Source organism: Mus caroli, unplaced genomic scaffold (genome assembly GCF_978045245.1).
Source record: "Mus caroli unplaced genomic scaffold, Mus_caroli_1 scaffold_12, whole genome shotgun sequence".
Classification (NCBI taxonomy): domain Eukaryota; kingdom Metazoa; phylum Chordata; class Mammalia; order Rodentia; family Muridae; genus Mus; species Mus caroli.
Genome location: NW_028227267.1, coordinates 100171326 through 100315504, shown reverse-complemented (window position 1 = coordinate 100315504; position 144179 = coordinate 100171326). Strand labels below are relative to the sequence as shown.

General features: G+C 41.1%; 1 protein-coding gene across 1 annotated transcript; it reads right to left on the bottom strand.

Moving 5' to 3' along the window:
- Positions 1–23158: 23158 nt before the first annotated feature.
- Positions 23159–117847, bottom strand: Scel (sciellin). The gene is made up of 31 exons (XM_085828993.1): positions 117805–117847; positions 116981–117095; positions 113746–113805; positions 109916–109984; positions 102924–102962; positions 101514–101591; positions 99377–99442; positions 82235–82315; positions 80007–80072; positions 77946–78005; positions 72448–72492; positions 70979–71038; positions 70628–70687; positions 68279–68335; positions 60320–60379; positions 59881–59940; positions 58680–58739; positions 54702–54761; positions 53436–53495; positions 51396–51446; positions 50045–50107; positions 44552–44611; positions 44356–44415; positions 44166–44222; positions 37191–37247; positions 34338–34430; positions 33266–33337; positions 30922–30996; positions 28223–28331; positions 25629–25731; positions 23159–24097 (listed from the first exon to the last, which is right to left on the bottom strand). The coding sequence occupies exons 1-31, from the start codon at positions 117845–117847 to the stop codon at positions 24081–24083; spliced, it is 2016 nt and encodes a 671-aa protein (XP_085685119.1). The 3' UTR covers positions 23159–24080.
- Between the last annotated feature and the right edge of the window lie 26332 nt (positions 117848–144179).

The following is a 144179-nucleotide window of genomic DNA, read 5'->3' as shown; positions in this document are numbered from 1 at the left end:
CTGTGTTGAAAACAAATAAGACAGAACAACAACAAAAATAAACCCAACAAATCAGAACCAAGGAAAGACAGACAGACAGACAGGCCACAGCTTTATTTCAGCCTCCATCACTTCGCTGGAGCAGCCGAAGAGAACACACTGTGGATGTTGGTGTTGGTTTGGTTAAAGTTGTGGACTCCACACATGGCAGAGTAAGGCACATGGAAAGTGTGCTTGCATCATTGAGAGCTGACCCGACTAGCACAGGAGACAGATAGCCACTGAGATGCATGGCTTTAACTTGGGTTCCACAATAAAGTGAATTCCAATATCAGGACAAACTTGTTCCTCCTTTTTATCAAAGAAAGCATATCTTTAGCACTATCACTGAAACAGCCTAGGGATGTAAACCAATTAGGTAGTAGTGGGTAACTCTATAGGCTTGTTGAGGTCTTTTAAATACCATTGACACCAAAAAAGGTCTAAGAAATACACTAGATAACCCTGGAAATTCGTACCAAAAAATAGTTGGGTTGTGTAAAAAACCACTAGGGAGATAATTCTATGAGCTCAAACCACTCAAAGATAAAAAAAATTTTTTTCAGTATAAACCAAAATATTAACAACCCTCAGCTAAAGTACATCAAATCTGTTTACACCTCTTAGGTAAGATGATCCTCTGACATGAGGTTCTCTAGGGGGAGGCATATTAGATTTGGCTTATGATTCAGAAAACTAATAAGGTATAACATATTCCCTCTATACTTTCTATTCAAAATTATAGTGGCCATATTGATGATGATATAAAGGTCTTTTCATTGGAATCTACTGGTTAATCAACGAAAGGAGGGGAACACTACCTTTTGAAATTTCTAATGAGTTCTTAACTTTATAAAATGTGAGGAATGATATTATGTGTCTCTGATGGAAGAACTTAATGTCACTAAGAAGATTGTGGGTTTGGGAAGATAGCTGACAGTAAATGCTTAGAAAACATGGGGTCCTGACTTCAATCCCTAGAACCCACAAGGGGAAGGGGGAGAGGGGGAGGGGGAGAGGGAGAGGGAGAGACATGGTGAAATTCCCTTGTAATCCCAGGGATGGGAAACAGACAGGTGGATCCCTAGAGATGTCTGTCCTGCCAGCTTAGGCTACTTGCTGAGTTCTCATACCAAACATTGTTCTCTGACCACACATATGCACTTGTACAGATGTGTGCATGGGGAAAAAGAAAGACAGACAGGGACACAAAGAGAGACAGACACAGAGACAGAGATGTGTCTTTCACACATTTCACCACCACTGATGCCACCACCACTATCGCAGAGGTGGAAAATGTGTATAAATCAAAAGTACAGAAGCCAGCAAGACAGCTTGGTGTGTAAAAGGGCTTGTCACCAATTCTGACAACCTGAATCAGATTCCATGCTCCCACACACTGGAGAGAGAAAAAGGCTCTTGTAGATTGTTCTGTGCAAGCTTCTCCAAAGAAAAACTGTGAAATGTTGGGTGGGAGAGATCCAGATGTTGGTCTTCTCTAACAACAAAATTGCTAAGAGAGATAGAGGAGAACTGAAGGAAGAACCTGTGCGCGTCAGCTTCCCATCATTACAACGCTTACCTGAGACAACCAGCCTAGAAGACAATAGGCTGATTTGGCTTTAGTTTACAGTTTAGAAGGTCCAGTCTGTGCACAATATGTCCCTCTGTCTTTGTCTCTGTGTTTCCCCTCGAGGTGGGAACACATGGCAGAGGAAAACCCCACATATCATTACTAGGAAGAGAAAAAGAGGTCAAGGAAGGGGCTACAATCCCACTGTTCCCTTCATGGGCACACCTTGCAGTGACAAGAAGACTCCCATTAACCCCACCTCTCAAAGTTTCACTAAGTCCCAAAAGCCCAAACTGGGACACCAAACTATGTACACATGTGCCTTTGGACACATTCTAGATCCAAACCTTACTGCTGTGTATCAAAAGAGTCAAGACCATACTAATAAAAGGCAGTATCTAGAGATTATACTCATAATTCAAACAAGTAATTCAAAGAGGTTTATGGGATATTTTGGGAACTGTGAACACTATGTGGATATTTAAGAAGACTGGGAAATTATAGCTAATGGTATATTTAGATGCCTTATATTAAAAAATCTAAACATAGTAATTGTAATATTGTAAAGGTATCATTAACTATCACTCCACTAGTCTTCTGATATTGAAATAAAATAGAAAAGCCTAAGGCTGAAGCAAGGGGGATAGAATAAAAAGGAAGTGGTTTCTTTGATCCCTTTTTCCTGAAGAATAAGCTCTAAAGCGTTTCCAGAGTTGGTTGTGATTTCCCCAGGAGTGTGTCTGAACAAGTTAATGACTTGAAGAGCAGCCAGAAGACATGAATGAAGAGGAATCCTTGTCTCTATGTCATTTCCCTTTACTAAATATTGACATTTCACCATGGACTCCCCCTCCACACACCTGAGTGTTGACCGAAGTCATTGACAGTGTGGCTTTGTTTAATTTTTGAGATAGAGTCTGTTTAAGCAGACTGGAATTTATGATTCTCCTGTCTCTCCTTTATGAGTGCCATCATTATAGCCTGCACTTCCATGGACACCCTCATCTCTTGGGAGAGTTAAATATAAACACACGTGTCTACGCTTTTCTTTGTCCAAGTGCGGTAGAAGCTTCAGGCATTTTCCTTCTGTCCTGTGGGTGAATCATTCGGTGCTGAGTTTTCAATCACAGGACAGGAAGAAGAAGCAGTGGTGGAGCAGGAGGAAGAGCAGGAGGGGGAGTGGGAGGAGAAGGGAGGCTGGAAGAAGAGTTAGAAGAGGGGGAGAAGGAGGAGGAGGAGGAGGAGGAGGGGAGGAGGGGAGGAGGGGAAGGGGGAGGGGGAGGGGGAGTTGGGGAGGGAAACAGGAAGAAGACATCTTTGACGTTGGATGTTTTCATGTTTATTTGTCCTCATCTTGCCATGTCAAAGTATGGAATTAAGCCCATTAGTCATCTGGGCCTATGGTGATTTTTGAAAAATATTTCCTCCACTCAATGATGGCAAACTTCCCAGATAAATGGTGTCTCTGAAAGGGTAAGATACTAGATCCTAAACCACATTTGAATAGAGACCTCTCTTGTCCAGTGAGTGAAGTTATTATTGTGCCAAAATATGAATACAGAAGTAGCTTTTGATTTTTCTCTGTTATTTCTGTTAGAGAAAATATGCACCCTCAATTTCCACCTCTCACCTCCTAATGGACAAGGGCAATGCTCTGCTAAAGTCCATCTTAAATGTGTGCACTGAGTACTATGGTTAGAAGGAGAAGAGAAGGGAATAACATTAGGAAAGCTCAGGCTTTAAGTTGTGTGGGAGAGAAGTTTGTGCTGGGGACAAAAAGAGGAGAGGAAAGAGAAAGCAAATAGAAGTGAACTGCAGAATATATTTGAGTCCCCTTGACAAACCGCTGAGAGGCACTAGACAAAGATGGAATCCGGTTTAATTATGTGTCAAAAGCTGAGTCCCCGTCTTAGTGTAATACAGCTATGGGACTGAGAGCACACCTGGATTTACAAAGCTTCCTTGTGGGCATCAAGGCTGTGTACAAAAAGATTAACCTCGCCCAGAGAGAGGCTTGAGGGTTTTTACATAGGCTCCAGGGTGGTAACTTTGAATTATCCACCTTCTGAATATGTCTAGGTTTCCCTGGAATCTCAAGTCACACTAGATACGATACAATAGCCAAGTGATTTAGGGGGGAATTTTTGATAACTCCAAATCTCTCTACATTCAGATGGGTTGGAAACTAAAGTCAGGCATGCCAGAGGTCAGCCTGCTGCCATGACTACGTGAAAATCCTAGATACCAAAGTTATGAGGAGCTCTTCTGAATGCCATTACTCAGTACGCATGCTCACGAATCACTGCTGGGGAAAATCGGTACAGAATGCAGCAGCCCTGAGGAGAATGACTGAAATCAACATGGACATCTCTCAGCACCATCCTGAGCTCCTATTCCCTTGGCTTCTGCCCATTGCACCCTCTCACCATAATTATGAATATCATAGTTTCCACGGGTTTTCTGAATTTCTTTAATAAGTAATCATAATTAACAGGGGTTAAGTGTCATTGTTACCTGGATGTCCTCCTACAAGACAGCTGTGCCCTGGATCGGTAAAGAGCACAGAGATGAACTACTCTGGAGATGGTTTTAAGAAACAGTGTCTGCTCTATTGTACTTGAGCAACCACTTATCTGGAGGCAGCCCATTGACTGTGATTGGTTAGCACATTACCTCAGATTGAGCAGTGAGCATTCAGGACACCAAGGTCTCTATGAGGAAGAAGCAAGCTGAAGGAGGCACAGAGAGTGCAGACTCTTCCACAGGCCAGCAGCAGGCTACTTCGTGCTACGGCAGAATGCAGTGTGCTGACTTCTGAAGCATGCTGTGCTGTGTTCCTTAGTTAGAAGGGCAGTGTGTCAGATAGGCTACATTTTCTCCTACAGTTTGGGGGATCTCTCCGAGTTGCAGTTCCGTCAGAAGTAAATGGTGGATTTTAGCGCTCCCAAACAGTGTGGATGTATTAAAAGTGAAGATGGTGTTAAAGACCCACAGACTTCGCAGAAATGCACTGTGGGCTGTCCTTTACAGGCAATTTAAGGGTGAAAGTTACAAGCGAAAAGAAGATCTATACTTTGAACAGTTGAATGGAATGGCTAAGGTCTATAAGACAGCTGAGGCCTGAGGCAAAGCCAGCCTGGGCTCCACATAATTGCAGACCAATAAAGAATACTTCCACAGGAAATATTAGGATAAAAGTAACAAACTGCAGTCATTTTCACAGAGCACATCTAACAATGTAGGTCTAACAGTAATCATAAACAGTGTTTTGGGGACCTGGAATGTATATTATCCATATTAACTTCAGTTCCAGGGCTTGGCACTATAAAGCATTTCTCGGGAAGTACATTTGAAATGGTTTTAAATTTAACTAACTCAACACTGGGAAAAAAAAAAACCTCAGAAAGAAGAAATCTACACAAAGGCAAGATACACTAGAACTCATTTTTTCAAATATATAACAAAAAATATCATCTGGATGAATGATCACCACATGTCAAGTGGGAGTCAACAGTGCATCTCTATATATCTAAAAGTTAATAAAATACCACAGTATCCAAATTTTTAAAATGGCATGAAAGGCTTAATCTGTTACATGGCTCTGTTCTGGTGAGGTAATTTTTAGGTTAGTATAATCATTTAAAAGCAGCATATTTAGCAAAGGAGATGTTAACAAGTTGAGTGCCAGTCTTAGCTTTACCAATGATAAATGGGCCCTTTCATGGTTTTTGTCATGGTTGGAGATTCCTCATCTCTCTTCATCTTTACCTCTGGCAAAAAATGGATGGCGTCAGGTCAACATCATGAACATGTCAAACATTCTTTACGACTAAAAAAAGAAAAAAAATGTTCTAAGGGATTTGGGGACTCTAGCCACAAAGTTTTGTCTATAAGGACTGTGTCCAGTTAGACTATGAGCTAGCAGCCACTGGTAAGTTATCACAGAATAATCCTATGACCCTGTTTTATGGGGAATCTATGGCTGACACAATCACATCCCCACTTTCTTTTAGTACTGACTCAACACATTTGTGGTGTTTTGAATGAATATGCCCCCTTAGACTAAATCTACTTGAATGTCTCTGTGTGGAAGGTGTTTAGGAAGGTGTGGCCTTGTTTGAGGAAGTGTGTCACCTGGGGTAGATTTGATGTTTCAAAGGCACATACCAGTAACCCCGCCATCTATCTCCCTATGCCTCTCCCCCCTCTTTCTTTCTCTTTCTTTCTGTCTTCCTCTGTGTGGTGTCTCTCACTCTGTGCCTTCCCTTGTCTCCTCCCTCTCTTTCTCTTTTTGTTTCCCACTCTGTTCATGTCTGTCTGTCTGTCTGTCTGTCTGTCTGTCTGTCTCTCTCTCTCTCTCTCTCTCTCTCTCTCTCTCTCTCTCTCTCTGTTCTGCCCCTCCCGGTGTGTGTTTGTGTCTGCTTACAACTTACAGACCGGATGTGAGCTCTTGGATACTGCTCCAGTGCCAGGCCTACCTGCTTGCTGCTGTGTTCCCCGCCATGATATTCATAGACCAATCCTCTGAAACAGTTAGCAAACCCCCAGTTAAATGTTTTCTTTTGAATGCTGCCTTGGTCCTGGTGTTTCCTCTCAGCAGTAGGACAGTGGCAGGAGAATGCACCAGAAACATGTTCCACAGCCTCCCTTGTAGTTAGGCATGGTCAACACTGAGTGGCAGCTTGCTGTAAACAAAGCGATAACGTTTTCTTTCTTTCTCAGTCATGGACCAGTGTGAAGTTGCTGAGCCAATTTTGATCACAGAGCATGAGAACCTGATGGAGCAACAATACGCTCTGAACAGTTTTGTGTACAAAATCGACTTTTGTTTTACCATGAGAATCAATGAGGAAAAAGACCTCCCTGTTTGAGGTAGTGAACTTAGGTGTTCTTTGTTATAGACACTTAGTAAAGCCATAATTTATATAAAAACTGATGCCCGAAGTCAGATCATTTCAAACAAAATCATGAAAGTCTTGGCTAGCTGGTTATACAGTAGAGAGTGAGGAAATGTAAGTTATAGACTAGAAATCTAAACAATCAGTAAACAAACATTTAAAGAGGTAAGAACTGTTTTTGTCTCTTGGGATGTGGTAACCTGTTACATGAGCCTGAAGCATCTTAAAGTGCCATAAAATAGAGGCATACTCAAATGCATGGGGTGTGTGCACAGATGATACCACACACAGAGTATATAACGTCAATCTATGCCATCTTAAGTACCTATGTGGCATAAGAAGACAAAGTCCTTCAAGTTGTCTTCCAACCTCCACATCTGTACCATGGCATATGCACATGTGCACATGTGTGCGAACATGCACTCTTATGCAGGAATAGAAATGTGACAACGTATAAAAATAAAAAAATATAAAATAAAAAAAATGAGTTTTGTAGGGAAAGAGAGAAATAAGAAGTACTTGACAAGAGAGGGAACCTAACAAAAGCTTCCTTAGCCAGAGAATTAAAGTTAGTACAACATCACTCACTTAGCTCCCGGTATGATATTCTCATAATGGGACTATGTAGTCTCCCCTCAGAACCCACAACCACATGATAAAAGCATGTGGGGGGGGGAGATCTCTGAGTAACATGGCCATGAAAACCAACAGATCCTAAGCAATCATCCCAAGCAAGAACTGAAGGAGACGCAATGAGGAAAGGTGATGGCGTCCGAGGCTGGCCTGCTGTGTCAGAAAGAAGATTTGAGGAGAGCCAAGACCACACAGACTTCACCACAGGTTCCTTAGTTACAGCAAGTGCACCGACTGGCCAGTGACAGCTTGCATGGTTTAGCCTTGTGTGCTAGCAGGTGTGGTTTCTCTCTGTCTCTCTGTTCTCTGTCTCTGTCTCTGTCTCTGTCTCTCTCTCTCCCTCCGTGTCTCTCTCTCTCTCTCTCTCTCTCTCTCTCTCTCTCTCTCTCTCTCTCTCTCTCTCTCTCTCTCTCTCTCTCTCTCTCTCCTTGACTTGCACTTCCCTAAAGACAACTTGCCAAGCCCCTGCCCTCGGCCATTTATCTATCTTCTGTGAAATGTCCGCATGGCTCCTTTGTCCATTTCTAATGGAGATGGTTTTCGTTTTATTGTTGTGTTTTAAGAATTATTTGAGCACGGGAACACATTCCTTAACAGCAAGTGTTTTGAAAATATTTTCTCACTGTTGATGGCTTATCTTTTCATTCTCTTAACAGTTTCTTAACACTTAGCAGAAGTTTTTTTTTGATTTTTAATATTTTTATTACATATTTTCCTCAATTACATTTCCAATGCTATCCCAAAAGTCCCCCATAGCGCCCCCCACTTCCCTACCCACCCATTCCCATTCTTTTGGCCCTGGCATTCACCTATATTGGGGCATATAAAGTTTGCAAGTCCAATGGGCCTCTCTTTCCATTGATGGCCGACTAGGCCATCTTTCCATACATATGCAGCTAGAGACAAGAGCTCCGGGGTTCTGGTTAGTACATCATGTTGTTCCAACAATACGGTTGCAGATCCCTTTAGCTCCTTGGGTACGTTCTCTAGCTTCTCCATTGGGAGCCCTGTGATACATCCAATAGCTGACTGTGAACATCCACTCCTGTGTTTGCTAGGCCCCGGCATCTTCTCACAAGAGACAGCTATATTTGGGTCCTTTCAGCAAAATCTTGCTAGTGTATGCAATGGTGTCAGCGTTTAGAAGCTGATTATGGGATGGATCCCTGGATACGGCAGTCTCTAAATGGTCCATCCTTTCATCACAGCTACAAACTTTGTCTCTGTAACTCCTTCCCTGGGTGTTTTGTTCCCAATTCTAAGAAGGTGCACAGTGTCCACACTTTGGTCTTCATTCTTCTTGAGTTTCATGCGTTTAGCAAATTGTATCTTATATCTTGGGTATCCTAAGTTTTGGGCTAATATCCACTTATCAGTGAATACATATTGTGTGAGGTTTTTTTGTGATTGTGTTACTTCACTCAAGATGATGCCCTCCAGGTCCATCCATTTGGCTAGGAATTTCATAAATTCATTCTTTTTAATAGCTGAGTAGTACTACATTGTGTAAATGTACCATAATTTCTGTATCCATTCCTCTGTTGAGGGACATCTGGGTTCTTTCCAGCTTCTGGCTATTATAAATAGGGCTGCTATGAACATAGTGGAGCATGTGTCCTTTTTACCGGTTGGGACATCTTCTGGATATATGCCCAGGAGAGGTATTGCTGGATCCTCCGGTAGTACTATGTCCAATTTTCTGAGGAACCGCCAGACTGATTTCCAGAGTGGTTGTACAAGCTTGCAACCCCACCAACAATGGAGGAGTGTTCCTCTTTCTCCACATCCTCGCCAGCATCTGCTGTCACCTGAATTTTTGATCTTAGCCATTCTGACTGGTGTGAGGTGGAATCTCAGGGTTGTTTTGATTTGCATTTCCCTGATGATTAAGGATGTTGAACATTTTTTCAGGTGTTTCTCTGCCATTCGGTATTCCTCAGGTGAGAATTCTTTGTTCAGTTCTGAGCCCCATTTTTTAATGGGGTTATTTGACTTTCTGGAGTCCACCTTCTTGAGTTCTTTATATATATTGGATATTAGTCCCTTATCTGATTTAGGATAGGTGAAGATCCTTTCCCAATCTGTTGGTGGTTTTTTTGTCTTATTGATGGTGTCTTTAGCCTTGCAGAAGCTTTGTAGTTTCATGAGGTCCCACTTGTCAATTCTCGATCTTACAGCACAAGCCATTACTGTTCTATTCAGGAATTTTTCCCCTGTGCCCATATCTTCAAGGCTTTTCCCCACTTTCTCCTCTATAAGTTTCAGTGTCTCTGGTTTTATGTGAAGTTCCTTGATCCACTTAGACTTGACCTTAGTACAAGGAGATAGGAATGGATCGATTCGCATTCTTCTACATGTTAACAACCAATTGTGCCAGCACCATTTGTTGAAAATGCTGTCTTTCTACCACTGGATGGTTTTAGCTCCCTTGTCGAAGATCAAGTGACCGTAGGTGTGTGGGTTCATTTCTGGGTCTTCAATTCTATTCCATTGGTCTATTTGTCTGTCACTATACCAGTACCATGCAGTTTTTAATCACAATTGCTCTGTAGTAGAGCTTTAGGTCCGGCATGGTGATTCCACCAGAGGTTCTTTTATCCTTGAGAAGAGTTTTTGCTATCCTAGGTTTTTTGTTATTCCAGATGAATTTGCAGATTGCTCTTTCTAATTCGTTGAAGAATTGAGTTGGAATTTTGATGGGAATCTGTAGATTGCTTTTGGCAAGATAGCCATTTTTACAATGTTGATCCTGCCAATCCATGAGCATGGGAGATCTTTCCATCTTCTGAGATCTTCTATAATTTCTTTCTTCAGAGACTTGAAGTTTTTATTATACAGATCTTTCACTTCCTTAGTTAGAGTCACGCCAAGATATTTTATATTATTTGTGACTATTGAGAAGGGTGTTGTTTCCCTAATTTCTTTCTCAGCCTGTTTATTCTTTGTGTAGAGAAAGGCCATTGATTTGTTTGAGTTAATTTTATATCCAGCTACTTCACCGAAGCTGTTTATCAGGCTTAGGAGTTCTCTGGTGGAATTTTTAGGGTCACTTATATATACTATCATATCATCTGCAAAAAGTGATATTTTGACTTCATCTTTTCCAATTTGTATCCCTTTGATCTCCTTTTGTTGTTGAATTGCTCTGGCTAGGACTTCAAGTACAATGTTGAATAGGTATGGGGAAAGTGGACAGCCTTGTCTAGTCCCTGATTTTAGAGGGATTGCTTCAAGCTTCTCACCATTTACTTTGATGTTGGCTACTAGTTTGTTGTAGATTGCTTTTATCATGTTTAGGTATGGGCCTTGAATTCCTGATCTTTCCAAGACTTTTATCATGAATGGGTGTTGGATCTTGTCAAATGCTTTTTCCGCATCTAACGAGATGACTATGTGGTTTTTGTCTTTGAGTTTGTTTATATACTGGATTACGTTGATGGATTTCCGTATATTGAACCATCCCTGCATCCCTGGGATGAAACCTACTTGGTCAGGATGGATGATTGTTTTGATGTGTTCTTGGATTCGGTTAGCAAGAACTTCATTGAGGATTTTTGCATCAATATTCATAAGGGATATTGGTCTGAAGTTTTCTATCTTTGTTGGGTCTTTTTGTGGTTTAGGTATCAGAGTAATTGTGGCTTCATAGAATGAGTTGGGTAGAGTACCTTCTGTTTCTATTTTGTGGAATAGTTTGTGAAGAACTGGGATTAGATCTTCTTTGAAGGTCTGATAGAACTCTGCACTAAACCCATCTGGTCCTGGGCTTTTTTCAGTTGGGAGACTATTAATGACTGCTTCTATTTCTTTGGGGGATATAGGGCTGTTTAGATCATTAACCTGATCTTGATTCAACTTTGGTACCTGGTATCTGTCTAGGAACTTCTCCATTTCATCCAGGTTCTCCAGTTTTGTTGAGTATAGCCTTTGGTAGAAGGATCTGATGGTGTTTTGGATGTCTTCAGGATCTGTTGTTATGTCTCCTTTTTCATTTCTGATTTTGTTAATTAGGATGCTTTCCCTGTGCCCTCTAGTGAGTCTGGCTAAGGGTTTATCTATCTTGTTGATTTTCTCAAAGAACCAGCTCCTTGATTGGTTGATTCTTTGAATAGTTTTTCTTGTTTCCACTTGGTTGATTTCACCCCTGAGTTTGATTATTTCCTGCAGTCTACTCCTCTTGGGTGAATTTGCTTCCTTTTGTTCTAGTGCTTTTAGGTGTGTTGTCAAGCTGCTAATGTGTGCTCTCTCTAGTTTCCTTTTGGAGGCACTCAGAGCTATGAGTTTTCCTCTTAGAAATGCTTTCATTGCGTCCCATAAGTTTGGGTATGTTGTGGCTTCATTTTCATTGGACTCTAAAAAGTCCTTAATTTCTTTCTTTATTCCTTCCTTGACCAAGGTATCATTGAGAAGAGTGTTGTTCAGTTTCCACGTGAAGGTTGGCTTTCTATTATTTATTTTGTTATTGAAGATCAGCTTTAGTCCATGGTGATCTGATAGGATGCATGGGACAATTTCAATATTTTTGTATCTGTTGAGGCCTGTTTTGTGACCAATTATGTGGTCAATTTTGGAGAAGGTGCCATGAGGTGCTGAGAAGAAGGTATATCCTTTTGTTTTAGGATAGAATGTTCTGTAGATATCTGCCAGATCCATTTGATTCATAATTTCTCTTAGTTTCTCTGTGTCCCTGTTTAGTTTCTGTTTCCATGATCTGTCCATTGGTGAAAGTGGTGTGTTGAAGTCTCCCACTATTATTGTATGAGGTGCAATGTGTGCTTTGAGATTTACTAAAGTTTCTTTAATGAATGTGGCTGCCTTTGTATTTGGAGCATAGATATTCAGGATTGATAGTTCCTCTTGGAGGATTTTACCTTTGATGAGTATGAAGTGTCCCTCCCTGTCTTTTTTAATGACTTTGGGTTGGAAGTCAATCTTATCAGATATTAGAATGGCTACTCCAGCTTGTTTCTTCATACCATTTGCTTGGAAAATTGTTTTCCAGCCTTTCATTCTGAGGTAGTGTCTATCTTTTTCTCTGAGATGAGTTTCCTGTAAGCAGCAAAATGTTGGGTCTTGTTTGTGTAGCCAGTTTGTTAGTCTATGTCTTTTTATCGGGGAGTTGAGTCCATTGATATTAAGAGATATTAAGGAAAAGTAATTGTTGTTTCCTGTTATTTTTGTTGTTAAAGTTGGCATTCTGTTCTTGTGGCTGTCTTCTTTTAGGTTTGTTGAGGGATTACCTTCTTGTTGTTTCGAGGGCGTGGTTCCTGTCCTTGTATTGTTTTTTTTTTCTGTTATTATCCTTTGAAGGGCTGGATTCGTGGAGAGATAATGTGTGAATTTGGTTTTGTCGTGGAATACTTTGGTTTCTCCATCTATGTTAATTGAGAGTTTGGCTGGGTATAGTAGCCTGGGCTGGAATTTGTGTTCTTTTAGTGTCTGTATAACATCCGTCCAGGATCTTCTGGCTTTCATAGTCTCTGGTGAAAAATCTGGTGTAATTCTGATAGGCTTGCCTTTATATGTTACTTGGCCTTTTTCTCTTACTGCTTTTAGTATTCTATCTTTATTTAGAGCATTTGTTGTTCTGATTATTATGGGTCGGGAGGTATTTCTTTTCTGGTCCAGTCTATTTGGAGTTCTGTAGGCTTCTTGTATGTTCATGGGCATCTCTTTCTTTAGATTTGGGAAGTTTTCTTCTATAATTTTGTTGAAGATGTTTGCTGGTCCTTTGAGTTGAAAATCTTCATTCTCATCCACTCCTATTATCTGTAGGTTTGGTCTTCTCATTGTGTCCTGTATTTCTTGGATGTTTTGAGTTAGGATCTTTTTGCATTTTACATTTTCCTTGATTGTTGTGCCTATGTTCTCTATGGAATCTTCTGTACCTGAGATTCTCTCTTCCATCTCTTGTATTCTGTTGCTGATGCTCGTATCTATGGTTCCAGATTTCTTTCCTAGGGTTTCTATCTCCAGTGTTGCCTCATTTTGGGTTTTCTTTATTGTGTCTACTTCCCTTTTTAGGTCTAGTATGGTTTTGTTCATTTCCATCATCTGTTTGGATGTGTTTTCCTGTTTTTCTTTAAGGACTTCTACCTGTTTGATTGTGTTATCCTATTTTTCTTTAAGGACTTGTAACTCTTTAGCCATGTTCTCCTGTAATTCTTTAAGTGAGTTATTAAAGTCCTTCTTGATGTCCTCTACCATCATCATGATATATGCTTTCAGATCCGTGTCTAGCTTTTCCGGTGTGTTGGGGTGCCCTGGACTGGGCGAAGTGGGGGTGCTGGGTTCTGATGATGGTGAGTGGTCTTGTTTTCTGTTAGTAAGATTATTATGTTTACCTTTCGCCATCTGGTAATCTCTGGGGTTAGTTGTTATCGTTGTCACTGTTTAAAGATTGGAGCAGAAGCTGTGTTCCACTCACCAGCAGTCTCAAAATCCTGCGGCGGGGGTCGTGGGTAGCTGGCGGTACCCAGGTGCTGGTCCAGCCGGAAGAGGCCTGTGATCCTACTCAGGCCGGTTTTCTGCTTCCCTAACTAATGCAGTCTCTGGTCCCGCGTGCAATTGGATTGGAGCAGAATCTGTGTTCCACTCACCAGAAGTCTTAAGATCCTGTGGCGGGTGTTGTGGGTAGCTGGCGAGTGTCAGCCGACCCTGCGCCCTAGCTGCCCTGGTGCTTTTCTGACCGGAAGAGGCTTGTGGCCCTACGAAGAGGCTTGTGGCCCTACGTAGGCCGGATTTCTGCCTCCTCAACCAAAGCAGTCTCAGGTCCCGCATGATTGGACTGGAGCAGAAGCTGTGTTCCACTCACCAGCAGTCTCAAAATCCTGTGGCGGGGGTCGTGGGTAGCTGGCGGGTGTCAGGTGACCCTGCGCTCAAGCTACCCCTGTGCTGATCTGGCTGGATGAGGCCTGTGGCCCTACTCAGGCCGGTTTCTGCTTCCCTAACTAATGCAGTCTCAGGTCCTGCGGGCAATTGGATTGGAGCAGAAGCTGTGTTCCACTCTCCAGAAGTCTTAAGATCCTGTGGCGGGTGTTGTGGGTAGCTGGCGAGTGTCAGCCGACCCTGTGCCCTAGCTGCCCTGGTGCTTTTCTGACCGGAAGAGGGTTGTGGCCCTATGTAGGCCGGATTTCTCTCTCCCCAACCAGAGCAGTCTCAGGTCCCGCGTGATTGGACTGGAGCAGAAGCTGTGTTCCACTCACCAGCAGTCCCAAAATCCTGTGGCGGGGGTCGTGGGTAGCTGGCGGGTGTCAGGCAACCCTGCGCTCTAGCTACCCCAGCGCTGATCTGGCCGGATGAGGCCTGTGGCCCTACTCAGGCCGGTTTCTGCTTCCCTAACTAATGCAGTCTCAGGTCCCGCGCGCAATTGGATTGGAGCAGAAGCTGTGTTCCACTCACCAGAAGTCTTAAGATCCTGTGGCTGGTGTTGTGGGTAGCTGGCAAGTGTCAGCCGACCCTGCGCCCTCGTTTTTTATTTTTTAATTGTTTCCAGAGGTAGTTAATTTTTGTTCTGAAAATAATGGTTCTTAGTATTCTATCTTAAACTTCGCCAAGCTTAAGAAAGTTTGGGTTTTTGCCTACAAATCTTTTTGTTGTTGTTGGCTTGTTTTGTTTTATTTGGTTTGGTTTGGTTTTTCAGACAAGGCTTCTCCGTGTAACAGGGCCCTGGGAGTCATGGACTCTCTGTATAGACCAGGCTGGCCTCAAACTCAGAGTTCTACGTGCCTCTGCCTACCGAGTGCTGGGTTTAAAGGCGGTACCACCACGCCTGGCGCTCCAACAGTTCTAGTTTGCCATTTTCACATTTAGGTCTATAAGTCAGGGTCTGAATGTTTGTAAAATGTGTGAAGACAGTTGGCATACTTGTCTCAACGTGGTAGAAATCTATTCCTAAGTACAATGGCACAGGCTGAAATGGTATAAATGTATTATCAAAACACAATACTTCAACACATTTGTCTTATGATCAGAAGTTAGCTTGGGAACAGACACAGCTCAGAGGGCAAAAACAGGGAACAAAATGAGTCATGCTGTTTCAAAATTACATTTTTTTTTGTGGCTGCTAAAACAGAAAGGACCATCATAGCATGCTGTCTGAAGAGGGCCCCACTTATCTATTATCCCGCCTGGTTTTATTGTAAATCAATTGAACGCTTTAGTTTCGGCTTGGTAGCATGGAAATTCAACAAGTGAAGGTCCATTTGGGTTTGTTGTGTTGACCCAAGCTCAGGCCAAAGGAACGGCCAACTGTAAATTATATTTAATATAACCTGAATTTAGTGCGTATTTCAAGAATTCATTAATAGGGAACCATGATCTACGTCTTACCTACTTTTTCAACACCATCTCTTCTTGCTCACTAACTCCAGGTTCCAGGCCATCTTTCTGTTATGGAATTACACCAAAGGTTACACTGGATGTGTTGGCTCAGATACTTTACAATGGGGAATCTTTAATCTGGCTTGTCAGTGAGGGCAAGAAACACCCTGAAAGTAGAGATTTTTCCCATTTCTCCTTGGGGAAAAAATTAATAAACCGTAATTGTCAAAAGAGGTATACCAAATTCTAGATGTTTCTTTTACAAGATTTGATTTGATTTCACATTGCAACCAGAGAGAAGGACAAGTGTTGTTGATAAAATTCCAAGGCGTCTTTCCTTGATTAGAAATAATGCTGCTTTTCTGTTTAATGTCTCAGCCATCCAGTGCCTCACTTGAGTTGAGGCAGCACCTCCTGTTCTTTGTTTCCATTCCAGGTGGGATCCATACTAGCCAATCACCTGGTGGCCACTCCCACTTGCTGTGGGCTCCTCTGTTCAGATCACAGTTGTCAATCACTTGTCAGTCCCTCCCACTTGCTTTGTGGGTTCCTCTGCCTAGCGATAAACTTCATCCTTAGTTTCGTGTGCTTAGCAGAAAACAGAAAGCTGGTCTGAGTCATATCTGATTTTGTTTTATATAGGGACTAACGGAAACTTCAGACTCTTTGGGCTTTGCTGTCTCTTAGTGTTTGAATCTCATGGTATTGAAAAGAAGCAAAGTTAGACTGACTTAGAACGTGATCTATTTATTGTCAAATCCAAGATAGGGCGTCATCCAAGCTTTTTCTATGTGGGTTAATGCCAGTAAGGTTTTATTTGAAGTTGTCCCTCCACCTCTTGACATATTATGTCCAAAACCAGCCCATTCACACAGGCAGCATGCTCCATTTTCTGTATGGGTTTCTCTCTCTCTCTCTCTCTCTCTCTCTCTCTCTCTGTGTGTGTGTGTGTGTGTGCGTGTGCGTGTGCGTGTGCGTGTGCGTGTGCGTGTGTGTGTGTGTGTGTTTCAAATTGCTCCTCCACTTCCTTTCCCCTGTAGAACGAAAGTTCCCTTCAGTGAGATCAGGGACGGTGGTGGTGGCGGCTGTTTTGTTCAGTATGGAGGCCATTGCGTAGCTATTTCCTCCAAACAGAACTGAGATAGCTGGGGAAGCTCTGAAAGTTAAGAGTCACCAGAGGCCTCTCCAAGATTCTACAAACAATAAACAATGGCGGGGAAGAGACTCTCCAGTCAGCCCAGCGCCCACAAAACCTGCAGGGAAAACCAGGGAATCTTTCACACGAGCTGAGCTTCTCAGTAACACACCCACCATTGCTCATACACCTAAAAGTATCCAAAATTCCTGTTGGTTCACCAAGCTTGAGTGTGTGGGACTAGCTGTCCATGGGAGGAACAAAGGGATTCTAAAGATAGACACCTGTGTCCCTCCATTTGCCTTTCAGACTATTGAAACAATGGCAGTTTTAGCTCCTTTCCTCATTAGGACAGACTGGGGGAGGAGGTTACTAGGTATCTCTGTACATTTCTCTTTGCAGCAGAGCCTCATTGTTTAAGTAACTTCAGGTTGCCATTCCTCTCTCTTCAATTAGCCAGGTGAGAACCTGTCGGGGATCCTAACTTGCTAAGGTTATCACATCCCAAGATTTGACTCTAGGAGTTAGTGCCAGGGAGAATAAATGTGTGTTCATGTCTCCTCAAGAAAAGTCACACGATGCAGACGGTCAAGGAAAGGGTCAGGGTTGCTTAGTAACTGAATGGACGAAGGATGATAGATTATAACCCATGGATTCTTCTTTACACAGTGAAACCCCATTCCATACCTTGTCTACTTTACTACTTCAGAGCCATTTCCAGAAGCCACACTTACCAGATGACAGATCAAAGAGCCAACGAATCTTGCCTACTCTGTTGTTTCCCCTTTAAGAAAGGGTCTCACTTTTCCAGATGAATTTGCAAATGGGGATTGCATTGAATCTGTAGATTGCTTTTGGTAGGATAGCCATTTTTACTATATTAACCCCGCCAATCCATGAGCATGGGGGATCTTTCCATCTTCTGAGATCTTCTTCAATTTCTTTCTTCAGAGACTTGAAGTTCTTATCATACAGATCTTTCACTTCCTTAGTTAGAGTCAAGGCAAGGTATTTTATATTATTTGTGACTATCGTGAAGGGTGTTGTTTCCCTAATTTCTTTCTCAGCCTGTTTATCTTTTGTGTAGAGAAAGGCCATTGATTTATTTTAGCTAATTTTATATCCAGCTACTGCACTGAAGCTGTTTATCAGGTTTAGGAGTTCTCTGGTGGAATTTTTAGGGTCACTTATATATACTATCATATCATCTGCAAATAGTGATATTTTGACTTCTTCCTTTCCAATTTGTCCTTTCCCTTTGATGTCCTTTTGTGGTCGAATTGCTCTGGCTAGGACTTCAAGTACTATATTGAATAGGTAGGGAGAAAGTGGGCAGCCTTGTCTAGTCCCTGATTTTAGTGGGATTGCTTCGAGTTTATCTCCATTTAGTTTGATGTTGGCTACTGGTTTGCTGTAGACTGCTTTTATCATGTTTAGGTATGGGCCTTGAATTCCCGATCTTTCCAAACACTTTTATCATGAAGGGGTGTTGGATTTTGTCAAATGCTTTCTCAGCATCTAACGAGATGATCATGTGGTTTTTGTCTTTGAGTTTGTTTATATAGTGGATTACATTGATGGATTTCTGTATATTAAACCATCCCTGCATCTCTGGGATAAAGCCTACTTGGTCATGATGGATGACCGTTTTTGATGTGTTCTTGGATTCCGTTTGCTAGGATTTTATTGAGTATTTTTGCATCGATATTCATAAGGGAAATTGGTCTGAAGTTCTCTTTCTTTGTTGGATCTTTGTGTGGTTTAGGTATCAGAGTAATTGTGGCTTCATAGAATGAGTTGGGTAGAGTACCTTCTGCTTCTATTTTGTGGAATAGTTTGAGAAGAGTTGGAATTAGATCTTCTTTGAAGGTCTGACAGAACTCTGCACTAAACCCATCTGGTCCTGGGCTTTTTTTGGTTGGGAGGCTATTGATGACTGCTTCTATTTCTTTAGGGGAAATGGGACTGTTTAGATCGTTAATCTGATCCTGATTTAACTTTGGTACCTGGTATCTGTCTAAAAAACCTAGGGTAGCAAAAAACTCTTCTCAACAATAAAAGAACCTCTGGTGGAATCACCATGCCTGACATTAAGCTGTACTACAGAGCAATTGTGATAAAAACTCCATGGTACTGGTACAATGACAGACAGGTAGATCAATGGAATAGAATTGAAGACCCAGAAATGAAGCCACACACCTATGGTCACTTGATCTTTGACAAGGGAGCTAAAACCATCCAGTGGAAAAAAGACAGCATTTTCAACAAATGGTACTGGCACAACTGGTAGTTATCATGTAGAAGAATTCGAACTGATCCATTCTTATCTCCTTGTACAAAGCTCAAGTCTAAGTAGATCAAAGACCTCCACATAAGACCAGAGACACTGAAATTAATAGAGGAAAAAGTGGGAAAAAGCCTCGAAGATATGGGCACAGGGGAAAAATTCCTAAACAGAACAGCAATAGCTTGTGCTGTAAGATCAAGAATTGACAAATGGGGCCTCATAAAATTGCAAAGCTTCTGTAAGGTAAAAGATACTGTCAATAAGACAAAAAAGCCACCAACAGATTGGGAAAGGATCTTTACCAATGCTAAATCTGATAGGGGACTAATATCCAATATATACAAAGAGTTCAAGAAGCTGGACTACAGAAATTCAAATAATCCCATTAAAAATGGGGTTCAGAGCTAAGCAAATAATTCTCAACTGAGGAATACCAAATGGCTGAGAAGCATCTGAAAAAATGTTCAACATCCTTAATCATCAGGGAAATGCAAATCAAAACAACCTTTAGATTCCACCTCACACCAGTCAGAATGGCTAAGATCAAAAATTCAAGTGACAGCAGATGCTGGTGAGGATGTGGAGAAAGAGGAACACTCCTCCACTGCTGATGGGATTGCAAGCTTGTACAACCACTCTGGAAGTCAGTCTGGAGGTTCCTCAGAAAATTGGACATAATACTACTGGATGATCCAGCAATACCTCTCCTGGGCATATACCCAGAAGAATTTCCAACTGGTAATAAGGACACATGCTCCACTATGTTCATAGCAGCCTTATTTATAATAGCCAGAAGCTGGAAAGAACCCAGATGTACCACAACAGAAGAATGGATACAGAAAATGTGGTACATTTACACAATGGAGTACTACTCAGCTATTTAAAACAATGGATTTATGAAATTCTTGAACAAATGGATATATCTGGGGGATATCATCCTTAGTGAGGTAACCCAATCACAAAAGAAGTCACTAGATATGCACTCACTGATAAGTGGATATTAGCCCAAAAACATAGAACACCCAAGACACAATTTGCAAAACACAAAGAAAATCAAGAAGAGGGAAGACCAATGGGTGGATACTTTATTCCTCTTATAATAGGGAACAAAATACCCATAAAAGGAGTTACAGAGACAAAGTTTGGAGCTAAGACAAAAGGATGGACCATCCAGAGAATACCCCACCTGGAGATTCATCCCATAATTAGCCACCAAACCCAGACACTATTGCATATGCCACAAAGATTTTGCTGAAGGGACCCTGTTATAGCTGTCTCGTGAGGCTATGTCAGTGCCTGGCAAATACAGAAGTGGATGCTCACAGTCATCTATAAAATGGAACACAGGGCCCCCAATGGAGAATCTAGAGAAAGCACCCAAGGAGTTGAAGGGGTCTGCAACCCTATAGGTGGAACAACAATATGAACTACCCAGTACCCCCAGAGCTCGCATCTTTAGCTGCATATGTAGCAGAAGATGGCCTAGTCGGCCATCACTGGGAAGAGAGGCCCCTTGGTATTGCAAACTTTATATGCCCTAATACAGGGGAATGTCAAGGCCAAGAAGCAGAAGTGAGTGGGTAGGGGAGCAGGGTGGAGGGAGGGTATAGGGAACTTTCGGGATAGCATTTGAAATGTATATAAAGAAAATATCTAATAAAAAAAATATATATATATAAAGAAAGGGTGTGGGAAGCCACATGTGCCGTTGCAGAGTGGCACAGGCTTCTGCTGGCCACCACGCATACATAGGCAGGAAAGTTTTTTGCCAAGATGAGGTTTTGAGAATTAACCAAAATTGACCAATCAGATGAGAGAGAAATTGACCAATCAGATGAGAGAGAAATTGACCAATCAGAAGAGAGAGAAGTTAACCAATCAGATGAGAGAGAAAGTAACCAATCAGATGTAGGAATGCAAATGAGGTGGTAAGCATCAACCAAGCACAACCAATCCGGGTATGAGACACACCTCTCCTAGGCCTATATAAAGCAGCACCAGAGCTGGGCTCAGGGTCTATTCGCCTCTACAATCAAGCTCTCCCAATAAACGTGTGCAGAAGGATCCTGTTGCAGCATCATTCTTGCTGGTCGAGTCGGAAGCGCGCGCGCAAGAAAAGGGTGTCACTATGTTCCCCCAGGCTGGCTTTGAACTTAACAGCTTCCTGCCAGACCACACAAATGCTGGCATTGACACAACTCTAGCTGCCACACAACTTTTGCACTATAAATAACTCAAATAAAATTCTAAGTACAAATAAAACATTCAGTTGACCATGGGTGTGCCAAAAAAAAAAAAAAAAGGTGATCAGGAGAAGCAAACTGATAATCTTTGCAATGCTTGAGCTCCTAGTCCATTAGAGAGCCAATATTCTCAATCTGCATGTCAGGCAAGAAGGGATCAAGACTGAGAGAAAGTAGCCTACTGAATTTAAGGATATTTATGGGTACCTCTTAGGAAACTGACTGACTCTTATGAAATAGGTTAAAAATCTAGAAATGTACAAATATTTAGATTGTACCAAAATAATGCCATCGACAACTAAAAGTCAGTCTCACGCTTGTCGTGATGTAGACTATTCACTTGTTTTGATGGAGCTCTGAGTCTAGCTGAACTGGACGTTGTTCCAAATGCTCACGGCTTTCCAGCATGGCCAACAACGTTCCAGTAAGCAGATCAGTGAGTCCCCAGCAATGGGAGCTGGGCCACCTTGTACCCCAAATCCAATGAGCAACCTCAGTCAAAGAGCAAAAGGTAGAGCCCTCTTGAATCAATTCCTCTTTCTTAACTTTCCTTTAAAAGTTCAAGATCTGTTAACAAATTCTGCATCTGAAGTAATGGTGCTTTTCTTTTACTGTGCTTCGCTGTTGTGGGTTTGAGGGCGATTTTGAGGGCGTGGCTTTGTCAGTTAGGAGCTTAATGGCAGAATGAGTGATGGTGGTGTTCACCACATAGGAATGAGAATCCACTTCATATGAAATCGAGGCATGATGCTTTATGCCTGTAAGGGCTGGGGGGGGGGTGGAAGCAGAAATGGGAACCACCCCAAAGGCGGCTGGATAGCAAGAAGAATCAGTGAGCTCCCAGTTTAGTGAAAGATCATGATTCAAAGAGGAGGAAAGTCCCCTGAGCAAGACATCCAAAGTCAACCATTTCTAACTCCACACATGTGTAGCTGCATATAGCTGGACACACATCACACATGCACACACAAAGAAAGTTGCCTTCATAGAACTATCATATCTCTTAATTTTAAAATTTTACATCAGAATTCAGGACCTGGTGCTGGTGATTTGGTAATCTTGTTCAGGAGCAGTATGCCAGTCATATCACGATTAATTGAGGTAGAAATAGCGAAATCTTCCAAATTGTTAAGGGGGGGGGGGAAAGTCTGTCATTTAGATAGTGAGGAAGCCCTCAGACATAATGGAGTGGTCTCAGTGAATCAGAAACCTTTGTCTCTCTGACAATGTGTACATTTTGTTTCTCCAACAGCTTTTGGCTTGGTTTAATACATTATTGTGCAAGAAAGTGTCCATAAAACTGCTACGGAAAAGCGAGAAATGTGTTCTCTTCAGATTTTTACATTTCTAAATGATACTCAGATGATTTTTAATTACTACCAAGGCATTGAAATGTTAATGTATTTTATAAGACAGACGAGGGCGATTTAAGCCTTGCTTTCTGCAGTCAATTTCAACTCTAAGAAAATGATTTCTTTTGATCCACTCTGATAGCATGTAATAAAAGAACAATAAAACATATGGCTCAATTACCGCTGCTTCTCATCAAGTGTGAATTAATGAATATCAAATTATTATTAATTGTTTTTTCTGGCTCCCTCCCCACAGGACAATTATACACTGCTGAATTTTGATAAGCACTTTGTGTTTAACACTTTGTGAACCGGTGTCTAAGAGGAACAGAGGCATAAAATTATTACACAGGAGAATAATTATTTAAATTTATCACTTTGCTAATCATGCCGTCATATTGAATTTCCCCAGGAATTCTACACCCCAGCTCAGCCCAGTCACTCTTCCTTTAAGAAATAGTTGCCATGTGCCTATAACATACTTTATATGTTCAATTTTTTGATGTTAGCAATAATAATGATTTCTTGTATGAGTATTTAATTTCCAACTTCTTAACAAAAGAATTCTTTCAAAATGAAATTTATATTTTAAGCAGTTAAAAAATAAATTAACTCTCATAACACAGAATATAACTTGTGCTCAGTAATGTTAATGAATGATATGGGAACATTAGAGAAATTGACAGTTCATTTTATTGTTGTGAGCCTTCTGTAAACATAAACTGTTTATAACATGAACTTACATAACGTGTTTGCAATACATAGCTATTACTTCTCAGGTTATTTGATCACCCAGATTTTGAAATACATGCAAAGAAAGTTTAACAAATTACACGTTATCTGATTTTTACCTATCACCCATAGAGCTACTGATTCCAGTTTTAAGAATAGTCCTCAAAAGCTATGCCTGTGATAAACTGAAGGGTGACACTTAGGTGAAATTATTTATATTTCCCAACATAGCTAACAAATATACCAACATGTTTCTAAACAGGAAACTCAAATCTCTTTTTGATTCAGAGGATAGGAAAAGCAAGGAGGGACTTAGAAATCATTTTGTCTAATATCAGTGGTATCATAGATAATGTCACCGAAAGTCTGGAAAGTTTAAGTGATTTTCTAAGGTCCAAACAACTTGGAACATTGATATCTTGAACCAAAAATTTAGAAGAAAATTTCTATGTGCATTTTCTTTTGTAAAAAAAAGAAGTATATCTTGCTTCCAGCAGCCTATTTGTCAGGGTGTCAATAATGCTCTAATGCAAATTATTAGGGGGATGTAGGTAGGAAGATAAACTCAGTTAAAATGGAAACCAAGATGGACAGTCAAATACGGAGCAGAGATGGCCTGCTCAGGGTTGAGAATGTTCACTGCCGTTGACTTTGGTAACTAGAACTATGTAGATTTTTTTTAATCACTAAACTTTGCCAGACACCAGATGATTCTTTTCACATATGTGACCTTCTTCAACGTAATTAGATTATTTGTGCAACAATAAAACTGTTATTTTGATACAAGAGATGATGTCCAATGCAGATATTTTCTAGATTACATATTCTCAAAATGTAGCTTTAAATTCCTCAATGAAGTTGTTCATCTTCATTTCCACGTGTCGGCGTTATTGAATCCATTTTGCTGAAAATTCAAAAACAAAGTTAGTCACATAAATCAATACAAAAATAAATCCATAATCAAAATTAGAAAAACACAATCATTCTCCCTGGGGGGTAGTAAGGGTAAGCATCTCATCGTGCCTTCTCATCCTGAATTCTTCACTCTGGCTGCGGTCAAACACAAAGTGCCACACATTGGCTGTGCAAGTCAGAGTCACAGCTTATGAATATGATTTTTAAAAGGTATTACTATCCAGTGTACAAAGACAGAGGGAAGGACACACAGACTTGTGAGTCTTTGCGAAGCATGCCCCATACATCCTGTCAGGGATTCTCAGGAGTGAAAGTTTGGAAGTACCCCATGCACACACAGAATGGGGAAGAATATCGGATTGGTTAGAATTGCAAAATCAACATGGAAAGTGGATGTGAGAAACAATCTGGGGAAAGCAGAGAAGAAGGCAGAGTACAAATATAATTAAGCTTATTCTTGTAATTGACTCTGAAGCCTGATGGAATGCGGGTCTCTGGATATTTTTCCAGATGTAGCCTCCCAGTCGCTCATTAAGCTCATGAGTTTGTCATTAACTTCTGTGCTTTTGATCCTATGGAGGAATCCCAAATTATTTCATTCGCTATACCAACATCGTCAGGAATAAAGGCCCTCTAACATGAAGACTCAGGACTGTCCCTTCAATAGTGATTTGTTTTTCTTGTTCTCCTTACTGTCGAAGTTAAAAATAAATTGAATGTACTCTCTTGTAACAATCAATTAAATTTTATAGGATTTTGTTTTCCAGACATATTCTGCATGTGTTTTACATCAGCACTTAAATTTCTCATGCTTAGTTAAAAATGCATACCCATAGCATCTTGCTTTCTCCTTACTGATGCTAATTAAGAGCCTAAGTTATAGTAACATTTGGTCTTGTATTTTTTTTTTTTTTTGGTTTTTCAAGACAGGGTTTCTCTGTGTAGCCCTGGCTGTCCTGGAACTCACTCTGTAGACCAGGCTGGCCTCGAACTCAGAAATTCGCCTGCCTCTGCCTCCCGAGTGCTGGGATTAAAGGTATGCGCTACCACTACCCGGCGTAATGTTTTTTTTAAAAATGCTATATTTAACATAAAAATTAACCATTTCAGGTAAAAGTACCATTAAAAGGCATGGATTGTAATTATGACTCTATTTAATTTTATTTTCAAGTGAAAATACAAAAGGGTATCCACAGAAATGATTCAACTTAAGTAATCACTTAATCAGAAAAGTAGTTCTGTTTCACAAACTGAAAAAATATATTCATATATTTATTTTATATAAAATAAAAGTGGTCCTTTTATTTACACCACTTTCTGACTGATACAAAAAAAGTATAAATATTGATGAATTTATATCATTAAACAGAATACTTCCACAGTTTAACTATCTGCTGCTTACTTTTTCATTAGCTATAATTAATAAAGTATTGAATTCTATAGAAATACTTCATATTTAGCAATACTACATACTTGCCAGTGTTAGTAAGAATGCGTGATGCGCAGAGCACGACACTTACCCATCACTTTAGAGTAGCAGGGCTCACAGTGTATCGTCTGCCTATAGATCCAAATACTGTCTCCTGCCTGTAAATTTTCCAGAGGCCGTTTGCATATTTCACACTAAGGAAAACAACACAAGTTTTATATTAAAGACTTGGTATGTATCCTCAAGGGAGTAGGGACAGAAAACCTTTCAGTTCTGAGACCCCCTCCGTAGAACTTTCCACAGTCCTTCTATCTGCAGGTCTAGTCCAGGGAGTCTTCACTAGAGAAGTTTTCTACACAAAGGAGCCAAAAGAATGGTTCACAAATTAGCTGTGCCAAGGACAAGATAACCATCCAATGTCTCAAGCAATAAAATGGACTTGTATTTATCCTTTGTTTCCACAAGGGAGAGCTGTGTGACTCAGGCACAACTGCCTAACCAAACAAACTGCTGATCACACAGGGATGTGGGAGGGGAGTGAGGAGTTGTACCAGTTACAGAGCAGGGGAAGGTTGGCCTCCATTTTTCTTAGACATGGCTGCTGATTGGCCAGATTTAAAAATACTGGTTGGTTTTCAAGATGAATCACTAAAGCAAATTGTCTTTGATCCTTATATTAAACATTTAAACTAGTTTAAGTGGTTCTCTGTTACACTGGCTGTAGAGCAATTTGTCTTTTTCTCTGAGCATGAGACATATTTTTGAGTATCTCTAATATGTCAAATGGAAATGAATCACATAAAATGCAATGAATGGAAGTTATTCCTATTTACCAAAAGCAATAACCAGAAAAATTTCTATTTTAGAAAATTTTATGCATACCAATTTAAAAATCTAAAGGTATATACTTTTATTTAATGGAGCATATTTTGCAACTAGAAATACTTTCATCTTATGACCAAACAATTCAATTGCTTCATTTTCTTTTTTTTCCATTATTTTATTAGGTATTTTCTTCATTTACATTTCCAATGCTATCCCAAAAGTTCCCCATGCCCTCCCCCGCCACTCCCCTACCCTCCCACTCCCACTTCTTGGCCCTGGCGTTCCCCTGTACTTAGGCATATAAAGTTTGCAAGACCAATGGGCCTCTCTTTCCACTGATGGCCGACTAGACCATCTTCTGCTACATATGCAGCTAGAGACACCAGCTCAGAGGTACTGGTTCATATTGTTGTTCCACCTATAGGGTTGCAGACCCCTTTAGCTCCTTGGGTACTTTCTCTAGCTCCTCCATTGGGGACCCTGTGTTCCATCCAATAGCTGACTGTGAGCATCCACTTCTATGTTTGCTAGGCCCCAGCATAGTCTCACAAGAGACACCTATATCAGGGTCCTTTCAGCAAAATCTTGCTAGTGTATGCAATGGTGTCAGCGTTTGGAGGCTGATTATGGGATGGATCCCCGGATATGGCAGTCTCTAGATGGTCCATCCATCTTATACTTTTATAATCCTATATTGTGCTATGGTTTCATTTGCCTATGTATGTATGTATGTATGTATGTATGTATGTACTGGAATCACATGTGCCATGAGACTCAAGAGACAGTCAGTAAACAACTTTGATCTTTCCTTCCAGAATGTGGTCTCTAATGATGAGGACTTAGATCCTCAGATTGGCTTCAGGTGAGACACATGCTGAGCCATCCTGCCAGCCTGGATATGTGATTTTATATTAAGATAATGCACCATGGTTTTGATTGCTAGGTAACTGGTGGATAAACTACCAATGGACACAGTCGTTTATCTATTTGGCTAAAATAAATAATTTGCATCTAAAGGACTTAGGCTTTTCACATTGGATGCACATGAGATAAATCTAAGGAGCCTCTAAAACAACTAGTATCCGAAAATAATCTCTGAAATCTTAAATTTCCTGTCTGAGTATTCTAAGGTATTTTTCTCTTAATCAGTCTTTATAATTTTATACTTGCAACCAGTGTTGAAAACCAAATCCCAGTCAATGATCTATTTTCTAGCTAAGGAAACCAAGGCTTGCTCATCTGATTGCCCAAATCCACCAGCCACCATACTGAAGGGCAGAAGCTGAACTGAGATCTTCAGACACCCAGTACAGAGCTCACACAGTCACACTGAGTCATGTGTGGACAGACACAACACACAACCCCAGGCGAGAAGGAGCTGAACAAACCGAAACTTGGAAGTGTTTGCCATTGAACATGTCTGCCACTTGCTCAGCCACAGTGGACCATGGGCTCCACAGCAGACTGCTCAGATTGCTGTGAAGTCTTGAGCTCATGACAAGAGCTAGCTTTATGTTCAACAGTCTACTGTCTATGTATGATTCCATTACATACATGATGCAATACACAGTTTATTAAAATGTTACAGAAAATTAAGAATGATAAATGTTTATCTTTTCCACAGACCGAAGTCTCCTAAGAGATGGGTGAGTGACAGATTCTAAGCCTAAAACCAAGGGAGTAATTATAGACCTTTGAGGGTGACGATGCAGAGCACCTAGGGACACGAGTAGCGTGGTATTGATGTGGATCACAGAGCGTTTAAAGCTTTGACTTCACACTAAGCACTTCAGTAGGTGCATTTCCCTTGGCGTTGTGCCACATTCCTCACACTCCAACATGAAGTGAGCAGGCACTTACCTTAAAGCAGGTGGAATGGCAACAGATCTGTAATTCATCTAAAATCATCTTGGTTTCCACCCCCAAGGGCTTGCGGCAGTAAGTGCACATGTCTCTTTCAATGACAGACCTGTAGTGACGATAGAATTAAAAACCATTTAAAATTTGCCGTCACGTAGGGACAGGTGTGTGCCCTCTAAAGTCACACGAGACTGTGTTGATACTGACGGGGCTTTAGGATGTAAGAACATCAAGGAAACAACACACGGGAAAAGCCTCACATGATTCATTTACCAGCCATCAAGAACGAGGGCAGAAAAAGATGCTCAATTTCCCAGTTAAACTAAACCAGAAGCATTCCTTGAAGCTAGAAGAACATTTTAACGAGTTTACATAGATCTCTCTATATACTGCATAGGAAAACTGGACAGCAGATTAATGCAAATTTTCATTTATGAAAAACATTCAATAGGCCCCAAATAGAACCCAATTTGGGGATGTGTTTATAAACTCACAAATGATGTATCAGTACAGTCAGAGTCCTACTACCAGCGTCTGTGGTACCTTGGCAGGAAGTAGGCTATGGGGATGTGAATCTCTAAGGGTATACTGATCACGACAAAATTAATTTATCCTCTAAAGGAAGGAAGGAGACTGCTACAAATTGATGAGGGAAAAAAGTGGTTTTTCTTACTTATTTTAGAAACTTAATCTTCAACAACAAATGAACTATAGATATGATCAACAGTCAAAAATCTGAAATCATGGCAGACTTTAAATAAAGACTCTTTTCCTCTTGAAAGGTCTTAGAATTGTAAACAGCTCCCAGTAGATTTTTCTGGTTTTGTGGCATTATTAGCAAGCAGGGCCAAAATACCCAGAATAGCATACATGGAAGGGTAATGAAATGAAAATACGTAATACTTATGCAGTGCATGCATACATTAATGCTGTTATGATCTGCATCCCTGTATTCTCTTACCATGCTACTGAAAGAACTATTTGAATGACTCTGACTATACATGTAAATAATACACATATTGAACAATACTCCTACAGCATATGATGGGTTCTTGTGTTTTACTATAAAAAACTCAGTTCATCATGAGAGGACAGGATTTTTATTTGCATGCCACTTTATAGAAAAAAAAGCAGGGACATAGAACAGCAAGTGAGTTGCCGCTCCCATGCATCTGGCGAGTAGATCTGAACAGGGTGATGCAGAGGTGCGATCCCTGAGCTGACATGTACTAGGCTTGCCCAGGCACTGCTCTTCTGTTACCCACTGAGAGTGCAAGCAGAGAAAAGGGAGTTGGGAGGAAGAGAAAGTAGAGAAGAAAGGTGTTAAGAGTAGATAAAGCTTGTCTGCTTTGATGCTTTCAGCCATTCTAATTACATCATCCTAACCACTACACACACACATATAAAGATTTACATATATGTGAATTACACATATAAATTACATAGATTCATATATATGTGCAAATTGCATAGTGGTTGCTTATATATATATATACTTATAAATATTTGCAACTTTTAATTTATTCTACAGCTACTTACACATACACGACTGGCAATTATTTCCCTTTACATTTCCCAAATGTTTGCATATGTATGTGCATATGCATATGTGTATGTGTGTATATGTATTATACACACACACACATATATATATATATACATATATATATATATGTAACAAAACCCCTCATTTAAGAGCTAAAGCACAGAGAATAGCAATTCTATATCATTATTTTATTCTGCAAGCACTGATAAAAGGTCAGAAATACGAAGAAGGAAGAAATGGCCTCTTCCTATGAGATGGTCTTTGCACTGGAGAAGCCATGGCCATGGAATGCCATCAGAGAAAGGACGGCTCTAAGTATTTCTCTTAGCAAGCGGGATGTGAGCTCATAATTTCAAGTATCACTCACTGTGTGCCTGTTAGGTCCTAAGCACTGCATTAGGTGCTGAAGCTACACCTAAAGATGAGGTACATCCTGACACCAGACAGTCATCATGTTTCCAGCCCCTGCTAGCAACACCCTAACAGTGGAAGAACATGTCCTTGTGTAAAAGCTGTTTCTAGAAGTTGGGTTGAAATGCTAATGGTGTTGGCTTACTTCCCTGGAGGTCTGCAAGCCCTCCTTCCTGAGGATTACCTGGGGACCCCTTGAATCTGAAACAATGAGAGGAGAGTCACAGGAAGAAAAGGCCTGGGATGGAGCAGTTCTCCACATTAGATGTATCCTCATCCGAATCCTTCTAGAAACTGAGTCCAGAAGGTGTTGGGACAGGAAATCCATGCACTTGCCCTTTGGAAAACCACAAGAGGGAAGCGGTCGGGGCAGACTAGTGAAGCAACAAGGCATGGGTGTTTATAGTGCTGCAGGCTAGGGACTCCAGGGAATCACCAGCAGAAAGAGGGCTGGCCAGGGAAGCAGTTTGGAAGGCACAAAAAGGTCTTCTATAATAACATACATAAAAACCAGATCGCAGCTAGGAAGCAGGTTTCCGAATGCAGAACTGTACGGCGGTCTCTTTGTGCTTATTCCTAACAGTTTCCTGCCTGTCTACCAATCAAAACCATCACCAAAAAAAGGAAAAAGAGAAATATACATATATATTTAATCACATTAAAGTATGTGCATATGTTTGTGTGTATATAATGTGTATATATATCCACTTTATGTCTAAAATGGAACCATAAGTATACTTACCTATCTGAAGTTGAATAAACAGTTTGTATATATTTTCCTGAGATATTTTCTTGATAACCATCCTTTGGCGATTTACTAAAAATGGACATATAGGAACATGTGAGAATCAGAAATTTTTTCTCTAGTATTGGTATAATTGCCTCTACCCAGGTAAGAAACCACACATTCCCTAACACAGTATTATTATATTGTTTTTAATATTGCAAACACGGATGCTATCCTTACACCTTTAATTTTTTAATCTATAGAAGTAATGACACAAAAAGCCCCAGCAAGTCAACATGTCACCAATGGGAACAGAACAGGATGAGACAGAGTAAAAGCAATAAAGACAGTATCATTTTTCATATGATCTGTACTGTGCTCGCTTATCTGCTAAAATATAGTTTGCTAGTCCTGAGGCACAGGCCTGCAGTCCCACCTGCTTTGGAGGATGAGCCAGGAAAATCACAAGTTCAAGGTCTGCCTAGACTACAGAGTGTGCTCAAAGCCAGCCTGGACAAATAGCAAGATCCTGTCTCAATGAAAATTTATAGGAGGATTGGAGAGACAGTTTGGTGGTAAAGATTTTGCTTGGTAGATATAAAGCCCTAAGTTCAATTTTCAGGACTACAGAAATTAACCAATTAAGGAATTTAAGTAAGTAACATAGTATAACATAAATAAAATACCAGTGCACCGGCACGCACGCATGTGCAGACACACTTGAGTGTTTTGCCAAGGCTGTCAGGTTAGTAAATGACAAACAATAACTCAATCCTGAACTTAACTCCAGAGACTTCACACTATAACCTTCCTGCCTGTGTAGATTTCCAGAAAGCTGGAGATATTTGAAGACCATCTCTGTCACGTTAGGTATTGGTCTGACATGATACAATATTATCTTTCATAGTTACAGTTCTCAAACATACATTTGCATCAAAAATATGTTGACTGTGTTAAAATAGAGATAGCCAGGACCCCAATGGCAGAGTTTCTGATTCTTTAGGCCTAGGGTGGGGCCAAGTAAGTTCTACTTGTGACAGGTCTGAAGTGATACTGTTGAGGCCAACCCAGAAACCATATGTGATAATGGCTCCCTGTATATACATACACAAATTTTCTAATAACATATATACAGTAGTTTATAACTAAACCATAGTCAACATGGTCAGATTACTCAAATATGGTTTAGTTTCTGTACTTGCATAGATAAAGTCAGTGATTTTAAATCAACTATTTAATAAGTAGAAAATCTGGAAATAGTGTTTAGTAGACTACGTTTAATTCTAGAAATGTACTGTTTCTTAAAAGTTGGTAGCACAGTCAGTGGCCTGTGTTTAAATAAGACACTTCTTTAGAAAGGAGAATGCATTGAAAATGTGGTTGGTAACCATGGAGTTACCAGCATGTGGAAACAGATTACTATGAAAACCGCAGAAGAAATGCCTGTTCCTTTTATCCTTCTGGCCAACATTTCATTTCTTGTTCTCACTGTCTATCATCCTCATGCTATTTATCTGTGTCAGTTTCTTTCAGATTCAATATCTACTTATTGCTTTATATTTTTCTTAAATGTTTTATCTTTTAGTTTATTTAAAATATGGTTCTGGTTACTATCATGGAGCCATGAGATGATATTGAAATTAGGAGAAAAGTTATTTTAGAAGTTGCATGTGTAAGTTAGACATGATTTGAGCCAAAGAGGCATTGAGTTGCCTGTGGGAACTGCCACGCAAACAGAAGATTTCCCTCAGCTGTTGTCCTGGGCTTCGTTCATGTGGACTCACACACATACATGTCATGTATGCCTATGCCACCTATGTCTACATTTGGGTGCTTTGTTACCCTATAATTAGGCCACTTCTCATTTTTAGACTCCTTGACAACTAAATGTGTTGTGAATCCATGACCTTTGTGGACACACTTGTCAATATCCATCATTCTAAGCAGACCGTTTCATGGGGCACACTCTGTAGTTTAGGCCACAGTATGTCAACTTGAAGATATACTGTCTGCTTCAGATTGGAAGTAAATAGTAGATAAAACTTCTGAAATAAGGTGACTCAAATTAAAAAAAAATTGTTATACCAAAGAGTCATACCCTTTAAGTGTGGACATTTGATTAGCAATCCTATCACTTATTAGTTATCAGAAACACTTTTGAGTCCATACAATAACCATGAGTCATTCATCACCTAATTGTGGGGAACAACATAAAATATTATATGTGTAGAACTTACACTAGTCTTAGGCTATCATCTCTATGAGAGAGTACTCCCTGAAATGGTAGCACCTCGGGTGTGGCACTGACAATTTCACAGCTATAACAGGAAGTGAGCTCTCTTAAGCACTTTCCTATTACCTGTTCTCCACATACGTCCTTGTATAAACAACAGTGTCCTTGGGCCCAGCATTCTTGTTTCCAGAATTGGAGCTGCAATAAAATCATTTAGCTTCATGTTGAAATGTTACTTGTAAGGATGATAAAAACAAAACAATTTTATAATTTGATGCAAAAGATTATATATATTTGCAAAAAAGCAATATATATATATGTGTATATGTATATGTGTGCATATATATATGCACACACACACACACTATATATATATATATATATATATATATATATATATATATATATATATATTCCTTCTAAACCAACTGTCATATGAAAATGTTCAAGTGTCATTAACGAGTTCCTGCAGAATTTTCCACCTTTTCCATTTAATTACAAACATCCACTGTCTTGTCCTACTTTGGGATTATTGTGAAAAATAATGATTCAGTAAATTCATCTTAGAGCATGAAGATCATTTGAATGATCCATGTACTGTACATTAGTCTCTGGTTCCCTAATGCTCCATTCATTTCTAAGCCTTCTATTTCCCCCATAAAACTTAAGTTCAACATGGACTTTGACTATTTAAACATCAGATTTAATGCTACATTCAGACAGATCTAGTTCAAGAATATGAATGCCATCAAGTCTGAGACATAGTAAGAACACTTCTTCTTGCAGGGGACTCAGGTTCAATTCCCAGCACCCACCTTCTGTGGTTCCTATATCACCTGTAATTTCAGTTCCAGGGGATCTGATCATTTGTAGACTCTGAAGGCACCAGTACATATGTGGTACACCTACATAAATTCAGGTACATACATATACACACAAAATAAAATGAAGAAATGTCTAAAAGAAGTTGTCACCATCAGGGTCACAATCATGTTCTGTGTAATTGCAGACTTTAAAGCAACAGCTATGTTCTACATTCTACATATGTCCCAGCAATCACTGAGTTGCTAACTCAACACTCTGATGTAAGATTATTTACATATAGAAAGTCTCAGGCTTCAATGATGTGGTTGACTTGCTTATAAATAACTAAACACAGGGATCTTGTGGTCATTGGTTTTGTAATTGTCTATAGTACCTGAGACTGTTTCTGGCCTCATAAGAATAGACTGAGGTTCTTGTGGACTCCTTGCGTAGACTGTTAGTCAATCCATTGGCTTGGTCATCTATCCTGCAAGAGCAAACATGTGTTTGACATTCAAAATCAATGTCACTTATGAGTGTGTTTGCTCTATTAAAACGTTACTTGGAAGACAATATTTCTTTACCTCTACCTGGTTTCTGCACAGGTACTTACAGAATGCATAGTCTGCTTTACTGGCCCCTCTGGCTCCACAGACATCACTGTCTTACTTTCAAGAATAATCCACAGACAAAAGCCATATTAACCATTGCTATGACAGAATGTATTTTCATCAATGAGGAAACCCATTGAAAACTGGTACCTCGCTCATTTTCACAACAGCAGTGCCATTTAGAAAACGTCCCTTATACCACATATCTCAGGATTCATCACCTTAATGAAGGAGCCAGGGGTTGTTCTGAGACATTTCAGTTCTCATTTTGCTTTAATGGAAGGTAATACTTTAAAGACTGCAGAAGTCTGACCTAGATTTTTGCTGATCTAAAAATGTCACCGTGTTTAACAGAGCATAAACACACTCAATTTCTCCCATGGAATGGAGGAATTTCTCAAAAAAAACATAGTGAAAATTGTATCATTTTTTCCTCTTCTGTGTTGGTAAGTTTCAAGAGCAAAGACATGGAAACCTACAGCAGAGTTGAGATGTTCACAAAGCCTTCTTTACAGACACACTATCTGTGGGTGGGGTTGTGCATTTGTGTGCTTGTTCCCATGGACGCCAGAGATAGCAATTCCTCTGGAGTTAATATACTGGACAGTTGTAAGCTATCCAATGTGGGTGCTGAGCCTTGAACTCTGGTCCTCTGCAGGAATAGTGCATGCTATGAACTACTGAGCTATCTATCTCACCTTGTTCCATATAACTTTTAAAGAGGAAAATATACTAATAGCACATCTCTGATACACACACACAAAATAAAACTAACAAATAAATAAATAAAAATATTAGAGGAAGCTACCTGAAACTATCTTAGATTTTAAAATATTAAAAAATTTAACCTTGGCTAAATATACACTAAAACTTATAGGTATGAAGCTATGAATTGAAGTTAGCATGACTTTTCTCTCTATTTTGTTCAAAACTTTACAAAAGTTTGCGATGTGTTTATTTTAAATGCATCAGGCTGTAACATCATTCATTTAAAGGAATTATATTCATGTGATTCTAAATGTGTGTACACATTTCAATGTCAATAAAAGTTTGTAAGGAATTGTTCTTGTAATGAACATATTATGTATTCATTTGGAATAAATTACTTTGCATTTATTTATCCTTAAGCATCTTGCGTTAAGGGAGATGTTTGGTGAGTAAACTTTCAAGTTATGGCACTGAGTGAAAGGGTGAGATTGAAACTATCACAGGTTTTCTCATATGTTTATTAGGCTATATCATCCCAAGAATAATAAACTTAGCTCAGAACTGTTGAAGAACATTCAAATTTAGTGCTTTCTTAGAATTTATAAGACTCTGGTTTCAAACTCTGGCACCAGTAAGCAAATATTAATTCTACCTAAGTAACATGGTACATACACACTGTAAAGACCAACTTAAAAAATGCATAGCTTCAGAGAGGAAGGCTATGAGTGACATTCAAGTGCATTTGCAATGTCTTTATCTGTGCAAACTTAAAACCTAGCCAGTTTGTAAAATGCACACACAGGAGTAGTCAATAATCTGTAAACACTACTGTTCTCAAATGAGTCATGTTCCCTAAAATTCATACATCGAGGCTCCAATCTCCAACCAATCCTTCCAGCAAAACCTCATTTCATGAACATAAAATGAAACAGCTCTAGAATCAACTTAAACGGAAAGTTCCTGAACAGCATTTAGCCACTCAGATTGTTTTCATAACATCGATCACTTCCAAATATTGTTTGAATGAGGTTGGTCAGGTGTTAGTCCTACGCAGTTCCCAAATGAGGATGTGTTTCTGGGAGCTGCAGATCCTGCTAAACATTTTCCTCTCTCATTCAATCAGAGACTCTGATAGGGTCACAACAAAAAGACACAAATGATCTGGAGAACCAGAGCATAAGCTCTGTCAGATCCAAGGGCATTTTTCAGACAGTTTGGGGATAATGAACCAGCTCTTCTTTCCCTAGCCGGATCATTCTCTCCAAAAATACCAACAGCCATTATTTCTTATACAATCATAGAAGCTTAGAAAAAAAAAAGACAGAAGCACCATGAGAAGGTTAAAAAAGGGAAATGAGTGGTTTTTTGAGTCCTTCATACATGGGTAGAAGCACTGTTACACATGAAGAAATGATCAGTTCCTCCCTCATTTAACTTGTGTGTAATAATGAGGTAAGGTTTATAACCTAATATCCTTCTTAATGCTAAACCCTTATATTCTGTTGTACAAAGAAATTTCAAAATGAGATTTTGCTTTGTGGCAATGAGAAATTTGTGCATGCTTTTGAACAGGTTTTATCCACGGAAGTGAGTCCTGGGTACTTCCTTCAGTACTGAGAACCTGCCAAGCAACAGTGATTAAAAATAGACCCTCACAACCCAAGTAAAGGGCTTTGAATTTCCATGACACCTTTTATACCAAGTAACAGGACTGAGCCACAGCAATGAGAAATTCTCACACAGTTAGAACATTGCTAATTTTTTCTGTGTTAGTTATTAAGCATATGATGTTGTAGCTTTGCTTATTTGGACAGTGTGTATATTTAAATGTCATAGAGCAATTCAAGCCCCCCCCCCAAATCTTCTAAGCAATCACTCAGGTATATATGGAATTCCTAAGAAATAAAGTGAATTACAAACAATCTTACCTCCCATTCTTAGACACATGAGAATTTACTTCAGTTAAGCTTTCTAGGTCCTGGTCTCTGATGAAAATAGAATAAATAAAAACAAGATGAGCTACTTAGTTTATATATTTGTGGATAAATATGAATGTATGGCTGAAAGGGTAGATAGCATGCTTGGCAATCCTGGGTTTGATTCTCGTACCATTTAAATGAGTGCGTACTTTTATAAGTGAGAGAAAAATCACTTTAGAAAGCTTGGGAAATCCGGTCTTAAGAAGTGTTCAGCTGTACATCTGCTACACATGTGCTGGGGTCTTGGTCCAGTCCCTGTGTGGTTGGTGGTTCAGTCTCTGTGTGGGTCCCCCAACAACTGGAGCAGGGGGCTATCCCTAAGGCTGTTGTCAGACTGTGGATATCCGTTCCCCTAACTGGACTGGCTGGTTTGGCCTCAGTGGGAGAGAATACACCTAGCCCTGAAGAGACTTGATGTGTCAGGGTTGGGGGATACCGTGCCCCCTCCCTCAGAGGAGAAGGGGAGAGGGTATAAGTGGATGGACTTATGGGGTGGGGGGCAACCAGGAGGGGGGTCAGTGATTTGGATGTAAAGCGAATATTTTCTTTTTAAAAAGCGTTTAGCTCACACTGAATGAGCACTAGGTGTGCCCTGAAACACAAACTACACTTTATGTGATGTGTCTCATTCTGATCTCAGGAGATCTTGCAGGATTGGCATTTGAAGCTTAGAAAGAATGAGGGAATCTCCCAAAGTTAGTGAACTAGCTTACAGAAGAACCAAGAGCAGAAATGAACTACCTGCCTACATAAAACCAGTGCTTGGATGTCTTAGCAAGAGAGTTAACTCACACACACAATTACATTACAGAAATATAAACATGCAGCGCAACAACGGAGTAATTAGTTCACAAGGTGGAGGGACAGTGTGACGATAAGATGCTTACATCGTAGCTTGTCTCATGATATGACACCTGCTATGGTTTACTGGGCCCTCTGGAGTGTTGTGAGGCATTGGTCATTTGCATATTAGCATGATATCAAATGATCTTGTTTGCTGTTCTCATGAATTTGAAAAAGTCTTTGTCATGACACATAGCAAGGAGCATTGCTTCAGAATCAGAACAAGTGAAGCCCATGACCTCTCTGACTTCCTTCAGAACATAATTCCTTGGATTTCATTTTGTAAAGGAAGCTCCCATTACCCAACACAGGTTTGGGGGAGGAAAACGCCATGTTTAAACCATGAGGAAAGGCAGTATAAATGAGTAACAGTTAATAGAATGTGGTGATGTAAGAGCGAGTTATTGATTCCACAGTCTCGGAGGACTTCATCATCTTTATTTCAGGCCTAAAATTTCTTGTCTTTGAAATAACTCCAGTTCCTAAAATTCTCCCTTCTCTTGCTTCAAAATGTTAGATTCAAATACTATTACTCTTCAAAGAATGAACTTGTGGATTCTTACTTACAAAACTAATGTTATTAGGATGCAAAATACCATAAAGTATCCTTCTGTTTATGTGGAGAGGGATTTAATATTTCCCATATAATATTCAAGCCATTCATAATTGATAAACTATGTAAATTAGACAGCACACTATAGCCACTTAAACTTCATGCTTAAAATACTACTGGTGTCCTCTTAAAAATCTAGAAATGTGTTTAAATATTTTTAATGTAAATTGACATATTCTAAGGGAACTATATAAAATGTACAGTATTTCAGGTATATTAATTGATGCTTTAATCTGAATGGCAACATAATATTCATAACTGAATTCCTCCATATTACCAGACAAAGCTGTGTGAGGCACATTATAAATTGAGGCACATTTATAATGTACACAGAAGTCTTTGAACTTGCCTAAACCCTGATAGTTTTCACTACTTATTACAGAAGCTATCTTTGTAGTATCAGAGGCAACACATTATCTTAACAGCCTTTACTAGCAAGTGATTCTTTCCTGGCTTAAAGCTTGAAATATGGAATATCATGGTAGTAATTAAAACTGGCAGTGGTAAATGGTGTAAGTTCACAGGCTATGGAAAGGTTTGGAAACCAGAATTCTGTACCAGGCAGTGATGCATTGTCCACTGGGATAACATTGAAGTAACCAAGTGTTAACATTGTCGGGAGCTGTGGCTTTTAATTATAGTGTGAGAGGAGGGACCATCCTGGACTTGAGCAAGTATGTGTTGCATAAATACGGGAAGATAAAGTCAAGGAGAAAAGTCTGGAAGAGATTTTCCCTTCTTAGCTTAAGAGGGAACCAACCCTGCCAAGATGACTTCTCACCTCCAGAACTATGAGAGAATATCTTTTATGTGTTTAAACAATATAGTCTACAGGTTTTGTTGGGTATCCCTAGAAGGTCTGTACTGGGTTCCTCAACCTAGGGGTAGATAGACATCTTTACTTCCTCTGGAATATTCCAGTTGTGACTGCTACCGATGCTGACTATGTCTCTGCCGACACACTTCATTCTTGCTCTTTGGGTTATAGTTTTGAAGAGAAGGAGAAGAGATTGCTCCACCAGAGGAAGCCGAGGAAGCCAGATGCTTGCAGATTCAACAACTACAGCAGGTTACTCAAAAGCTGAGCTTATGCACGCCTTCAAAGAAGATACTCTCCAAGAAATCATGTTAGAGGTTTTATTTATTTTTCTCTTATTTTATTAGATATCAGCACATACCAAGTTTGGTTGGGTAAGCTACAGGTTTGTTTTATTTGAATAACCTATACCAATATGTAAAGGGAGCTATATGGTGAACAGCACATGATTTGCATTTTCTTGGGGTATGCACACTGATGGGTAGCATTAACTCGACCAGCGGATACAGTAAAAGTTTAGACTGCCCAAACTAAATGATGCAAAAATAAATGCTCTTTAATTAAGATCACATGTATTGCATGGTGTCTTTTACACTGTGGCAAAAGATGAAAAACTGTGAGTCAAAAGCTTGAGTGGTAGATGTTTTTTATAGAAGTGCAAGCCAAATGTTACAAGGTTGAGCAAATGCTCAACTCGAAGCCTTTCTGTGTCTTTTATTTTCAGTTTGGTGCGAGGAATCAAGCCCGGCCCTTGCACATTCTAGACCTGACTTCTTCTCGGCTACATCATAGGTCTAAGAATGTCTTTAAAGCATAGTTTTCTAACCATTTAGAAATGACAGGACATGCATTATCTAAGGTATAAAGCCACACACGTACTTTTCAGCATAGGAATTTCCATGTTGTAATAGTGCAATGTGCTCTCCACTGTGTGGAGGAGTATGGGCCCCCCTTACAGGGCCAATCTCGGGAAACTGCGGAGCTGCTCACCAGTCAGCTTTTCCTAGGATCCATCCCGATGCAAGAAAGTTACTAGCTTAGTTCTAAGGACTCTTTCTCTCTGGTGTGCATGTAGGAGGGTTTTATTAATAGGGTACAATATGTTCCTCTCTACACTGCTAACTTAATCTGCTTTTGTCAACTATCCAACACATTTACAAAATTAAATAGTTTCCACACCAAAAAAGAAATAACTGTTTTTTTTTTCTTTTCTGTCAGAAATTGATCTTAGGCATCAGATTTTCAGCTCAAAATGAATCTTCTTGAAAAGAATAGAGCATCCAGTGAAATAACTCACATAATTCCTTAACTTATTGACACAGGCAAGTCATTTATGTACATTTATATACCTTTCCAGTGAGTATTTTATATCCTTAAAGAGTTTATCTTCAAAAAATAGTAGATTTGTGTATGATTTAAATATTTTAACTATAACATATAACTAATAATTTTAGGGTTCCTGAGTCACTGTGATTCCTTGAGGTTGTTGTAAGCAGGAAACAGTTATTGGCTCAATTAAACAACCTCATAAGTAAAAATCATAACAAAGTAGATTTCTTCTATTTGGTTTCAGAGATAGGAGCTGAGAATGTTGGAGAAGCAATAGGATAGATTTTACCTAAGTGAACTATCATAAAGCATGTCTATTCTGAGATGTAGCATTTTATTCACATTAAATTTGTGAAACACTTAATATGTATCAGGCATAGGGTCATTAGGTTACTATGCTATACAAGGAAAGAAACAAGGTAATTCCATTCACACCTCTAAAGATCTTGTAGATAGAAAGAGAGTTTAAGTGAGAAATACCAAGATTGGTACTCAAGGATACATAATTACTTCTCTGGTGTGGCAATGAGAGGAGATAAAGAGTCCAAGCTAGAGAGGATGGGTGGAAAGGGTTTTGCTTGTGAGAGAAGAGTAACGAAACTGGGGAGAGAATCATGCAGAAACCAGATCATGGTAGTCTTTGGAGACAAGGTTAAGGAACATGGCTGTGACTCAATGGTAAAAGGAAGACACCGGAAGATTGCACGTAGAAGAATGACATAACCAGATTCCTGTTGTTAGGAAGACCACTGTACATCACAGTGGATAAATGGGATTGTAGAAGTCTTGACTGGCAGCAGTAGTGGTTAGAAGGCTGGGAAGTACCCATCACTACAGCAGTACTGTGGGAAATGAAGGACCATTTCCAGAGGTCATTATGAGAAGCATCCACAGTGATGACTGCTAGATTGATTGGTTACAGGCAGTGAAACAATGGAGTGGCACATACCATGTTTGTCTGGAGCAGAAATATGAGAGAGATGCAGTAGGGAGATAGGGAGAATCTATTCTCATATTACAGCACTAAAATCTTGGAAGGTCAACAAACAGGGAAGATATTGACAAATAGAACTCTGACTACAAATAAAAATTATTTTTTGCTTTGTGTGAATGATGCCCCTTTTTACTAGGAAGTCTTTAATATCAGTAGCAAACGAGGTATTCTTCAATACCTATTTGAAAGCAGAAGTTTAGAACATTAATAATTAATCTAATGTCAGCTTATCAGCTACAGAAAATGGCATCTCTCTTTAGTATTGATTTACATTACTATGAAAAGCCACACTATTTCTCATTGAGTAAATGGAAATTCCGTGCATATCTGCATTTGCTCTGGTTTCTGTGTTCTTCGGATCTCGGCGATGCTTATATAGATAGATATTTCTGATGGATGAGTGAAGTCTATTCAGTCTCTAACTGTGAATTAAATATGCTGCTTCTGGAAATGTCAGTGAAGTCACACACCAAAACTGACTCTCGGTTTTTCTGCTTCTTACCAAGCAGTGTCTGTGTCTTACGCACAGATGTAAAGGGCTTGTAGCGGTTCACCCCACTAGGGTGTGTTTTAAAATTTAAAATTTCCTTTCTTTACCTACGCTAAAATCAAGAGGACAGCACGGTTACATGGCAGATACAGGTGACCGAATCAATCTATAAACTCACTCCATTAAAACTGCTGTCTTTTCTGTTTGTCTGCTGTGTGATAATTCTTGGCTGTTTATCTTCAAATCTAGTAAACTTCTAAAGAGTCAGGCAGGTTATCTTAGCCAACCAGGCTGCCATCACAGATTCTATGATACCTTGAATTTAAAAAAAAAAATCCTTTTAATAGTAATCATATTTGCTTAAGAAAAATGTCCTCTTTCTGTGGGTTTCTGGAAAAGGAGTTGCTAAAATAAAAACTACCTTTTGTGAAATTTCCCTCTTGCAGTAAAACTATAGGCAAGACCCTTATGAGAGTTACCATCATGGATACAACACATTTGATGGAGATAGGGATAAATCAGGGGTTGGAAGGCATGTTCCTCTATCAGTTACTGTGTCACTTGGTTTTTAGACCCATTACTAGTGTGACTGGTGATCTCCCAGGAAGAAAAATCCACCCAAATAATTGGACTTAAGGCCTACTCAATAGGAGGGAAATGATTTCTGGAACTAGAAACCTAGACATCTTCCTGGGGGCTAGCGTGATCACGGACTTTAGAAAATAATCTACTACCTCACTTGGCTAGACTGGCATAATGCCTTCCTACATTCTAAATCTTATCCTTATAACCACAGACAAGTGTAGATCCTGCTCGTCAAACTAGCTTTTCCTTATAGCAAATGGCAACCGTCACAGAAAACCACAACTAGACATAATGCAGAAATCAACACATTATGGGGCTCCCAGTGCTGGTGGATGGATCTCTATCACAACTCCTGCATCTATGGCTTGTGAAAGGTCATGGAAGAGGTTATAGAAGGATTAAAAGAGCCAGGAAGTCTGCTGTGAAACAGTCCCTCCTAGAAATGGCTACACAAAGAAGACTAGAATATTGGCAATATCAACAGATGAGAAATTTCATGGGGTCGTACCATTAGACCAAAACTATAGGAAACCAATGCCTGATGGGAAAGGGATAATTAGCTTCTCCTGGGGATGAGCTACTTTATTGATTATCCAACGTGGTCAGCCTGGAACTATATACAGGCAAACAACGAAAGGAGACTCTTCCAGGTTGTATTTATATGTGTGTACAAACAAGTGTGTATTCGTATGTTAACAATAATGAAGACAAAGAAATTGTCAATTTCAGAGTTGCTGAGCATGAAAGGGGTTGTGCAGGAAGGTATAGAAAAAGGAAAGGAAAGAGGGAATATAATATAATTTTACTTTAATTAAAAAAGTAGCACATTAGGGGATAGCTTCAAAACTCAAGGTGTAAGCTCAAGACTACAATGTGCTGTGATACTGTGTGAGACAGACAAGCTGAGGGTCTGGGATTTCTAAAGAACTCATCTCTCTTCCCATGTTGCCTTAACTTCCTCAAAATATTTTTTCTTCTTAATTTTATTCATTATTTCATTTCAGTCTTGATACTCATTTTCCTCTAGGGGATAAACCTTAGATTGTATGATTTGTCTCAGGACAAATAAGCCCAGAACTCACTTTGAAACCAAGACATTAGTTCAGGAAGAGTACAGTATGTCTCCTTGTTGACAAGAGACACACAAGTTATAAATTTTGAATACTAAAGAAAACTAAAAGTCTTCCAAACAAAACAAAACAACAACAACAAAGATAGAAAATTCATCAAATCAGTCAGGTAGGTTCACCTACCCATTTGTGTTTCTGAGAGCAGAAGGCTTCACTTTGATAAGATTGTCCAGCTCTTCGCTGTTTAAAACAGTAAAAGGGGGTGGGTTAGTAATAGTTATTTGATCACGCTAGATCAATACAGAAATAGTCAATATTTATTTCCTACAAGGAAAACAGCTGAAATATGGATTAGCAGCTTTAATTTTATTACCTTTGCTCGCATCTGGTCCCTGTAGGATTCCCTCTGATGGTGCTGTCTACATCATGGTTTCTGTTGGTTGAATGATAGAAAGGGAAAAAAAGGTTAATAATAAAAATATTTTAGAAGGGATGGAGTTTTAACTTTACTTGAAGCAATTAAACAGAATATAATTCCCGACCAAACTCATTAAAAAATATTTTATTACCTTTGGTTGTTTGTGAGAACATCAGGATTTACTTTGATGAACTTATCGAGATCTTGGTGTCTTTGAGGGGAAAAGACAGAAGCATTAAGAGTTAGAGGCAATTGGGTTTAGGGCCATCATCAATGGCCCTCGGAGGAGAAAATGATCTTAATCTGCGATATACTGTTGTGATCAAGAACAGCAACGGTGTTTCCCACCTAACCCCGGGGCAGGAAGAATTATGCTCAGAACTTGCTCTGCATCTGCGCAGTTCATTTCCAGAGCAATCTACCAAGGCGCGCATCTTCAACACTCCACAGAGAGTTAGCTAAGAATTGACATTTCTCACATTTCAGTGTTTCAACATTATGAAGATGCAAACTGATTCTCAAACCTTTGCCATTTTAGAGATCATATCAATATTAAAAATAGGAGCTCCAAAGCAGAGATGTCTGAAACATAAGCCCGGCAAACAGATGTCCAGTACGCCATCATAATTGTGAGTTTATATTGACCGAAGAACTAAGGAGAGCTCAGTCGTGTGTTGTTAGATGGACACTTTATAAGCCCCCATCCTCCCGAGGACCCATGGGGTGACCGTGTCTCAGCTACAAAATGGCGTTCGCCTCCACTGGACTTACATCATCAAGCTCCTTGTCTTAAGGTCTAGGGAGTAAGCACTTGGAGTATCCCTCTGCCCCTTTTTAATTATGATTATTAGTGCACATTGTCATATAAATCATGACTGTCCTTGTGACTTCTCCATACCTGTTTTTTTTTTAAGATTTATTATTATAAATAAGTACACTGGAGCTGTCTTCCGACACACCAGAAGAGGGTGTCAAATCTCATTACGGGTGGTCGTGAGCCACCATGTGGTTGCTGGGATTTGAACTCAAGACCTTTGGAAGAGCCCTCAGTGTTCTTAACCACTGAGCCATGTAATCAGCCCCCATAGCTGTGTTCTGATCACATCGCCCTTTCTTCTACCTGCTCTTTATCTGCTCTCTCTCTCTCTCTCTTTCTCTCTCTCTCTCTCCCCCATCCCTCTCTTCTTCCTTCTCCTCCTTTCTTTTTCTTCTTCCCACAGCCCCCTTCACTTTCCTAATATTCCCTTCTGCTGACATGCTGACAGTGCGTTTTTGTTTTGTTTTCCAGGTTTTTGTTTCCACATAAGAGACAAAATGCATGACTTGTCCTTCTTCATTTGCAATGTTTTACTTAACATGATACTTTCTAGCCCAGCCATTTTTCTGGAAGTGATATAATTTGATCTTTTTCATGGCTGAATAAACACACACACACACACACACACACACACACACACACACAAACAGAGTCTATTTTCTTTATCCATTCATTTGTTGATGGGTAGCTAGGCTGATTCTGCATCTTAGCTGCTGGGAACAATGCCATAAAAAGCCTGAGTGTGCAGGTTAGGAGCTAAGTGAGGGAGGAACCCTCAGGGACAGGAGGACACGTGTGTCTACATTAATATACCTTCTGTATGGTTTGTATTGGCTTGGCCCAAGGAGTAGCACTATTAGGAGGTGTGGCCTTGTTGGAGTAGGTGTGTCACTGTGGATATGGGCTTTAAGACCCTCATCCTAGATGCCTGGAAGCCAGTATTTTGCTAGCAGCCTTCAGATGAAGATGTAGAACTCTCAGCTCCTCCTGCACCATGCTTGCCTGGATGCTGCCATGCTCCTGCCTTGATGATAATGGATTGAACCTCTGAACGTGTAAGCCAGCCCCAATTAAATGTTGTCCTTATAGGAGTTGCCTTGGTCATGGTATCTGTTCAAAGCAGTAAAACTCTAACTAAGATACCTTCTAAGTATTGGGGTTTTTTGTTTGTTTGTTTGTTTTGTTTTGTTTTTTCCTTGGCTGAAACATTTGGGGAATATGATAAGTGTGCCCAGAAGACTCTCCACTCACCATCTGTCTCTCTTAAGCTCTATGATCTGAGACCAAGTTTCCCCAACAATGCTCAGGCTGTACTGCGCATGCTTGGCAATGGGCCAATCAGAAGCAAGCTCTTTCGTATTACTCTGCAAGCTCTGAGCAGCGTTGGAAACGGCTCCCATGTTTTCTTTACCTGGCACACGATACAAATCTTCCTGCCCTCCTTTTTTTTCTTGCCCCCACCCTACGCTCCCCCCGTTTTTTTACTTTTTCATTCATCATAATACGAACTTCACTGCACTGAATTACTGAATTAAGTGTCTTTTTTGAAAGCTAACATCCCCTCCCCCCCTTATCTGTACAAGCGTGGGATAGCTGGGTCATAGGGTAGCTTTGATTTTGTTTTTTGAAGATAGACAATGATTTCCCTAATGTCTGGACTAACTTCCTTCCCACAAACATTGTGTAATGGTGGCTCTTGCCCCTTATGCTCACAAGAGCCTAGGTTGTTTGTTTGTTTGTTTGTTTTGTGCTTGTTTGTTTGTGATTTTGGTTTAGTGACTCTTTAAATTGGTTTTACTTTTTATAATAGCCATTTTGACTACAGTAGAATCTATTTTACTTATAATTATCTTTGTTGTGTTATTGGTCATTCATATTGCTTTTAAGGAGTGTCTATTCAGATCATTGCCTACTTTAATTGGATTATTTGCTCTTAGCATTTTATAAATATACGCTCAGAGAAACACATGGCATGTCTCATGACAAACGATTCTAAGAGTGACACTATCTTTTTCCAGTACAAACTGGGGCATAAGCTTGCCTGGGTTCCCTTCCCCTCAACACTGATAAGTGTAAATGCATATTTTCCTAATCAAGAAGATTTCCACAGAGCTAAACAGAGAGGAAGTTCCTTAGCAGTGAGTCCCTGGCAAAGCCTAAGCAAAGGAAACACTCCCCTCCCCCACCTCTCCATAGCATCCTGACTTCCACCACTTGAAGCTATCTTCTTGGAGATGTCAGATCTCCCTGCAAGATGGGAAAGTTCAATCTGAATATTTAATGCGTTGAGTTATTCTCAAGAATAATATTTTCAACTTAAAAATCTATAAATATAACAGAAAGAATGGTTGGCAAATGAGCACAACTAAAAACATAATTTCTCAGAATAAATTAATTGAAAACATTTCGTTACGAAATAGTTGCTATGAAGATTAAATGAGAAAATAAAGGCTGGAAGTCTGTTAGAAATCTAAATGATGACAAATATGAAAGTGTTTAAAATCAAGTGAACTTAATATATTAGGAGGAGAAAGGAATAACAAGGAATAAAATCTCGTAGAGGGAACTGCATGTTTAAAAGTCACAGCTTGTTTACATTTAAGATCAGTCAAAATGGATTTCAGTGTGACTGCGTACACTTTCCAAAAGTATAATTTAGAATAAAGACGGGAAAGGCAAAAACAAATGTCAAAATTTCCTTTTTTACATATTCTACTGAGCACAAGATTGTTTGTCTAAAAGCCTAAAACAGAGATGTTCTATTTGAACCAGTATTATTTGAAGCCCAGTATAAACTCATATAAGCACACACACACACACACAGAGAGAGAGAGAGAGAGAGAGAGAGAGAGAGAGAGAGAGAGAGAGAGAGAGAGAGAGAGAGAGATTGCAAGAAACAGTGCCCTTACTTGAATATTTGGTTCATTTTTGTGCTGTTTGCTATTCAATAAATTAGTTATTAACATTTTAATAAATAGAATGCCCAAAGTTTGAGAAACAAAAGCCCACCAGACAAAACGACATGTTATGTGCTACCACCACTTTTAAAAGGGCAACACTGTGTGAAACCACCACCACCGCTAGGATCTAAGCAATGGTACTGGATTCTCTCAATGATTGGCAGAGGCAACTTATCTCAGCTAATCAAAACAGGAACTGGAAACAATGTTTCAAATCCCACAAGCAAAGGAATTCAATGTTTAAGCTTTATCCCGGGAAAATGTAACATCTTTCCTACTCGAGCCCCTGCTTTGCTTTTGTGCTACCAATGGATAGAGTAGAATGTATACCAGGATTTTAGGTATTATTCCTGTGGAGGTTGAGACTCTGGAGTGTTTTGTAGTCATCTGCATACTTGTGATAAGGTCATTTGTATATGATCCTACAAGTGACCTTATCAGACCTACTAAGGGACACTTCTCATTGTCCCATAACAGAAGCCATGATCCTATCCTAGTACCCTCCTGGATCTCCTGAGGCATTTAGTGAACCCTCGTTTATCTGAAGGTTAAAGTCTGTGTACTGAGGGGTGAAGCACAGACTAGAGCTGGCAACTGCAGGACCTTATTTATATAAGGCAGAATGTTCTACGCTCAACCCCCAGTATAGCTATGTGTCAACGACCAACGAGATTGGACTGGACACTGCCTATAGCTCTGTCCTCTCTAACATCGGCCCCAGGAATACAAATGTTACTGCATGTAATGTTATTACAACAGCATTTTCACTTCATTTTCTTTTTAAATGCAACTCACTGACAACATATTCTATATTCAGTCACCAGTATATGGGGGCTCCCAAATGTAATATATTAAACTGACAACCTATTATTGTCTTAGAGTAACATGTCTGTGCCCCTGGTACATAATTAGCTTTAATCTATGCTAATTGCCTGCTCTTAATAAGATGGAGTATGACGACCGAATTCTCTTTTTTGGTGTCCACGGCCTGTAATTATACCTAACATGCAAGCAAATGAGACCTAGTGATAGCTGTGAACCCAGTACGTGCTTGGTAATTATTTACTGCCTCAGAAATCGTGAAAATACTTTCTGTCTCCTTTTAGTTTTCTCTGTGACCCTGGCTAAATCGCTTAACCTTTCTGAGTCCTTAGTCTCTCTTCTACAAAGAGAGTCAGCTGGAACTGTGCTCTTCAAAATTGTTCCCATCAACTGGGCTAAGATTTTCCACATTTCCTCCATTCCATCGCTAAGGTTTTATGATCTTTAGAGGTGTCAACACAACCTAAAAATGGAAGTTTTGAAAATATTCCTAAGATTTTATACAAAAAGTACAAGTAGAGATCATGTGAATTGCATGTAATCAGAGACAAAACGTGAGTTTAACTATCTTAGAGACACTACTTGAAGAATTATTAATTTCACATCTCTTTTGTAAGCATAAGCTCTCTAAAGAGCAATGAGTCACATAAAATCTCTACTGTCCCCAGAAAACACGTCCCCACAAAGAAGTAAATGCACCACTTATGAAGGATCAAATGAGCCATCTGGGCATATGGCCAGTTGTCATTAATAAATCTTGTCATGAGAAAACAATAGCATTAGTGCCCAGAGATCCCACAACTTCCTACTTTTTTGTTCCCATCTATTACTGTACTTAAGACTAAGAGAAGGCCCCATTACACACAATTTTCAGCTCTCCATGTCTTGCTATGTCTAAATACTGAAATTAACATGTTTGTTTCCCGGTACATATAAAAATAATGATGGTATTTAAGAACGTCATTCAATTCTCATAAAATGATTATGGTACTTATATTTATATTATGTTTATTTAAGAAGAAAAACAAAAAAAATTCTTGCTTACCTAGCAGTAGTTTTGATAGTTTGGGGGCTTGTATTAATAAGTTCATCAAGACTGTGCTGACTGCTAAAACAAAGCAAAAGAAAAGGTCAAAGTCAATAAGAAATCAGTGTGTGTGTGTGATATGTGTATGAGTGTGAATGTCTGAGATGTGTGTGAGTGAGATATATGTAAGTGTGAATGTATGTGAGTGTGTCTCTGTATGAGTGTATATGTGTCAATGTGTGAGTGAGATATGTGTGTGAGTATATGTGTATATATGTGTGAGATATGTATGAGTGTGTGTGTGTGTGTGTATATGTGTATGAGTGTGAATGTTTGAGATATGTGTGTATTTGTATCAGTGAGATGTGTATGTGAGTGTGAATGTATGTGAGTGTGTGTATGTGTGAGTGTATATGTCTCAGTGTGTAAGTGAGATGTGTGTGTGTGTGTGTATGAGAGAGAGAGAGAAAGAGAGAGAGAGAGAGATGATATGAAGTTTCTGTCTCAGATCATTAATCACTTTGGTTTTTGTTTCATTTTCAGATAGGGTCTCCCTACTTCCTTTGGTTTTGAACTGGAACCTCAGTTCTGAGAGTACAGGGTAGAAAAGTCCACCTATTATAAGGAGGAGCTTCATAAGGATTGAGACACGCCTGGGGCCATATCCCCAAGAAATGTTGGAGGCAAACCAAATTTGAACACACAACCCCCAACACAAAGCAGCCTGTACGCTCACTCCTTCCCCTGGGCATCCTTCAGGTGGTGCTCAGGACAGCTGTAGGTGAGCTCCGAGCTCTTTCCCTGAATGTCCTTCCTCCTCCGCATGTTCGGTACCAACATGGTTCCCATGGGAACTTTTTGCGTGACAACTCGGAGTTTCTGTGCCATGCATTTATTAACTGTTGCTCCAATATCTTAATTTCCCAAAACCAGAAGAAATTTAATGACATGCAAAAATACTGTAAATTAAGTATAAACCTGTTTTGTTGCCAGTTTTCTCACAAGTCGTTTAATTATTAATCCTTGTGATTCAGGGTCAGCAGTAGACCGATATTCTTCAATATATTCATTTTATACACTTACAATTTATTAACTAAGAATTTTCAGTATTAACCGACATGTGTGATTATGGTGTCACAAGAAATTTCTCAAGTAGTAATTACAGAGAATTAGCATCGGGTTTATCATCTTAATATTATAATGAAATAAATGGAAACAATAATAAGAAAAACCGCTGCTGAGCAGTTTACAGATCGACAAACCATCTTCTAATTTTTTATCCCCTCCTTTGAGACATCTTTAGCCAAATAGTCCTACTCCCTTTACATAAATTGGAAGATATATCAATCAATAACTGCCCAAAACTCACCTTCTGTTTGCTAAGGGGGTCACCTTGATAAGACTGTCCAGGTCTTGGTTCCTGAAAACAATACATTGCAATATCTAATAAGGTCAAGCAAGAACAACCACATTATATTTTCATCCTTAATATCAAATCAAACTGATATTTAGTAATTCAAAACTCCAGCATGACTTGAATCCTCTTCTTAGAAAAAATAAACTTTATTATACAACATTTGCAAATAAAACACACACGCACACACAGCCATGTGTGGTGGCTCATGCCTTTAATCCCAGCACTTGGAAGGCAGAGGCAGGCAGATTTCTGAGTTCAAGGCCAGCCTGGTCTACAAAGTGAGTTCCAGGACAGCCAGGGCTATACAGAGAAACCCTGTCTCAAAAAACCAAAACACACACACACACACACACACACACCCCAAAATGAGCCAGACACAAAGTCAATACACCACACTGAGTTTCTTTCTAGTTAGTATTATAGTAGAATAATTATTCTGGACAGAAGCCGTGAAGCTCTGTAGTGGATTGTACACTTCCACTGTAAAGTATTTATTTGGTCTCTGTATTCCGTGTCTGACAATAAGGTTTTATCCTTAGTTGGGTTGTGAAATACCAGGACAACTTAGCACTAAAGATTCAGATACAGGATGGCAACATCTTCAGTTCAGCCTCACTACGGTGAAATCATTTATAAGAGGCCAGGGCAGCTGACTGTGCTTAAGAAGTTGCTTCACTGGGTTCTGAAACGAATCTGCTCTACCTCCCAAATACAGTCTAGGCTAGGAATCAGCTGGCTAGGCCCCTCCCCCTGGACTAAGCCCCGCCCCCTGGGTTAAATTCCTCCTGCATACTAATTTTCTAATATATAGTTACTGGAACACAGACACTCTCATTTATTCACAAGGTATTTTCTGTTTGCCTTCACAGTAGTGGCAGAATTGTGTGGTTAAACGTATTATTTTGGCTTCTCATACCTGATTTGATTTACTTGAACCTTAGACCTTAGAGAAAAGCTGCTGGCTTCTGGTCTAGTCTATATAAGCTTTGTTGTTAGCTATACACTATTAAACAGCATCCCTCTTCAGAGACACGGGAAATGGCCACAAAGAAGGCAAATATCCATATACCATCCGCATCTAACTCAATTCAAGTTGACATAGAAAGGTATATGTATGGTCTGGTTATATTTTTTTATTTACTTGATGTGGTATGTCACAGGTAAAGTTCTTTCTATATGAAAGATAAATAATATTTTTAACTTTTTTCAATGAACCAAATGAAATTTTTTTAAATGGTCTCCTGGACATAGGTCAGTGGGTTAACACTTGTTGCATACATAATGGTCAAGACTGTAATTTGGATTCCTAGCACTCATGGAAGGCAGATCGGAAGAGGACAGAAGATTCCCCCACAGCAGGCTGACTAGATAGGTAAGCTGAATTCTAGCTAGATTAACCTAACCTAGAAACTTTGGTTTCAAGTGAGAGACTTTGCTTCAATAATTTAAGGTGGGAACAGCCAGGGAAGACACACTGTCAACCTTTGACCGCTACATACAGGGAATACATGTAGGAGTCCCACACATAGACCCATACACATGAGGACAGACACACCATTCACACACACACACACACACACACACACACACACACACACACAACTTCCTAACTTCTGAAATGGTTGTGGTTTATTCAAAGAGAAAATAGGGAATAAGGGGAGACAGAATAAGCTTTTTTCATCTCCAGACTTCTACATCAGCTACCTGGTTTTAGAGCATCCTTTAGGATGCAGCCTTAGCCCATGGGAATTTCCATGAGTATGGAATACAAATGTTACACTGGAGTAAGTTCACCACTGTACTTTGAGGAGTTCCTGTCTCCACCACAGTCCATATGCAGGGAGTCTGTGCAGGGATTTCAGTGCCAGCCTGTGGGCTGGGGACACACCTGTTTCTCACATTGCATCTCTTCTCTAGGACAGTATAAGGCATTTCTCTGAGTTTTAAGAGTGAGTCAGAAAACAGGAGAGAGAAATTTTTGTTAAGCCTTACCCTTGGTTAGCTCTGCTCCTTGCAGGAACTCCTTTGGTGAAATTGTCAAGACTTGGACCCCTTAAGAATATAGAAGAAATACTCATAGCAATTCCATCAGATGGTTGAAATTATTTATTAAAACTGATATACATTCAGATTATAAAATATTTACTAAAACCTTGACAGCAGCCATTTTGCTGAAATGCAGTGATGGAATTGACTCTGGAACTGGTGTCCAACGAACCAGTTCTTCAGTTTCATGAAAAGCCCAAGCAAACTGCCTAGCTAGCCTGAGGAGAGACCTAGACTCATGTCTGTGGGTGCAAGCGTACGGTGCTCGCTTCTCATCTGCACCATCCTTCCACTAAAAGGAACCAACCAATTACAAGGTTTTATGAAGAGATAACTTGAACCTAAATGGTCAAAGGTACACTCCCTGCATGGGAAAACCACAGACTAAGCTCTCCACTCTCTCAGAGAACAACGTTCATAATTACCACTTCTCTCTTAACTGATGACTGTGTTGCACTTACAAACGCTGCTCAGCATGAAGCCAAACAGGAGAGAGTTAATCTTACTCCTGAAGTCTTTTTTTCTGCTATTGTATCCATCCTGATGAAATTACTGAGATCTGTGGAACTTTAAACAGACAGACCAACCAAAAACCCTCGCAGGAAAAATGGAATGAAATCAACTGGCCATTTTGCTTTGAATCCTATGAATCTGCATGTCCCCAAGATAACTTTTGTGATTAAGTTTTGATAGAAATCAATACTGGTCTAAATCTTCAGCTTATAGGAGTTGAACTTTAACCTTTACACAAATCATTGGTATACTGGTTTGCTTCTCAATGTCTTCTCAAAACAAACCCTAACACTGGGGCATGATTGAGATTTTTTTTTCCATTAGCTTATTTTGGAACAAGGCAATAGTTTACCCAAAACTTTATCCTGACTCCGGAAGCATTCATCGCTTTCCTGTAGCTACAACTAAACCGTGTTTTAATAATAATTTCCATTTTCTGCACGTTTGTTTTAAAGAGACCGTGTAACTATTACTCCAGTTGCTCCTTCTTGCTTTCTGCTGTCAGAGCTAGGATCAGCGCATCCTCCTCCTCACACTGTGGCTGGCCAGCTGCAGCTCAGTGTCCATGTGGCCTGCTCAGAATCCCACCTAGGAAGCAATGAGCTTCAGGTTCCCTGGGCCTAAGGATTCCAGCCCTTCCTTTTGTAAGTGCTACATATTGATGCAGAAAAGAAGAGAGGGAAGACATGATTCTCTCACCCTTTGCTGCTTCTGTTTACTTCCGGGGTGACTTTGATAAGATTGTCAAGGCTCTTGCCCCTTTAAAACATTGAAGAAATGAAGTGGTTAATGGACGACTTTCAGTAGTATGGAACTACTAATTAAAGCTCAGAAACAGAATAAACACACATTGAGATCACACCAAAGAGTTAAAGGTGACTTGCAGGGATGGAAAGATTTATAGTTATCAGGACTCACTGAGTGAGACTTATGCAGACGTTGGCTGTTAGAAAATTTCACTAGAGCTCTGCCTATTCTGGTGCATTTAATGGTATCCTGTTAACCACTGCCAAGTATACAAAACAGTTTTTAATTAGTTCACATACTTGCCTCATAGAACATTCCAGAAAACATTCTCTCTTGTGAGCAACCTCCAACATGTGTGAAACAAACTTTCTTAAATCCTTATTTTGTTAACACTTATTGGTAAGTGTTCTATTACAAAACTACATTAAGATAAATGTACCAATTTGTTTACAATGTACTATGTACAACCTGGTATCTATCTATCTTTGGTATTTATACCTCATTAGAATGAGACACATTGTACCTGATTGTTTTAGAAACAAACAATAAGATGGATTGCTGAAACATACCAAAATGTAAGCCATATTGGCTGGAATGTGAACTCTGTAGTTACTGAAAACACTTGCACACTTTGCTGTTGGCCTTGACTACATGCCTGCTTCTGATCTGAATGGAACGCTTCGTCTCTTATTGCATATGCATATGCTTTTAACATAAGTCTCCCTAGCAAACACTCCTCTGATCTACAGAGAATGCCACATGGGGAGAAGAGCCTCCTGGGGTGGAAGCTTTAACCCTCTCTCCTCACTTGATGACCCCACAAAGATGTCTCTGAGGTTTCAGCTATACAACATCAAAGATACAGTATTCAGAAACAACCAGATGTTGACCCATGTTGTCTGCCTGATCCAGATGTCTCAGGATGTGATACTCAGACTAAAGATGCGAAGACAATATGTGCACATTCATTATGGCAATGACGGAACAATTGACCCCACAGGAACTACTCCAGATTAACCCTTGTTTTTCACCTAAATAAAGCCCATGGAATTTGAATCATATTTTTGTCTTAGGGGAAAAAATTCCCAGGTTACAATTGCAAGATTTTAGTGTTTAAATAAGCAACAGATCAACAAGATCAACTTGGAGAGTGTTGGTTGAGGAGTTGGCTTATGAAGACTTCAGCCTCTTTAAACATTGAACAAACCCTATAATGTACAAGGTTATATAAATTATTAATGCATAAGGTCAATAAAGAACAGTGAACTAAATAATGTGGTGATCTAATTATTATAAGGATATATATACTATTTGAAGTGTAACTGATTGAGTCATTGACTCACAGTGTATACATCATCAGAATTTATATATTCTTGCAGTCCGCACATAGCAAAGACCAATGAACGAGGCTCTGGCAAGTGGTGGGATGTGTGTATGCAAGACACACACAGAAGTAGCCTACTGGGCACTTTCATTCCAAACTGGGGAAAGGTAGGACACAGACAAACATCTAAATGAATGTTATAATTTGTCAGTTAACTAGTATATGTTGAGCTTTAAAAAGAGTATTTTGTGTTTGTAGTACTGAGGACAAGTGAGGGTGTGTGACTTAATCACATTCAGTAGCCCGAAAGTGACCCATTTGAAAGGAAGACAATATGGTGACAGTGTTTCAGAATTAAGGCAAGAATGAACCCTAAATGGAACAGGTTTATTTGATAGAATTTTATTGAGGAAATTTTAAAGATTGTCTCTAAGCATTTAAAGTTCTATTCCACCTGAGATGGAAAACAGTGAAAGCTTTTTACTGAAGAAGAAAGCTTACTCAGTGTGTGTGTGTGAGTGTGGTGTGAGCACACGTGCATGTGTGTGTGTACACACCAGAGGTTGATGTCTACAGCATTTTCATGTTGTTTTTTTGAGACAAGGACATTTTACTGAGTGCAGAGCCCACTAATTGGTAAGGCTAACAGCATAGCTACCTGCAGGTAGCTCCTGACTGTACCTTCTTAGGACTGGAATTTCAGGGCTGTGCTGCGATGCCTGACTTTTTCAAGGTGCTGAGACTTGAACTCGTTACTGACTAAGCCCCTAACTTTATATTTAAAATATCTACAAAGTCTCATTATATCAAGCATAAATTAAAAGTACTCTCCTTAAAAGTTCATAGAAAACACACATATACAAATATGAACACATATCACACGTGTTTACACATGTACATATGTTCACATATGTATACACTCATGTATACATACACACATGAACACCCAACTACTATTCATATATATGCAATAATTCACTTGTAAAAAAATACATACATGTACACATTTGTGTACATGTCTACCTACATACTTACACAGGCATATATCTCCATAGGTACACACATACATATGCTTATATAGGGATGCACACATGCAAGCAAGTATTCAAAACATACACACATATGCATATACCCAGTTGGGTACACACATACCCATTTCAATATATAAAGAATAATAGGTCACAATTTGAAGTGCTCTAATAAATATTAAATAGATTGGATGCCAAGATGAACTAAAATATATGTAGACTGCCTAGCCCAGTATGTATAATATTAATCTGAATGTTTTTTCTAACACTGGCTTCTGATTCATGGTTTGTGTCTAGTCCATGCTGAGCACAAGCATACTGTGATTCCTCTTTATTAGATGAGTGTGCTAGCTAGTTTCATATCAACTTGACACAGGCTAGAGTCCTTTTGGAAGAGGAAACCTTAATTGACCAAAATGCTCCCAGCAGATTTGCCTATGATCAAACCTTTGTGGCATTTTCTTGACCGATGATTGATGTGGATACACCTACCCCTGGTGCCACCCCTGGGTGGGTGGTCCTGGGTAACGTAAGAAAGCGGGCAGAGCAAGCCACAAGGAGCACACCAGTAAGCAGCACTCTGTCATAGCCTCTGCACCAGTTCCCACCTCACGGTTCCTGCCCTGCTTGCTCCTGACCAGACTTCCCTTAGAGATGGGCTGTAATATAAAAAAGCAACTTCGTCCCCAAGTTGCTTTTGGTCCTGGTCTTTATCACAGCAATGGAAAAGTAACTAAGATGCTGAGTAAGTGGGGACAATGACATAGTTAGCCAGCGCTGAATTTGAACCAGGGCTTCCAGATTCCCTGTTCACACTAATACCTCAGTCATCTTCCTGAGCCACATACGGAGCCAAACAGGCCAGGGCTTCCCTCTCAGCAAGTGTGGGAGACTTGTTTGTTTTGCCTTCTTCACTGTGTGTTGTGCCTCTGACTGTGCCACATGGTCAAAAGCATGGCAGCCTGGCAGTGCGTGCAACAGCTTTTGGCTAGCTGAGCCTTTGCTCAGCCAGCTTAGCCTTTGGGGCATTGCTGACACATCTCACAACCAATAATTAGTATCATATACAGAGTTAACTGAGTGAAAAAGAGTTCATGCAATTGTTTGGTACACCATCTTCAGCTACGCAGCAACAAGTTCAGTTTTAAAATACAGTTCACATGCACACTATCTGGAATACACACACATACATACATACAATATTCATATATAGCCATGCATACACACATATACATATATGCTCTTATGCATGCCTCTACTAATATACCTCCACATACTTTTATATGTATAATACTCATACATACACATATAGACTAATACGAAGAGAAACAATATAGCTAAAAAGCTTAGTTAAAACTGTCTTGCAATTTCTTTAAATTACCAGGCAGCAAACGTCACCAAAGAACAAAATGGTAAGGACTCTGTATATCATTCATATCAGACTGCTGAATGAAATGTGTTTGAGAGAATAAAGGAGCGGTTTGGGCTTGAACATCAATTCACTGCCCCAAACATAAGCACTGGCTTTCAGATGTGCTTACAAATAAATGCCTGGCCCAGGGGCTTCAGACGTCTTACCTCTTCATATTTTTATTTGTGTCAGGGTTCACTTTAATCAGTCCATCGAGGTCTTGTTTTCTTTGGAAAAGAAAATGAATTCTAATCAATGTCATGAAAACAAAACAACCAATCATATGACTAATAGCTCAGAAATTACAAAGTGATAAATGGAAAAGCTCTTTACACCACTGTGAACATTTAAAGTTCTAAATGTAAATGACAGTTCTTGTATCTCAGGCTGAAACCATTTACGGCCGGTTGTTAATTTGCTAATAGCACGCATGCGTATGCATTGTCTCTTCTGTTCTCAGAATGGAAGCACACGTGAGACTTCTTACTAAACAAAATCAGCCCTGTCTTCAGGTCCATCCAGTTAGATCACTTCTAAGGGGCCACAGTGAAGTCTGGTGAGTTAGATGAAGTTTTCCACTAGGAATGGACTGAATACAAATTGCTACTGAACAAATGGATTCAGTTTCCTTTTTTTGTTTGTTTGTTTTAATAAGAAGAAAATATTGATAACAACATAATAATTTAACTATATTGGAAATACTAAAAAAAAAAAGCATGCCCTCATATAAACCTATTGATCATGCCCATGTCCTATCCTTTTAAATATCTGTTGCCTCAATGTTTACTTTCCTACATGATCACTTGTAGGAAACATAGTGGCTCACTTCTTCCTGGCTCTAACTGCTGTCCCATTAAAAACCCAGAGAAGCTATGCTCAAAGCAAGCAGTGGAGGTTGGGGTGAGTGCAGGGCTAGCAGAAATAGAGACTGGGTATGATGCCTGCAGCAGTGGGTCCTTATTCCCATCCAGGCACTGGCCCAACCTCTCCCTGGACTGCTGGTTGAAACCACCATCCTCAGAGGAGGTGACTTAGGGAGCCTTAGTCACAGCTGCCTTGGCTGTCTCTGTCATCCTGGAAATGTACTTCAGAAACCAGACAAAGCTGCATTCTTTAGATAAAGTCTACTCTCATCAATCCTTAAAAAGAAATCAATACCAAATCAAGCAGCAGAGTAACTCAGTATTAAACACTGAGACAATTATCTTAAAATAAATAATTTATGGACGATAGGCATGAATGGCCATAACTCCCACCTTTATTAGCTAACTCCATACTTTAAAATATGGTTGAGAAGTTAAAAATTCAAATCATTTGCCTTCTGATCATTATGCAGAAATCAGAATTAGAGACATTAGTGAGACATACCCAGTGGTACTTTCATGTCCTTTGGGGCTGATCTTCATGACACTATCAAGATCTTTACCTCTTATGAAAAGAATGTTTGGATTAGATTCATGACATTTCCATAGAAGATATCATCAATTCTTACATTTTTAATGACAAACTCATTGAACTATTACTAAGCTATTATTTCATTGGAGAAAATTATTATTCTGATATAAAATTTATTTTAGTATAAAATTGACTATGTGATATAGTTAAGTAAATCTCCAAGATTTTGTTGTGCTGTATATAAATATGTTTAGATACAATCACAATACAGTCTTCAAACCGAATAACAGGACTGCAGAAATAAGACACGTAAGATCGAGGACAGGTTCGAAGTTGTGACTCCCTCCACACCACGGAAGTTGTTAGTCAACAGAAGAAGCCTGAGTCTCAGGGACGTCTAGGCAGTGCTCACCTTCTGCCGCTTCTCTCAGCTGTGGCATGCGTTCTGATAACTGATCTGAGATCTTGGCTTCTTTAGGGGAAAAAAAAAGTCATCAAAACTTACGTCAGCACCGAGGAGATAGTGTCTTTCACACACGGGAACACTCACACACAGATGAACTCATACAGACGGTGGGTGAGTGCTCAGAGCCAAGCCAGGTGGGATCCCAGCACCGAGGAGGAAGCGGACCATTACATCCCAGCTCTAAACAAGAAGCTACCTCTGATCTTGCTTGCAAAGGGAAAATTAGTTTTCTCCAATGGAGTGTCACTGGGTCTATAAATCACTCTTAAGGGTAGGCTCCATGCCCAGCACAAAGTGAACTCAGTGTTTTTGTAGAATTCTTTTGTTTTTGTTTATGTCTTATATTGAACATTTTTATCTTATTTTTTTTGTCTTTTGCTGATATATTATAATTTTTGATTTTTTGTTTTCATAGGATGTATGTGTATGTGTTGTATGTATGTGTATGTTTTCTTGTGCTTTTTCGTCGTTATTTTTTTCTGTTTTTTCACCTGTTTGTTTTGAAATAAAGAGAAAGAAAGAGAGAAAGAGAGAAAAAAGGAGAGAAAGGTGTTGAGGAGGTGGGGGAATCTGTGATGAAATGGGGGAGAAAAAAACAGTAATCAGAACAAATTGTATGAATTTTCGATTTAAAAAACTTACGCCGGACTCCGCCGAACTTAGTCTGTACAGGTTAGAGTGAGGACCACAGAGGCAGACAGCTTCTGGGACAGGCGGGAGCCACAGAGCCGCTGAGGCAGCACCCTTTTGGGGCCGCAGACATCCGGCACCCTCCCAGCCGGAGGACAGTGACCTGCCCTGCAGGGAGCGCCATCTTGGCTCCGGGACTCCGCCGAACTTAGTCTGTACAGGAGGAGGTCCAAACGCCAGATATCTGTACACCTTCCCTTTAAGAGGAAAGCTTGTCAGCAGGGAGTGCTCTAACCACTGAAACTCAGAGGAGAGAGCCTGTCTCCCAGGTCTGCTGACAGAGGATACTCAGAATCACCAGAAGAACAACCTCTGAACAGAGACAACTATAACAACTCCAGAGATTACCAGATGGCGAGAGGTAAAGGTAAGAATCTTACTAACAGAAACCAAGACCACTCACCATCATCAGGACCCAGCACTCCCACTTCGCCCAGTCCAGGGCACCCCAACACACCTGAAAAACTAGACCTGGATTTAAAAGCATATCTCATGATGATGGTAGAGGACATCAAGAAGGACTTTAAAGAACTACAGGAGAACATGGCTAAAGAGTTACAAGTCCTTAAAGAAAAACAGGAAAACACAACCAAACTGGTAGAAGTCCTTAAAGAGAAACAGGAAAACACATCCAATCAGATGATGGAAATGAACAAAACCATACTAGACCTAAAAAGGGAAGTAGACACAATAAAGAAAACCCAAAATGAGGCAACACTGGAGATAGAAACCCTAGGAAAGAAATCTGGAACCATAGATGCAAGCATCAGCAACAGAATACAAGAGATGGAAGAGAGAATCTCAGGTGCAGAAGATTCCATAGAGAACATCAGCACAACAATCAAGGAAAATGGAAAATGCAAAAAGATCCTAACTCAAAACATCCAAGAAATACAGGACACAATGAGAAGACCAAACCTACAGATAATAGGAGTGGATGAAAATGAAGATTTTCAACTCAAAGGACCAGCAAACATCTTCAACAAAATTATAGAAGAAAACTTCCCAAATCTAAAGAAAGAGATGCCCATGAACATACAAGAAGCCTACAGAACTCCAAATAGGCTGGACCAGAAAAGAAATACCTCCCGACACATAATAATCAGAACAACAAATGCACTAAATAAAGATAGAATACTAAAAGCAGTAAGAGAAAAAGGCCAAGTAACATATAAAGGCAAGCCTATCAGAATTACACCAGATTTTTCACCAGAGACTATGAAAGCCAGAAGATCCTGGACAGATGTTATACAGACATTAAAAGAACACAAATTCCAGCCCAGGCTACTATACCCAGCCAAACTCTCAATTAACATAGATGGAGAAACCAAAGTATTCCACGACAAAACCAAATTCACACATTATCTCTCCACGAATCCAGCCCTTCAAAGGATAATAACAGAAAAAAACCAATACAAGGACAGGAACCACGCCCTAGAAACAACAAGAAGGTAATCCCTCAACAAACCTAAAAGAAGACAGCCACAAGAACAGAATGCCAACTTTAACAACAAAAATAACAGGAAACAACAATTACTTTTCCTTAATATCTCTTAATATCAATGGACTCAACTCCCCGATAAAAAGACATAGACTAACAAACTGGCTACACAATCAAGACCCAACATTTTGCTGCTTACAAGAAACTCATCTCAGAGAAAAAGATAGACACTACCTCAGAATGAAAGGCTGGAAAACAATTTTCCAAGCAAATGGTCTGAAGAAACAAGCTGGAGTAGCCATTCTAATATCAGATAAGATTGACTTCCAACCCAAAGTCATCAAAAAAGACAGGGAGGGGCACTTCATACTCATCAAAGGTAAAATCCTGCAAGAGGAACTATCAATCCTGAATATCTATGCTCCAAATACAAAGGCAGCCTCATTCATTAAAGAAACTTTAGTAAATCTCAAAGCACACATTGCACCTCATACAATAATAGTGGGAGACTTCAACACACCACTTTCACCAATGGACAGATCATGGAAACAGAAACTAAACAGGGACACAGTGAAACTAACAGAAGTTATGGATCAAATGGATCTGGCAGATATCTACAGAACATTTTACCCTAAAACAAAAGGATACACCTTCTTCTCAGCACCTCATGGTACCTTCTCCAAAATTGACCACATAATTGTGCACAAAACAGGACTCAACAGATACAAAAACATTGAAATTGTCCCATGCATCCTATCAGATCACCATGGACTAAGGCTGATCATCAATAACAAAATAAATAATAGAAAGCCAACATTCACGTGGAAACTGAACAACACTCTTCTCAATGATACCTTGGTCAAGGAAGGAATAAAGAAAGAAATCAAGGACTTTTTAGAGTTCAATGAAAATGAAGCCACAACATACCCAAACTTATGGGACGCAATGAAAGCATTTCTAAGAGGAAAACTCATAGCTCTGAGTGCCTCCAAAAAGAAACTAGAAAGAGCACACATTAGCAGCTTGACAACACACCTAAAAGCACTAGAACAAAAGGAAGCAAATTCACCCAAGAGGAGTAGACGGCAGGAAATAATCAAACTCAGGGGCGAAATCAATCAAGTGGAAACAAGAAGAACTATTCAAAGAATCAACCAATCAAGGAGCTGGTTCTTTGAGAAAATCAACAAGATAGATAAACCCTTAGCCAGACTAACTAGAGGGCACAGGGAAAGTATTCTAATTAACAAAATCAGAAATGAAAAAGGAGACATAACAACAGATCCTGAAGACATCCAAACCACCATCAGATCCTTCTATCAAAGGCTATACTCAACAAAACTGGAGAACCTGGATGAAATGGAGAATTTCCTAGACAGATACCAGGTACCAAAGTTGAACCAAGATCAGGTTAATGATCTAAACAACCCTATATCCCCCAAAGAAATAGAAGCAGTCATTAATAGTCTCCCAACCAAAAAAAGCCCAGGACCAGATGGGTTTAGTGCAGAGTTCTATCAGACCTTCAAAGAAGATCTAATCCCAGTTCTTCACAAACTATTCCACAAAATAGAAACAGAAGGTACTCTACCCAACTCATTCTATGAAGCCACAATTACTCTGATACCTAAACCACAAAAAGACCCAACAAAGATAGAAAACTTCAGACCAATATCCCTTATGAATATTGATGCAAAAATCCTCAATAAAGTTCTTGCTAACCGAATCCAAGAACACATCAAAACAATCATCCATCCTGACCAAGTAGGTTTCATCCCAGGGATGCAGGGATGGTTCAATATACGGAAATCCATCAACGTAATCCAGTATATAAACAAACTCAAAGACAAAAACCACATGGTCATCTCGTTAGATGCAGAAAAAGCATTTGACAAGATCCAACACCCATTCATGATAAAAGTCTTGGAAAGATCAGGAATTCAAGGCCCATACCTAAACATGATAAAAGCAATCTACAGCAAACCAGTAGCCAACATCAAAGGAAATGGTGAGAAGCTTGAAGCAATCCCTCTAAAATCAGGGACTAGACAAGGCTGTCCACTTTCTCCATACCTATTCAACATTGTACTTGAAGTCCTAGCCAGAGCAATTCGACAACAAAAGGAGATCAAAGGGATACAAATTGGAAAAGATGAAGTCAAAATATCACTCTTTGCAGATGATATGATAGTATATATAAGTGACCCTAAAAATTCCACCAGAGAACTCCTAAGCCTGATAAACAGCTTCGGTGAAGTAGCTGGATATAAAATTAACTCAAACAAATCAATGGCCTTTCTCTACACAAAGAATAAACAGGCTGAGAAAGAAATTAGGGAAACAACACCCTTCTCAATAGTCACAAATAATATAAAATATCTTGGCGTGACTCTAACTAAGGAAGTGAAAGATCTGTATAATAAAAACTTCAAGTCTCTGAAGAAAGAAATTATAGAAGATCTCAGAGGATGGAAAGATCTCCCATGCTCATGGATTGGCAGGATCAACATTGTAAAAATGGATATCTTGCCAAAAGCAATCTACAGATTCAATGCAATCCCCATCAAAATTCCAAATCAATTCTTCAACGAATTAGAAAGTGCAATCTGCAAATTCATCTGGAATAACAAAAAACCTAGGATAGCAAAAACTCTTCTCAAGGATAAAAGAACCTCTGGTGGAATCACCATGCCGGACCTAAAGCTCTACTACAGAGCAATTGTGATAAAAACTGCATGGTACTGGTATAGTGACAGACAAATAGACCAATGGAATAGAATTGAAGACCCAGAAATGAACCCACACACCTACGGTCACTTGATCTTCGACAAGGGAGCTAAAAACATCCAGTGGAAGAAAGACAGCATTTTCAACAAATGGTGCTGGCACAACTGGTTGTTAACATGTAGAAGAATGCGAATCGATCCATTCCTATCTCCTTGTACTAAGGTCAAGTCTAAGTGGATCAAGGAACTTCACATAAAACCAGAGACACTGAAACTTATAGAGGAGAAAGTGGGGAAAAGCCTTGAAGATATGGGCACAGGGGAAAAATTCCTGAATAGAACAGTAATGGCTTGTGCTGTAAGATCGAGAATTGACAAATGGGACCTCATGAAACTACAAAGCTTCTGCAAGGCTAAAGACACCATCAATAAGACAAAAAAACCACCAACAGATTGGGAAAGGATCTTCACCTATCCTAAATCAGACAAGGGACTAATATCCAATATATATAAAGAACTCAAGAAGGTGGACTCCAGAAAGTCAAATAACCCCATTAAAAAATGGGGCTCAGAACTGAACAAAGAATTCTCACCTGAGGAATACCGAATGGCAGAGAAGCACCTGAAAAAATGTTCAACATCCTTAATCATCAGGGAAATGCAAATCAAAACAACCCTGAGATTCCACCTCACACCAGTCAGAATGGCTAAGATCAAAAATTCAGGTGACAGCAGATGCTGGCGAGGATGTGGAGAAAGAGGAACACTTCTCCATTGTTGGTGGGATTGCAAGCTTGTACAACCACTCTGGAAATCAGTCTGGCGGTTCCTCAGAAAATTGGACATAGTACTACCGGAGGATCCAGCAATACCTCTCCTGGGCATATATCCAGAAGATGTCCCAACCGGTAAGAAGGACACATGCTCCACTATGTTCATAGCAGCCCTATTTATAATAGCCAGAAGCTGGAAAGAACCCAGATGTCCCTCAACAGAGGAATGGATACAGAAATTATGGTACATTTACACAATGGAGTACTACTCAGCTATTAAAAAGAATGAATTTATGAAATTCCTAGCCAAATGGATGGACCTGGAGGGCATCATCTTGAGTGAGGTAACACAATCACAAAGGAACTCACACAATATGTATTCACTGATAAGTGGATATTAGCCCAAAACTTAGGATACCCAAGACATAAGATACAATTTGCTAAACGCATGAAACTCAAGAAGAATGAAGACCAAAATGTGGACACTGTGCCCCTTCTTAGAATTGGGAAAAAAACACCCAGGGAAGGAGTTACAGAGACAAAGTTCGGAGCTGTGATGAAAGGATGGACCATTTAGAGACTGCCGTATCCAGGGATCCATCCCATAATCAGCTTCTAAACGCTGACACCATTGCATACACTAGCAAGATTTTGCTGAAAGGTCCCAGATATAGCTGTCTCTTGCGAGACTATGCAGGGGCCTAGCAAACACAGGAGTGGATGCTCACAGTCAGCTATTGGATGGATCACAGGGCTCCCAATGGAGAAGCTAGAGAAAGTACCCAAGGAGCTAAAGGGATCTGCAACCCTATAGTTGGAACAACATGATGAACTAACCAGTACCCCGGAGCTCTTGTCTCTAGCTGCATATGTATCGAAAGATGGCCTAGTCGGCCATCACTGGAAAGAGAGGCCCATTGGACTTGCAAACTTTATATGCCCCAATATAGGGGAATGCCAGGGCCAAAAGAATGGGAATGGGAGGGTAGGGAAGTGGGGGGCGCTATGGGGGACTTTTGGGATAGCATTGGAAATGTAATTGGGGAAAATATGTAATAAAAAAAACAGTGGAAAAAAAAAACTTACGCCAGTTAAATTACATGCAATATCTGTGATATCCTCTGAAAACCACTGTGTTGATTTGTTTTATATCAACTTGACATGAGCTAAGGTCACCTGTGAGGTGGGGAGCCTCAATTGAGAAAATGCCTCGAGATGATTAGACTGCAGGCAAGCCCGTGGGCCATCTTCCTGATTAGTGACTCATGGGAGGCCATTATGAGAGGTGCCATCCTTGGGTTTTATAGGAAAGCAGGCTGAGCAAGCCAGCGAGTAGCACCCCTACATGGCCTCAGCATCAGCTCCTGCCGCGAGATGCTTTCCTTGTTTGAGCTCCTGTCCTGACTTCCTTGGATAATGAACATTGCTGAGGAAGTGTGCGCTGAATAAGCCCTTTCTTTCCTCCCCGAGTTGCTTTAGCTATGAGTAAACCCAGCTGTGGAAGTGAGCAGGCGCCTGAGTGTGGCATTGGATATTTCTAGAATCAACTGACCAGAAAGACCGCCTTTCCTTTATTTACACTAGGACCTTGTTTATGTGATGTGTCTATGCGTTTGCGTCTATGTCACGTGTCCATGTGGGTACTTGTGCACAGTGTATGCATGTGAACCCCAGAGGTCAACATTAAGTTTCTTACTTCACGGCTCTCCGGCTTACCTTTGGGGACAAGGTTTCTCATTGAACCTGGAGGTCACAGATTCAGTCACAATGGCTGGTCAGCAAACTCCAAACATCCCATACACACTTCCCCTCCTGTCTCCCTCTCCTAAGTGCCAGGGCTTCAGATGTTCCACACTGACCAGGTTCTCACAAAGGTGGAGAGGATCTAAGCCTATATCCGTGTGCTTGCACGGCAGGCACACGTGTTAGTGACTGAGCCATCTGTCTCCCCACCCCATCTTCTCGATTTTTAACTTCATTAATTTCCAATGCAGTACTGGATTTGAACAAGTTTACATCCTGTCCCTCATTTTGCAATTCTCCCTTACATTTCTTGATTCTCACATTAATTATTTAATAAAACACACAATGAAAGATTTGGTGGCAGATATGCATGGCCATCCTTCAGAGATGGCACGGATTGTATTCCCTTTGACCCACCATCTCTGATGCAGCTAAAGAGTTCATCTGTGGCAGAAAATAAGAATAAAGCCCTGGGTTCTGGCGAGGCCTGAGAGGCAAGAGAAAGAATCCACCAATGAAGATGTCTACTTACCCTCTGTCGGGGTCAGCCCTTTGGTTGATTTTCTTAAGGCTCCCGAAGGCTTGACTTCTTTACAGCATTGGGATTGAGGGGAAAAAGCATTTGAGAGAAACTCAGTGGTATGATGAGAATCTCTTAGGAGAGCTGCAGATTTCTCACAGCAAGAATGAGATGCAGGGCCTAAAGCATTGGTAATTCTTAGAAATACCTAATTCAAGTGGCAACACCTTGATATCAACCACCCCACTCAGTTACAACTCAATCCGTTTAAAAGCAAACTCTCCCACCAGGCCGTAGCCTTTTCTTTTGGGAGGATAGATTAGACGGAGGACAAGTTTAATATGCCGATGAAGATTTTTGTCCTACTTAAGCATAAAATCTCAGTCATGCTAGGTAGAAATCAATTATTGATCAACACATTAAATGGGAATATTTTGAGGACTTGGAGACGTTGTGTCCCATAAAGGTTTCCTTAAAAGGACTAAGGCCACCTTGAAGAGTGGAAATAACCATAGTCGGACTGCAATGCCTTGTGCAAACTGATCACAGAGAGTGGATCTTTCATGTACCAGAAACTAGAGGTTGGCTACACCCATAATCCAAGCACCTGAGAAGATGAGGCAGGACGACTGTGTGTTTGAGACTTACCGGATGTAAATGACAAGACCCTCTCTTAGAAGAAAGAATTGAAAGCTAATCCCTAACACTACACAGCCAACCGAGTGCTGCACACTGGCGTTTCCATCTCTGATTGGTTTCACTATGATTAAAAATTATTGGCCGGGCGTGGTGGCGCACGCCTTTAATCCCAGCACTTGAGAGGCAGATGCAGAGGCAGGTGGATTTCTGAGTTCGAGGCCAGCCTGGTCTACAAAGTGAGTTCCAGGACAACCAGCAGGGCTATACAGAGAAACCCTGTCTCGAAAAAAAAATTATTGGTATATTAAGCTCGTTCACTATATCAGATGGGAGAATGGAATAAGGACAAGAAATGAGGACACTCTCCCTCCTATACCTCTCAGGTCACTTACTCAGGTGTCATTGTGCGACATTACAAGTCACTGCCCTTCCTCCTTCACAGTCCACACCATGACAGGTAAAGTAAGGCTCACCCCAATTTTTGTCTTTTCTAAATTCGTTTGGAGCTCTCTATGTTCCTTGTCTGGAATCTCACGTTCTCCTCTAAAACACAAGTCGACTCTGTAGAACTGCTTTCCACCCAAGTTCTCCATTTGGAGGAGGCAGTCACCTATAGTGAACCAGCCCGCCTGCGTGCCTCTCACTGGGAGAAGTTCCCATCATACAGACGATGCTGTGTGTTATACATCAGAAAACTGGGAATGTACCTGGCAGGGTTGCCTTGGAAAACCAGGGTACCATCCCATGTACACAGTGGCACAGACAAATGGTTTGTAAAAATAAACGTAACATCAGAAATAATTGTCATCTTATAAAAGAAAGTTTAATAAATCTAGCCACATACAAAGTAGGTGTCCAGTCTGGGGATGAATGATAGAAGTCTCATAAATCCTCTGTCACTCTTTACTGCTCGGAAATTTTATTTAATGAGACTGATGGGATTTTGATTTCTTTCAATATTTAAAAAAAATATCAGTAACAAAGAGCCAATTTTCTGGCTTGTCATCATCAGTCTAAAATTGTAAGTTCGTCTCTCAAAAGCTACTACTTTAGTTATTAATCATCAGTTTACCCACTACAAAAATTTTCAGCAGCTGGGCATTGTGGCACACACCTTTAATCCCAGTACCTGGGAGGCAGAGGCAGGCGAATTTCTGAGTTCGAGGCCAGCCTGGTCTACAGAGTGAGTTCCAGGACAGCCAAGGCTACACAGAAAAACCCTGTCTCGAAAAACCAAAAAAAAAAAAAAGAAAGAAAAGAAAATTCAGTGTCTTGCAACATTAAGATACCTATGCAAAGATCAACATATGAAACGTGACCAGGATTCCATCTAAGAAGTGACTTTTGTCATCTAAAGATGACAGGAATCAGCAGCTCCATTCCCAGAACCAACATGCCTTGTGGCCAATATGCTTGGTCCCTAAGCTTCCTATGGTACCAAGTTGGGTCTCTTTCATTTTCTGTCTATGAAAGTGTGTATAGAGGTCACCTAGGTTGGACACTTCTTATGGGATGAGGAAACGAGTCCCTGGAGGTTAAGCTAATTGACTAGGTCACTGACATCATGATGGTAGCAGAACCAATATTGAGCACCAGTCTTCCTTGAGACTTACCCAAAGCTTGTGCTACCAAACCCCCAACCCTGGCAGAGAAAGGGGCTTCCTGATGACAACAGAAGGCAATCAAATGACTCTAAGTGGTCTGCCTTGACCGGAATCTTACCCTTTGCCATCTCTGTCCATCTGTGTGTTCATATAGATCAGACTTTCAAGACTCTGGGCTCTGGAAACAAAAAAGAATTGCAATAAAAAACTGTGAGATTGTGTGGTATCTTGAAAGGTCAACTATAATAAACATTTTCTATGAATTGCTCATTTTCTCTCATTGAATGGAAGAGCAGATATCATTCCGGGCAATTATGTCTAAACCAAATGTGCAATGCCGAGAGCTCGCCCATCTGCTGGAGTGCTCGCCTGCCAGAGGCTGCGGCTCCCTTCCCAGCACCATCACCATCTGAAGGAGCAAGGCAGGCAGTCTGGAACACAGGCTGTCCAGAGCAACAGGCCCACTTACCTTTTGTCCAATTGCTGTGCCTTCAGGTTTGCTCGGAAGAGGCCATCGAGACCTTGGTTTCTTTAAAGATATGGATTTTTTAAAAATCTCATCAGTAATAATGACAGATGCTTAACTATAAAAAGCATACACCAGTTTTCATGTAAAGTAGAAGCTGCCTGGGAAAGATGAGCTAGAGTTCTGGAAACTCTATTCCACACGGGTGTTTTCCTGAACTTCAACTTAAATTACAGAAAGCCTGAGAGAAAATGAAGCCAAAGAGACAAGCTGGGGCTACCCAGGCCATGTTAAGACTGTCGATACGCTGTTTGGATGCACGACATGTTTCCTTTTTATTTTATTTTATTTTGTATTCTTTTTAAACAGTTTTGGTTTCATATATCTTTATGTGTTGGGGTGTTCTGTCTGCCAGCATGTCTGTGTATCATGTGCACCCCTTGGTAGCTGTAAATGTCAGTAGCCGTGATGTGGGTGCAGGTCCTTTGAAAGAACAGCAAGTGCTCTTAACAGGCCCTGTCTTCTTTCTTTATATTATTGAAACTAACATACAATCACACATCATTTTTCTTTTACTCTCTACAATCCCTCCCGTGTACACTTCTCCCAAAAAAACTGCATACTTCCTTTTAACATGAGTCAGTACTTCTTATAGAGCTATCTATGATGCAAGATTGTGATGTTTTGGGATCTCCTGAAAAGGCCCTGCAACACTGGCTTCATATCCACATGTAGATTTTCAGGTGATGCTGGGATGCTGTTGGGCAGACATTTTCTCTTGTTCCCCCCTGGTTGCTCCACTGCTTACGCCTTCTGAGGTCAGCCACATCCATTCACCCACACCCGCCTCTGTGACTCCTGATTTAAAAACTCCTGTCTGTAAAGATGATAAACCTGAAGAGCAGCAAATCTAGGTGACTTGCTATCTTCAAAACAGCATATGAGAACCATATCTCATAGCCTTAGAGCAAGGAAACCAGTGGTCACATCTTTTTTTGGTCCTTCCCTTTGGTATTTGCCAACCCTTTCTATCTCTGTCATTCATTTGTCTCTCCTAGAATGTTTTGTCTTGCAATTGCAAGTGTTTCAAAACAGGGGGATAATAATAACAAAGATATTAGTGGGTTCTGAAGTAACTAAACTCAAAATACTCTGCAATCAAATAAAAGTGTGTCTGTATATGTATATATGATACCAGAAACTGTGATTTGTGTTAAACATGTAACTACCTTAAATTTCATGGAACATGAAAATCAAAGACACTTAGATATTAGTACTTTCAGACTTTCATATCTGTTCGATTATTTCTGCTAGATTTTATCCAAGATTGGTGAGATATTAATAACTAGTCAGATACTTTGGTCCTCCTACTTGAAAATCAGAACGGTGTTTTTAATTCTGACAAGTTGATACAAGAAGTCACAATGTTCAACTTAATAACAAAGTGAGCAGCAGACCGTTTGAAACCTCACCTGTTCAAGCTTTTGTTCATTCTGATGAGATTATCCAATTCTTCACTTTGGGAAGAGAAAACAGAATCTAATATTAGTTATATACCATTCCCAGAGTCGACGTGCAGATTCACCTTAAAATAACTGCGAGTGCTCAGAAAGAGAACACATGCCTCACGTTAATTATCTGTGAAACTACTAATCCGTCAAGGTGCTCCTGACACCAGGCTGAGAAGCCTGTCCTGGCCCATCAGCCGAAGTCTCCCCTGTGTTTGGATCTCTTGCAGCACGTGGGGTTTTGTGTCTGCTTTGTGGGACTCCACTTTACTGTATATTATAATGATCACAATTGTCTTCCTGCTGCGTGTTAAGGTTCCTTCCCGTACATGCTACTGAAAATTCAGAACTGTACTCTACAATGCATCGCGCCGATCTTTAGCACATTGCCTTTAGGTAGCTGTTTAATATTCACTTTTAGCTGAATCAACAAGCACGGGTCCACTGGCTAATTGTAAATTCTATTCACACACAGTGTAGCTGCACGGAAAGTAACGATTTCTCCAAGTCTACTCAAAGATCATAGTAAGTTAAGTAAACTTGCAAGCCTGCTTCCATATTGGAGAACTGCAAAGCCCCTTTCTTCTCAGGAACGGCCTATTTAAGTTATGCTTATGGTTGGTGAATTCCTCTTAAGACCATGGGCTCAGCTTCCTCCCCAGGCATGAAGCCTGGGGTAGGGTGCTCCCTGAGAGCTTCCTCTATTGCTTCCTCCCATGTGCTCTCCACAGTATGCCTTCCCCCAGATTCTCTTCCTCCTTCCTTTCCTCTCTGTCTTCCTCATTCACTGGTTCCATCCATACATCTTGGCTCTCTCTCCTTGATGCTACAAGTCATATGTGTCTCCAGATTTCGTTAACGTTCTTCTTGAGTCATCTCTTGGGTTGACCAGGAGACCAGTATTTACATCCTCAAGTTTCTAAGGCTACAACATCTACCTTGCCATCTAAAAAACTCCACAGCTCATTGGTGACCTGAGTGAATTTCTGCAGCTCATGTTGATACAATTGCCCCATAGGTAAAATAATAAGAATAATAATGTTCATCTTTTAAAGGACCCAATAAGTTAATATACAGTTCTGAGCATAATGCATAAGAAGTCCTAAATGTTCACCTAATCTTAGCCATTATAATAAATAACACCTTGCCAATATTTTTCATGGAACACATGCTTGCTATATTTACCTTTTCAATTGAATTTATAAACAGCAAGGCACTGTCTCAGCTTCAGAGAGATATAGTGGATGAGCCTGTTTTGTGTGGTGAAGATGCCAGGTGAACCACTATTTCCCGAAGAACTGGCTAGGACAGCCCTCTCAGAAATCCTCCAATACATAGATGACTCATTTAAAGAAACATTATACGTTTAATGATAAAACTGAAAGTTGAGAATGAACACTGAAATGTTTTCATGACAGTTTCTGGCCCCGACTGAAGAGGAAGAAGAATAATGTTCTAACCTAATGGGGAAAAAAACCTTGTCTGGTGCTCAAACATGGTGTGCTATTACTGTGTCTTGCTTACAATGCTACCTGATATGCAGAGGCTGGCTGAAAATTTGTTTCCAGCCCAAGTGAAAGAGCAACTGTAAGAATCCTGTACATTCCAATCCCAGGCCTTTGCGACTTTCATGAGTCACATTGATGAGATTTTTCAGGAGTCAAGTTCCCTATTGTTTATCACAAGAAAATTAGCATAAACCACAAGAAAGATGCTCTGTGCTAAATGAAACACCAGAGAGGCAGTGTTCTGAAGAAAGAGCCTGAGCTTTCAAAATGTCTGTAAATTAATAAAAAGCTTTTGATATTAATTTTCACCATTGTCTTTGCAACAAGTTAAATGCCCTTCATCAGATAGCAATGGCTCTCTATTCCACAAAGAGCAGCTGGGAGAGTGAAGCTCTCTCTCTTGCCTTTGGCGTGCCCAGAAAACATTACTCTGAAAGCAGCAGTTCTCTCTGGTGCAGGCTTGTCTCCATGAGCAGTGTGCCTGTGGCTGGGGGTCAGGGGCAGGAAAGCCAGCCAGCTTCTGCTCTCCCTGTGTGGAGTGACTCACACCACAAGGTCATTGATCCTCAGTGTCACTCACATGGCTTGCCTTCACCATCCCAATCTCTAAAAGAAAACTTCTTCCCCTGTTATTAAAAACAAAGTCTTCACCTGGACATGGCCAAGCAAACCTGTGATCATAGATACTCAGAAAGTTATAGCTAAAAAGCATCACCAATTTACAACCTGCTTATGCTACAGAGTGAGTTCAAGTCATGACTGGGAAACTTAAAGAGACTCTGGTTTGAAACAAAAAATGGAAAAAGAAGCTGAGGAAATCTCCATGACTGACTGCTTTCTCATCGTGTGTACGGCCTAGGCTTAAGCCCCAGTACTGAAGAGTATACTTCAAAGTAAATTCATAATATCAGAAATACAGGATCTTAAGAATTGACAAATGGGACCTCATAAAATTGCGAAGCTTCTGTAAGGCAAAAGACACTGTCAATAAGACAAAAAGGCCACCAATAGATTGGGAAAGAATTTTCACCAATCTGATAGGGGACTAATATCCAATATATACAAAGAGCTCAAGAACCTGAACTCCAGAAATTCAAATAACCCCATTAAAAAATGGGGTTCAGAGCTAAACAAAGAATTCTCAACTGAGGAATACTGACTGGCTGAGAAGCACCTGAAAAAATGTTCAACATCCTTAATCATCAGGGAAATGCAAATCAAAACAACCTTGAGATTCCACCTCACACCAGTCAGAATGGCTAAGATCAAAAATTCAGGTGACAGCAGATGCTGGTGAGGATGTGGAGAAAGAGGAACACTCCTCCATTGCTGGTGGGATTGCAGGCTTGTACAACCACTCTGGAAATCAGTCTGGAGGTTCCTCAGAAGATTGGACATAGTACTACTAGAAGATCCAACAATACCTCTCCTGGGCATATACCCAGAAGATGTTCCAACTGGTAATAAGGACACATGCTCCACTATGTTCATAGCAGCCTTATTCATAATAGCCAAAAGCTGGAAAGAACTCAGATGTTCCTCAACAGAGAAATGGATACAGAAAATGTGGTACATTCACACAATGGAGTACTACTCAGCTATTAAAAACAATGGATTTAAGAAATTCTTTGGCAAATGGATGTATCTGGAGGATATCATCCTTAGTGAGGTAACCCAATCACAAAAGAAGTCACTAGATAAGCACTCACTGATAAGTGGATATTAGCCTAGAAACTTAGAATACCCAAGATACAATTTGCAAAACACAAGAAAATCAAGAAGAGGAAATACCAATGGGTGGATACTTCATCCCTCCTTACAATAGGGAACAAAATACCCATGGAAGAAGTTACAGAGACAAAGTTTGGAGCTAAGAAGAAAGAATGGACTATCCAGAGACTACCCCACCTGGGGATCCATCCCATAATCAGCCACCAAACCCAGACACTATTGCATATGCCAGCAAGAATTTGATGAAGGGACCCTGATATAGCTGTCTCGTGAGGCTATGCCAGTGCCTGGCAAATACAGAAGTGGATGCTCACAGTCATCTATAGGATGGAACACAGGGCCCCCAATGGAGGAGCTAGAGAAAGTACCCAAGGAGCTGAAGGGGTCTGCAACCCTATAGGTGGAACAGCAATATGAACTAACCAGTACCCCCAGAGCTCATATCTCTAGCTGTATATGTAGCAGAAGATGGCCTAGTCGGCCATCACTGGAAAGAGAGGCCCATTGGTCTTGCAAACTTTATGTGCCCCAGTACAAGGGAATGCCAGGGCCAAGAAGTGGGAGTGAGTGGGTAGGGGAGCAGGGTGTGGGGAGGGTATAGGAAACTTTCAGGATAGCATTTGAAATATAATTAAAGAAAATATCTAATAAAATAAAATTTTAAAAGAATAATGAAAAAAAAAGAAATACAGGCTCTCAAATGGAAGAAAAATCAGACTTGACACACGTAGATCCTATCTAGTCTTCTGCTAAGTCAAAGTGCCTATTAACTGCACAGAAAACGGAGTTGTTTTCCTGTCTGGTTAAGTCATGGTATTTGGTGAGAGAGGGTCTCACCCTGTACTCCAAGCTGGCCTTCTTTCTGAGCCTCCTAAATGTTGGCATTGAAGGTATGTGCGGCTTGCAGCTTGCGGCTTGTCCAGCCTTTTTTATTTTTTGTTTGTTTGTTTGTTTTGGTTTTTAGTGAGATGAACGCCAGTAAATTCTTCTCGTTGTTTAATTACGTTAAACAGGGGAAAGCTTCTCGTGTTTGGGATTAAAACAATGAAATATTTGTATCCAGGATCTTGACACATTACTCCTTTGGACAAAGATTTATATTAGTGTGTGAGTATTCTCTGGTGACTAAGACAAAATATCTTCCCTGCTGCTGGTGATGATGAAAGGGATGAGGATGAGGTTAAAGAGATGATGGCATGTTTATACGGATAACAAAAGCAAGTGTGGCTAGGCATTATGCAGTAGAGAGAGCTGGGCTTTTGTCACTGAGGCAGGAAGAGTGGCACTCACTGGATCACACAAGGAAGACTTCACAGGGTAGGGGGTTTGTGATGACCTGGATCTTGAAAAACAATAGGATTTGGATAGATGGATGTAGTGGCACCAAGACTGGTAAAGATCACTGTGTGAAAGGGGCAGAAACAAGCGGGTCAAGAAACTGTAGAAAGAAAGAGGTCCGTGCTGGTGTGGAATATGGGATAAATAAGTGGGTGAAGTCAGAAATGATTCTGGAACCAAATTGTCCTTGGTCTAGGTTAGCAAACAGTCATATGCAACTATAGCATGTATTTACACGTGGGAGCCGTGGCAGGTATTTATAGGAAGCTTTGTGGCATCCATTGGCATAAATGGGCAGAAGAACGAGAGGCTAAAGGAGTGTAAGTGAATGAGAAGAATAGGCATGCTGGTCTCTTATCCCGGACTCAGTGAGGCCGTGAACCGGCATAAGCCTTGTATGTACAAGAGACACTGTAGACTTTTAGGTTATACACACCTATACGACATGGAGGGGGGAAGGGGTGGAAGAACCAAGAATGATTTTAGAAGGTCGAGCCTACAGGTGTGGAAGGTCAGAAGCAGAAAATAGCTCATCTGTGAAGAAAGGTGAACGTGGTCCCAGGATATTTGAAATGGGGATGCAAAGGGCAAAAATCACTGGATAACTAGGCTAAGGATGAGAACGCAGAACTGGAGGTGTGGCTGGGATCTGAGGTCACAAGGATGAGTAGACTCAGAGGAGGATGAAGATGGCCATCCATCCATGTCAGTACCAGCCACTCTGTGTGGGTACTTACAGAGACACTGGGACGCTTTCCTTCTTAGTCATATACAACAAACAGCACTGGGTATTGGCTCACATTTAGAAATAACAGAGGCACTGACTAGCTTTAGATCACAAAGAACAGGGCGGGGGGGATCAGGCCTGGAACTCTCAAACCTCACCCCTTGTCAGTTTTCTGAAGTGCAGCCGCCACCCTGATGATGTCATCGAGATCCTCAGTCCTTCGGTGAACAGAAAGAGAAGCAGGTCAGTGGGTGAAGCTCCATTGCCAGGCTAAGCTTCCTAGAATTTCTGATGAAGGACAGGAGAGTCTATGGCACACACAGGCATGAGCATCCTCCATCACCACTGAGGTCTCCATGCATGGTACACACAGACACTGGAATCCTTCATCACCACTCAGGTCTCCATGCATGGTACACACAGGCGTGAGCATCCTCCATCACCACTGAGGTCTCCATGCATGGTACATACAGACACTAGCATCCTTCATCACCACTCAGGTCTCCATGCATGGTATACACAGGCATGAGCATCCTCCATCACCACTGAGGTCTCCATGCATGGTACACACAGGCATGAGCATCCTTCATCATCATTCAGGTCTCCATGCATGGTACACACAGACACTAGCATCCTTCATCACCACTCAAGTCTCCATGCATGGTACACACAGGCATGAGCATCCTCCATCACCACTGAGGTCTCCATGCATGTACACACAGGCATGAGCATCCTTCATCATCATTCAGGTCTCCATGCATGGTACACACAGATACTAGCATCCTTCATCACCACTCAGGTGTCCATGCATGGTGCACACAGGCATGAGCATCCTCCATCACCACCGAGTACCATCAGTGGCCTAGACCTCTGAACTCTCACAGAAGATGCAGAGACATCACATGCCACATGCAACACAATGTGAGAGGTGACAAGTTTTATAAAACTTATAAGCACAGACCAGTCAGACTCCCCCCAAGTGTAAGGTGTGTGTGTCACCTGAACAGTGCCTCAACCTTCTGACCCTTCCGAGAGTCAAAGGGATGACACAAAAGAAATTTTATTATATTGATGAAATTATGAAATTATAAAATACCTATGTTGTGATTTTTATTTTATTTTATTTTATTTTATTTTATTTTATTTTATTTTTTGCAAAACCATTTCTGGGCTGGAGAGATGGGTCAGCCATTAAAGGCTAGACAAGAGTAACAACAGCAGTAAAGCAATTTCTTACATATTTTTTTTTAGATCATAATCTCTTTTTCAGATTCATGAGCTTCTTTCCCATTAATTGTACATTAATCACAAGCTACTCAATCTTTATAATGTCACTTGCATGTATGCTTTTAAGGTTGACCGTTTGGATAACCAATGAGAATGCTCTTCCCTATGGAAGACTATTTCTCCTATACTCAGCATTCTCTATGTAGCCCCAACTGTCCTTAGAACTCACTGTGTTTACCAGAATAGCCTCACACTTGCAATAATCCTCTTGCTCCTGCCTCCTAAGGGCTGGGGTTACAGGCATGGGCCACCATGCACGGCTTTAAAAAGTATTTCTGAAAGCTATTGTTTTTCCTAAATAATAAAGAAGAAACGCAGCCAAACGTATCCATAGTGAATTTGAGACTAAGCAGGGCGTAGAAACCGGGAGTGAATCAGGACTGTGGTGGGGAGAACAGAGTCTTGGAAAATGCTTCCATCCGCAGGCTGTGTGAAGCTGGCCTGACCCTGCAAGAGAGGCTGAGTATCGCCTACAGCGGGAACCAATGGAAAGCCAAGTTCAACTAAGCAAAAATACTACAGCGATGGTGCCCAACGTCTCAAGGCAATTACAGGGAACACAGAGATCAGCCAGCTTCCTCCCTTCAAGGGTTTCATCTCATGCTGTCCATGTGTTCAGACAATTCTGCATTTGTGATGGTAAAGAAAAAGAACCTACAAAAATGTGTGTTACCTAGGCAGGCTCGGGATCTCATTTTAATACCAGCACCCTGGAGGCAGAGGCAGGTGGATGCTGGCCCTGTTTACATAGCAAGTTCTAGGCCAGCTAAGGCTACATAGTGAAACCTTGTCTCAAAAACAAACAGTTTACTCATTATAGCTAAAGCTGGCAAGAAAACTGATGGCATCTAATTTATTATTTTAAAGCACTCCAACAAAGCATGCTTTAGCATTGGCACAATTAACTACATGCAGACAGAACTTGTTGGTACCTTATATTTCTTTCAGCATGTCTTTCTGTTTCTCCACATGGCCCCGCTGTAGCTGCATGTATCTGCCTAGATTTTAAAAATAATGCCTGTTAGGTAAGGAACTCCTCCATGTTAAATTTATATGTACGAGATGACAGTTATGTTCAGGAATATATGTTATATTATTTGACAACAAATTTCACCTTAGTTCTTTGTATTGGCTAAAATGCATCCATTCCCCTTTTTGAAGGTCTAAAATGTGCAAGGTGCAAATTTTATGATATCAACTTCTTTTCATGTGTTTTAAACCACAAGGTACATTTTAGTCACTTCTGACCTAGACATTGTTCATTTTATCTCCATTCATCAAAGCATGTTGTCCTTACCTCTATCAGGTAAAGATGTAACATTTAAATATCAAGAATATTCTTTTGTTGTTAGGCACCAATATAATATTTTTTTCTTAGAGACTTATTTCATGTGAATACTTCCAAGGAATGCATTTGCTTAGGTAAGAAGAGAAATTAGTCTACATTTCAAATACCTCTACCATACCAAGAAGGGCCATGTTAGAGTGGCAGCTGCGAATGGTACAGTGCTAGGTTGTTAGAATTTATGAGACTTCTCTCTTTCCTCAGACTGAGGTTGACCTACTTATGCATTCTTGCTTATTCTCACGAGCTATATTCAACCATTTTTTTGTTCTCCTGAGGACATGTGTTAATTACATAGAAAACACTTCCCTTTCATATCAGTTCATTAAAATCACCATGCTGTGATTAAAGCAATCAGAGTTTTTAAAACAGGCAAGTTGCCCCAATTTTATTTTATTTTATTTTTTGGATCATTAGTGGAAGAAGGAAGTGAGAATAGTAAACATGGATTTGACCAACTCCTGTGGAATTTAGCTTTTTCTGAACATAAACATGTGCAGCCCTCTAGTGTCGATGCTTTTAGCTTAGAACTTAGGTGGTACAAGGGCAACTTATTTCAGTTTCTTTTTAAAACTCTATTCTAATTATGACTTAATTGCTTAATGCTATAAGACTGAGAGGACGAATCAGGTAAGACAGGAAGCCTGAGAAGTTGCTCTTATGAGATAATTATAATCGCTGCAGAAATGAAAAGTTATGAGCCTAATCCATACCATTAATTAGTTCCGTGAAAAACTATTCCCCTGACTCATTAATGCAATATCCTAAGGACAAAATTTCAGAGAGCCCGGGGAACTTATGGATAGAGGCTCTGGAGTTTTACCCCCTAAGGATGAACACACAGTGCCACACACCCCTGTTGTTTGGTCAGGCTTTCTAGCAGGCCATCCATCCTCCTTTAAAAAACTGTTTTTATACTTGTGACTTATGGCTAATAGTTCTGTATTTTCATAATAATAGTTCTGGGTCTTCCATGATGTCAGAAATCCTCCTCAAGAGGCAACAATACAAAAGAAGCAAAAGTAGGCGTCCAAGCAGATCCGACATCTCAGGCTCCACTGAGACACTGGGATTCAATCTCTCAATAACAATGGGAAAAAATGGGATGTCCATCTTGAAAAATGGCTCAAGGGACACTTGCGCAAGACTGCCAAGCTTCTGATTTGGCCTCTAAGCATTAATTATAAAGCTCCAGAAGTTCAAAGTAGAACAGAAAGTGTGCTTTTCTTGATACATTGATAAGTTATTTGGAATAGTCTTTAAAGTTTTTGATAGTTTTGAAATGAATAAAAAATACTTTAGTTTAAAAAAAATCAAGTAACTAAAGGTATTTCTAGCATAATTGAGGGTTTGAATGGTGATACAGAGTAACTAAGTCTTTTATTAAAATATGTAGCTCTCAATGGGACCCTTAATTACAAGGAAATAGAAAGGTAATATAATCTTATATGCACTTCAATAGACATGATATATATATATATATATATACACACATATACATATATATATGTACAATATATATGCATTTATATCAAGTGCTAATATATAAGAAGCCTTCATATAAACACTTCCAGTTCTGTTTGTCCACAACTATTTCAAAGGTATAGTTCTATAAGACAGGTAATAGCCATCGCTATCTAAAGCAAAAGTAATTACACATGCATATTGATAGAGTTATAAGTTCTGTGAGTCTCTCATTAGTGAACGGACACAGGAAGAATAGCCATGCTTTCGACAAAGCTGGTCACAATTTTTTTTTTTACTCTCATTTCCCTTCAGCATCCTGGCAAGACATTCAGAAGGGCAAGCTCTTACCTATTAGTCTGCCTCAGTGGTTTAGGAGAAGCAATGGGAGAGCAGGGCTTTGGGGGGAGTGGAGGGTGCAGAGCTGGGTCCCTTTGAAACAGAAAACAGCAGCTCATTAAACCGTGAAAACCGTGTACATTGTAATATCTATTAACCAACCGCATCTATCATGGGAATGTCTCTAAACTCATGACTCCCATGTATGGGGAACCGGAAAGTCAGAAGTCACAGAGCACAAACTCTAAAGAAGTCTTATTTTGAATGTGGATGCTTTGAAGGTCCATTCACCTGGGCTTTGGGAAGCCTTACAGTTGGAACTACAACATGGCCTTTAGTCGGCTCAGCACTTTGCTAGTCCGTTAGGCAGTGGTGGCATTTTGCGGCATCACACAAGCACAGTAAGTGGCTCCCTGGTACTACATATGAACGTCTTTAGGGTTGATGCTAACTCACAAGCTGCTGTAGAAACAGCAAGAAGGTTTCTCACATTTCAGATCTCAAAGAAAAGTTGGTTTGGAGACTTTTAACTAACTCTTGACTTAAATATTATCAGCACGTGACACCTCGGTGCTGACAAAATATAAACTATGGCATCAGCCAACTTTCAAGGAGGCACCCAAGTCAGCCCCAAAAGGCCACATGATTGAGGGACAAGGGAACAGGAAATGGACAAGAATGTCTAACTGTAAATAAAGTCAGCGCTTCTTGAAGTCACGAGACTCTCCGGTTCCTCCCACCCCTCCCCCCCCCTGGGCTCCCTCCACTGCCACTTCTGTGTTTCCCTTCTCCGTTGTTGTCCTGATGCAGAGCACGAAAGGCTCTTCCCAATCTGATCCCCTCATCTTCACAGCCTGCTGAGTAGATCTGCACTCAGGATAAAGCTACCTGCATAGGCAGCTCAGCTCCAAGGCAACCTTATCCTACGTCGTCACCTGTAGGAAGATCTCTAACAGGATTGGTGGGGATTTTCAGGACTGAATAAGATCATAGTTTTAGTCAGCAAACATCGCTTGGTAGCTTTCTGTGTGTGATGCATTCTATGAAGTAGATAATGCTTTCTCTCTCTCTCTCTCTCTCTCTCTCTCTCTCTCTCTCTCTCTCTCTCTCTCTCTCACTCTCACTCTCTGTTAAAGATTTATTTATTTATTTTATGATATGAATACACTGTAGCTGTAAGATGATTGTGAACCATCACGTGGTTGCTGGGAATTGAACTTAGGACTTCTGCTTGCTCCAGCCCTGCTAACTCTGGCCCAAAGATTTATTTATCATTATATCTAAGTACACTGTAGCTGTCTTCAGACACACCAGAAGAGGGCATCAGACCTCACCACAGATGGTTGTGAGCCACCATGTGGTTGCTTGAATTTGAACTCAGGACCTTCGGACGAGCATTCAGTGCTCTTAACAGCTGAGCCATCTCTCCAGCCTTAGATAATGCTTCTTGTTTCCAACAGGCTTTAAATATACAAATAAGTGATGTTGTATTTGTATCAACATCAAGAAGGGAAGGAAAGAAAGGGAAGAAAGGAGGAAAGGAAGGAAGGAAGGAAGGAAGGAAGGAAGGAAGAAAGAAAGAAAGAAAGAAAGAAAGAAAGAAAGAAAGAAAGAAAGAAAGAAAGAAAGACAGACAGACAACAGACAGACAGACCAGAGTGAAGACAGCATAAAAGGGCTAGGGACTCCAATTTTTTAGCATGGCCCCCGGGGAAAGCCTCTGTGTAAGGTGACATTAGAGCTGAGACTTGCAGGAAGTGATAAATACCATGAGGACAGCTGGAACACCAGCTTGAAGATGACATTTGACACTTGAAACTTCATGAGGTAAGCAAAGAAACTATTGTAAAGAGAGACAAACTGAGAGGAAGGATTCTGGCCTCACATCCCATGGTATTTCAGGGTCAAGCATATGAGAAGTTAGAGTGAAGGAGCCCACGGGAGGAGGACGGTCAAGGAAAGGAAGGTAAAAGTGAGGAGATGTTGTGTTTCCTGGAAAGGCTGGCCCAGCCTGAAGGACAAACCAAAGAGGACAAGGACTATGAGGTTAGCATGGCTTTGCCATAGTGGTCAGGACATTGGTAACCCTGACAGAAACAGTCCTGACAGAACAGTGTTTGGGTGTGGAGCTGTATACACTATAGGAGGAGATTTAGGAGATAATGGGAAAGAAAGAAAATGAATTGAAATTGATATTTTTGGAAGGTACAAGGGCACATGACTGCATGTTTGTGTGTGTGCCTGTGTGTTTGTGTTTGTGTGTGTGTGTGTGCATGTGTGCATATGTGCATGTGTGTGTCTGCCTCTGTGTGTGTTTGGTCTCTGGTAGAAGCACAGACTCACTTACTGCATCAAAAGGAACAGAGGAGACCAGAACTGCTGAGTCACCTCAGTTGATTTGGGGCAGAGAAAGTTGTATTTTGGTTACTTCTATTATCGAAGGAAAAAAAAAGAGAAAAGAAAATCAAAGCCATTGATTCAAAGTGAGGAAAGCACGTTGGGAGCAAGACAGGCGAGCATATGAAGGCGTTCCCTAAAGGAGCAGGAGCGTGAGCACACCCCGTAACAGCGTGCTAGTTTAAGAGATTTCTATATGTCAAGAAGTCTTCTAAGTGCTTCTTGCTGACGAATTAACTCAGTCAATGCTTACTATAATCCCAGAGCCAGGTGTTATTTTTTTCTCCCCATTGTACAGATGAAAAGACTGACTCAGAAACAGTGAAAATAATATCTCATAGTTATACAAATTATACAACTTATGCAAATGGCCATGTGGGGAGTCTGAGCACTGGGCTTTGCCTCCACACCCCTCCTGGCTGCCTCTCAGGAGATCCTGGTTCACTTGCTATGGTACAGTATGGAGTTAGAAGACAGCTTCCTTTTTTGAACATCATTTTCTCTTGCTGTAGTCAGCTATTTGGAAACAGGCTAAACAGAGGCTTAGGGGTGGAAAAGTTCCCAGTTCACTCAAGAGTGCAGCAGATGTAACGGCGTAGGGTGGGGGATGGGGTGAAAGCGATGGCACAGGATACGGATAAGGGGGAACGCTGAGGATTATAACAGAACACTGTGGAGTCAAGAAAAAAATGGAATCTGAGAACATGGAGCTATAGAAAGATGGCAGAACCCAAGAGCTGGTGTTTAATGTGAGGCTGGGGAATTATTGGACTTTACATTGGATCTAAAGAGATACAACAGAGCAGGGAAAGTAAACCTTAGAAAGTGATATTTCACTGGCCCTGCGGTCATGTACAAGGAAGGGCCCAGCCTGTGGGCAGATAAGCTAGGGTGAAGAGCTTTGGAAAGAAGGCCAGGAATGAGAAAGTTAATGGGGGGCTCAACATAGATATAAAAATCGCCAAATACTATAACAGGGTCTGTAGGTGCTTATGAAAAATAGAATCTGATGTCAAAGTCTTCAAAGACGGAAGTTGAGTGACTCAGAGACCTTCAGAGGAAGCCCGAGAAGAAGAAAGGCCCCTGACAACGTGGCTTCCAAGGAGAGGTGGAGGGTTAAGGAGAGGTGAGGGTTAAGGAGTGAAAATCAAAAGGGAGGAGAAATGGGCCCAAACAAGATGGCAGCCTTCCCTCAGTCCCTGTGATATGTAGGCACAGGGGAATGGCCTCACTTAAACGGGGAGTGGAGGTTTCACTCACAGAGAGGATGAGTCATGACTGGGCAAGGGTGGGAAGTTTGATGATAATGGATGCTTGCCAGAGAGGAAGGATTTGATGCAGGATGGTATCAGCTGGGATAAGATCAGGGATGAGAATCTGTGATGATGGTGCAAGTGGTTAGAAATGACCTGGTTGGACTTCTTATGGGGTCAATGGAAACGTGCCTAGAAGACATGGTGGGTTTCTACTGAGGCTCCTGGGGTACACAGGGCACAAGGGTTTCCTGGCTTTTGGTTCTGTACCAACAGGCAGGAGCCACTAGACCAGTTTGCACGGAAATACTCTCCACATCTTGATTTAGTGTCCGATTCTACATGCTGGGATTATTCCATTTACATTGACACCACCATCTTTTCTCAAAAAAAAAAAAAAAAAAAAAAAAAAAAAGCAGTGGTGGCGTATGACTTTAATCCCAGCACTCGGGAGGCAGAGGCAGGCGGATTTCTGAGTTCGAGGCCAGCCTGGTCTACAGAGTGAGTTTCAGGACACCAGGGCTACACAGAGAAACCCTGACTTTAAAAAAAAAAAAAAAACAACCAAACAAACAAACAAACAACCAACAAAAAAAAAAACATGTGTTGGGCACATACATCAACTGATAACTGATAACTGGTGAGGATTTAGTGATCAAACCCTTTCCTTCCAGAAGTAGAAAGAAGATAAAGATTATTCCTGGGTAAGAGTAGGACTGCATAGGGCACTGGATGCGCAACATACAGGCAGGGCAGCAGTAACCACAAGGATGGACGGTTATAAAACAGAGACGCAGGTCTATGTCAAGCTTTGCTTATACCAGACCGGCACCAACAAGATTTCTTCTATCTTAGAATGGCTGATGCTTCAAAGAGTAAATACTTGCTGAGTTTGGGAGGTAGATGCTGGCATAGAAAAAAAAAAATAGATCTGAGATGGCTGGAGTCACAAAAGCCAAGATCGGAGGGATATGGGTCCTGAAAGCCAAGAGCCCTGGAGCATATGTAGTTCACTGAGTGGTAGTTTTGCACCCTGCTGGGTCAGCTGCAGGGCAATGCCCTGAGGGCTTGACTTCACCTCAGAGGAGCTTCCATTTGCATCTTTGTGTTGACAGCCACAGACGACAGAACCCAAGCCTGGGGTGAGGGAAGGATGAGCAAAGACATTCACAGTGTGCCAGGAACCTTATGTGTTCCAAGCAGGGGGATTAAAAACGAAAGCTAGGCAGGAAGCTGCGGCCTGGAGTGTTGTGAAGGGAAGGAAACAAAGGACATTTATAGAGTGATCTTAATTGAATTCTACTTCAGAGTCCTGATGTTTGAGCTTAGATAGTCCCCTCTCTCTCCTCTGCCCTTCCCAGCACCCCACACAAGCTTTCCCAAGATCTATGCCACCACAGTGGTAACTGTCAGTGGATGTAACTGTAAAGAGTCGCTTCAAGAAATATAAAGGCAGTTTTCAAGAGAAACGTATGAAAACTATATGTTTCAATCTATGATACAAAGACCAGATTGGGGTGAGGGGATCCCCTTGTAGAAAGGGCTGTTTATGTTGCCCATTTTTCAGATCCCTTCTGGCCCTAGGGTTGTTCTGGGGCAATGAGCTTGTCTCCCAGACTTGAATTCCAGTTTGAGTTGGAGGCCATGGGCCCTGGGTTCTGTCAAGGAACCCCCGACACACACATCTGAGAGCTTCGCTCTCACTGTTCATCGTGTGTCTTCCTTGTCTCTCACAAATAGCATTTCCATTCCAGCAATATCAAAGGAGCTTGTAGGAACCAAGAGGTGAGTTCTCAGCTGTTCCTGCCACCACGGCTGCTGACCACTGCTGTGTTACCCTGCACCGAGGGACGGACTCTCACTCCCCTGAAGCCATATGCCTAAATATCCTCCTGCTTCTACAAGTTGCCTAGGTCATGGTTTTTTATCACAGAGATAGGAAGGTCATTAATACAGTCACCTTATCAATTTAGGGATCTTAAGGGTGGGTGGCAAACTGCAATCCCATGTCGAAATCCTCAAATATCAAAATCTCTAATGTCTAAGAAAAATAAAATTACAAATACTTTAGGAATGAGTGTGTATCAGCAGGCTCTCACAAGCATCATTTTATTAGTTCCATAAGCGTACCACGTGGGTGCGTTTTTTTTTTTTTTTCCCACTAAGGGTTAGGAAGCTGTGTACGTTTTTCCCACACTGGTGAGCATCTCAGCCAAGGTCTTTGGTACAGACCTTTTGATGTCAGTCACTTGCTTCTTTTCTCTTCACCACACTACAGCTAATCAAGTGTTTCAAATGCAAATTTATTTTTTCAAAGGCTGCTAAGTCAGTCCTGGTGGTTCATCCTCATAGTCCAACCCTCCCCCCCCCCCCCCAGGCTAACTCAGGAGGCTTTCAAGTTCAAAGCCAGAGAAGCAGACCCAATCAGCTCAACAAGAACTTGTTCCCACAGCCACCCGTGTTTTAGTGTTAGGATAGATACCAGTGTGGGGGGCTAGAAAAAGTATAGCAAAGAGCGTACAAGGCACAAGGCCATGTTCAAATGAAAATGACTGTCATGATGTGACTTTCTAGTGGCTCGGGGTCACTTTCCTAAGTCCTGAACAATGAGTCAGAATTTCAGGGTCTCAGCTCCAGACCAGCTTCTGGCCTACTTTGTATGAGCCTGGAAATCATGCTAGTTCTTCTTGAATCTCTGTTTCTTTACTTAAGAGAATGGCTGGTCTAGATGATCACTCAGGAAGACAGAGTCTGCAGAGAATTCTCCATCCCTGGAGATTCTGGCTTTTATTTTTATTTTATTTATTTATTTATTTATTTATTTATTTATTTATTGTATAGACCAAGTAACTTAACATTTGAGTACTGGGCTTTTTCAAACATATGTGGATGCTGTTGTACCTAATAAAATTTAACTTGAGATTTGATCAAGAACATAAGTCCACAACAGTCGGTTCTTTAGAATAGATGTGGTTTGATTCCCAAAGGCTGCTCTGTCAAAAAGACTAGTTCAGGTTATAGCATTGAGTGGTCTGGACCCTGCTGGTACTGGGATCTAAAGTGAAAAGACCAACAAATCACAATGTCTGGGCCCTTCTTGAGTCCCCACAAGACTGAATTAGGAAGAAAAGAATTAGCCTAATGTCTTAGTTGGCTTAATCATTTATAAGAACATAACTTCAGATTTGTTTTTGCTTTAGAAACAGAAAAAACAGAAACTAATACAGATGGTCAATAGACCCAAAGAGACACAAGTTCTGAAGTATTTGTTCAGTCAGACTAGTTTTTAGTCCTTAGGTAGTTTTTGCAAAGGGGTAATAATAATGATAATAATAATAATAATCCAGGAATTATCAGGTGAAGTGGAAAATACATCAGCACTAAAATGGTGTCTATTCAAATGGATCTACTTGAAGGGATCCACCCAAAGGGATCCACTCAGAACGGATCGTAAACCTATATGTAAATCATGAAACTAAAAGATATTTAGGAGAAACACTTTGTGACCCTGGGTTAGACACGATACCAAAGGCATAATTCATTAAATGAAGACTGAAAAAAAAATCAGATTTCAACATGTTTTAAAAAACTTTTGTTCTAACAAATACATGGTTAAAAGATTGAAACTGTCAGCAGCACACTCAAAAAGTTATAAATTTATATGTCTGATAAAAGACATATATTTTTATAAAACTCTCAGAACTCAGAAATAAGCATATACAACACCAACAAAAGGCAAAATATTGAAACGTGTACTTCGCAAGAAAAGATGTACATATGACAAAGAAAGATACAAAAGGCCACACTGCACAGCTGGTCCCTAAGAAAGCAGGCACCTAGGCAATACTGAGGTAAAGCACGCGTTAGAATAGCTAAAAGAAGGGCTTTTAAACTGAAAATACTAGACACCATTGAGGAAATGTAGCAAGCCGGGCTCTTTACCTTTGCCAGTGTGCATGCAAAAGCAACAGACGTTTTGACCCAAACCATGAGGTCTTTACAAAGTTACGCATGTGCGTGCTTATCATGTGACCTAGCACTTGTTGGCATTTGCTTAAGACAATCGTTTACGGACGTTCACACAAACCACAAGGACTGTTTGAAGCCCTGATGTTTTTTTTTTCCCCCTTCACTGAGTAGATAACTAAACTGTGGTGGTCTCTCTGATAGCACACCACTCGGCAATACAATGGAAAGAGCATGGCAGGATGGCTCATGCACTCTATACATGCAAAAGACTACTCATACGCGAATCTGCTGGGTGATTTTCTTTTTTAAACAGCTGAGAGATGAGAAGACAAGAAAGTGCACGGCCCCATTCCCCAAGTACAAAGACGGTCTTAGGAAAAATGACAGTCTTTACAAGCTCCTGCTCCTCCCAAATGTCCTCAGAAGACACTTGATTGACACCCCCATCACCCACAGGGCATCAACCCGGGGCTCCCCGCCTGGAGCTTTGTTCCTAAGTCCCCTTCCCAAGCTTACTACACAAGGCCAAGCCCCCTTGTCCGACTGTGCTCCACTCCTGCTGAATCAGTAGGGAAGAAATCTGAGTTAAGTAACTTGCTACAATTTGAATGAGCAAAGACAGCCATTTGTACTGTGCCAGAGTGTTTGAATTTTGAGAGAACTATGTAGCAATCTCTGATAGATTGAGGCAATACTGCTAAAGAGCAAAGCAGTTTCTTTCTTGTCCAACCTGCCTGGCTTTTATGGTTGAGCCAGGATGATGTTTTGTTAAGTGACAAGCCCTAGGTATCCTGACTTTTTCCTTAACTCTGCTTTGGACCTGAAACACCTCCGCTTCAGCAATCTCATTGGTCTTTGGCAGACAGAGGAACAACAGGGACCCAAGGGAGGGATAGGGCACAGAGATCCACACTGGGCAAAGTACTGGTCTGCATGAGTTGCTTAAACCTGATGTGGGGAGTCCCTGAGGGGGTCCGAGTTGTCCCTAAACAACTGAAGAGAAAGCAAGTCCTTGTTCAAGGTCAAGGCCTTTACTTGTTCTGCTAAGCTAGCTTTCTCATTCTAGTCAAAAGCCATTTCAATGAAAGGGCAAACCTTGACCAAGGTTAATGTGTTAACTATCTGGGCTGTTTAAAATATGGAGTCTGGAGACACAGGCATGATTTTTTTTTAAGTTATCTATACTCCGGCATGTTACTAAGTGCAGGCAACATTAATATTTATAAGAGATTCTTGTTAATGTATAGATTTTTTTTGTTGTTGAGATGAAAATGAAATCTGTTGCTTTGTGTGCATGTGAAGCACTTTGTAAGGGGTTTGGCACTGACAGGGTTAACAATGCTGCAGCATAATTAGAAAGGTTACATTTTACCATTTATAGTTGCAGACAGAAAAATATAACTACAGTGCAAGGTTGCTATGGTAACTTGCTTCTCAATCAGGGTTTTTTTTTTCTCCCCTAATTCTACCAATCCGCTAACTGGAAGTCAAAACCCATAAAAGAAGAGGTTGTAACAGAAAAAGGGTGAGGTGATAATGGGGGTGCACAGGAAGTAGTTCTTTTCTCCTTTCGACAGGTATGTGTCCACGATCTCATTTCTATCCCACGTTTATTTTCTTCCTTGTGTTTGAAAATGATTCCTGAAGAAGACATACTGGCTTGATTAGTACTGGAAATAGAGACAGTAGCTTCATTGTTCTTCTCTCTGGCTAGCATTTATGAATATTTATACTGACTCTTAAGCAAGCCCTATAATATGGCTTAACAAATTGCTTGCTTTGCTTTCTAACACGGCTTCACTATGTGGCTCAGGCTGGCTTTGAACATGTGGGCCTCCTGCATCCTCCTCCCATGTTTGGATTGTGCAACAGTCCCTGGCTAGCAAGGTTCATGCATGAATCTTAGATGAGATCTAACCACTAGACCTCAAAGTCCTCAAAATACATAGAAGCACTTGAATTCATTAAGATGTATTGGTTGGCTCAGAAGGCAGAAGGTAGCTCTGTGACCCCTCTCCATCAGTGACACATCCATGGTCCCATAGTCTGTGTTTCCTGTAGGGCACCTGTCACCTGTTCTCTCATTGGCTCCAGTCTGGCAAATGCTATCACCCTTGCAAAGGAATTATATGACAGTAAAACGGGGTGGAGAAACTTAAAAGCCAAATAAAAATATAAAGATATCATTAGTGATAGATGGCTTTTGAGTCTCCTGAAGTAGAGATTGGACCTGACACCAGTGTATCTCTGGAGTCTACCCAAGTGCTTTCGTACACATAGACAGGGATCAACAGCTGTGCTTTGGAATGAGACAGACAGAAGGAAAGTAGGGTGGGAGGGAGATATTTAGTCAGTCCTCAAACTCTAAGCACATAGAACAAGGCTCAGTTAACTACAAAGTCACATGGCGGTAACAAGCTGAGGAAATGAATTGTTTTACACACAGTAGGGAGCAGAATCAAGGATGGCCACGTCTATTAATAAATAACTATGGATACATTTGCTCAATGCTGCAAAGGATTACAAGATGACTCCACGTATTTAATGAATAGGCTATAGCAGTTGTTTAAAGGTAAGGCACTGTTAGTTGCACAGTAAGGATTATTAATTTTTCTGAATCCAGAATTCAGATAAAAAAAAAAAAAACCAACAACCCCTTTGGGCAGCATTCCATATCCATCCCCTTCTTATCTGATCGTCTCCACAGTAACTTCATTCTAAATATGTCCCATTTGAAGTCCATCCCTAAGTCAGGATCCCTTAGCCTCTTACCCAGCTCCTCCCTGATCCCAACCCACATCCAAGCATTTCTTTTTGTTTGAGCATCGCCTCCACAAAACTGTCCTTCAAGTATCCCAGAATCCACCTGCTCAATGCTAAACATAGTAGCAGCATCTTTGGTCCTACTGCGCATGCCCTAAGCAATCATTTGACACTGCGTGATTACATCATACTCAAATACAAATACAAAATACTTCTCTTCTTCCAAGATCTGTTCCCCAAATCCACATGACAAGCTTCCCGCGTGTAACAGGTGTCCCACAGGATATGGATGCTCTGTGTGTGACTCCTTGTGTTGCCGGTACACTGGTTATTTATGCCTGAGGTTGGCACATTTAGCTATCATAAAGAACTCTGAGCTGCAGTGGCCCCTTGGAGTTCTGGGACAGGAATTTCCCACCACACTCCCAAATGGCATCTCCTGGACACATAAGCTCCCTTTACGACCCTTGCCTCCCAGGAGGCCCCTTCCCTTTTCCCCTGTGAGTGTGGCTCACATGCAATTAGTGTGGCCTTTGGAGAATCTCACTGCTCTGAACAGGCGAACCCTGCAAAGCACCAAACTAAGATTGGTGTGCTACTGCCACCTAGTGGCGACTTTTCCCTGGCCCACGCTAATCTCAAACACTACCCTAAGGATGGGGTAAGAGAAGGAAGACACAGAGGTCAGTGATAGAACTTGTCAGTGAGGGTGTCAGTAACTGTTGGTATGGCTATGACTCGAAAGAGTAGTTTTGTTGTAAAAGGTAGCACGGAACCCTCCTTTAAGACTGGATGCCCAGAGTGCGGGTCAACGAATGCTCCCGTTGGTTACAAGAATGAGCGCTTCTGGGATTTCCAGGCCTAGGACATGGCAGAACTAAACTGTCTGGCATAAATAGTGCGGGAATTTTCTGAGAGGGCGAAAACTGAGGTGGAGAAACAAGGAGTATGAGGCTGCTGAGCACAAGCAGGCAGGTAAATGTGCCTGTATTCACTTCTCCCTGGCCTTCACCGTAGACAAGGTATAACTAGTTGTTGGAAGTTTCTGCCGTGACTTCTCCGTGATGGTGGACTGTAACCTGGAATTGTAAGATGAAATAAAACTCCTTCTCCCCTCAGTTGATTTCTGTCAAGGTTATGTTATCACAGCAACAGAAAGAAACTAGAAGGTGTACTAGGGTGTCAAATGGCTAGGAATGGTGATGGTGTGAACTAAGGTGAAAGGTGAGGACTCAGTAAATCACAAATATCATGAACGAGCTGTGTTTCTAATTGTTCTGAGACATTTAAGCAAAAGTGTCAAGCAAGCAGGTGACTATCCAGTGAAAACCAGATAGTTCTGGAGGAGCAAGTGACCTTTGGCATCCTGGCCTTGCACCCCTGCTGAAGGCAGGAGCACAGAGCACTGTGAGGAGAGAGGAGATGGCTTTGGGCTTTAGGCACACTGATACATAATGATTGAGTCATGAAGAAGAAAGTCAACTAAAAGAGAATTATTTAAAATAAAATCCTGAGAGGCTCTGCTAGAGCCTGACAAATACAGAGGCAGATGTTCACAGCCAACCATTGGACTAAGCACAGTGGAGGAGTTAGAGAAAGAACTGAAGGAGCTGAAGGGGTTTGCAACCCATAGGAAGAACAATATAACCAACCAGAACCCCCAGAGCTCTGAGGGACTAAACCACTAACCAAAGAGTACACATGGAGGGACTCATGGCTCTAGCCACATATGTAGCAGAGGATGGCCTTATCAGGCATCAATGGGAGGAGAGGCCCTTGATGCTGTGAAGGTTCAATGCCCCAGTGTACGGGAATGCCAGGGTAGGGAGCCTGGAGAGGGTAGATGGGTGGGTAGGGAACACTCTCATAGAAGCAGGGGGAAGGGGTAGGATAGGGGGGTTCCGAAGGGGAAACCAGGAAAGGCAATAACATTTGAAGTGTAAATAAATAAAATATCCAATAAAAGAAAACAAAAGGGAAGGAAGGAAGGAAGGAAGGAAGGAAGAAAGAAAGAAAGAAAGAAAGAAAGAAAGAAAGAAAGAAAGAAAGAAAGAAAGAAAAGAAAAGTCTAGAAACATGTGTCAGGGTGTGGTTAGCACAGTCTTGAAGCAGTAGTTGTAGCTGTTCATTGTGAAAGTGCCAGTCTGCAGGACCTGCTGAGTCAGCAGGGCGTTATCACCAAAGCCATCAGTGACCTTAGGGAGAGCTGTTCCCAAGAGCTGAAGATAATGCAAACCAGTTGAATTCAGATGGGAACCATTGGCAGGATGAAGAGAAAGAGTGCCAACTGAACGGATTTGGACGATCTGCCCAGAAACTGTCAAAGACGATATTTTTAAGATGAAAGATTTGAATAAAGAGAAAACAGTAAGGCTTGATCCCAGGGGCAGAACAGACAGATGAACGCAATAAAGAATAGCTAATAAAGCTACATTTTTTTTTTAAATTCAGTCTTGATAAAAAAAATGAAAAGAAAATATTTGTGCTGATGGCATCAGATAAAATTTCAGAGAATATAAACCTGTTGACATATCTTGATAATTCAAAACATTAGGCCAGTTACTTGTGTTTCAAAACAGCATTTACTATCCAGTGAGCAGAGCGCTGACCTGACCAAGAGCAACCTCAGAAATCAATTAGAAGGGGGAAATGGGTTTGCCTAAGCAAAGCTTACATGCTGTGCCCTATTGTCACGAATTCAATTTGTCTTTTTAATATTTATCGCAAATGAAAAGCCTTCCTGGCCAGCAGTGGTAGTGCACACCTTTAATCCCAGCACTTGGGAGGCAGAGGCAGGCAGACTTCTGAGTTCGAGGCCAGCTTGGTCTATAGGGTGAGTTCCAGGACAGCCAGGGCTATTCAGAGAAACCCTGTCTCAAAAAAACAAAAGAAAGAAAGAAAGAGAGATAGAAATAGAGAGAGAGGGAGGGAGGGAGGGAGGAAGGAAGGAAGGAAGGAAGGAAGGAAGGAAGGAAGGAAGGAAGGAAGGAAGGAAGGAAGGAAGAAAAGCCTTCCAAGCCTTCCTATTATTCAACTTTGCCCTCTAATTTGTTTAATCATTCATGCCTGAACCCTTCCTTTCAAGACTTATGGATATGGAACAGAAAATTATCATTCCCTTAGGAAGTTTTATGCTATTTAGTCTGAAATTTTAGTTAAGAAATTATTGAAACTAAAGCAGTTATGAGCAACTACGACATGACTCAAACAATTAATTTCTCACAATTATATTCAAGTGTGAGAGCATTTGATTTCTTTTCATTGACAAGAGTAAAGCCATACATAGTCAAATCTTTTACCAAATTCTATTCTTGAGCCTTACAAACTACTTAAAGCCTGTCTGAGTGGTGTCTGAAAACATAAAACTGATCTTTGTGCCATTCACATTTTGCTTTATTGTTTATACTTTTGTTCATTGCTGGTTTTCAGGCTTCACGTATAGCTCAGGAAGAGTCCAAACTTAGTTATGGCGAATGTTGAAGTTGTATGACTGTGAAAACCTCAGAACATGTGAAGGGTCTTGGGTTGGTTTATTGTTGTTGTTATTGTTTGTTTATGGTTTTGGCTTTGCTTTGCTTTTATTTGAAATGTGTAAATTTTTTACTTAGCTATATGATGTGTTACGTGGTTTGTTTTGTTTGAGACAGGGCCCTGTCTGGTCCTGGTTAGCCTGGAACTCTCTATATAGACCAGGCTGAACTCAGAGATGCACCTGCCTCTGCCTCCAAAGTGCTGGGATTAAAAGCAGGTACCACTATACCTGGGCTAAATGTGATTTAAAAAAAAAAAAAAAACTACTTTAAATGTCCTTTCAGACTGGTAGGTGATTACTTAAAGTATAGCTGATCTTGCTGGCCCTGTTTACTTAAATATGTAGATAGATGTACCGTTGTAGATATAAAAGCAAGTATGAACATCCAGATAAACTGACAGCCATAGGCAAAAGCATCCACGTGTAAAGAAAGATGTCACACAGATAATAAAGCTATGAAATCCTGACCTTCATTAGGAAAACCCTCTGTTCCAGTTTATGCCAGCCAGCACAAGTTTTCAACCCAAACACAGCTCGCTTTGAATTCCTGGCTAGCACAGCAAGTTAAGGGTATGATCCACAGCGTTAGAGGCTGCAGAAGTCTAGAGAAAACCATTGGGAGAGATGCTGTCTCTTGGGATGCTGGATGTCTGGAGGATGCATAAGTATACAACACAGAGAGAAGGTGGAAGATAAAACAGTTCAGGGGTGACTGCGCTGTGAGAGCGCGCCTGTGCAATGGGCTGAACGCCCTGTGAGGCAGTCGGACGGTGCTTTGAGGGAAGGGGGCAGGGAGGAGAAAGAGTGAGGATCCCAGTGTACCGTGAAAGATCCAGAGAAACCACATCAGCGTTATGCTCATAACCGGTGTTAAAAGCACGGTCCCCCAGTTTTATCTGTCGCTGACCTACTTTCATTCACTTTGGTTCCTATGGGGACAGATATCTGTTTTAGTAGCGCTCACTCCCTTTCGTCATTTATAATTGTTCCTTTTTAATTTTTCTTGGCACTTATTACAAAGTCTACTTATCAACCCTGGCAAGGCACTGGCATTGAAGATATTAAGGAAGAGGACACCGTATTCAACTCCAAAGCACTTGTGCTTTTAGAGTCAAGCCCTTATGCCCGGCGTGGCTGTATCATCTCCCCTCAGTGAGAAGCCTGAGTATGTCTGGGCATTATGTAAATACCCGTGCTCCCAAACACGAGCTGAGAGTTCCACTGATCAATGAAACCCACAGTCCCATTTCCTTAGTTCTAGTGCTATGGATCTGAGCCAGATTTTTTTTTTTAAGAGAGCATTGTTTCATCTTCCTTGTTTAAACACATCCAGCCAACTGCTGAGTTGTTGTGGCTGATAGCCAGGGCTGCCGGCTCCTGAGCAAACCCATACCTACAAGCTCAACAGGCCTTGAATATATGAGATTTTGACTCAGGACCAATCCTTGCACATTTTTACAAAGTTATATAATCACTTGTCCACTGTGATGATCATTTATATTAATACCAGAAGCAGGAAGAACGGGTCACAAAATAGAAGTGATTTTGGAAATATCTAGTAAATACTTCTAGCAAAAATGCCATGTCTTGTCTATCAGAGAAAAAGGAATGGCTCTCATGACACTCGGAGGTGGGGTGTGGGGGAGTACTTTAACCGACAAAGAGAAATGTGAGTAGTTGTAGAGGAATTATCTCGTGATATCCTGAGGAAAGGGGAGGCTTCACACTAGAAATACAGTCATTCTTGGCCGTTCATGTAGCAGGAAGTCACCTGCAGATATATATGCTTAAGAAGAAAACATTTTAAGAGAAAGTGGATGTTATTCCATATTATGGTTATTTGATGTATCTTATGACTTTATTGGCATGTCAAATCTATCTGTAAATATTTACAAAGATGTGAATAAGGAACTTAATTTCTTTGACCAACTAACTGGTTTATATATTTACAGATCCAATGATATTAAAGGACATAGTCAAGGGTGGCATTAAAGGACACGTATTTCTACAAATTTCCATCATTTTGGAGATAAAAGAGACACTGGAAGTGTGTGTGTGTGTGTGTGTGTGTGTGTGTGTGTGGCAGATGGACATTTAGAAAATATGACAATAGTATATTACACACACATACAGTTTGTCAGTTACAAGCAGGATGAAATCCCATCAAAATATGGAATTATTTTGGTAAAGATATTTTGGCTTCTCACATGGAAAAATTTTGGCTATCAGAATACAAACCTAAAATAAAAATCAGTCAGAGGCCACGCCTCCCTCCTGTGTTCGTGGCGACATACACCATAGGAGTTCAACACCTGTAGAAGATACTTTCCTAAAATCCAAGGCAGAGGCTCTGTGTTTTATTCACCAAGAGAACCCAATAATCCAGAGTGACCTTTGACCCAATGATTGATCTATTAGCTGTTTATTGAATGGTTGGTGTGCCCTGCATGGCGACTGTAGAATGAGGTCTACGACTTAAGTTATGTTTCTTCTCAAAAGACCACGTAAAGAGAAAACACTCACTTATCACTTATTTATCACTCTGTGCTTCCAAGGAATTTGTCACACATATCCCCACTAGTCATCTGGACTTGAAGCAGATGGACCCACAATGGCGCCCCAGCCTGAAATTTGACTCAGTTCTCTCCTATTCACTGTTAGGGGCTGAGTTGTGTGCCCTGAGATTTCCATGTGGAAGTTTTGACTCGTTCTCCTTGAGAATGTGGCATTTGGGGGAAGCAGGGTCTTTTCAGATATTCTAAGTTAACATGAGGTCATACTGGAATAAGATGGAGCCCTGATCCAACAGATCAGGTGAAGATGGCAGTTGACACGGAAAGTCAGACTGTGCGGACGAGGGGATGACTATGATTGCCAGGAAGCCAGCAGCTTCTTAGGAGCACAGACCTATCACTCATGGCCCTCGGAGGAACTGGTCCTGCTCACATCTGTCTCAGTGAGGTGGTAAGTTTCCCACTGTTGATTCCCCATACATCTGTAGTACTTTTTCACAGAAATCATTGCACACTAAAATGGGCACCTGCTCACTTCTCACAGCTTGTCAGGTTTCTCACCCAGGGCGTGGGGTAAGCCTGACTCCACCCCCACTGAGCACTGTCTTCTCCAGGGTTCACAAAACTGTCATCAATTTATTCAAAACCATCCACAATTATATGCTGTCAGTGACTAATACACTCTTCCATCCGTGACATAGCAATTACCTCTGACACCTCCCCTTACCTTCTGCTGGCTGCTGTGCTTGGAGAGGCATTGTGACCAGGAGGGGGTGGTGGGAACCAGGACTGTCTGTTAAGAAAGGGCATCAATCATGACCACTGTGTTTGAATGGCTGATCCCACCCCCATGTCTTGGGGTAGGAAGACATTGATAGCTAAAAGGCAGCAAGATAATTTTTACAGAAAGCCTTGGGAATAGAATAAACAATACTTCATAAACGGAGTAGGAAGGAATGACCCTATACTTCAGGCTGTTCTTCCCCAAATGAACTGCTCTTTCACTTCCTTTGACACCAAACATGTGGACATTTCCTTAAAACCTCAAAAATTGAAAGAATGCCAGCTCTTAAGTCTGGACTGCAGGTTCATGTATGTCACCACATTGTCCTTCCTCTTTGTCTATCTTCCTGATCTAGTTCATAATGAAGTAACAACTTTATTCTCTAGTTAAAAAAAATCTGATTCTTAGACCGGATGCTAGAACACTCTGACAGGATGTTAAAGCAGATATGAATGCCACAGCAAAGCTAACCTCAGTTTCAACATCTGCTAGAAAGATGACCTTATAGTATGGGGATATAACTGAATATAGCTCTTGATGTGGCCAAGGGAGCAAGGAGGAGGAGGGGGAGGGGGAGCAGGAGGGGAGAGGGGGAGGGGGAGAGGGGGAGGAGGAGGGGGAGAGGGGGTGGAGGAGAGGGAGAGGGAGAGGGAGAGGGAGAGGGAGAGGGAGAGGGAGAGGGAGAGGGAGAGGGAGAGGGAGAGGGAGAGGGAGAGGGAGAGGGAGAGGGAGAGGGAGAGGGAGAGGGAGAGGGAGAGGGAGAGGGAGAGGGAGAGGGAGAGGGAGAGGGAGAGAGATGTGGGCTGGTGAAGGGATGGGGATCTAGGAAGCCAGGAATATTCTAGCCAACATTCCTGAAGTACACTGGCTTGAATTGCTTAATGCAAGCATCTCCCATTGACATAACTTCAATCTAGCCATAGCTTTATTGTGAAAAGAAAAGAAAAGAAAAGAAAAGAAAAGAAAAGAAAAGAAAAGAAAAGAAAAGGAAAAAAAAGAAAAGAAAAGGAAAGGAAAAAAAGAAGAGAAGAGAAGAGAAGAGAAGAGAAGAGAAGAGAAGAGAAGAGAAGAGAAGAGGAGAGGAGAGGAGAGGAGAGGAGAGGAGAGGAGAGGAGAGGAGAGGAGGGGAGGGGAGGGGAGGGGAGGGGAGGGGAGGGGAGGGGAGGGGAGGGGAGGGGAGGGGAGGGGAGGGGAGGGGAGGGGAGGGGAGGGGAGGGGAGGGGAGAAGAGAAGAGAAGAGAAGAGAAGAGAAGAGAAGAGAAGAGAAGAGAAGAGAAGAGAAGAGAAGAGAAGAGAAGAATCTTGTCATGTTCTGTGCCTCATTTTCTTCACCTCCACTGTTAGCTACCTAGAATGGCTTCCCTAGCTCAGCTCTTGTGAGCATGTGCTGCAGTGAACACTGGTGTATTTGCTTTTAAGAAACTAACGTTAAGTATTTTCACACAGGTATCTACTGTCCATTGGGAATATTTCCCCCTGCCCTTGTTACCCTCTCTCTATTAACCTCCCGCCCTCCCATTTCTCTGGGTCATGCTGACTTAGAATCCCTTGGGTAAGTACTTAGGAGTATATACTGTGTCACATAGATTTATTTCTAGTTTTATGGGTGACATAAAACCATATGAATATAATGAAAATAAAAATGATTTTGTCTAAACTTTAGCCTCTAAAGGAACAAAGGAAACAGAACAAAGTCCCCAGAAAGGGCCTTTACTCTGCTCTAAGGTAAAATTCGCCTAATGTGCAGAGAACAGGGGGAAACTGTAGTGCATGGTAATGTGTGGCTATCCACCAATCATGATTTTAGGTTAAGCCACTCTCTGTAGCACAGCTCTGTGAAAACTCACTTAAAGCAACCTAGCTCTAAACACATAAGCCCACCATCGATGCGACCCAGAGGAGCTGGGAGCAGAGCTCAGTTGTAGAGGGCTTCCTTAGAATACACAAGCTCTGACTGGCTTCAGCAACCACTACTGTGAAAACTAAAGTAGCAGACGCGTGGGGTGGGGGGCGATCTGGCAGTCAGTAAGAAGTCTTTTGCAGGATGTTAGCAAGAGGCAGCACAGGGTCCGCATCTTACCTCTTTTTCTTCACAGGAGTGGTAGCGGGGGTTGAAGCTGTGGCGGTAGTGTTTGCATTGAAGGAGCTGACAGCTGGCCTGTTCAACGAGAAGAGCAAGAGGTCACCACCATAACTGACTGAGAAAGTCATTCACGCATGGTTAATCATGTGGCATCCAGGCTAATCAGCGTGACATGCTACGGATTTGCATTCTCTTAACCTCGTTGTTATGTTGGGTTGACAGAATCATACTATGCATTAGAAATATGAGCTTAAGAAAAAAAATTGAAAGATACACAATGTAACCTCCACTTGGCATTTATGAATACATTCAGATCCTCGAAAGGAAAAAAAAAAAAAAAAACAAAAAAAAACAAGGCCCTACCAACCAAAGAACATTCACTGGCTGGAATGAGGTCCCCCACCCCAGCACATATGTAGCAGACTGGCAGCTCAGTCTTCATGGCTGCTCTGTCTGGCCTAATTAGTGAGAAACTCGATGTGCTAGTGTGGGGGGATACCCAGGGGTGGTTCCACCCTCTCAGAGGAGAAAGGGAGAGGGGAATGGAGTGGAGAGACTTGGTGAGGGAGGGACTGGGATGGGGAACAGCATTTGGGATGTAGGCAAATTAATTAATAGGTAATGAATGAATTTATTAATTAATTAAAATGGCAATGACCCAGGGACTGTTTTACACATTAAGATTGGGATCCAGCATAAAAATTTTATCCATAAATAGTTTTTTTTTTTAAGTAACATTGGAAAAGTTCATCTAATCTGTGTTGCCTATAAATACTAGGAGTATATGCCGAGGGAAATATATTTGATATCTCATATTTGATATCTCACGATTCAGCACTGAGGGAAGAGGATGAGGTGTGGAGTGAGAAAGAGTTGGTTGCCTAAGAAACGGGAGAAAGGCAGAGTCCGTTCTTTTGCTTTGCTTTGTGTGTATTTCTGTGCGCCACTTACACAGATGGTGCCAGCGGAGGCCAGAAGAGGGCATCAGAGACTCTAGAACTGGAAGTACAGAGGGTTGTGAGCTGCCCATGTGGGTGCCAGCAATCAAATCTGGGTCCTCCGAAAGACCAGCCAGGGCTCTTCACCACTAAGCCAGCCCTCCAGCCCTGAGTACATATTTAAATATAAGGTTAAAGGCACTGATCTGGGCCTTCGTGACTGGTTACAGTGATGGCAGATGAGCGCTTAGGGTGCAAGCCCAGCCCGATAGCACTTGATTCTTTGAATTGGTTCTTCTCCTCTGCTTCTAACTCGGCCAACAGCACAGGGCTGTGGTTCTCCTCTGCTTCTGACTCGGCCAACAGCACAGGACTGTGGTTCTCCGATGGCGTGTTGCCTGAAGGTGGCAAGCCCTGGTTGTTTTTAAATGCATACAAGGAAACACACATCAGTTAAGAAAGTACTTACGCCCTGGTTGATTCTGGCGTTCTAACCGCGGACAGTGTTCTAGAAGAAAGAAACAGCGGTGTCGTTTGAGCAAGGGTGAAAAGCAAATCAATGCTTCCTTTATTTCTGCTTGTCCACAAGTTTAAAGATACTAGGAAAAGCTAAAGATTACTTGAGGGGGGAAATAAACCCATAACTATTTGAATAGATTTGGTAAGATGCTTTCATGATGCTTAAAATCTCCTGTACTAGAGCTCAAGGTTTTCTTCTTCAGAAAATTCATTATTATTTAAGTCCAATGTCTTAAGATGCTAAACTCCACAATTTTCTTAACAATACAAATGTAAAATGAATAACCTTAACACTGGAACAGGGACATGCATGCGGTAAGAATAAGGCCCTGTACTGGCTAGTTTCATGTCAACTTGACACAGCTGGAGTTATCACAGAGAAAGGAGCTTCAGTTGAGGAAATGCCTCCATGAGATCCAACTGTAAGGCATTTTCTCAATTAGTGATCAAGGGGGAAAAGGCCCCTTGTGGGTGGGACCATCTCTGGGTGGTAATCTTGGTTCTATAAGAGAGCAGGCTGAGCAAGCCAGGGGAGGCAAGCCAATAAAGAACATCCCTCCATGGCTTCTGCATCAGCTCCTGCTTTCTGACCTGCTTGAATTACAGTCCTGACTTCCTTTGGTGATGAACAGCAGTATGGAAGTGTAAGCCAAATAAACCCTTTCCTCCCCAACTTGCTTCTTGGTCATGATGTTTGTGCAGGAATAGAAACCCTGTCTAAGACAGTCCCCATAGCAATGGAACCTCTGGGCCTGTAAGCCGGACAACATTTCATCCTATCATGAGTAAGTACTTGAGAACTGTTGTTCTAAAACTATAGAAGGTAGTGTGGCCTGCACAAGGCTGCACCAGATCAAGCCAGTCACCATTCCAGAATATAGCAAATGCAAGCTCTCACCCCCAGCTGAAGAGGTATTGGCAGTCAATGGCTTCTAGAGAGACAACGTTTTTCTTTAAGACTGCAGTTTCTTGTAGGCTGGCTGTGCTCCAATAGATGGCGCCACACCCATGACTACGTAGGCAGCACACATTTGACTTAGGCTATACAAGGAGCATTAAAGACATGGGGGCGGGGTCAGCAGTTAAGAGCACTGGTTGCTCTTCCTGAGGATGTAGGTTCGATTCCCAGCACCCACATGGCAGCTCACACCCTCACGCGGCCTCCTCCAACACCAAGGTATGCACACGGTGCACAGAGAAGCCTGCTGGCAAGACATCCATGAGCATAAAATAAATAAATAGAAGTTTAAAAAGGATGTTGAGGACAAGACATGGATCTAGAGCTAGAAGGAGTTGCAGAGAGGGGTGGCAGTGAATATGACCAAAACATATTGTATGCATATGTGAAAGAAATGTTCACAGAATTCATTGTTAAATATAGGGAGGGTCAGAATGTACAAAAACACATTAAGCACGACTGTGAGTTGTTAAGTAAAAATAAATAACACTTAGAAAAGATTATATTTGAGACCTTTCCAAAGTTAGTGTGTGCTAGTACCTATGGCTTAGTTGGTTATCCAAGGTTTGGGCCTTGTCTGTTTTGGTGACAGTGCTTCTGTGTGACACCCCTCATACACAACGGTGAGCAGTGGTTGACTTGTCAAACTTCTTACAGATTCTCTCTCATGCCTGAACAATTTTACATTTAGTCGTTTTCTTATAAAAGAACTATTTTCCATGTGTTAACGTTTTGCAGTCTTTGAAAGTAAAAAAAAAAAAAAAAAAAAAAAAAAAAAAAAAAAGGAGCTGGTGAGGCCACCTGGATATCGCTTTGGATTCTGGATGTATACTTTTGTTAATTGTTCACCTTCCTGACTCACTGGGATTTTTAACTCACCTGTGATTATTCATATTTTTATAGTGCAGTTGTGTGTGTGTGTGTGTGTGTGTGTGTGATGACTCTACTTCCTATGTTGGTAAACGGTATCAGTGAAATGCTTCACTAGTCTTTTTTTTTTTTTAAATCTGTCGCATAATGCTCTGTGTTTGCCAAAATCAATTTCTTTTTCTCCTGAGCAGACAGAGGCCACATTTACCAACTTAGGATGGCCATTAAGTTGGGACCTTTCGATTGGGTTTTAAAACGTGTGAATAGAAATGTCGTTACCACATCCTGATCCACTGTACAGCTACCTGAATACACTCTAGCTCTTTCTCTCTCCTCCACTACAGTTTTGGTGCCATGGATCGAAGGCAGCAGTGTTTATATGTAGAAAGAACTTAGCTGCCTGAATCACTCCCTCCCTGAATACTAGACTCTCACAAGTGAAGCCATTATCTATTGTATTAAACCAATTAGGTTTAGGGAGAAGTGGGGACAGATTAAGAACATCCTGTCTTAACAAATTAGTTTACTTCAACAAATCGACTTAGGTTGGGTCCTAGAAGAGAACCTAGTGTTCTCGTTAGATGGACATGTTATTAAATCTACTCTGTAGAGCCATACATTAACACACCTGAGACACTTCTTTTTCAGGAAATGATGACTAACAGAGGCCCACAACTGGCAAAGGTGCAGAGAATAAGAAACTGCAAAATGCCCCAGCCCTAAAGGGAATATATACAGCCTACTCCCTCCTGTCAGAGCTCGGGGATCTATCTCATGGCAGAAGAAGGGGCAGAAGGAGTGTAAGAGATTAAAAGCAGTGGGTAGCTACAAAAGAATGGTGTGTTCTGGACACAGCAGGGCAGGTGTGCATATAAGTTTACAGAAGCTGTGATAGTATGCATAAATCCTGAGCAAGCCCAAACCAGACCAGATCCCAGCATCTGAGGATGGGAATAAGACAGAAGTCCCACTCCATGGAGCTATTGGTGACCGTTAGCTTCTTGAAAAGAGGCAGTTTTTCTCTGAAACTATCCCCTCATAAGGTGACCACACTCTGGTGGGGATCCCATATCAACACGAATTAGTCTTGATAGGTTAGGAAAAAACACAGAATGTAAAGTTGTGTAAGTGTGGTGGTTTGAATGGGAGCAATCTCCATGGCTCATTTGTTTAAACAAGCGGTCCCCAGTTGGTGGATCTGTTGGGAAGGATTAGGAGGTAAGGCCTTGTTAAAGGAGGTGAGTCACAAGGACTCAGTACAAGCACCACCCCTAGAGTGCTCTCCCTTCTTCTGCCTCGTGGTTGTGACCAAGACGTGAGCTCTCAGCTGCCCCTTCACTACACCATCATGGACTCTAGCCCTCTGAAACCAGAAGCCAATCAAATAAGTCTTTTATAAATTGCCTTGGTCGTACCGTTTTATCAAAGTAGCAAAAAAGTAACTAACACAGTGCCCGTGGAAGGGATGGATCTGGGTGTGGAGTTAGAGAGAATACCATCAAAATAGATTGTATGCAACATTTATTGCAAAGAAATAGTTAATTTCTTTAAAGGTTCAAGGGAAAGCTTTACTCCCACAACAGAACACTAGGGGGCGGCCTAACCTCGTCTTTTAAAATTAATCTCTAGTTTCAGGATCTTTAGTTTTTCATGCCACAGATTATTTTTTTTTTCCATAGTTGTACCTTTTAATTTTAGTAATGATGATTTTCTCCCAAACTTTATTATTCTTTTTTTTGTTTTTTTTTTGTTTTTTTTTAATTTTTAATATTTTTATTACATATTTTCCTCAATTACATTTCCAATGCTATCCCAAAAGTCCCCCATAGCGCCCCCCACTTCCCTACCCACCCATTCCCATTCTTTTGGCCCTGGCATTCCCCTATATTGGGGCATATAAAGTTTGCAAGTCCAATGGGCCTCTCTTTCCATTGATGGCCGACTAGGCCATCTTTCGATACATATGCAGCTAGAGACAAGAGCTCCGGGGTTCTGGTTAGTACATCATGTTGTTCCAACAATAGGGTTGCAGATCCCTTTAGCTCCTTGGGTACTTTCTCTAGCTTCTCCATTGGGAGCCCTGTGATACATCCAATAGCTGACTGTGAACATCCACTCCTGTGTTTTCTAGGCCCCGGCATCGTCTCACAAGAGACAGCTATATTTGGGTCCTTTCAGCAAAATCTTGCTAGTGTATGCAATGGTGTCAGCGTTTAGAAGCTGCTTATGGGATGGATCCCTGGATACGGCAGTCTCTAAATGGTCCATCCTTTCATCACAGCTACGAACTTTGTCTCTGTAACTCCTTCCCTGGGTGTTTTGTTCCCAATTCTAAGAAGGGGCACAGTGTCCACACTTTGGTCTTCATTCTTCTTGAGTTTCATGCATTTAGCAAATTGTATCTTATATCTTGGGTATCCTAAGTTTTGGGCTAATATCCACTTATCAGTGAATACATATTGTGTGAGTTCTTTTGTGATTGTGTTACTTCACTCAAGATGATGCCCTCCAGGTCCATCCATTTGGCTAGGAATTTCATAAATTCATTCTTTTTAATAGCTGAGTAGTACTCCATTGTGTAAATGTACCATAATTTCTGTATCCATTCCTCTGTTGAGGGACATCTGGGTTCTTTCCAGCTTCTGGCTATTATAAATAGGGCTGCTATGGACATAGTGGAGCATGTGTCCTTTTTACCGGTTGGGACATCTTCTGGATATATGCCCAGGAGAGGTATTGCTGGATCCTCCGGTAGTACTATGACAATTTTCTGAGGAACCGCCAGACTGATTTCCAGAGTGGTTGTACAAGCTTGCAATCCCACCAACAATGGAGGAGTGTTCCTCTTTCTCCACATCCTCGCCAGCATCTGCTGTCACCTGAATTTTTGATCTTAGCCATTCTGACTGGTGTGAGGTGGAATCTCAGGGTTGTTTTGATTTGCATTTCCGTGATGATTAAGGATGTTGAACATTTTTTCAGGTGCTTCTCTGCCATTCGGTATTCCTCAGGTGAGAATTCTTTGTTCAGTTCTGAGCCCCATTTTTTAATGGGGTTATTTGACTTTCTGGAGTCCACCTTCTTGAGTTCTTTATATATATTGGATATTAGTCCCTTATCTGATTTAGGATAGGTGAAGATCCTTTCCCAATCTGTTGGTGGTTTTTTTGTCTTATTGATGGTGTCTTTAGCCTTGCAGAAGCTTTGTAGTTTCATGAGGTCCCACTTGTCAATTCTCGATCTTACAGCACAAGCCATTACTGTTCTATTCAGGAATTTTTCCCCTGTGCCCATATCTTCAAGGCTTTTCCCCACTTTCTCCTCTAGGAATGGATCGATTCGCATTCTTCTACATGTTAACAACCAGTTGTGCCAGCACCATTTGTTGAAAACGCTGTCTTTCTTCCACTGGATGTTTTTAGCTCCCTTGTCGAAGATCAAGTGACCATAGGTGTGTGGGTTCATTTCTGGGTCTTCAATTCTATTCCATTGGTCTATTTGTCTGTCACTATACCAGTACCACGCAGTTTTTATCACAATTGCTCTGTAGTAGAGCTTTAGGTCCGGCATGGTGATTCCACCAGAGGTTCTTTTATCCTTGAGAAGAGTTTTTGCTATCCTAGGTTTTTTGTTATTCCAGATGAATTTGCAGATTGCACTTTCTAATTCGTTGAAGAATTGAGTTGGAATTTTGATGGGGATTGCATTGAATGTGTAGATTGCTTTTGGCAAGATAGCCATTTTTACAATGTTGATCCTGCCAATCCATGAGCATGGGAGATCTTTCCATCTTCTGAGATCTTCTAGAATTTCTTTCTTCAGAGACTTGAAGTTTTTATTATACAGATCTTTCACTTCCTTAGTTAGAGTCACGCCAAGATATTTTATATTATTTGTGACTATTGAGAAGGGTGTTGTTTCCCTAATTTCTTTCTCAGCCTGTTTATTCTTTGTGTAGAGAAAGGCCATTGATTTGTTTGAGTTAATTTTATATCCAGCTACTTCACCGAAGCTGTTTATCAGGCTTAGGAGTTCTCTGGTGGAATTTTTAGGGTCACTTATATATACTATCATATCATCTGCAAAAAGTGATATTTTGACTTCATCTTTTCCAATTTGTATCCCTTTGATCTCCTTTTGTTGTCAAATTGCTCTGGCTAGGACTTCAAGTACAATGTTGAATAGGTATGGAGAAATTGGACAGCCTTGTCTAGTCCCTGATTTTAGAGGGATTGCTTCAAGCTTCTCACCATTTACTTTGATGTTGGCTACTGGTTTGCTGTAGATTGCTTTTATCATGTTTAGGTATGGGCCTTGAATTCCTGATCTTTCCAAGACTTTTATCATGAATGGGTGTTGGATCTTGTCAAATGCTTTTTCCGCATCTAACGAGATGACCATGTGGTTTTTGTCTTTGAGTTTGTTTATATACTGGATTACGTTGATGGATTTCCATATATTGAACCATCCCTGCATCCCTGGGATGAAACCTACTTGGTCAGGATGGATGATTGTTTTGATGTGTTCTTGGATTCGGTTAGCAAGAACTTTATTGAGGATTTTTGCATCAATATTCATAAGGGATATTGGTCTGAAGTTTTCTATCTTTGTTGGGTCTTTTTGTGGTTTAGGTATCAGAGTAATTGCATGCCACAGATTATTTATTTAAGATTCGTTAGCACGATTCATGTTTCTAACAACAACGTGTATATTTACAAATAGTTTCTCAGAAGCTGCTTTTTCTCCAGCATCAGGGTGGAAGAACCCCGATTGGAATACGGACTGATATTCTTCCGTTTAAATTGAACTAACAGAATTTCATGCAGGGTCTGTCTAACCAGCCCATACCCCACACTCAAGTCATAATCTTCTAAATTAATCTACTTCTCCCTAAAATCTAGACCTCTGGAAGATAATATCTCTAGCTAAGTTTCTGTGCATTGAGGAAAGAATTCAGTCTTCAGAGGCTTCTTTTTGAGATAAGACAGCGCCAGTGCAAAGAACACTCCAGTAAGGACTCTCCACCCGCCCGCCCCCACACTGCATTGTAAAAATGGGATGCAATGCTAGCACGTGGTGGTTTTAAGCGCTGTCATGGGTCACAAGCACCTCACCTGTCCAGCATGTCCTCAGATCTGTATCGGCTAATTGTGGCTTTTGGCTCATCTCTCTCTATTAATTTCCTGTAGAAAACAATTACCAGGAGACAAAATTACAAAAATATCCTATAAAACCTATCATAAATTTGAAAAAAATGTCGAACAATTTGTCTAGTTAGGGCACATTTTACCAGTGTAAGACAAAGTTGGAGTACACAAGTCTTCCAAATTTTGACTTGGGTAGAATTAATTAGGGCAAACTCAATTCTTACTGCTAATAAATGATATTTTGTTGGTTCTGATGATTTTTCCAAACCTTCATAAAGCTCCAAAGTGCAACATACTCACACTGAAATTAAGGCTATATGAAGCGAATGCTAACGGTGGTCAGTTGCGTATGCCCTTTCAGTATCGGTTCCCGCAGAGTAGGAACTATCTTTGTGTTCTGAGTTTTAATAGATGCTCTGGCAAGGGGCGAACTCCTAAAAACCGCCTTCTTTAACATTCAGCACCATGGACAGGCACAGAGGCCAAACACTTGGAGCAAAAACCATGCAGAGAAGGAACAGAAAATCCAGAAAGAAACGGGAAGAAGAAAGTGAGATATGAAATGATAGACTGACTGTAAAGGGGAGATGGGAGAGGAACAAGAAGGGAAAACAGGAGAAATGCAGGAAGAGAAGAAACCTTTACCCATCTGATCAAGTAGAAGGACCCTACTTAATGCTTTTGGAGTCCTGTGACCCACAAAGAGCAGGCTTTGTGGGAGATTATCGAGTGATTTATTTTATTTGCAATTCTTGGTTTACGTTTGAACTCAAAGTAGTATATTTATTTTCAATGCATATATTTGGAAGTAGGCAATATAGAAACATTTTACTAGCTGAAGATGCATCTTGTTTACCCACTCGGGGTTAGAGGGAGAAATTACAGACGTATATCCAAAGACCAAAAGTGTTAGGTGTTATAAAAGAGGGGGGAAATTTCAAGAAAATTATAAGTTAAAAAAATCAAGTGTTAAATGTAAGAATCAGAGGATTTTCTGGTAAGGTGTAACTTGGCCTGGGCTCTGAGGATAAACAGACATGAACATTTATAAATGGGCCGATGGAATATAACAGAGAAGGCAGAAAAGAAGGAAATGGAATTTCTCCACTACATTTCTCAAGTCTTACAGAAAACTTCCATGTGAAGTCAGAAGCCATGCTGTGGTTCTGACTCGCGTATTGCGTAAACTCAGTGGGGGTGGGGGGCTTCTGATGACCTCCACCAAAAGGCCCCCTGCAAATGGTTCATAGCAAAACAAATGAGTGCCATCTACTCTGTGAAAAGTACTGGATTCTGTTTTCAGCACCTCAAACAAGCAAACACAGGAAGCAAAAGCATAAACAAATTTACAGTGGAAACAAAACCCAGCCCCTTCACACAAGCTTCAGGCTTTGCTTGAATGTGTTCTGCTCTTAGCATGAAGTGATGCCTCCTGAAGTCCTGCGCCCAACGGAGAGCAAACTTCATGGAGACTTACAGCAGTACGTATTATTACTTATTTTCATTCTCTCCTCCCCCTCCTCCACCTTCAACTGAAATGTAGATTCTGTGGAAGCTGGAGCTGTTTTGGATCTAGTTTTCAGCTCAATGTCTGGATCTAAGGATATTCCATAGGTGATATCAACTCGATTTGACATGATTAAATGATCCACCCAAGGAACTACATAGTGAGATTTTCTAGTTTCAGATCATATGACTCTGTTATGGAAGGTGATGGGAATATATTAATCCAGTCTCTGCTCCAACAGCTTTCTGTGCACACTTTCACCTCTGTTGGAAAGCCCTCCCCTGTGCCAACCAACCAGCCTCACTTAAAACTTCCCCCCTCATTCTCCGGGCAGTGGCAGCCATCAAAGGCCACTTCCTTGGTGGGGTCTGAGGTTATTCAGGCCAAAGCAATCTGTACAATAGTTACTTTTTATGGTGAAGATTATGGTAGCTCAAACTCTCCTCCATTTGTGTAAGAGCTTCTAAACATCCAAGGTTGTTTCATGCATCTCTGTGCTCTCAGAACCCAACAGATGCTTCTGAGGCTATGTGACTGCCTCAGGAAACCCTCTGGGGCTGGGTTGAGAAGTGACAAGCAGAGGCATTTGAGGCAGTTCCAGGAGAGGCTGCCATACTTTTTGAGGAGACTTATTTTGCAATATTAGCTATAGGTCATCTCTAGGGTCCACAGAGTCCTGTGGTGACCAAAGCTTAGCTAACTGCTTTAGCCAAAAGGCTGGCCACCAAGAGGAGAAGTTCGGGAAACCAATATGATTTCAAATGTGAACTTAATATGGATGGTATCAAGATGGCGTTATACTAAGGTGTACTGTGGGCACACTGAGAAGACAAGCCTTAGCTCTCACTGCCAGTTTCCACGTTCACACTGAATGTGTGTGCTCTCTAGTGATCCAGGGGAAGGCTACTTAAAATGCACGGAACAATTTTCATTGGTTGTTTGACTCAAATAATCAGGGTCTCTTTACTTGGTGAAATGAGGGACCACTGTAAACCAGGTTCCACTCTCTGAAACAATGAAGAGGAAGGCAGAGGCACCAGTGATAAGCCTCTAGACCCCAGAACAGCAAATTAACATTCCTACAGAAAAAAAAATCACACTCCATTGAAAAATCTGTCATCATACTGATAGGCCAATATCTTATTTTATAAAATAAAATTGTATTCGAAGTACTTTCAAGGACAATAAATCAGGAAGTGGGGGCAAGGGACAAGTTTAAACAAGATATATGGTTCATATGTATAAAGTGTTACAATGAAACTGATTTTTTTTTTTTTTTTTTTTTGGTTTTTCGAGACAGGGTTTCTCTGTGTAGCCCTGGCTGTCCTGGAACTCACTTTGTAGACCAGGCTGGCCTCGAACTCAGATATCCGCCTGCCTCTGCCTCCCGAGTGCTGGGATTAAAGGCGTGCGCCACCACGCCCGGCTGATTTTTTTTTAATACTAACTTTAAACAAGAATTAAAACCAACACTAAATCCATTGAGCTAAAAGCTGGCATTGAAGAGAGAAAATTATATCAGGTACCTTTGGAACAGGTCAAACTTATGAAGAGGTTTTAAATGGTTAGGAAAAATTCACAAGTATAAGATTTAAAAGTAGATACATTTCACGGCATGTGTGTGTGCGTATGTGCGTGTGTGTGCGTGTGTGTGTGTGTGTGTGTGTGTATACACAAATTCTCTTACCATAGATGTCTTGCTGGTACTCAGATGCAAGCCACTGTACCAGATGAAGCTTGACTGTGATAAATATTTAGGTTCTTCTAACGGTGTGGGTGTTTCTCAGCATGTGAATACAAGCATGGGCCAGTGAGAGTACTATCTGTCTGATTAATCTGAGATTACTCACACTATTGTGAGTCCTCATTTTATCTTAATTTTCCTGTTTGTTTGTACTTGCTGATCTACTTACTACCACAGATATCAGTGTTCTATCCCAAACCCACAGGCCTCATAAAAGAAGTGTGTTGTTCCGTATAGCATGAGAGCTCTAGAGCAACTTCTATATTGCAGCCTTCCTTTCTCTAAGCATCAAAGATGTCTTCTCTGATCATGTTCTTACGAGAGTCAGTGGAGTGGGATGAGACGGTGTATGCGCCTCTTTGGAGCCAGAGTTCTGAGAGCTGACATGGGACAGCTTTCTGGACTAAACCCCTAGTGGTATTCCAGATTTCCTCTGCATGTGCATATGTTGAAGAAGACCCAAGCCTACCTACAAACACACATCTGGCTTTCTCTCTAAACCTCCACTTTTGTGTCTTGAGTTATGTAGTTGTTATAGATGCTCACCTGTCCAAGGCATCATGGGAGTTGTGCCGGTTGAGCACCACCCTGCCATAATTTTCGTCTCTGCAGAGAAAGACCAAAATTAAGTTACATCAAACGTTACCATAATGTTTGCTAAGCACCAAATAAGAGAGACAGGAAGAGAGCTACAACTTCAGGCAAGGTTAATTTGCTTTACTCCGTGCCTAAGAGCACAACCATAAATCTAAATTAACCAGCCACAACTTGCAGGATCAGAATGGAGTAAAACTAGTTTGACGGTACAAGTCTATTTGTCCCATGAGATTTCCACAATCAGTCAGTGCTTTGTTTAGAGTGTTTTTTTTTTTTTAAACTCGAGTGTGGAAACATGAGAGCATTGACTTTGTGTGTACCAGTTCTTTCCAACAAGAGGAAAAGACAAACGTTTTCTATGAGCATTCTTCAGCTGTAATTAAGCCTACGTTGTCTGCCCGTTTTGATGGATTTGACCATTTGCCTTGGCAAAACACAGGGAAACAATTGCTAATGTTTCAAATGAGGGAGATTAATCATTCATAGGCGATTAAGCCCATTTTTTAAGGCATTAGAATGCATGTGCCTTCAAAGACCTCTCAACTGCGGCAGGGAAGACACTGTTTCTGCTAGCCAGTAAGTAGATGAGGTCATCAAAGGTTTTGTGGTTTCCTAGAATCAGAAGATGAGCAACTGACAAAGGCTGCTCAGGACCCAGATCTTTGTTTTCCCTGCCCTCTTTACTACTCAACCCTATGATAGAATTGTATTGTATACATAAGTTGCCAAAGCAATGCCATTCTGACTTTGTGGAGTGGGCATGGAAGCCCAGCTGACATTAGGATGTGGCCTGGGAACTCTGCAGAGGGCAAGTACCTGAACCTCTTCCTGCCGACTCCCCAAACCTGAAACACCACCTTCGCTCTCCACGGGCTCCATTAACGTCACTCAACATTCTGGAACTATGTTTAACAAAGCTATAAAAGAAACTGGACTAGATAATTAAAAAGAGAGGCGAGCAGAGAAACTGAAAATGATCTAGCAGAGCAGCATGCTCAGAAGGCCAAGAGAAAAGCTTCCCTCTTCCTTGGACCTTTCCGTAAAACCTAAGAGAGCGCAGCAGGGGCCGGGCACATTCTTGGCCGAAAACAAATGATAGCACCCAGCCCAGAACTGGGCCAGTAGGAGCCAGAAAAGCACCTAAGCCAACTTCCCCTCCGCTCAGCACCTGCCATACCACCCAAGCCGGCTTCCCCAGACCTGCTTAGGGAGGCTTGCTCAGCATCGATCGAACCAACATTCCCACCAATCATGACTTATTGGTGTTTCCTTCACCCGTTGGTATAAGTACTTGAAAGCTAAAATTTGTTATCGACATTTGTGAAAGAGAAGTGCTCTCACGGAAGAGCTAAGTGTGGACTTGTGGGAGGAAGTGGTAGTGCTCAGTCTAACAGTGACTAAGTCTCCCCACATCACTATATGGCCGTGGCTAAATACGATACGATGACAGAAGTTAAAAGATATTTTTATCTGGCATTGCCACTTATAAGTATGCTCCGCAGGTAAGCACATCTGGAGAGTGTGCCGAAGTTTAGAATAAGTACTCTGAAATGCAGTTTCCCAGCATGTGGCTCTTAACATTGCGGGTTTGAAAGTGTTCCACTGTGAGGTCTACTCTGCACATTTCACGATGTTTATTGGTCCTTTGGACTTCCATTCGCTATGTGTTAGGTGTATTTCCCAACTTCATGACCAAAAATATCCTGCAACATTGCCAAATATCCCCTGGGATAAATTGCCTCTGGTTAAAAAGCATGGATATAATGGAAAGACAGTGGATCATGTTAAAATATCAATTCAGCCACATAATAGCTATGTGGCCATTTGGATAAATTACATAGCTTCTCAGAGCTATAGATTTCTCTCCTATAAAATGAGATTATAATACCTACCTTATATGTTTATGAGAATTAATGATGCTTCACCAATCAAATGCCCAACGTCAAGCTTAACACATAAAGAAGTCAGAAAATGAATCCATAGCTATGCATAATTTATAATATATAACTGATAATGAAGATGGAACCAGGCTAGATGAATATCTCTCATAATCTATGTTACTAACAGGCTCGAAGCCTATAGTCATAGTTTCAGTTCTTTAAATACATAGCTAGCCGAAGCAATGCTCAAAGCCAGTGAAATTTTGCCCTTATATAGGGCCACATTCTTCCAACCACCTAGACATAGATGGTCAGATGGGACTAAAATGGATGGGAATTTATAGATTTTATTCATGCATGTAAAACATTTTAATTATTATTGTATTTATAAACTTGAAAAATTACTGGTGTGATCAATACATCATAGAGAGGATTAACTTGTCTTTGGGAAACTGGGATGGCTTGCTTGCTTTTCAGTTTACAAAGGAAACTGTTGTAGATGACAATCAAGCTTTCTTTCTTTTGTATGTGAATATGTTTCTAAAAGTACAGACTTTCTTAAGTGTGTGGTACAACTGAGTTATACCTTCTAAATCTTACAAAACTAAGACTATGTAGTACTGTGAATTTGGTCTAACACTTTTATGTTAATTGGGTTCCCCAAATTATACAAGAACCTGCACCTAAGATGAGAGAGTTCCTTCCCGGAATTGGTTTTGATTGGTAAATAAAGTTACCAGTGGCCAATGGCTGCGCAGGGAGACAGAGGATCTTTAGGATTCGTGGGCAAGGAACTGAAGGAGAAGGAAGGAGAGCGCCTCCTTGCGGGAAAAGGAGTAAAGACCAGGCCTGAGAGGTACTGAAGAGAGGGCATAGAGAGCATGTAAGATTCGGGGATTGGAGCCCAGGAGGGCTGCAGGCTTGAATCCGAGGCAGCCAGCGGAGATGGAATATAGGCTTTAGTGAGAGACGTGTCAGGGATACCAGAGGGGAGTGTGTTAACCGCGTGGAGGTTTAGAAGTGATCCAGCCATTGAGCTGTTAAAGGCATATTAAAATATAAGGCTCTGTGTGTGTGTGTGTGTGTGTGTGTGTCCCTCAGGAACCCAGAACATTGGTGCAAGTAGCGAGTAACAGGCACTGCTACGTTCGCTGCCTGCCCGGTCAATTTGAATAGAGATTAATTGGCATCTGCAGCTAGTGTAGCACTCTAGCAGGAAAGGCCTGCATTTTAGATGGCTGTATCTTCCAAACAGAGATGCCTCCATCCACCTATATCCATCCTCCTCCTGGCTCCGTGCTTACTGTTCTTCCTCTGGGAGCTTCTTTATCCAGCTGTTGTCCTGTAAGAAAGCCCTTCTTTTGTTCACATCGTGAAAACCCTGTTGTCTCAGCTCAGCTCCCCGGGCGCTCTTCAGATCTGTCAAGAAAAACACAAAGGACCCCACAGAATGAGGCAGAGCACGGGGCGTTAACCAGAAGGTCTTCAGAGACACATCTTGTTGGCCTCATCTGCACTGGCAAGTCTAGTAGCATTATAGAAGCAGGGCGCCCCAGCAAGAAAGAACAAATCCCACACCCCATCACCAAAGATAACAACTGAAACTGCTCAGGTGCCAACTGAAACTGCCAGTGCTGCTCAGCGGGCCCCATCTGAGGCCCAGAGAACGAGGGATCATCAGGCTGAGGCAAACCCAGCCAGGGTTTGCGGCCAGCCATTCTGCTCAGCGTGAATATGCCAGTACATTATGGTGACCTGTATTACTCATGACTTAATTCATGAATCTCACAGGTACTAGGGCACAGACTGCCCTTCAACAAAAAGACTTTATATTGATTTAATGTTTTTTTTTTTAATTTGTAAGGACATACATGGAAACTATAGTATTTTTAAAAATTATTTTAGTATTTTAAAGAATTTCACAAATGAATGGTATATCTACATCACACGCCCTTCCTCACCCCACATTCTTACTTTAAAAAAAAAAGATGCCTAACTTAAGCAAAGTTAATATATTGTTTTCAAACAACAGATATCTATTGTAAAAACTTATGATATACCAGATGGTTTGCTTATATTTTAAAAGGCTTTCTTTTTGTAATTTTTGAGGAAACATTATCTACATTACCATTTCCAGTTGGAGACTTTTTTCTAGAGGAAAAATTTGACATGCTGGACTCTAGTGAGGATCTAAAAGAAAAAAAAATGGGTATGAGAGAAAATATAGCCGTGATATTAAGAACAATCCAGGAGCAATTTAATTGCTAACATATATTTTTCAACTATATTGACAGTCTGTAAGTATGTCACAAACATGACATAAAGTGCGTTCAAGAGCCTGAGGATGTATATGTTCCACGGAATGCATTTTACTTATTTTATACATGGAAAAAAAATGAGGCCCAGCCTATTTAACATCCCCAGGGCTACACAATAAGCAACTAATTAAATTCAGTTTTCAATGGATTCATTTACTCGGTCAATAAATGTGCACTACGTCCGTGCACTGTGTCTAGCCGTGAGCTAGGAGAGGCAGCACAGTGAATCAGACAAGTGTTTGGTCATGGTGAATGGACAGAAAGAAGCACTGTGCTGGACATGGAAAGAAGGCCTTAAGATGTGTTTACCAGTCCCTTCTGGGAAACCAAGGTAAACCCAGGCAAGTGATGTCATGAAAGATGAAGCAACAAGACACACAGACACTTCAGATCTGACAAAACACTGGCGATTTTAAACAACAATCCAACAGGAAAGCTCTAAGGTCCTTAGCCATGACCAGCCTCCATGGTTATTGTGTCTCGGAGGGCTTACTATGCCTCTAATCCCAGTTTTTTCAGGACTGATGCAGTTTCCCAGAAGGGTGTGATACTCATGGGTACTCAAAGCCCCTTCTTACATAGACACATGCATTAAAAATTGTATTGTTTGGGACCAACACAATGGCTCAGTAGGTAAAGGCAATTGCCACCAAGCCTGATGACCCAAGTCCAATCTACCTAAGTTCACAATCAAAATGGGTGGAAGGAGAGGACTGACTTCTATAGCCTGTCTTCTGGTCTCCATACATGTGCATGCAAAGACACACATAGGAAATAAATAAAGAAAACACTTTTAATGCCTATGTTAGCAGGAACACAATTAGGACTGCTACAGTATTTTGTTCATCATCTTTACCCTTGTGTTTTTCTCCTGTTGTTTGAGAAGTTAAACTGAGAACACTTCCATGAATCTTAGAAGCACCACAGACCTTAGGACTGTGCTTAGCCGATCCTAAGTGACCCTGAAAGGAGAACTTACAGCTCTAAAAGCAGAAAAATCCCAGGTAAATGTGACCAACCAGTCATTCTAGATGTGTGTGTGTGTGTGTGTGTGTGTGTGTGTGTGTGTGTGTGTGTGTGGGAGTTGTGGTACCTATCCCACCAGATGACATACTGAACTTGAAGGGCCATTCCATCCTAACTAAGATGTAAATTCTAGGTCTAATTCAGCACATTCAAGTTCTACAATCATATCCCTTAACTTACTCCATCAAACAGGGCTAATGAAACTTGTCACCTAAAAAGGTTATTGTGATAATAATGATCTAATGAATAATGTTCACACGGGCACACACACACACACACACACACACACAAAACGTGTTAAACCCTAAATGCTACTTAGCACCATATTATTAGCTGTAGTAAAACCTGGAGATTCTGAAGGTCCTCCTCTATCTTTTGTTGCCAAAAGTACTTCCACTGGTATGGTCATAGCCATAAGGACACACCCATATAACTGGGAAATGACTGTCTCAGAATAAAAATGCCAGTGACATGTCTCAAGGCAGAGGTGACTGTGTGAGGATAATGTGCACTTTGGAGGTTACTATGGTCACACAGAAACTTCTGGATTCTTTGGAAGGTCAGTTATATCAAATGATGTTTTGCTGGGGCACACAGGTGAAAGAATGTTTTGCTAAAGCAGACACAGGTGAAAAGAAGTTTTGCTATAGCAGACACATGAAAAGATGAATGATGCATCTTTTTGCCGAGAGAATATAACAATGACCCCACGGACAGTGGGAGCTGCAACATTGGTTTCCCCTTGCTCCGCCTCGTTAGTCTTCATTGATGACATGCATGTATCGGTTCGCCTTACAATGTGTTGTAGAGCCTTGCTTGTGGTGGCACTATATAGAGAAACTTGCCAAAGAACTTCTCATGAGGTTCTTGTGGCTTTCTTGCTGCTTCCACAGACTTGGGCCAGTTGGCAAGCCGCTCGGCTTCTTCTCTGGACTGAACTGCCCTTGCTGATTCATGTGTAGTGTCTGCCAAATGGACTGGGCTATAGCTGCTGATTCATGTTTGGTGTTTGCTAGTAGGCTGGATTGAAAACAACAAAGATTGGAATCATTCTAAAGAACTATTTTTAAACAGGTCCACTTCTGCTGTATCCTAAGAACCTTTCTTTCCCACTACCTTGGGTGGGCTCTGGGCTAGAGGGGAGCTTGAGCCCTTATTAAAGTAGGTTGTGAAAAGTGTAAGCGTAGACCATGGGATCTGGCTGAAGCTCGGTTGTCACAGAGCACATCCTTGCTCTGCTTCTTCTGCCACCCCATCTTTCACTTCTCGCTCCTGAGACTACACCCTCTATAACTCTGATACGCAACTTTCCTCTCATGCATTGAGTCTAGGGAGAGACAGGTACAAGACAAAGACTAACAGCAACAATCATGGTCACTGTCTTCCTAAGCCCAGAGTCGCCTTGGGTATGCTCCTAGCTTGGGTCCGTCATCTACAAATGAGGCAAAGTCAAGCTTTTGTGAGACTCAAATGAGATTCTGCATAAAGTGTCAAATCATTGCCCAACTCCAGTAGTTACCTCATGCCTTTATTGTATTGCTTTGGAAAACAGAGAGCAAAAGAGGAAGGGGGGAGGTAGGGAAGGGTTGGGACCAATTTGAACTCTGGCAAATGGATATTCAGTGAATGTGGGGCAGCCCCTGCCTGGCTACATTTGAAGATTGACAAGCTTTGTTAAGAAAATGGAGTAAAGAGAACCCTAAAACCATAGGCTCATAGAGATGGCTCAGAGGTACAAGTGCTTGCCACCACTCGTGATGATCTGAACTCAACCTTCAGAATCTATGTGGTTGAAAGAGAGAACTGAGTATCAGGACTGTTCTCTGACTTCTACATGCAGGAGGTGACGTGTAGCAAGCATGCATAGTATGCACACACACACACACACACACATACAGAGAGAGAGAGAGAGAGAGAGAGAGAGAGAGAGAGAGAGAGAGAGAGAACAAATAAATAAGAGACATGTATCTCAATTGTTCACTAATTTTATCTCATATGGACCCTACTTCTTGGGGTTCCTAGTTTATCCATTTCCTTTGGTTTTCAAATGGAACCTGATGTTTTCTTTTTTCTTTCTTAGCTGATGAAGATAAGGAACATCTCTGCTGACTGAACTGCGATTCTGAGATAGTCATCATATTTTAATGTATGCATGATAATACATTTGCAAATATTGCAAGTTCAATTGTGAGACAGGAACAGGGTAACTAGAGAAAAAACACTGTATAATGATCTATTGATTGTACTGTCTCTTCTAATTAGGTGGGCTTTAGTGAGTAAGGCATAGACTTCCTCTTTTGTTCCCAGTGTAGGATAGTGCAGACACTGTCTAGCTGTTTCCTAGACTGAATCCTGGCCCCCAAATTCACATGTTAAACTCTAACATTAAAGCATATCAGACTAAGATGATATTTGGAGATAGTGACTTTCAAGAGGGGGGAATTAAAATAAGGCCTTTGGAGTAGCAAGGACCGTTCACCTGTAAGCCAAGGAGAAGGAACTGAAGTGAACCTGAACACACTGACACTCCTCATTTTAGACACCCAGTTTCCAGAATTGCCAAACAACACATTTCTGCTGTCTAACTCACCACACCTCTGTGTGGTGTTTTACTATGGCACCCTAGAAAACCAATCTGGTAGTTATGTTATGAAGGAAATGATCAAGCTTTTCCAAATTAGTGAAGTCATTTAAAGAGCTTTGTCCCATACTCCCCTGATCTGTGCCCTTAATATCAGCTGTCACATTGCACAGAGCAATTTCCACTATCATGAACATGTGTTAGTTCAGCCCCTACTTTGAGAGCATAGTATATGCCATAGGCATTATCTCTCACCATCAAATGGACTCTGTGAGGTACCTATTACTATTGCCAACACTCAGATAAAACATATGAAGTTCAGAGACAGTATAACTTGTCTAAGGTGCTAAGTGTCAAAGGTAGACTTCTTAAACAAAGCCAGCTGTTTTCTGAGCTTCCAGCAATCGTGTTCATCATGAGTCACTGAAAGACTAGACGGGTTCATTGGAGATAAAGTGAGAGAGTGATGCTCACTGGGAGCCTGCCTGTCCCATGACATCTCACAAGCTCTCTAAGTTCTACCCACAATTCACCAGGGCAACCAAGGCAGCCTCTCAAGGTATCGCTGCAGCAGACAAACCATAGAGAAGAGACTTCTTTGTGTATTCTTGAATATTATCTAGGTTAAAAAACATATCTTAACACAAAAGCCTACACAGGACTAGCCATAGCAACATTATTCATAATACTAAAAAAACAAAACAGAGGAACTAACCCAAGCAAATGCCAAACAATGAACGGATATATAGTTTGGCATATCCACACAGTGGACCATTGCTCAGGAATACACAGGACTCAAGAACTCATTCTCACTAGAAGATGGAATGAAAAATGAAACAGGCTAAAAATGAACAAAGCCAGACACTGAAGATGTGTTATTCCATCTCTATGAAATATGAACAGTAGTCAGGCTCTTAGAAAAAGATTAACTTGTGGCTCTTAGAAGCGAGGGGAAAGGAGGGTGCTGCTAATGGAAATGAGACTTCTTTGGGGGTGAAAATGTTCTGGAATTGCATAGTGATTATGGGTTACAAATTTGTGAATTAAAAAATGATTGAATTTTATACTTTCAACTGGATAAATGTTTTGATATATGAATCGGTTTTCAACTAAAAAAAAATCCTAAGCCAACACTGTCAGCAGATGAGGTTCACGTGAGCACTCGAGGGAGAGCCTTATTTTGTCCCCATGATTATGACACAATAAAATGAATAAATTTTATATCACAGGATTACATCAGGTCCATCGGGACTTCTATCCATCCACACACTGGTATTATACACACTGTATTGAGAACCATCCTTGCTTAAATATTTCTGGCTCCTGACAAGATCCCGATTTCTATTTTTGGTTTGGAAACAGAGTCACCCTCTTTTACAAGAAAGTAGGAATGGAAGTCAGGAGGAAAAATGTCAGTCCCACTCAGGATTATGTTTCATGTGAATTAGCAGAGTGATACAGCAGATTGTGAGCAGTAGGAGAATTCAGTATTCCACCATGTCGCATAAACATGTAGCTATTGAGTACTAGGCTTTCTGATATATCAGTTGACGTGCTATCTAATAACATATCATATGCTACTATTTATAGTACACATTTGGATAAATAGAATATTTAGCAAACATATAGTAAATATATATTATATACAGTTCATTTACAAAACAAATAGTGTAAATAGCTATTCTGAAGCATTGACATTAAAATTCATTGTACAGAAGGCACTTGTGTACATTGAAAACACATAAGTCTCATATTATGTGTGCCATGTTTTATCCATACTACTTCTGCTAGCCTTCAGAACAAACAGCTTCTGCATGCTGCAATTTATGTTATCATCTACTGCAGCATTAATTTTGCCTATGGATCTTTGTACAGATATCCACCCATTTTGATGTCAATGCCTCCCTCCTTCCCTGTTGTGTTCCATCTTTAGCTTCTTGTTGGGCCCCCAGAACTTTCTATTTTTCTCAGAGTATCTCAATGCACTTGGCTGTCATTGTCTTTCCATCTTTATGACTGCAAGCTAGTTTAAAGTGAAGCCTGCCTATGCAGGGATGCATTAAGGCTGAGTGGTGACTCCGAGACGAGTGATGAGCTGTGAGTTGGTCGCCTAGGGGCTGGCTGAGTCCCTGCTGGGTCACTCATTAGCCACATGGAGCAAGCTATTACTCTGTCTCTGCAAAGTGGGGGTTATATCAAGCTTAAAGGGTTATTGTGAAAACTAAGATAACATTCTATACATTATAAATTACTATAAATCACCTAAGCTATTATTATTACTGTCTCAACTATCCCCTGTCCTTACCAGAACCTACAAAGGCAACAGATGCCTAAGTTGAGAAGAATGGGACATGGGCAAGAGACCAAGGAGAAACCAAGGAGAATTGAAAAAAAAAAATGTGTACATGGGTTTGGAGCCAGAGAGCTGTACAGCACAGAAGATGAAGCAATACAGAAACCAAGTAAGTACACAAAGAAATCCTGTCTCAAAAAAAAAATTATTTAATACAATTAAAATACTTTTTAACTGTCTGGTTCATCTTAAATTTTAGGAACCATCAAAGGAGCCCTGTGCATAGTGGATGACAAGGAAAGCCCAGACACAAGTAATCAGGATGTTTGTAGGCTCTTGACACACAACAGTGACCTCTCTAGTCCCCATTCTTCACCTCCTTCTTACTTAGAGGGAGAACCACAAGTTTCAGCCTCTGTTGAAGCCACAGGTGGACACAGTACAAACTATTGAGGCTGAAGAAAAGGTCCCCGTTTTGCTTGGTCTTTTTGCTTCCAGCTGCTCTGCTCTGAATTAATATCCACGCAGAAGGTAGGAGTGGCCATCTAGTACTCGGCCAAGCCATAAAGCTCCCGCAATTATCCTGAATTATCTATCGTTAAACTTTTCCTTTTAGAAGAATAATGAAGCTCCTGTTATTAAAAAGTTAAGTTGTGTCTGGCATGGTGGCGCACGCCTTTAATCCCAGCACTCGGGAGGCAGAGGTGGGCGGATTTCTGAGTTCGAGGCCAGCCTGGTCTACAAAGTGAGTTCCAGGACAGCCAGGGCTACACAGAGAAACCCTGTCTTGAAAAAAACAAAACAAACAAAAAACAAAACAAAAAAAGAAAAGTTAAGTCACAGTTTGAATTTGTTACCCAAGCCTAATGTTCTTCCTCTGTGTTTCTAAGCTTTTACGGGATAAGTAGGTTTAAAATCTGACCGGGGGTCAACAGAACAGTCACGGTTCTTTTATTAGTAAAGAGCACAGATGACAAAAGGTCTGTGACCAAGACTTTTAGCAATAGGGCCACTTGATGGGTCACTGCCATGTGCCAATTCTTGTGCTCAAGCATATCATCTTATTTAATCTTTTCAGTGGGTGCTATTATCTCTAATTATAGGCGCCCAAGATGTAACCTGCACAGATCAGAGCAAGCGGTAGAAACAGGAGCTGTAATTAAGTGTGTATGACTATAATGTAGTAAATGGTTCTATATACAACTCCAAATGCTACACAATGTAGCCAATATAAGGCTTTGCAGAGAATCACTCTGGTAGACCAAAAGATGAGCAAGAGTTTAAGTGTGGTTGGGGGTAGCAACAGTCATGAAGGGTGGAGCCAACATCTCCTGATAGCTCAGGGTGGAACTTCTCAGCTCCCACCACACTGAAGCCAAGTGTGCTGACACTAGTCCTGATAGCACTGTTTCCCTGGGGCCATCTTGCTGCCAGACAGCTGAGCAATGCTTCCAGTTCATTTCCAAAACTTAAGTTGTCCGTTGATGCGATCTAGATTAATAAAGGGAGATGTACTGTATGCAATTTGGTAATAATAGTTCATTGAGAATTCTGCATTTCTTCTCTAAACTAAAAATAACTGATAGTACAGATTTTTTTTTAATTATTTTTGGATTTAAGTGATGCCAAAATAATGGTCCCCTGATGGATGGTTCAAGGTAGGCGGGGTCTGCTCTGTGGACTCCTCTCTGTTTTTCCCACATAAGTTTCCTCGGCCAATCATCTCCTACCTTGCCTTCTTTCATCAGCCTGTTTGGTGGTCCAGAGCCACTTCTTGTAGCTGCTAAAGCGTCTGTGTGGCGAGCCCCTCTCTTATCCAGTTCTACTTTCCCAGGCATTTTCCTGCAATGGAACTCTTCTAATTTACCCAATACAGAAAGCAACATCTTTTAAATGTTCTTTAAATAAGATACTTCTTATGCAGTAATTATAAGGGGATCAACAACATACATTGTTGTGAAGAATATTCTTGTTATTTTTTTTTTAAAATACTTTTTTAGGATTGAGCTGTCAATCACAAGCCTCTAAAACTGAAGGCTAAAGAGTAAAAGCAGCTAAAGCTTATGTTTATGCAATTCTTTAATGCATTACTGTTTTAGGGACTGGAATTACCTGGATCTTAAATCTGTTCAACATCCAAGCAAATGAGGCCACTTTAGCAGCCTCAGTTCAGCTAATTGGGCTTGTTCGTAAGTGCCATCTTCCAGTCTCACTGCAGTAAAGTTTATAGCTTCTCAGGAGAAAGATGAAACGCTTCAAAAAGCTGCTGCCTGAGTCTACGTGGAACAGCAGCATATGTCAGCAACTGAGCCTCTCCGTTTTCATTCTTTGTGAGACAGGGTCTTACCAGGGAGCCCAATCTGAGCTCCAAGAGCTGCCTCAGCCTCCCAGGGATTATAGCAGAGCTAGTTTTTACATTTATATTTGAAATGTAGAAATTCATGGGCAAGTGATGCTCCAATTCTTCTCTGTTGTGTTGGGAACTACAAAAATCACCATTTGGTTTTGGTTTTGTTTTCAAAGTGCTTGCAAGAACTTTGTGATATGTAACATCACACTTATATTTTATCATTGAGGAGACAAAACCCCAGAGAAGGGGTTCACAGTCGTTCAGCCAATTAGTGTTCTAAATTAGAAATTCTCATATTAAATCTCATATTAAATCTTATATTAAATCTCTTGCCACAGCGCTAGTATTGACCTGTGCCTATAACCAGCTATAGTCTAGATGACCATGCAACCAATTCTCAACATTCAAGTTTAAATATCCCTTAACTTTCAAAGTATTAAATATGTCAGTTAAAATTCTAATCACGAAGCTAAAACTCTCAAGGACCTTGACATAAACAGAACCAAACAAAGTAAAAGAAAATATAATAACTGTCAGCCACCAGCCGATCTTTCCTCTCTTCTTTGAAGTTCAACACCAGAAGGTAGTCCTTCACTGTTTCATTCACTGTTTGCAAGCCTTGCCAAAAGACATCTGTCCTCAGGTTTTAGACAAAAGTACTCTGAAGCTCAGAATCAAGACTGCCTTAGTTCTTGGATACATAAGAAACTATGCACATCTCTTGCATCTAAAATGTCCACTCTTTTGTTCCTCCCCTTGCTTTGATTCTTTGTGTTGCTGTTGTTGGGCTGGGAACTGAACCCCAAGCTTCATGCATGGTAGGCAAGCACTCCAGCCCTGAGCTATATTCCCAGTATTTTCTGTTTTGAAGAGTGACATTTCTTGGGGTAGCTTCCTTGTCTAACAATTAGCTGTTTGCTATCCCTAACTCCCGAAGCTTTGGAATTTCCTAGAGCACCTCCCACTTCATCTACAATTTCCTTTTTCTTCTTTGGGTCTTCTCTACAGAGACAGGCATTTAGAAATCTTACCCACGGGGGAAATGACTCTTGGCTGAGTAAAAACACCGTTACCTCTTTCGGCTAGCTTTCTCTTAAAAAGCATTGTGAGAGCAAACCATGTAGACTGGATGGGGAAGGGACCCAGAGAGGGAAAGATGGGAAAGCGAAACAAAAAAGAAAAAAAAAATGTAGAGCTGTAGGTAGATTAACAAAACACAAGATAAAGGAAGAAAATGGAAAAGAAAGACCTGGGTCATAGGGTAACAAGTTTATATTTTACACACATCATCTCGTTTAAGATTTACAAAACATTTTTAGGCCATTAGTTTACAATGACTGTCCTCACTCCGTAGCTACATGAGGTGCCATGACCAGATGGAGCCATGGCATGGAATGTGGTCTTCTGAATAGAAATTCTGAATAAAATTGTCCCTCATAGGCTCATGTTGTTGAATACGTGGTCCCCAGTTGTGGGGCTATTTGGGAAAGTTTAGGTCGTTCAGTGTTTCTGGAGGAAGTGAACCCTTGGGATGGGCGTGGTGGGTAAATGGCCTCACCTACTCCCAGTTTGGTGTCTTTCATTTATGCTTATCTTTGATGATGTGAGCATTCAGCTTCCTGCCCCTTTGCCATGCCCCCACCATGCCCCCACCATGCCCCCACCATGCCCCCCTCTGGAACCCTTTGGATGTAAACTCTCCCTGCTCACTGTTGCCTTGGTTATGGTATTGCATCACAGCAGCAAAAAGTAGTTAATGAAATGGCAGTGATTAAAATAATGTCCCAGTCATTTTACAGAAAGCTAGGACAGGAGCTTGAAAGAGAGGCCGGTTTATCCTGGATAGGAATCTCAGGACGAATGGTTTGCCTGGGGTTACATAGCTGGTGAATTAAACTGTGGAGGTTCAAACTCAAACCAACCCAATACCAAAGTTCCTGTCTTAGGAACACAGCAGGCAAGGGGACGGGGGTGGAAAGTTACTGAACTGAAGGAAATGGGGAATGGAGTAAGAGTCTCTTTGCTGCAGAGCGTTGTGCTAGGTCAACCAGCTGCATGAGCCAGAACAGATTTTCACAGCTCATTTGACCAAAAAAAAAAAAAAAAAAAAAAAAAATTATGAGATCAACGGAGAGTGGCAATTGGCTAGGTTAACTACTTCAGAATCTTTTCCCAATTTATGAACTTTTAAGACATTTAAGGAAATGGCTGACTTTTTGGAAAGCAATGCAAATACTTGCCTAGTACAAATATCTGCAACCTGGAAAGCAGGCAGAGAGAAAGCAAATGTGTCGAGAACAATGGTATAAACAGAAGTGGCCTGAGATATACACCTTGATTTATAAGAAAGTCCTGGGTATTTTGTTCTTCAGAAATCACTGTGACAGATGGAATCCCTAAACAGGAAGAGGGCAAAGGCTGTAAAACTATTTTAAAAAGAAGAATAAGAGAGATAATTTCAGACCTGTAAATAATAAATAACTAATAATCACAGACCCATAAAAAGATCTAGCCAATAAGTAAAACAAACCATCAAAGAGCTATTATTATACCCAAGCCATGAAATCTTAGGGAAGTGAAAAACAAATAGATATTTCTAAGTATCTTCGTTACATGCTTCTATTTTGACCACCTCCAGGGATTAATTAATTAATGGATTTATTACAGTAAGCATCTCTGTTGCGTCTCTACCCAATGAAGGGAATCTAAACTTCTCAGACAAGTCTAGACTTAGCTTCTTAACATGGTTAGAAATGGCCATTTATTTTTCTATCATGGGCTAAGAGTCTAAGCGTAGCAATCTTGCTTACTGGTGGTGAAAAGAATCCAAAATTTAGCTCAATTCAATCTTTTGCTATCCAGATCTCTGAATGTACCAGTTTTCTACATCTTTATAAACCCCTAACATCAAATTGACACTCTGATAGTTCTTGGTTTTAATACATAAAGCTTTCCTGATCCTTGCTAGGGGATAACTCCATAGTTTACCTTTACAATTGTCCACTTCATCCTACAGAGACACTGACTTAATACTCAGCACTTGGTATTCAATCATAAAAAAATCATCAGAGTCCTATCAGGGACCATTTCTAGTTCATTGATTCAAGGTCAGGCCTATCAGGGAGAGAGCCCCTTGGAACTTTCTGCATACAGCATCCCTAATGATGAACAGGAAGAGAGCAGGCACGAGAGGGTCGTTTCCTGCAGATCTTTTAACTGAAATTAGTCTTTCATGCAGAGACACGCTCTGCTTGCCGTGTAATCCTTACATACTTTTTGGAAGCCTGCTACAGTCTCCTGGGACAAGCAGTTCATTGTCTTCTAAGGGAACATCCGTAGAAGGGAGATTTACTAACATCGTTTTAGAGCCAAGAGCCTTGGGTTTAGAGATAAGTTAGGATATGTTATTTAGATTTTTAGAGTTCTTGTGTATTACAATTACAGTGAATAGTTGGGACTATAAGTTTTCTTGTCTAGATGTAAACCCATTGGAATTTAACATGACGCTATAAGATTCCCCGTTCTAATTAATGACCACAATAAGAGATCCATATCATCAAAGAATTTGGCAACTGACAAAAAAACACAAGTGAAATAAACGAAGCTGTCATCTGCAAAGCATGTACCTGACGGAGAGAAAATGGTGATAGCTGTGCACCATGTCAAGCAGGGAGCACTGGCAGCTACAGGTAGCTGTATGGAAACCAATATGTAACAACGTTTATTCTTCCAAAGTTCTTAAGATGAGAAAACAGAAAAAGATGCACAAATGGCTGAGAAGCAGAGGAATGGCCGGAAGGAAGCTGTGTGGAAACAACTGCGATTTCTCCTAGACTGCTGGGCTGAGGATTTTATCTCCTTGCTCTTAAGGAATGCTTGGAGTTCATGCCTCCACCACACCAGACAGTAACGTGAAGTCACGTTCCCTTGAGGTGACCGTCTGGCGGACCATGCGCAGTTAATTCCACAGTGTGGACTCAATCATTTAAAGCACACTTCTGTTTGGTTTACAAAGTTCCCAGGAATGGAACCCTCCAGAACAGCCATCAGCATTCTGACAGTCGGGGAAGGCAGCCCAGTAAACAGAACCTAGCGAATGGCAGCTGAAGGGAAGACGATGCTGAATGCGGGGACCCCACCACAGCCTTTACATGTGTACCACACAAGTTCACACCAAGGGGCCCGTGGCTCCTACTAATTAACCCTACAAATATAGGAAATAGAAAGACCAAGTCCAAAAGCCACTAATCAAAAAGGCCTTTCTATGCCAAATGCACACCACATACATTCTATATAACAGCACTGTCCTTTACTGCTGGCAAGGACACTCTTGCTTCCGTGTCACTACAGAGAGTCCTTATATAAAGATACAATTTAGTTCATTCTGCTGCGGCTTGTTACGTCAAAGAACTCTGGAAACTCATTGAGAGAAATCTAATAAGCAAATGACGGAGATCTGACTTCACCTTCTGGTTCTGCCACTCTGGGCCTGGAAGGTTGCCTAATTCTCATTCCTTGTCTTCCTCATCTAGAAAATTCAAAGGGTAGAGCCAAGAGACCTGCTTTGAAAACCAAGTAAAAAAAGCCAAATGCAGTAGCATATATTTGTAATCTCAGCATCCCTGCAGTAAGATGGGAGGAAGAGACTGGACAATCAGCTACAAGCTCAGGGGCCAGACTGGAAGACACCACACACCAGAAACAAAAGAGAGATGCTACCTCAATATGGTGGCAGGCTCCTGAAAATTGTCCTCCGATCGCCACATGCATGCTACGGAATGCACACTCCCATACTCATTCACCCCCGCCACACACACACACACACAAAACACAAAACACACATACATATACTCACACCCCTTTCAGTTGAAAAATTATACCAGTAGGTTGCTAAGACTTACATGCACCTAAATTTCTATACAATTTTGAATTGTTTCCATGTAGTCTCTGTATATCTTGACACTTAGAATCATCCAACGGTCTTTGTAAACTCTTAACTGCTTAGTTTTTTTTTTTCCCAACACTTTAAATACTAGAGCATAGCCTTCATCAGACAAGCCGTATCTGTCTCATCAGCTACAGAAGTGAAAGCCAGTTTTCAATTTCATGAAAATAAAACTGTAGCCCACTCATGCTGTCTGTCCTTGGGCATTCTGTTGACTACTCTTGTTGGAAAACAAAGGAATCAAGCTCTTCTGTAAATCTTTGGGACTTGAGCACTGACACATCTCGGGTAGTCTAAGATTTTGGGTAACTTAGTCAGGCATAGGAAGCAACGAAACTCCCAGGTCTTCAATAGAGCCAGGTCTTCAGGGGGAAAGAGTTGCTAAACAAGCTATGTCTGATTTCTGCTGTATATCATAAACATAAATGATTAAAAAAAAAAAGAGTCAGACAAGCCAGCTGACTTTTCAGGAGTAAGAAGGGCAGAGAAGGGCAGAGAAGTTGAAATTACTTCTGCCTACCTTAAGCCAATCTTGAGCTAATTCAAAACATAATATAGCAAAATTGGTCATGTGCACACAATCCCCTGTGAAGAATCACACATCTCCACGTCGCCCCCTCCTTACTCCATCCCATGAATCTCTAATGTAAGCAAGGGGGATTTTCTTATTTGGAGATATTAAGGTTGAATGGGTTTGCAGTTTTTTGTCACACTTGAGATAAAAAGATATTACGCTATTTGTAAAACCAATAAAGTTTAATATTTCACTAGAAGCATCACTTATGAAAACCAGAAAGCTCTCTTTTTAATGAAACAGTTTTATAGTCACTGGAGAAAACAAACCAGTGAGTGCCGATTCCTTGATTTAAAACCTTTATTATCTCTATGAGAAGTAGGATTCCAGAACACCAGCTCCTGTGGGAAACGCAAAAAGCTCTTCGTATCTGTAATGCCGTGATGTGTACAATGGCTAAGTTAAAGACTGTGGAAACTAGAAGTGTAGAGCTATTGGCACACGGGCTACTCATCATAGGCTGTCAATTTAGAAACAAGTCAGAGAAGACACAGACAGCCCAGATCTGAATCATTTTGAGGGGAAACAGAAAAGTTTGCACAAACCACAAAGCAGCTGTATTCATCTCTGCAAGCAGAATTCAACTCACCTTTCTTGTGCAGGAACCCAGGACTCTTGGCTAACTGGCCCGCAGTGATTCCCCAAGTGGATCCGGCGCACCTGGAGCTTCCTGGGTGCACTTCCCACCTCCGCTCGCCTGTTAATGAACAGCTTAGAGGCTTCTCTCTCAACACTGAGTCACGCAGGGAGGAGGCAGGCCGTGTGAAAGAGGGTGTCACCCTATACAAATACCAGCTCAACAAAAACAGTCTCATTTACAGGACGGCTGTCTCTGTGGGGAAGTTCTTCAAATAACTCGTGGTTATTTGAAATGTTCCTTATCGCTCTTTCAACTGATCTCTACAACGCACAATTCTGGCAAGCAGGCAGCCCAGTCAACCACTTGTAAATGAGCTTTGTAAAAAGCAAAGCAGAACTGGAGGAGCAGAACTGGGAATCTCTCTTCCCTCCCACCCACCTCCCTCTTTCTCTCTCTCCCTCCATCTACTACTTGGGGTGTGAAGTCACAGACATGTGTACCAGGAGCAGACTGCCCAGTTGAGAAAGGAACATTTACATGAACTCTGGGACCAGAAGATGTAGGCAGAATCCATTATAGAAATTCCACATTCCGAACATTTTTATACAGACATCAATGGAATAGCACACCCCAAATGTAAGAATCTTAACCCTTAAATTATTTCACAATATGTTTAAAATTTTTTTTAAAGAGCAGAACCTCTCCGTGGTAAAGGCTCTTGCTGCCAAGCCTGATGGTCTGACTTTAATCTTTGAGACCCACACGGTAGAGAGAGCAAACTGATTCCTGCAGGTTGTCTCTGACCACAGGCAGACCCCAACATGCATATCCAAACACACACGCGCCAATGATTCAATAGAATTTTAATTAACGTTTAATGTGGTAAGAACAGTTGAAGCTCCTTTTCCAGCTGATGGTGGCATAGATCCCTGCATCGAAGCTCCTTCTGCTGCGAAGAAGAAAGAACACGGAAGGGCATCCTGGTGAGTACAGTGTGGGTGTCTGTGGGGGCTCCTCTCTAACAGGCTCTGAAGTGAACCTTTCACAACAGCAAGAAGGATTTAAGTGAGCTTAGCATTCGGGAGCTTTGCTCAAGGAGACGGGATCATCTGTTTCCTGGGTCATCTCAATTCATCGACACACCAATAATTAACCTCCTTAAGACGGCTCCTAAAAACTGTGTCAGGCTTGGGTATGACAAGAATAACAAGAAGGAGCAACATCCACGGGAGGGGGCCAGGCAACTGCAGGACGGATTGAAGCTGGAGATCTCCTGGATGTTCCTTAGTTCTAGGCTGAGGGGTTGGAAAATCTAAAGCAAAGACTGTTTTCACAGTGAAACATATAGCCCTGACTCATGATGTACCGAATGTATTTATACATGATTTTACACACGCGCGCGCGCGCGCGTGTGTGTGTGTGTGTGTGTGTGTGTGTGTGTGTGTGTGTGTGAGTGTCTGTTTGCACACATGCACATAGGTGCACATGCCTCTGTGTACACATCTCATATGCTAGAAGTTAACCTCAGGGGTCTTTCTCAGTTGTTCTCTACCTTATTTTGTGAGATGGGTTCCTTGCATCAGATCTCGTTCTGGGCAACCAAGAGCCCCCAAGGACCCACGTGTCATTGCCTCCACTACCACAGGGCTGAGGCACAAGGTACACCCCCACTGTACTCACCTTTATGTAGGTTCTGTGGACCTGAACTCAGGTCTTCACACTGGTACTGCAAGTGCTCTACTTACTGAGACATCTCCTTAGTCCCTAAAATATCTTTAAAATAAAATTTAAATTTTTGTCAGGGTGTTATAGTTAGGTTAGATATTATTAATATCCATGGGAAATTTTGAAAAGAAGATGTGACCCATTTTTTTGTGTGGATATTTTCCTTATTTACATTTTCAAATCTTTTTCCCTTTCCAGGTCTCCTCTTTAGAATCTCCCTATGCTATGCCCCCTCCTCCAGCCTCTATGAGGGTATTCCCCCACCTACCCACTCCCATCCCCCTTCCTGGCATTCCCATACACTGGGGCATCAAACACCCTCAGGCCTGAGGGCCTCTCCCCTCACTGACCAACAAGGCCATCTTCTGCCACATATGTGGCCAGCGCCATGGATCAATCCATGTGTATTGTTTGGTTGGTGGTCCAGTCCCTGGTAGCTCCCGGGAGGTCTGACCTGTTGACACTGTTGCTCCCTCTATGGGGCTACAAACCCCCTCAGCTCCTTCAGTCCCTTCTCCAACTCCTCCATTGGGGAGCCCTGAGTTCAGTCCAATGCTTGGCTGCAAGCTTCCTTCTCTCTATTTGTCAGGCTCTGGCAGAACCTCTCAGGAGACAGCTATATCAGGCTCCTGTCAGCAAGCACTTCTTGGCATCCACCCTAGTGTCTAGGTTTGGTGGCTATAAATGGGATGGATCCCCAGGTGGGATAGTCTGTGTGTGGCCTTTCCTTCAGTCTCTACGCCACACTTTGTCTCCATATTTCCTCCTGTGAGTATTTTGTTCAACCTTCTAATAAGCACTGAAGCATCCACACTTTGGTCTTCCTTCTTCTTAGGCTTCATATGGTCTGTAAATTGAATTTTGGGTATTCTGAACTTTTGGACTAATATCCTCTTATCAGTAAGTACATACCATGTTTGTTCCTTTGTGACTGAGTCACCTCACTTTGAGGAATATTCTCAAATTTCATCCATTTGCCTAAGAATTTCATGAAGTCATTGTTTTTAATGTCTGAGTAGTACTCCATTATGTAAATGTACCACATTTTCTATATCCATTCCTCTGTTGAGGGACATCTGGGTTGCTTTAGCTTTTGGCTATTATAAATATGGCTGCTATGAACATAATGGAGCATGTGTTCTTATTACATGTTGGAGCATCTTCTGGGTATATGCCCAGGAGTGGTATAGCTGGGTCCTCAGGTAGTACTATGCCCAATTTTCTGAGGAATGGCCAGACTGATTTCCAGGATGTGATCCATCTTATACAAGATCAAGCCAATAAAAATCCATGCAGAGATTGGGTAGATGGTGTCCAGGCCTCACTCGATACTGAGGGGTTATTGGCACCACACAGTTCCTGGGGAGAGAGAACCATTGTTTATTAATAATGGGGAAGCCGGTAGGTTTTCCATGCTCCAGCAGATGGTTTCACACCCATGCACTTATGAGCAACACTAGCTGGACTTAATATATTATCAAAAAAATGAAAGAGAAAATAGACAAAATTGGAAGGGGGCATGGCAGTAGGGTTGAAAGGGACAATGGGGATAGATATGATCATATTTCATTGTGTACATGGTTGAGATACCCAGAAACAAAGAAAAGCTTTTAAAATAAAAAGTAAATAAAGTTATAGTTAGAACTTGGTTAAAATTGTGAGGATAAACAGTTCCAAACTATCTTGTATGGACAAGAACTAACTAACTTCCAGAATGTTTAAACATATGGCTTTGTCCCTCATAAAATACAGTACCAGAAAAATAGGGTTTTGCCTCATAAAGAAAACTGTCCAAGGTAAAGTTGAGGTATTTGAGTTTATGAATAGCTATTTCTTTGTGTAGTTAGCATTTCTCCTCCCCTGTGCATCAGGACACCCAGTTTACTAAGCAAAACCAGTACCTTTTCAATTCTGATTCAAAAGAGGGCTCATTCTAAACACGTAAGCAAAACCCAGACTTCATCACACCCAACAGGCATACTTCAGCATGACTCTCTACAGACTAGAATTCCAAGGAGTGTACAGAGGCCAAACACAAAGTGTGCGGGTGTGGCGGTGGCCATGGAGGCATGCCCTTAGTTTCTCTCCAGCCTGAACTGCCTAAACCCTGAGAATTCTTAGAATAACTGGGCTTGGTCAGGCTCACTGCACGGTGAGTTCTCGAAAGGTAAGCTCAGAAGTTGTCATGGCAAAGGTCTGGTGTCAGGCACCTACGCCAAATGATTGGCTGTAGCTGCCTAGAAAAATGGAACAAGGCTTAGAAGGAAAATCCAGACTCAACAAGATGAACCATAGCACTGTTCACCGCAGACCTTGGACCCTGTCTTGGACACTGGCGTGCCATGTTGCTTTGTCTCTATGTTGTATCTAAGGAAAGCACCAGCTCCCAATTCTACATAATATTGGAAGGGGAAAACATATATATTGTACTTCTACCTGCTCTAAGGAGCCATCACACATCATTTTAATAATTGTTATTAAATGATTTTTACCTCATCATCTCAGGGATGCTTCAAAACTGATAAAGACACGTCATCACCAGTCTAGTCCTCCTGGACTTTGAGGATTTTTTTTTAATAGAGGACTGATCATTTTCCTTCCAGGTAAAAGAAATAAATGTTATATGTCTGTTAAACAAAAGACATCATTAGTGTGGTAATTACAGAGCCAATTCCTTCTGCCTAGGAGTAGATAGATGCCATAATTAATGACTTGCAGCCAGCACTGCCGGGAGCTGATGCATTGCTTAATGTGCTTCACGGTGCCCTTGTGACACAGAGCAGTGGAGAACATAGTACAGACCCACGCATGCCTGGATTTAGTTTCCTGTGGACTCCACCATGGGCAAGTCATTTAGTCCTTGTGCCCTAGTTGTCCTTGATACAGTGAAGTTTGTAAACAGTATCACTTTACCAACTGGATGGGTCATATAAAGATGTTGCCCTTAGCATAGTCTCTCAGCTTGTGTTATACACAGAGGTAGTCAGAAGAACTCAGTCCTACATTCTTGCTGCTTTCTGTGTCTTCTTCAAACTCAAAACAAGAAATAGATATCTTCTCTATAGTAAATGTAGCTCTGGTTTGGGCAGTTCGTGGCAGAGCTAGTCCAGTTAATGGCAGAAAGAGAAATTAGTACAACTAGATAAGGGGGCTCAGCAGCCATTCTTTCTTCATTGGTACTGAAGTTGAAAACCCCTATTTCAAAATTTTAATTTCCCTCTTCTATTCGTGTCTATCAGTAATAAACCCACATGAGAAAGATAGAGGCAGCCATGTTGACTAAGCCAATTAAGAGAATATGTACCCTTTAATTTTGGCTGGTGACCAAGAGTAGGCTCATGCCTCAAAGTCTCTTGGTGCCAGCCTTAGGGGTACAGCATTTTTAAAAGCAACACCACGGTTACATCAATGTGAGATGAGGGTCAGAGTAGCCTGGAGACATTTGTTTAGGCAGAACATAGTTATTTCAGATACAACATGACACTAACTTTGACTTATTCCTCCTTCAGTTCTTTTAGTTTAAGTTTGTATAAACATGCGTTATGTTCATTAATACATCTGGAACATGATCAGGGTCATGGAAATTCCAAATGTGTTTCCAAGCAGACATGACTGTTGGGAGTGGACTGGGAGGGAATAGAAGGTGGAGAACTGGCAAAGCAACCACAAAAATGGAGTCAGGATGATGTAACCTTAGTCACTTCACACCAAAACCCTGTCTTAGTCTTGGTGTCAGAATCTGTTCATATCTGTATATGCCCAAGTCTCATGACCTCTGTAGATAGTCATGTGCTATCATGTAAATATGGTCTGGCCATTCTGACTTCAGACTGAGGAGAAGAACTGTGTACTGATGAGAAGAAAGCACTACTTTTTCTTCCACTGAAAAATGTAGGATGGGAAATCATTTGTATAATTACAGTCTTGTCTTTAAGCTGGGGCCACTATCCAACAGAGTCAACTAACCTGGTCCCTTGCAAACTCCCAGAGACTGAACCACCAACCAAAGGCCAAGCATCAAACTTGACCTTATGATTTTTAGCCCTGAAGAGCATACCTGGGGAGGGATTTGGAAATACTCAGAGCTTCAGACTCTGAGTGCTGTAAGCAGAAAAAAAATGGATGATACAGATGACTTCTAGAGACAAGGATGCTGCTAGAATGCAGATAATACACCAGGCAACATAGTGCAGACCCTTAATCTCAGCACTGAAGAGGCAGAGGTAGACAGATCTCTGTGAGCTTGAGGCCAACCTGATTTACATAGTGAGTTACAAGACAGCCAGGGCTATGTAAAGAGACAAAAAAAAATATGTTGAGTTTCCTAATGAGAAGAAAGAGTCTCCTGGAAATAGGAGGCATTCACAGCTGGTTCCAGTAAAATATCACATGTTGTGGTTATGCCCTGACATCTTGAATGACACTAAATCAGTACAAAAGTGGTAGACTAATTTATATGACAGAGGATAATTTAAGACAATATGGCAGTTTAGCTGTGTGGCATGGTTACTGATGTCAGCTTTTATCAGGGTTTACTGTGACAATCAGAAGTAAAAAGGGGGGCAAGGAAATAGAAAATATATGCAGTTTTGCAAGCAAAAAAAATATGTATGGAACATGTGGACAAATAAAACTTGCTCAAAGAGGTCAAAGTTAAAAAAACTAACCCATGTGGAATGGAAAGATTGGTCAGAAGTTAAGATCACTTATCTTTTGCAGAGGACTTGGGTTCAGTTCTCAGCATGCACATGACAAATCACACTGTCCGTAACTCATCACAGGAGATCTGACACCCTCTTATGACCTCTGTGGGTACCAAGCATGCATATGGTGCAGAGACATACATGTGTAAAAGACATTTATACACATAAAATAAAACAAATCAAGTTTTTAAAAGGAAGAGGAGGAAGAGGAAGAAGAGGAGGAAGAAGGAGGAAGAGGAGGAGGAGGAAGAAGAGGAGTAGAAGGAGGACTGTACCAGGCACTTAGCATCTCATCCCACTACTCTCTGCTTCGTGATCCACCATGATGTAAGGATCCTCTGCCACATACTCCTGCTTCCACAAATTCAGCCATGTTTTCCTAGTCATGACCTGCTAACACTTCTGAAACCTGGAGAGAAAAAAAAGATTTCCACAGTTAAGATCCTTCTGTCAGGTTTTATAATCACAGCAATTCACAAGTAAGTGATATAGACACCCCAATAATCTGTCATCTATGCTATGGCTGAATTCAGATTTTCAGATGTTCATGGACATCATCAAGAGTCAGTTTCTGGGGCATTCTGGTAGCATTATAAAAAAACTAACAATGACCTTTGACCGAAAGGAGAATATAAGAAAAGAAAGAAATAGAAGAAGCCCACGTGGAGTGCACCGTTCACTAAAATCTTGCATAATCGAATTCTCTTGGATGACAACTGGGTATTTAGAATTGTCTTCTGCTTGGTTGTCTTGGCATTCCTCTCTACTTAGAATTATCTTTTTCTTTCTTTCTCCAGGGCTCCAATACCATAATGGCAGTCGCATTTCCTCCTTAGAATCTATTGTATCTCCTCTCTCGTAATTTACCATTGCTTTGGTTTCCCACTGTGCTCATAAATTATAACCAAAAATTCATAGCAATACACTTTATTCTCCTACAATTTGGTGGTCAGATGTTAAAAGTTAGTTTCATGAACTAATTAATACTCAGGCGTTAGCTGGACTAGATTCTTCTGCAGGCACCAAGGGGGACACCTGCCTCTGTCTTTTCTCATTCTAGAGACTATTCACATCCCTCTGTCAATGATCTCTTCCAGGGATCATTCTGCCCTCTCTCTCTGCTATCACATCTCTTGCTACTGACAGTGGTCCTCTTGTTTTCCTCTTAGGAGGATGCTTGTGACTGACGGTGGTCCTCTTGTCTCCCTCTTAGGAGGATGCTTGTGGCTGGTGGTGGTCCTCTTGTCTCCCTCTTAGGAGGATGCTTGTGGCTGGTGGTGGTCCTCTAGTCTCCCTCTTAGGAGGATGCTTGTGGCTGGTGGTGGTCCTCTAGTCTCCCTCTTAGGAGGATGCTTGTGGCTGGTGGTGGTCCTCTTGTTTTCCTCTTAGGAGGATGCTTGTGACTGACGGTGGTCCTCTTGTCTCCCTCTTAGGAGGATGCTTGTGGCTGGTAGTGGTCCTCTAGTCTCCCTCTTAGGAGGATGCTTGTGGCTGGTGGTGGTCCTCTTGTTTCCCTCTTAGGAGGATGCTTGTGGCTGATGGTGGTCCTCTTGTCTCCCTCTTAGGAGGATGCTTGTGACTGATGGTGGTCCTCTAGTCTCCCTCTTAGGAGGATGCTTGTGACTGACGGTGGTCCTCTTGTCTCTCTCTTAGGAGGATGCTTGTGGCTGATGGTGGTCCTCTTGCCTCCCTCTTAGGAGGATGCTTGGGATAAAGGTGGTCCATAATGACAGTCCAGAATGATCTCCTTATCTCATACTCACTGATTCAATCACATTCACAAAGGTCTGTTTTACCAATCAAAATAGCATATTTACAAGTTCTGGGATTCAGATGTGGACATTTTCCAAGGAGTCACTATCCAGTTTACAAAGTGTTATCTTGTTTTCATGTATTTCCAGGCTCTCTAAAATTCATCACTTTTCATAAGTTGAAAATATAAACATCTTAAGTAACTAAAAGGACAAAATGCACATAACAATTTTAGTGAACCAAATCAATATTAGACAGAACACATTTTCTGGCCTTTAAGTTAAAATCGATGTCATAATTAATGATTGCTTCTAAAACTTTATACTCAGAACCATATGAGAGGCTACAAGTGTAGTTTGAGAAACATGCTATCTAAGCTATGATAAATTGGATGTGTTACATAAGCACATAAATGTACATACTTCCATTTATATGTACACATTCTATTTACACACTCTTAATACAAGTAGTATATAGAGACTTCTACCAGTAACATGCATATCACACCGACATGCATACAGAGACACACACACACAGGCGCACACACACACACACACATACACACACACACAGACATACTGACTGTTGAGAATGCTCTTTGTACCTGTCTTTTCTATCAGAATATAAGCAACTTGAAGTGGATCTGAGTTTATCTTTGAGTCCTCCTTAAGCCCAACCAGTTCTCAGAGACAGGTTTTATTATTGTTTTTGTTGTTGTTGTTGTTGTCAGTTTTTTTGGTTTTGCTTTTTTGGGTTTTGTTTCTTCTGTTTTGTTTGTTTGTTTATTTGAAGGCATTTGGTTGTATTACCTAGGGCAAATGGGCAAAAAGCAAAGAAGCCACTAGAAATGACACTGAAGCCAAAGGCTACATCTTTCTTAGTGTCCCAGGTTCACCGACCAGAGAAACATGGCTCCCATAGTCCTCTTGTCTCCTGCTGTGTTTCTGTTGCAATTTCCCTTTACTGCACACACATTCTCTCAAACCACCTGAGTCATCTGTGGTCTGAGACCTGTGACCTGGCTCCCTGCCCACACACGTTGTCTGACACCCTCCGGTCACCATGCCTGTTCTCTGCTCACCATGCCTGCCCCTCTGCTCACCCGCCTGCCCCACCTGCCCACGTCCTGCTTCATTCACACTCCTCACAACTCATCCACAAAGTGTCTCCAGATCCTGTGCTTTATATAATCAAATGAGTGGATCTAATTTTATTTTCTAGATATTTCTGGACTTTTTCAAATCTCCAAGTGTTATTGTAAAATAGTGAACCATCCTTTATAACAAAAGGATCACATTTGTGGTGATTTCAATTCTCTGTGTGATTTTTAGATATTTTGATATTGGCACACCTTGTCATCCTTTTTTTTTTTTTTTTTGAAAGTGATTTGAGAGTTGTAGTGTGTGTGTGTGTGTTTGTGTGTGTGTGTGTGTATGTTTGTGTGTGTGTGTTTGTCTGCGTGTATGTGCGTGTGTGCACCTGAACACCTGCCTCCGTATGTCCATGGAAATGAGAAACGTGTTTTCCAGTTACTTCTCACCTTCCAGCTTGCTGGGGCAGAGAGATTTCTACAGCTGCAGCTTGTGCTCCGCACTAGCTAACCCACAAGGTGCCAGGCCCCTCTCCTGTCTGTGCCTCCCGACTCCCGAAGGAATGCTGGGATTATAGATGACATCATCACATCCAGAGCTGAACGTGGATTCCAGGGGCACAAGTACTGCATGAATGACAATAACAACTTGGGATTCCAAAACTCTCATCTGTTTAAAACATGACAGCTATTTAAAAAAAAAAATCTTAGAGAATATTTCTTCCCCATTGTGGAAATTCCTCCCAACAATTTAAGAAACCTTCCCATCTAACATTTGAGAGTAGAACATACCACACCTTGATTTTCTGCACAGCTGAGGCAGTAGTTAATATGGCAGCATCAGACAGGGAGCATGGGATACCTCACGTGCAACTCAGCCAGAGATCTGAAATCTTTTCCTTAAAGGCTAGGGAGAAAATACTTTATGTTGTGTTGTGCTGGCCTTAGGCAAAGGCACCTCAACTCTGCCACTGTTTTGTGAAGTGACAATGGGCCACAAGGAGCCCGGTGAGCAGTGATCATGGCAGAATAGCCTGCTGCAGCCGCTGCTACCCACACTTAACCAACTCCCAGCCTGTGCCAACCAGTCCTATTGGAAAGACACGTGTCTTGCTTTTCTCTCCCTCCTTGTTCAAGGAGAATGTTAAAGAAGAAAGGGGGCATAAGGCTTTCGCAGACATTTTATTTTATGAACAATAATGCTGAACTTCTGAGTGGTCCAGGAGACTTGAACAAGATTCATTAACTTTGTGTGGAAGTGAAATTGCTGTCTATTCAAAATTATGGGATGCATCTGTACTGTGCACCATGACAATGAACTTCTAGACATTGATTCCTTAACTGATTGCATCTCTCAACTTTTCTCCCCACTCCTTCCTTTCTTCCTAATTTTCTTTCTTTCTTTGTTTGGAAGTGTTTTCCTATGTAGCCAAGAATGGCTTCAAATTTGCTGTGCTCCGGCCTCATCCTCCTCTTTAGCAGGATTACAGACTTGTGGCATCTCATATTAACACTGTAAAATACTATCATCTTTTTCCAGTTCCCAGGAGTAAAAGAAAAAATGAGCTTTCAAAAACTCTAATGAATATAGCTAGAGTTTCAGAGCAGGCAAAAGTCCAAGGGAGGAGCCCTCTCTTCTTGACAATTCTACTGCTCCTCCTCCTGCGGTTTGAATTGTTCTGCCTCCTCTGACATGGTGCTTCACAGTGACTGAGAAGCCTTTCAGTCGGTCATCTCTCTGTGTTGAAAAGTCAACCCTCAAGTTCCCACTAAGGCTCGGATCTTTCTCCCGCTCGGATGAGGTCACGTCACCTGACTTGTCTATCCAGTCTAGCTGTGATTCTGCAACACAGAAACAGGGAGTGAATCTACACACACACCCATGGCCAGCCCTGTGGAGAAAGGCATGGGGATGTACACACTTGATCTCTGTTTGTGCAACCAACACCATGAGTCTGAAGAACCACAGGGCCTACTAAGCAAAGTCAATGGACTCCAAACTTCTCTACTCAGACCCTTGGTGAAGTCTCAAACCGTTGTGCACAGCCACCGAGAGATAGGGCATGCACCCAGGGAAAGAGAGTGAATTCCCTTTCATTGACAGACAAATGTCTGGTGCTTATAGAACGCACCCCAGTATTATATTACATGAGCGTCCACCCACTTAATTCAACTTGTTTTCCCAGAATTCCTGACCATCAACTAGACAATGGTGCACACAGAGGAATAAAGTTCAATATGTATTTCTTCACTCTATAAACAGATTTCTTTACGAGCTTTTGATAAGTGTTGTACCTAGACTCCATCATTAAATGAAAAGCCATAGCGGTCTACCTGGCAAGCAATAAACTACGGGGAAAGTTTTTAAATTCATAGCTCATATTACAGGATCATTGCTATCTTCAGACCTTCTCGGGCTGAGTATAAGCCATCACTCCCAACCCATTGACTCACAATACATTCTGATTTCCATCTCAGATTCTAGAATAAGGCACACATGAAATATGTTATCCTCAGACAGCTAATGCCTAAAAGCATGAGTTTCTTCTCTGCCTTTCCTTTCCCA

Bases quoted from the DNA above. Each gene is read 5' to 3' on its own strand.
- Scel (XM_085828993.1), bottom strand. From the start codon at position 117,847: ATGTCAAATTTTTCCTCTAGAAAAAAGTCTCCAACTGGAAATG. The intron at 72,493-77,945 runs GTGAGGTTTGAG...CTCTTCCCAAAG, and splicing joins CTTCAGAAAACTGACAAGGG to TGAAGAATTGGATAATCTCA. The intron at 68,336-70,627 runs GTAAGATTCCGG...AATGCTGTAAAG, and splicing joins ATGGACAGAGATGGCAAAGG to AAGTCAAGCCTTCGGGAGCC.